The sequence below is a fragment of the Agelaius tricolor genome, unplaced genomic scaffold (assembly GCF_023055355.1).
Source record: "Agelaius tricolor isolate 1412-34295 unplaced genomic scaffold, bAgeTri1.0.p SCAF_11, whole genome shotgun sequence".
Classification (NCBI taxonomy): domain Eukaryota; kingdom Metazoa; phylum Chordata; class Aves; order Passeriformes; family Icteridae; genus Agelaius; species Agelaius tricolor.
The window spans coordinates 15375725-15508360 of NW_027269271.1; the positions used below are offsets into that span (position 1 = coordinate 15375725).

Sequence of the window (132636 nt, forward strand, 5' to 3'; positions counted from 1 at the left end):
TAACAAGACTTTTAAACTAAAATAAAACCATTGCCAAGACACAACTTATGACTCATTTATCCAGATGTGATGGGGTTCAAAGCAATATGTCTGAAAATTTGGTTTAGATAGAGCAGGAAGTACTTAAAAATATCTGCAATAATTTGGGATCAAAGTTTCAGCCAGAATAATCACTTCAAGAGTGCTTTTTTGTCTGGGAGAGATTCAAGAGGAATTACATACAATGGAAGGGCAAGGAAAATCTAACACAATATCCTTCAAAAAGACAGTTTAGAACTAAGAACAGTACTAGTTCCCCAGGAACTGATGAATGAACAGAGTGGGAAAACAAAATATGATGCAAACTGTCAAGCACAGTAGGACTATGAATGTGAATGCCAAAAATTGTGCTCTCCACAGCACTCAAAGAGGGCACCTGTTGACAGCAGTGAAAAAATCTCAGCACATGAGATAAAATTAATACAATATGTTTAAAACAATTACACCACTTTGACAGAAACCTCCCAAAAATAATTAAAAATATTTGAGTGGCATTAATATTGTCTCACAATTTAAATCTGCAAAATACTTTCCACCTCTGAAATATGCAATTAAAGTACAAACATCTTTGGGTTTACACCTTTCAAACTCGGACTTAATTTTTCCATTTTGCAAACTTCTTCCCTACATTCATTAATCCACTATGCACACAGAAGTCACATTAATTGCTAACTTGCACATGGCTGAAAGTACAGGTTTCAAGTATGCATAACCTGGCAACTTCAATCAGACTGCAGGGAAGCTGAACACTTCATACCTGGTGAGCCACTCAAAGTCCTTACATAGCTGTGCAGCTCCCTGTCTTCAGAGAAGATACATGATATGGAAGTTAACTCTGAAAATGAGCCACACCATTTGAATAGAGGTTTGGGACTTTGTTTGGGGTTTTTTTTCCCTACAGATGTATTTCAGACAGTAAAGCATATTACCAGCTTCTGGCCCTGATCTTCCTCATCAATCCAGGGCTTTGAGCTCAAACTCAAAGCACACTCATCGTACGTAACAGGCAGGAACTATTTCCAGGCAGCAGTGCTAGATAAACAGTACAACATCATAACCACTCTAAAAGATAATATCTATGTTCCAATGCATTTAACAAGTAAATTCTACTTTCTGCATTAATGATCAGCATTCATTATTAATGGCTGAAATAATGCACAGGGTAGTCCCTTTTGGGTGAATTCATGAGAATTAACTTCCACTTGTAGTTTTATTTTAATGCTTTTTCTGTTCCTCTTGTGAAATGTTTACAGCTCACACACTGGTGCTGGAGGAGTAGCTGATTTCAAACCCAATGCCATCGTTTCATAACTACACTTAAGGACTCACAGGGGAATTGAGTGTCACCACTGAGTAATATGAATAATTTCACATTGTGAGATAAATGAGGCAAAGATAGGGCATTTATCCAAAAATCAATCCAGAGCTGCATGCAAGATTCCCTTTCATTTTTTCTTTCTTAAGTGAAGTGGAAATATCTGTGGGTGATGTCATTTGGCTTCCAGTTAAAAAATTCAGCATGCAGTCTGTAATTATAGATTTTGGCACAAACCAGCACAATTTTCTCACTATGATGTCAAAAAGCCAGCCCTTAATTGGTCTTGCAAATTATTTTCTTTTCCTTTATTGTAGCTATTTCACAACCAGTTAAGAAATACTGCAGCAAGGTTCTTTTATATTTAGTTGTATTTTAGCAAATATTTTCAACTGCAATTTTTGTACTTATTTTGAATCAGAAGAGTACTAACCAATGGATCAAACTGACATAATCATCATTTATCTTTTTAAAAAACGGTTTGAACTTCACTTAAAAAAATAGAACTTTGCTGCCCTCTACCTGTCAACTCCCAGACTGTGTAACAAGACAGAAAAATCAAAAGTGGGTCCAAAGTCCCAGACTTCACAGAATTCTAAATAGAGGTCAGAATTCAGCTACATTTACACAATCTGTCTTGACCAAGCGGAAATTCAAAGTCTCAATTATTGTCCCCAATGATTGAATTTAAATGAGGAAGTAGAACCATAGCATGTTTTGGGTTGGAAAGGACCTTGAAGATGACAGAACCACAATCACCAAGTGGGAAAGGTTGGAAGGAACAATGGCATCATCTGGTCCAACCTCCCTGCCCAAGCAGACTCTTCCAAGAGCACACTACACAGGACTGCATCCAGATGATTCTTTAGTATCTCCAGTGAGGGAGACTAAGATCATATAGTTCCAATGCCAACTTCCAATGGAATAGGTTGCTCAAAGACCTATCAAGGCTTCCCTGGACAACCTGTTCCAGTGCCTCACCACCCACAAAGAATTTATTTTTAATACAATCTAGACCTAACCTTTTTCAGTTTAAAGCCATACCCCCTTGTTCCATCATTACTTGTCCTTGTGAAAAGTCCCTCTCCAGCTCTCTTACAGACCCTTCAGGTACTGGAAGGGGCTCTAAGCTCTCCCCAAAGCCTTCTCTTCTCCAGGCTGATGAACTCCAATTCTCTCAGCCTGTTTTCACAGGAGAGGTGCTCCAGCCCTCTGATTGTCTTTGTTGCCCTCAAGTGGACTCATTCCAACAGTTCCATGTCTTCCTTATGTTGGGGCCCCAGAGCTGGACACAGCTCTCTCTGTATTGTCTCATGAGAGCATGGGGAGAATCACCTCCATGCCCCTGCTGGCCACGCTGCTTCAGCTGCAGCCCAGGGCAGGGTTGGTTTCTGGGCTGTGAGTGCACATTGCTGGCTCATGCAGAGCAAACCCCCAATCCTCCCCAGGGCTGCTCTCAATCCATTCTCTGCCCGGCCCTGTCAGTGCTTGGCATTGCCCTGAGCCAGGAGCAGGACCTCGCTCTTGGCCTTGTTAACTCCACCAGGTTCACAGGGCCCACCTCTCCAGCCTGTCAGTGTCCCTCTGGGTGCCATCCTTGCCCTCCAGCGTGTCGGCCACACCACACAGCTCAGTGTCATTGTCACCGGTGAGGGTGCTCTTGATCCCACTGTCCATGTCACTGGCAAAGCTGTGAAACAGAGCCAATCCCAATACTGACCCCTGAGGATCACCACCAGTTACTACCCACTGGATTCCATTTGGGCATTGAGATGTTGACCACAACTCTTTGAACGTGGCCACTCAGCCAATTCCCTATCCACCAGAGAGTCCATCCATCAAATCTATGCCTGCCCAGTTTAGAGACAAGGATCTCATTTTAGGGTAGTGTCAAATGCTCTGCAAAAGTCCAGGTAGATGACATCAATTGTACTTCCTTCATCTACTAGCACCAATTCTCTATGTAGAAGGCTCAAAATTTGTCAGGTATCATTTTCCCTTAGCAGAGCCATGTGAGCTGTTATCTATCACCTAATTTTCCACATCTTTGCACAAATTTTAGGAGGATCTGCTGCATGATCCTGCCAGGCACTGAGATGAGACTGACTAGCCTGTCATGCTGCAAATGCTTTATGAATTGTCTAAAACTATTTGGAAAATATAATAAAAGCCGACCAACAAACCAGTTTGTGATTAAATGTGAGAAGTGCCATTGGAGGAATGATTGCTAAATGCTTTTAATTATATTCAGCTGTAAGATACTAGCCCAAAATTACTCATTTAGTCCTCCCTTACCAAAGCTACCAGCATGGTTTCCTACAGGCCAAAGACACTCCATTTCAGTGCATGAAGGACAACAGCAATGTTTCTACCTCTGCTTTCTCTCACAGTCTTTTTCTTTTTACAAGCTATATTCCTCAAAAATTATGAGTTTGTTTTGCTGTTACATAAGGCAAGACCCGGACAAGAAAGCAGGAATCAGTCTGCTCTGATTTTCTTTCTGTTGCACTAAAAAGTGCTGAATATCTATGACTGAAATCACTGAAACAGAAGAAAACCTCTCTTCATTACTCTCCTTTTTCCATGAGAAATTTAAGTTTCATTTGTGCTAAATACTTGTGATCACAGAATCAATACAATGATTACTACACTCAGACACTGTTAATTTAGATGTCAACAGTTTTACCCCTCCTTTTTAAACCTGTAGTTTGTTCACTGCTTTCTCCTAATACTCCCTTAATTAAAACATCAAAAGAAAAAACCTCCTCTTTGAATGCCATTTTCTGTCTATCCTCCTCTCTTATTGAAGAGTAAGAAGAGCTTCCAGTGAATATTTCCAATGTCCCCAGTCAGTTCTATGAAATCAAGAGACAGACAACATCCTTAATATCATGATGGCTAAAACCAAATAGGAATAACCCAGCTATTGCTGATATGAAATTAAAGCTAAGGAGACACCTTCCACCCTGTCAGCTCAGCTTTTGTTACTGAAGCCATCAGCCAAATGCAGGCGTACATGGAATATAATGAACGCCCACTGTATTTTCATGAAGTCCTAAGCTAAGACAGATGATTCATGCTACTTGTATTGCACACTACAGCACACCAGGTCAAACATCCAGAGCAAGTCATTAACCTTAAAATATAAGGAAGCATTTGCATCTACTGAGTGTAAAAACACAGGCTACATCCTCTTTGTTAATTAAGTGCACCTTTTTTAGACACGGTCTTGATTTGCTCCAGAGAAAAGCATGTTGGTTGTCTCAACATGTTTTATTCCAGTCATATAAGCAGCCTTTCAGTTCTGATTCTTACTAAAATCTAAAAATCAGGATGGTGAGCAGAAGTTACTTTTTGTTACAGTTAATGGCAAAACTTCTGAGACAGCTCATGCTCTGTAAAGCTTGTAAAGATGTAAGAAGAGCATTCACTATCCAGCGAGTGAGAAGGGGCAAAAAGGCCTTTTCTCAGTCATGGTCTAGGTTCCACTCCCTGACAAAGCTAACAAATCAGCACTGATCATCTCAGGATTACACCAGGCTCTGCTGTCTACCACCACAGAAGATAAAAAGCCTCCAAGTTCACTTGGGATCTCATTTTATTAACCACACTGCTGCACAGAAACTACACCACTGGGCTCCATTATAAAGTCTAAAGACAGATAGCCAGACAGACTCAGCAATTCAGACTTTGTTGGGGTTTCTTTCTAATCCTGAGCTTGTTTTAAAGAACAACTCCTTTTTTTTGTGAACTTCCAAGAAAAGAAAAAAAAAAACCAAAAAACAAACAAACCCCAAGTCTTTCAAGAGGACCTGAAAACCTGATGAGCTTCAAATACAAGAAATAACAAGCTTTTGAATGGAAACCATGGAGAGCCACTTTGGAAATTCAAGGACTGAAACACTGAGCCAGCACATGGAAAAGGAATTAAATTTTGCTCATGAAAAAGGAATTAAATGAAAGCACTTTCTTCAAGAAAGAACACAGAAGTCCTGGGGTTAAGTCATGGTAGCAACAAAATATGTGATTCTGTGGTAGACTCTCTGACTTGGAATCTCAAAATATTTTCAGCTGCTTTATTAACTTTTATAATGTCCTTATCCAAATGAGAAGATTAATCATTACTAAATGAATTCCCACAAAACATCAGAAGTGCTTGGAAGAGCTAAACACAAGCAGAGAATCCTTGCTTGACTCTTATTCAGTCACTCCTAAAGCAATGCCTCACTGTGATACTACCACTCATTCAAAAACACTTTGGTGTTTTGTTTGGGGTTTTTTTGTTTGGTCTTATTTTGCTAACTACCAAATTGCAGGCAAACAAATAAGAAACTAGAAGGGGCACAACAAAACTTCTTCAAAGCAATCCTTTCCTAACCCATAGCAGCTCTTCAAATTGAGGTCAATGTAAAAGGACCATACAACTTTAAGAATGTAGTTTACCTCCACTGACAGAAGTGCAGCAACCTGAAGCCTGTTCTCCTGTGAAGGGTTATGTTTTCTGACCCCCTCAGAGGAAAGGAACAAATACAAGAAATTTTATGAGGACAGTTAAGGATTTTAAAGTAGTATCATCACAACTGTACTCCATCATGCAAGTGCAACAAAACTAGGAGTAGAAATGTACTATTTCTAAGGAATACCATTAGCAAAACATAAATATTCTGTATTTGTATACTGTTACTGTAATGTTAAAAAAGGTTACGAGCTTGAGCTTATGACAGTCTGCCAAAAAAGTCCAAAAGGATTTTATAAAAATATGAACATTAATTTAAGCTTACAAAAAATAAAAATTAAGCCACTTATAATAGGGATTATGTTTCTTAAGTTAGGAAAAATAATTCCCCAATAACTTGGGGGAGGGGGGAAATTATAGCCAAACTCCATTTGGAAAGAAAATAAAATTCTCAGGAGCTAAACAATTAAAAACCTCTTACAGAACGTGAGTAGGGGTCTGAAATTAAATGAAAGGACTCATGAAACATTGCATTCTTGTTCTGCATTTTGTGTGTCTTATTTTAGTTACTTAAAATCTCAGGCACTTTAGTTTTGAAATACAAAAGGTACACTGAAGTTAGATCCATCTGAGCTTGTGTGTTCAGTGCTACAATTGCATCTGGATTTAAATAAACTTTCTACTATAAATGTATAGTAAACAAAAATAGTGCAAAGCGGACAACTCCTTTTTTGTGTTCTCTCAAAGATTAATATTTACCTGTCTGTCCATACTTACACTTCCAGCAATATTTGTCATTGATTCAGGTTGGCAAAAGTAGTGATAGAACAACTGTGGGATAACAAGAAATCATTCTGTATAAAATATCCTTACCTCTTTGATGACAAATTAGAGACCATGACTGGAAAAGGAAATGTGATACAGACAGAAGGAATCAAGAGAAGCAGAAGAGAAAGTAAATCAGTCTTGATTTACACTAATGACATCAAACTAAGAAATGAGATTTGACAAAGCTAATATGTAGAAAGAACAATTAGCACAACAGGCTACTCTGGCACATTATGGCACCCTCCACAGGCTTGAGACATGAAAGGTTCTGAATGGAGGAAAAAAAAAAGAGAACAAAAGAGTAAATGTAGATTATATCCTAACAAACATGTGGAATTTAGCTGCCTCTGATTTTGACATGTTCTCTCACCTTACTTCTATGGAAATTAAATAAGTATTTATGATATGGATCACAAGAAGTAAAGGCTACGGCATCTGGGAAAACAGCAGGCAAAATTCACATTCTGACCCACAACTTCTGTAAGGCAGGAAGCTGGGTGCTTTTTGCTTGAAGTAATGCCTTTTTGTAAAAATAAAACTTTCACTAAAAAGTCCCACTGCATTTAAAATGTCCCATGCTGTTATCTTTCATACCTTAAACATTCTGAAATACTTTATCGAAAAACAATCATAATGAAAAAAGTTTCAAACACTGTTAAAGAAGTTTGATGAAGTCTGTGAGCATTTTTGGTAAGAAACAAAATGATAATGTGATTGTTTGAAAACTCTGTGAAATGGAAGCAAGCTAGTTCTCTTCAATGAAGGTCTTTCCTTATTTTGGCCATATTTAATGTCCAAAAAATCATATTGTCATGAATCTCCAGATAAAACAAACCTTCTGAAAGCAGCAACGATAAAACAAATACAAATTAATGTTGATGTGATGTTCATTTTAGCTAACTAAGAGTATGTTAATTACATCATACATTACACAAATACTGTAACCATAATATCCATCTCCACAACAAGCACAGTGCTTAGCTCTTATGCAAAAGGAATTAGGAAACCACCGTGCTCTGGCATGGAACTTTGAGTGCTCTGAACAGTGTTTTATGTAAATGTTCTTACATTCACAAGGACTTTGTCCCAACTAAATTTTGTTGCAATTAACTAAGACTAAAGATACTGATTATTTTACATTTACTTTCAGAGCTTGAGATATCCTTTGTTTAGATCATCTGAAAACAAACACCTCCCTAATTCAAAAAGGTTACTGCAGTTTAATAATCTTTAACTCAGTCCAAATCCAAGTTTATAAGGAATAAATATCAAACTGTATGAAGTCAACTTGGGAAACTGAATCCTTTGTTTGAAACAACACTTTAATAGGAATTTTTTTCTCAGTCTTCCTGAATTCCCACCTGACAAAGGACAGGTTAAAGACCATAAATGTAGAGCTATCTTTACAAAGGGGACTTTTGTCAGATATGACTTGCATGGTTTGTCCTCTGTAAGTAAGCTATTCTTACACCTTCTAGCAGACCAGTGGTGCGTTACCTTTCTGGAGGAACTCCAGAGAAGACTACTTAAAAATACGTGCAAGAAACTAATGCAAAGTTACAGATGAAAACAATAAAAGAGTCCATCTTTTCTTTAGAGATTAGCTTTCACAGAACATGTATGGAATTGTACTTCTGTAGTATCAACAGAACCATCAGTTTTGCAGGATTAGTGCTGATGAGCACTCAGCCTTACTAAAGCAGGCTGGGAGCTGCCCTGCCTGTGCTGCTGCCTTTGGCCTCGATGCAGAGGCCTTGGCACAGAGCACACTACTTCTATCAAAATGTGACTGCTTTCCATATGCTGAATATATTTTTCTGGCAAATAGAAAATCACTAAACTGAAGCAGTTTTCTGTCCTTTAAAGATGTTGCAGAAAATAAAAATAGTATGACAATTTTGTCAGCATTAAAGATGCTTGGATAAACCAAGTGCAATCAAAGACTGATAGCATGTACATAACTCCTCACACTTAAAAATAGCCTTTTACACTTCATTAATCTCAATGTTTAAGCAGATGATGGAGGTTAAGGAGTAAACGAGTGCTAGCTTTCAAGTAGATATGTTCTAAATAATTTATAGTTAAAATACATGTCAATGCTGCTACACAGACATGAAAGCTGCAAAAATCATACAGCTGAAGTGAATACAGCTAGAGATTACAAGGAGATAGCAACAGCTATAGGGCAGGGATCATCTCCTGTCTGTACTATGAAATGCCTGCCAGGCTTTTAGGTGGTGTGAAAACAGAGTATAAAGTAACATTTTCATGAGGCTTGTGTAGCATAAAGGTCAATCAATCACATTTTTCAAACTATGTCTCTTTGTTACAACGTAAATGTTGCTATTTCACAAGAGTATTTAAAAACAGATGTTATTTTAAAAGGCCAGTGTTGTATTCTCATTAAATCAATAAAAAGCCAGGAAATCCCTGGAATTAGAAAACCTATACAGCTGTCCTCCTTACCTCTTATCCGTGTGACATAGAAATGCAGATTGTGACTGCATTGTGCAGATCTTAGCAGTGAATGCAGCTTTACAAGGTGCTTAGATTGAGTCTATTTCTTCTCACTTAAAGTTACATTATGCTAGACTTAAGGCATGCTTTATTTACATGCATTCAATCTCTAGTGGGAGTTTATATACTGTGCACTGGATAATTCTCTAAGTGAACAACAGTCCAGCATCAAGAAGAGTTTCATGCAGAATACAAATAGAAAGCATTAGACAACTACCTCCCAGGGACAGTGAGTTCCCTGGGCTTACGTTGGGGATGAGGATTGGTCGATCTGTTCACCCTCCGGGGCTGTCTGGAATTATAGATCAGGGACCTTATTGTCATACCCCAGCTGCTGCACAAAGCCACTAGAAGAAAGGAGATTTACGAGTATTTCAGCAGCACTGAACAAGGGATACAGCAGCTATACAACTGGGAGTACAGTGGCTCTAAATCTGTAGGCATTATGCAAAAAGAAAATGCAGAGTTCAGCATCAAGGGAGCTCTCACAGAGCAATAGGACATCTTTGTAAATTCTCTAAAGAATAAATTTAACAGTTATTAAAGAACAACACCCTGTTATTGCAGTCACTGAACTTTACAACACAAGGAAAGATGCAAGGGATTTTCAGAAAGACATCTGTCATTTAACAGTGACAGTGACCTCAGCACAGACAAGGAATTCAAATCCCCAGTGATGGAAACAAATTAACCCCTTGGTACACAGTGGGTTGAGAACTCCAGCATTAGGACTGCTGTGCACTCTAACAGTAGTAACAGGCTACACTAAGTTTTACCTTCAGCCAAGCAATAGATGGAAGGAGGGATATTCTTTAAATTATAATTGCTGTACACAAAATATTATGACATTATTTAACATATGCTACTGACAGTCAAAGAAACATAAAATCATTTAGGTTGGCAAAGGCCTTTCAGATCATTGTGTTCAACCACTAGCCTAACAGTGCCAAATGCACCACTAAACCATGACCCTAAGTGCCACATCTACATGTCTTTTAAATAGCTCCAGGGATGGTGACGCAGCCACCTCCCTGGGCAGCCTGTTCCAAAGGTTGATAAACCTCTCAGTGACAAAATTTTCCCTAATATCAAATCTAAACTTACCCTAATGCAATTGAGGCCCTTTCCTCTTGCTTGTCCTACTGCCTGTGACCTGGGAAAAGACTGACCCTCCCTCACTAGAACCCTCATTCAGGAGGTTGTTGATAGTGACACAGTTCCCCTCAAGCCTCCTTTACCCCAGACATCCCCAGCTCCCTCTGCAGCTTGTAGGACTTGTGCTCCAGACCCTTCCCCAGCTCTGCTGCCCTTCTCTGGACATGCTGCAGCATCTCAATGTCCTTTTCGTAGTGAGTGGCCCAGACCTGGACACAGTATTCAAGGTGCAGCTTCACCTGTGCTAAGTACAGGAAGGCACCAACTGCCCTGCTCCTGCTGGCCACAACATTGCTGACACAGGCCAGGGTGCCACTGGCCTTCTTGGACACCTGGGCACAGACTGGCTCATGTTCAGCCACTGTCAACCAGCACCCAGCTCCTTTTCCTGTGGGCACCTTCTCAAAACCTATGGTAGGGCATGAGGTCATTGTGACCTGAGGGCAGAATCTGGCACTTTGTGTTCTTGAACCTCGTATCACTGGCCTCAGCACACCAGCCTGCTGAGATTCCTCTGCAGAGCCTTCCTACCCTCCAGGATAAAGACCCCTGCTCAATTTGGGCAGAAAGCCTGCAAAATGAGGGTATACTTAATCCCCCCATCCAGATTATTGAAAATGATATTAAACAGAACTGGTCCCAGTACACCCTGGCCTCCAAAACTGGGGAATACCACTTGTGACCAGATACCAACTGGATTTAACTCCATTCACCACTACTTTCTGGGCCCAGCCCTCCAGCCAGTTTTTACCCAGCAAGGAGTAAAGCTGTCCAAGTCATGAGCAGCCATGGAAAATGGCTGTTTTCTCAAGAAAAATGTTGTGGGAGACAGCACCAAAGGCCTTACTGAAGTTTAGACAGGTAGCATCCAGTCTTTCCACCATTCACTAAGCAGGTCACTGTGTTGTAAGACACCAGGTTGGTCAAGCAGGACCTGTGTTTCCTAAACCCCTGCTGGCTGGTGCAGATCCTCTGGATCTGTGTGATTGCACTCAAGATCTGCCCCATGACCTTCCCCAGCACTAAGGTCAGGCTGCCAGGCCTGTAGGTCCTCAGATCCTCCTTTCACCTGTTCTTGTAGATGGCAAATGTGACACCTAAATTCCAACAATCTGGGCCTCCCTGTCAGACAGGGCTGCTGGTCAGCAATGGAAAGTAGAGATAAGCACTTCTGCCACCTCCCTCAGTAGCCTTTGGTAGCTCTTGCTGATCCTTTACTCACCATTTACCCTTGGATTATGGGGGCTTCTTCCTGCTGCCTGTCCCTGCCTTCCAGCTCAGGAGGCTGGCTACCCAGACAATAACTGCTTTAACTATTAGACTGAGGTGAAGAAGGCATTAAGTACCTCAGCCTTTTCCCCATCACTTGTCATTGTTTCCTCCTACGTTCAATAGAAGATGGAGAATCTCCTTATCACTCCTTTTGTTGCAAATGTATTCATAGAAGCCTTTATATAGAAATATACAGAAATCTTTATACTTCAAAAGGTGCAAATTTCAATTGCAGAAATAAACCCTTCACTGGAAGACATTTATAATGCAGTGTTCAGGGACTGGACACAAAAGTAGGAAGGTACCATCCTTTGTATATACCCATTTCACACAGCACTTATGTTTTAGCAGGAGGGTGTTCAGTCAGATTCAGAACTGGAATACCATAGAGATTCTGCAAATTCTCTCTCTTAGAAATGCTACAACACTGGCCTGCAACCTGGCCTGACTCCAAATGCTACACATAGTTTGTTAGAAAGTCAGGGAGAAGTACAAAATCTGACCAGAAATACAAAATCCAGACACTCAGCAGATGCCTGCAGGGCAAGAGAGACAGGCCATAGACATCACTCCACCCCAATGACTCTAGTATGCCATGATACATATGGAGACCAGGCCCAGATAAGCTCTAGGACATTCAGCACTGCTTGACCCCAACTCCCATGGTAAGGCAACTGTTAACTGTCTACTCCCACATGTGTAGTAGCTAATTAGCTGAGCTATGTTCTAAGACATTCAAACAGGCTCCAAAGTGTTTCAGTGTGAAAAAAGATTGATTTACAGGTGCATTTGGAGGAACTTTAACAACTGATTGTTAATGATGAAGCAACCTTACTGATAACAAAAGAAAACAAAAGGATATGGACAACCATGTTATTAGTTGGTGATGAAGGACATCTATCTTATGACCTATCTGAAGTGAGAAGATTGAAAAGGACTATACAATAAAAGATTTTCTTTTTTAAATAGGCAATGTTAACACTTGTGGCCCTTCTCCTAAGCCCACACAGCTGTTCTGCTCTTCAAAATCTTTGACAAATATTCACTTATATACACAGTAGGTTGTGATTATTCACAGTACATGCATTGCTCCTGCCACCATGTTACCCATCCTTAGCTTTTCTGATGACCCATAAAAACTCTCAACATTGCTGACTTACCTTAACAGCTTTGGGTATATAAAGAACTCTACAAACACAGCAACAGTTTGGAACACGTGTCCTAGAGTCCACAAGGAAGATGTCCAGGGTAGACAGGAATGAAGATGGTAAGTCTCCATAAAAAGAACAGGCACGTTTGTTGCAAATACCCAAATGTTTCACCTGCAGGGGACCAGAAAGGCAAGCAGGTTACTTATTCCTTGTTCTCCTGTAACACTTGGTAATCCTCAAATCAGGGGGGGGGAAAAAAAACCCACCACAAAAACCCCTCAACCAAACTTCTGCATACAGAAAGGACTTTACTTTAAATCAGAATCAGAGGACAGTAAGGGGTTGCAGGGTCTTAAGAAGGCTTCTCTTTTGTTTTTGTCTCAGCAGATTCTGATGCTCAAATTTACCCTCTGGATATTTACTCCTTTCCCTGTTGGCATCGGCTTTGAAGTAACAAAGAATGGGATGAGGAAAGCTTAGATTTGCAGAGTAAGATCAGAAGCTCTTTTGTATCAGATGTTGGACTTCAGTTTATACACCTTTATTTATACAGAAAGGCTTATTATTCATCAGCTAACTTTACTTTAAACCAGACAAATCTGTTTGAATTGAGGTGCAGGACTTAACTTTAAAGAGAAATACACTATTGTAAGCATAAAAACGTGACACAATTTTAGAAATTACCTTTAAGAAATTAAACAGATGGTATATTACTCATTTTTAAATTTAAGTCAGAACAGTCTTCACTGCTAAATTCAATGTAGCATTCTAATCCTCTCAAATTATTTGAGGGACTTCACTGCAGGCTTTTGACTCAAGAGGATGTGGGATTTAGCAAGGATAGGAGAGATCCAACTCCCTGCTTGCTAGGGGCATTCCTTACAATAAAGTTTCTCCGTACAATCCTACATCTGAGTGGGTGAGGACTTCAGTTAGCAGGATAACCAACTGAAGAAAAGCTCTGGATCCTCCATTTTAGGGCTACTTTGAAAGAGCAGAAAACATTCTAGAAGTTGAAAAATACATTTAAAGAAAAGCTTCTTTTTTTTTTTTTTGGTAAAAGTCTGATAGACAACAAGAAGAAAATGTAAAGCTTCTATTTAGCAAGCTGAAAACTGATTTCACTGTACAGACACAGCAACAGTTTGAAACACATTCTGGAGTCCACAAGGAAGATGTCCAGGGTACAGGAATGAAGATGGTAAGTCTCCATATCTCCCACATTCTTAACTGTAACAAAACCAGGAAAAGCCAAAGCAAGAGAATCTACAGGCCTGTTTCAAGATTTCAATCCTTCACACAGCATGAAATCAAACCAAGTATTACACAAGTGTGATACTAATCATCCTACAGTTACTGTGTGGCGAAAAATAATTGTAGGCAAAAAGCCTAGTGCATTTTGGCTGCAATATACATAAGAGCTTGCATATATGGCAATTATTCCCTGTGAGCAAATTGCAAGGATTAGTGCCCATATTTCTTACTACTCTAGTGGCTACCTTGCAAGTTCAACCCTAAGAAAACAAAAGCACAAAACTACATGTAGTATTTGTCAACATTTCTCAGAGCAAAAAGATTGAGGTAGATAGAATGTGAGACAAGTTGTATGTACTCTTCAGCACAACTATAAACCAAAAACACCATTCAGTCCTATGAAAGATTAAAAATGCATCAAGATGTTTCCAGCAGAAATAAAAATAGCATTAGTATCATCATGCAAGTCAAAACTTTGCCACTCCTGTGTAATGTAAATCACCACCTGAAACATTCCATATCATTTTGACTACTCAGATAAGAGGCACCAAACCTCCTCTATCGATTCCACTCAAGACCCTAAAACGTTACACAGCTCATGCTGTTAATTCCTAAGATAGAGAAGAGTACACCACATGTAAACACACAGAAAGCACACCTCCCCCAGGCACACTATGAGGGCCCAAGATCTCACCTGTCCTGGCAGGTGGAGTCTGAATATATAAAAACTCAGCAATAAATGAGTCACTTAAGATGCAACTACAAACTTCAATGATAGTAATAATCAAGATTTAATTTGAAACCAGTTAGTAGTCAGCATGGGGAAATTTTGGAAATACTTAAACTACAGACATTTAAAACAGTAATATCTCTTACGTATTTTATTGCTACAAACTGGTACATCTTATCACAAAAAGCTACAAGGCATATTATAAACACATACTCTATTATACAGAGTGCAATGCAGTCCTCCAAACAGCCACACTCAAGAGCACAATTTTTGAGGTTACTCATCCTGTACTATGAGGTAAATATTTATAAGCTTACACCAAAAAGCTTTTAAAATATTTACCCCACAGACCCACCCTCCTTTTCAACTGATTAGACCAGAAGTTATCATATCCAACTTTCAGTACACACACCAAAAAAATAGGATGCTTAAAAAAATATACAACACAATGTTTTGATCAGCTTTAACAGTCAGTTTTCTATAAAAAGCTCAACTAAAATAGTCTTAATTTCATTTTAACAAAATCAGAAACACAGAGGAATTATATAAACAAGTTCTCCATGGAATGGAATGCATGCATATCGTGGGGAACCTTCAGATCCATGAGACTATTAAAAAGTCTGAGCCACTTTAGAGCAGAAATAAAAAGCTGGTTTGCCCCCACTAATTTATTTTCATTTTCTTGCACTTAGTTATCTTCAGTGTGGTCTAAAGTGAAGTCAGTTTGTTCTTCAGTTTCTTCCTCCTCTTCTTCCTCCTCTTCCTCACCCTCAGCTGGCTCATCAGCTTTTTCTTCTTCTTCTGTTTGCTGCTCCTGAGCCTGATCATTAATTTCAAAAGGATTTTCACCCTGAAGGAGAAGATCGAAAAGAAACACTTTGATATTTCTTTCAAATATAAAATCATACTCATCATTTCAAGTGAATGAAAGGGGCAGCCATTAAGCAATGCTACATTACTTTATGCAGTTTTTTAATAGTTGTGGGTTTTTTGCAAGAAAACCAAAACACCTTGGATTTAAAACTAGCAACACCACATCTTTATGCACATGGGAAACTGGGATCCCAAGAAACTCTTTGAATGAAAGTGGAAATGGCACTGTGAAAAAGCCAAGTATGCTAACTGAACTACTTCAGTCTCAGTTAATTCTAAATTTGAATAAGGATGAAAGAGATTTGCACAACCAGGAACCAGATACATCTCCTTGAGCAGGTCCTGGTGAAAGTGTATTAAGTTCAGTCCACTACAGAAATCACCAGTGCTAGACATTGTGAAAATGTCAGTGGTCTCCTTGTGAAGACAATCTTGCAGATTTTTCTCTCCTCAATTTTCGAACTGGTGAGTAGCAAATTTCCATTCTCCCTTTTGCCAGTCTCTCGCTAGGGGGCTGTATTGGACAAGGCACACCAGGCATAAGGAACTGGGAAGAGGTGGCTGGAAACACCAGCCGATATTCCAGGCTCTGCTATCTGGCCATATGCAACCTTTCCTTAACAGATACACAACAGTTATCTGAAACTGATTCACACACCCATCCATACATAATTTTTCAGAACACAACTAATTTGTCATTTTAAATCACAATTAACTTGGGCACTGGCTCATACCTTGCCGTATTTCCAAAAGACAGTATTGCTTTGTTCAAAAGAGTCTTACTGTTATGGCACAGGCAGAATCATAAATCAATTAAAGGTAATCCAGAAATAGCTAACAACAGTATTACAGAGTCACTTAGCAAAGTAAGTGGCCCAGCAGAAAAAAAATCTCTCCATTTTGCTAAAATGAATTCACCTGTTTCTCAGGCCACATATCTACAACATAAGCTTCCATGCCTCTTAAATTCTCTCATCTCATCAACTACAGTTGCAAGCTTTTGTTTTTGTCATGAACCCTAAAAATTTTACAGAAAAGTAGCTGAGTTGTGTGCACACTATACTTCAGTGCAAACCCACATGCTGGAGCTTTTGCTTCTAAATGTAAAGATGGGAATAATTTGTGTTTTGTGCTCTGCAGTTAACATTACATATAAAGACACTGCTGAAGTTTGCCTGAAGTTTGTTTTGGGGATTTTTTCATTAGAGAATCCAACTAAAAATTCCCTAGATACAAGTTTTAAATGACAACCAAAAGCTGGTGAATCTGAAGGTGGCAATGTTTGCTGCAAAATAATTTATCTGAGACAATGATTTTGGACTGCCAAAATACATTACAATTATATTAAATCTGTGAGCTATCTGAAAGACAGAGGACTGAGGTTAAACTCTAATCAACATGGAGAAAATGGCAAACAATTATTTTCTTTCCATTTGCATCTCACCTTCACATACAGCTCGTATCGTGCCTTGACGATAGGATTATTCAAGATGCTGGTGGCAGTAAGAACACTCTCCCTTTTTATTTGTTCTCTGTAGGCCTAGGAAACAAATTTGACAGTGAATAATTATCACATTCCTATAACAACTGTCACATGAATTTGAATTCATGGCCAGTTTCTGTATATAAAATAATGAACATACTACAGCATGAACTGCTTGCTCTTAGTACGTAAGCCCAAAGCACATGAACCTAACCAATAAGGTTTAGTTGTGTTTACATCTTGTTACTTCAGCTTGATCAAAAGATGTATCTTGCTTATATAAGGGACTACAACCTGTTATCTGTTCTCATCTACAGAAAACATCCAGGCTTCTCCATCACAGTCTAACATATTGTTGAAGGTGATCCTGCTCATTTTCATGGTCCCTTCCAACTCAAAACATTCTACAACATCCCACAATCACAGAAGCTCATATGAAAACAACCTATAACTTAGGCAATCTTGCTTACTATCATGCTCATGCTACTCTTTCAACGCAACTACCAGCCCTATCAGGTTTATCACTATAAATTTTAACAGGGACAAATACAACACAACTGCTACTTCTAAACTGCTCTCAGTTGTCTTCAAATTAAAAAGATAACCGCCAAGAAAAGAGAAACTATGTCTATCTTGCTAGAAACACATGTGTGAGTAACAAAATGTTTCTAAATACTTACACTCTGTAAAGCAAATCCTCATCAAATGAAGAAGTGATTTCCAGTAACTTTCTCATGATTTTCTACTGGCAGCTATTAAGCACACCAATATTTCATTAGCTGGGGTGCTTAAGTGCTGGCTACTTCCTGAGGTGTTAAACTTACAAAGTGCATTAAGGACATTATAGCTTTATAGAGAACAAGCCACATCAACAAGAACTTAGAAATTACTTGCACCAAGAACTCTAACACTTTTCACCTATTTTTCTTAATTATATGTCGTATCTTACTTGTTTTCCTTTTGTGTGATCAGGAGATTTTAAGTGTTGCTGAACAGAACTGTGCAATGCAGGAACATAGACACTGCAAGCACTGCAGTGAACAGTCTCAACTTTCATCATATGGTCATCAGCTGTAACCCCTGCCAAAGAAGATGCAACAAATCATTAACACAAAACTGTTACTTTAGGCAACTGGAAAAGTAGCCTGTTTGTTTTTTACCCAAAAATTAAGAGCTCTTGGTTGTTAAACATGTCAAACTAAACCACTAAGGAATATTCACCTAACTTAGGCTCTCTGAGGGCAATACCGGAAGACGAAGTTTTTCACATCAACACTCCACCTCTTCACAGACTACACATGAGACCCAGGCAAAGTACAAAAACAGCACTGATTTTTCAATCAACAATAGCCAATATCCTTAAAAATACACATTTTTATACAGCAAACAAAGCTTGACTGAAGTAACTGCACTTACTTTACCCCTTATAAAAACTTATTTACTTCTTTGCCCTCCCTCACCATCAGGAAGAGGCACATGAATCCAACTCCTCTTGTAATTTTAAGTATTAGCTTGGTAATAGAACATTCTCATCACAAAGGAAAAAAGGCACTCCAGTACTTAAGGAAAGTTAAGATGTTGCCTATATCTATTTTTAAGTAGTTTTTAGTATTTAAGTTCAAATTAGGTGATACTGCAATAGTTATTGCTAAAACAAAGATGTCTCATTTGGTTGTAGCCCATATTCTGAAATCCCTCAAGCAAAGAAGGGGAGGATATGGCACAGTAAGGCAGGGACACATTAACTGCTCCAGAAAACTCCCTGTAGGGCAGCCAAGGGGAAAAAAATTCCAGATATCTTGGGTAACGAAAAAATGCTCCAACTCCTCCTTTTGGCACTCCTTTCCCTCCAAACCACAGCAACTTTCCTACTTGCACTTTTCCAAGTTCTTGTATTTGACCACTGTCATCTTATTTCTTTATTACACTCTTTCTCTATCTACTGCATCCACCTGCTGTCACTCCGCATGCCTTATACTGAACAAGACTGTGGCAAAGCCCACAGAATTGTCTGTCAGGTACTCAGGTACTCAAGCAGGATAGTTCCCACCTTCTGAAAGGCTACCTGGATACCCAACAAACAAGGTTTGCCATCTCCTTCCTGCTGGGCTTACATTCCACATGGGATCAGAAACAAAGCAAGGAATCTCAACCAGGTACAGAAAAGATGTGAAAACTACCTGGTTTTATGCATTTTAGAAAAACCAAAGAAGAATGAAAGGAGAAAAAGACCAGGAGAGCTCCAAATTACTCACCTTCCATTATATCTTTTTCAGCAGCTTGGGAATTCTCTGTTTGGTTACTTGTCTGTTGCTTACGCATTGCTGTCTTCTTGAATTTATTCACCATACACTCCTACAAAGGGGAAAAAAAATTGTAAATACCTGTGATGTACAATTGTTAACATTCCAGTATTAACCCAGATTTTGAAAATTCTTTATAACAAACAGTAAATAATTGCTATTTCTTCTTAAGGAACTACTTTCAATTCTAAAAGTAACAGTACTTTAGAGACTTTGAAATTGTTTCATTTGCTTGAACTTGCAGTAGTATGTGCTGCACCAAAAGTCATCTACAAAATGATTAATGGTAAGTAAAGCATATTTTGAAAATAAATGGTAAATTGTAACTACATTCTCATGTAGAAGTATTATACATATCAAAACCAGCTATCTTACATGAAGAAATTCCATCACTACTTTGTCAAATTTTGTTTGCTTCTGGATATGATCCAATGTCTCCTGGTGAGCTGCACTCTCCAGATGTGACTCAATTTCTTTTTCTTCAAATGTTCGAAACTTGCAAAATGAGCAAGTAAATGCCATTCTATCAAGAGAAATACATTAAATATTACTATTAAAACTCCTCAAAACAATGACACTTGACAAACCCAATCAGTAAGGGAACAGGAAAAGCATTCTTTGAAGCAGCCGAAGTGAAAAAGAAATAAAAAAAAACAACCTAGAGTTTTTCCATTACAAAGGGTAAGTGCTACATGAATCAAATATAAATTAGGCCAGGGTCAGAGTAACAAATTATCTGTTCAGGAGACAAAAACTGCTGAAATCAGAACCCAGGCATTTAAAAGCCACATTATTCTGTGAGTTCATCTATTGCAGTACTCTACTTCCTGTCACCTTTTGTAGAACATCTCATAGGCACAGAATCATAGTCCAGTCAGGCCATGAATTCCTAACTGTAATTAGAAGAATTAAGTGAAAGTTCATTTTCCATACAAAAGCTATATATAATCTTTATAAGTAAATATAATCTCCTTGGTAACAGTCACTAATCACTAGCTAGGATCATACTCTGCACTGACACTAAACAGTTTTGTACAGTGCAGCCACTGGGCAAGACTAAGCAAGTTACAAAACCTATGTACTTATTTTTGCTACAAAACAGTTGACCACAGATACATATGCACAAACACACACGTATCTAAAACTGGAATAAAACCAATTTCTAACAGCTTTTTAAGTCAACATGAACATATACTTCAAAAGCAGTACCATTCTAATCTGCTTCTGAAGTGTTGCACTTGTGGGGGAAAAGGGGTTAGTAAACTGTGGATTTTCTGATGCAACAGTGGTCCAGTGAAACACCCAGGCTAAGCCACAGAATTTGGGTGCCAGGTTTTGGCTTGAGGTTTTTTCTTTATTTGAGTTAGCTTTTTGCTTTTGCTGGGGAGCAGGGGAAGTTGAGGGGTGTGGAAGGAGGTGGGTTTTTTCCATCATTTCTTTCTTGCATTTGCTTTTCCTAAAATCAGTCCAAATGAAAAAAAAAACATGTGTTCTTAGAGAGGCATTAAGGGGAAGAAAACCAATGTACACAACACAAGTTACAGCACAAACCTGTATCCATCACCATATTTTTCACTGTTTTTTTCTCTTCTACGCCTTTGCTTCTCTCTTCTGGCCTCAATTCGCCGCTTTTCTTCTTCCTCACTTTTAACTTCTCCTTTGCCATCTTAACATACAATTGAAAGATTAAAAACCAAATTCAAAACAAACAACAACAGAAGTACCTGTCTTCCCCATCTCCTCCACAAACACTTCAAAATGCAGAGAAAGACCCTGTAACAACATAGTTCGACGGCTTTCTTAAATGTTCTCAAAGTTTTGCTTTGTTTTCCTCCTCTAGAAACAGCCAATTTAAACACTTGCTTTCAACTTTACAGCTAGGGTTTTACACTCCAGTTTACAGTCATAAAAGAAATTCTGAATTAAAGCAACTCCTTCCCTGTTGTGCCTAGCTATTAAAGGCCTCTTCAAGTACATGACCAGAAAAAGGTAACTGGAAACACATAGAGAAAAACACATTGTTTCAAACTCTCCCATGTTTTTAGAGCACCACTGCTACAGTCCCCTTACATAAAAGGAAACTATCTAAAGGCTGTCTCTTCTACTGAGAAGGCAGTTCCCAAAAGTGAAAGCAAAGATTCTCATAAATGAGACAAGACAGTGTTGTTTCAAGGTACGGTACCCAACATTCAACAAATTTATTATTCAACAACTTTATTATTTTTTACCCACTAGACTTCACTTCTGTTCACAGAAAAATATTCCAAAGATTTTCAGCCAAAGAAATAAACCAGTTAATGGAGGTGGGGACGAGGGAGAGACAAGGACAGAAAGATTTACCACACAAAGTACCCAAGCAGACCTCCAGAGAAGAACTTGATTAAATTACTACCTAGCATGTAAGTAAAAGTGTCAATTAGTAAATGAATAGAATTTAGTTCTACAACATTTAAGACTTCCAAGGACATTAACTTTTTGCATAAGTGCACTTATGTCTGTCTTTCCTCTGTCTGCTTTAGTAGTCTATGGACAAAGAGAAACAATTAGAATATTATCCAGTGGGTAGTTTTAGACCAAAAAGAAGAGGAACACTTCGTTTTCTTTTACAGTTCAAACTCTGAAGAGAGGTCAGCCTCCAGGAAATCTACCTCCATCCAAACAGCAACAGAAAGGAACATACAACAGCATCATGCACAAACACCAAGACTCCAAAACACTCTGTGGATCACGAAATGTCACTGCATACTGAAAACATCTTCAGGACTAACAGCTCCTGATTATCCCGAGGTCTACCATTTTGTAGCAAAGAGTTTCAAAATTTACTGTGATCCAGAGAGGAGAAAAACTCCTGTCCGTAAAACTATTTTAAAAAAATTCAAATTGAAAACAGAAAAACACCTATCTACCTACCCACAGAAGAAATTCCCATACTGATCTCAGGATTTAAATTTCGTTTAGTGCATTACCACTAACCCTGGAAATATTCAAAGGACCACTTGTTTTACTGCTGTAATAACCATCTGGTATGATATTCTGTGGTGTGAAATGGCCTCTATTTTGACCCTCAAGCTCATAAACTGAAGTGCCTGCCCTGCGAGAAGCTGGGGAATAGAGACCTGAATTTATATATAAACTAAAAACTCCCTCTTTCCTTCAGTGCACTTATGCAAACTTTTAAAACAAAAAGAAACTCACACAATTTAAAAATAAACTCAAAATATTTACTATTACTTTAAGAAAAGAAACACTCATTTGGCTGCAAATTTCCAGCCCTCCTTGCTCTCAAATGAGACTATGCTATATGCAATAGGGCAACATACAAGGAAAGGGGGACTAAAAGTACTTTCAGCCTTATCACTGGATTTCTTTTTCTATGTGTCTGGAATCACTACAGTTAATACACACTTGAACTGACTTTTGTAAACTAATAATAAACCTGTTTCATTAAAACTGTACATGAAACAGACCCCGCATTCCTGAGAGCAGCTCTGCGAGATAACTGAATCCACTTTATTAAAAGTGACTCACCGAGGGTTTAAGGGTGAGGTTGATCAGCTAGTGGGATAAATAATAGGATATGGGTGAGGAACCAGTGGGATGAACAACATTCAATGCAATGGAATGGTAGCAGGTAAAGAAAACCACTTTTTTTTTCACAAAAAAAAAGGCGAACAGCAACATATTGAAATGATCAGAGAGCAGAGACACAGTAAGTATGAAAAAACAAAACAAGTCATAGATGGGTATTACAAACAACCATATTTCCACAGCCTAAATTTTTAAACTCTTTAAACAAAATACAGGCAGCCATGCTACCAAATAACTACTAAAGGTCATAAATACAGGCTTACAAAATGTAATCTCTCAAAGCCTCACAAACAGAATACATACAACACCTTACCTGACAAAGCAAACTGACTTACCTCCGAAAGTCTGATATCCAAGATCGTAAGCATCTCTTGTGAAGTCTTCATATATAACAACTGCACCACTTGTATCAACTTCAATTTCCTAATAAAGTCAAATCCATAAATTAAAAAAGCCATTCTAAATCCAGAAAGGCAATGTAATTTACATTATTTCCAATGATCTGTTACTTGCTATTTTTAAATATGACAACAAAAGAAAGTGAATTATCTTGTGGAACTCCATGTACAAACATTTCTAGCTCTGCATTCCTCCATAATGCCTTACTAAATTACCTTCACAATCAAAATAGTTTTCTATATAAATATTTAGACTTCCAATCCAGACTTTTACTTAGTCGAGAAGGTGTTAATACCCTCACTCAAAAAGAAGGGAAATGCCATTCCAGTCTTGCAACATTAAACCAGGATATATATAGACACATGCTTAGCTTACTAGGAATATTCTCACATAGTGTTGCAACTGATCTGTCTGAAGGAAGGGACTAATCTTCCTACCCTATCAGAGAGTACCTTTTAACACTGACCCTTTTTTATTTACTCTCTCTCCTTGATGTGTCTTATGTCTTAGCCATTCCTCCTCACTTGTGTTTAGTGATCTCCCTTGTACCCACCCAAGCAGGTTACAGCTGCATGAGCTCAAGCTGTCTACCTGTGGCAATATGAGAAGTGTTCACATGAGAGCTCTCCTGTGCATTACATGAACAGGTAGGGTCTACAAATACAGCTTAAAATTCACTTTCCAGGCTATCTGCACAAGCTACATCTTTCACTCAAAATCAACTGCCACCAAAATAAGATAGTTTTAGATAAAAAACCCAAAAACATGTTCAGAAAAACTTATCTAGCTTAATGTTCAATTTGTTAACTCTAGTTTTAAGAATTGTGTGTCTCCAGGTATGCTATGCAAACTTCTCAAAGAATCGAAACATTTTCCAGTTCTGGGAATCTTTACCTCTACAGTAGAATCCTGGTAAGATGTCTTCGTGTCTATTAACATAAAATGAGAAACAATGCAAAAGTGCTGTCACTGACAATTCATTTTAAGACAATAAGATGTTTAGGAAAAAAATCAGCTTGTTATGCAGGGAAAATTGTCTACATTTACAATTTATCATAGTTTGGTAATAATGTAAAATCAGTTACCCTTAGAAATACAAACTAAACACTTAGAAGCAATCACCTATATCTAATTCCAAAACAAGAATTTCAAGGTTGAAAGGACAATAGTATTTTGAGATATATTTTCATTCATACAATAGATACAAACTGCATCAAAGTTTCTGTTAGTTGTTACCCACTTTTTAGTTTTCAACTACATGATACTGCTTAGGTCTTTCAGTTCAAGTTTCAGAAACTGTGTTAAACTACTCAACATTTTCTTCCCCCTAATCTCAGAGCCACAGGACAGGCTGCATTCTTGCAGGCACTATATATCCCACTTCCTAAAGTGACCCAAATATTATGTATTGGTCTTTGGATTATGGAAATTGGTGAAGCGGACAAAATAACAAATTAGAAGCACTATGCCTGAATGTAGCTTAGAAAGGAGAATGTACGAAAGTACTGAAAGAACTCGAATTTTAGAGACCCTTTTCATAACAACAAAGCTGATGAGACCACCAATAAAGTTCCCTATACAAAAGGCAGAGGAGTGTGTTCTATACAGCCAGTTCCTGGAATTGGTTCAGTACTCTTGACATTACAGTTAAGGGAACAGTTATGTAATACATAATAATGTAACCAGAATAACGAAATCAAAACCAGAATTTACGCCTCAAAGTCTCTGCCAAATCTGTGCATTTGCCTTGCAAGCTATGAGCTACAGCAACTTTAAACTATTTTCACGGGTCATTTAAAACCAAACTACATAAAACACTGCACATCAAACTAGGAAATCACAAGCATAAAAACTAAAATTTGACTGCTGTACACACTGTTCACAAGATATAATACTCGAGTTTACATTCCCTCAAAGCAAGTACTTTATTCAAACCTCACTAGTGGCTTTTTTCTCCAACTTTGACTGCAATATAAAATTTTAATATTAGAGTTGTAGAATATCTTTATGGAAGTTAAAGAAACCAAGCATCACTAATACAATTTGCAGTTTGTATTATGTTTATCTATCTCATTTACAATTCTTTTCATTAGAGCATTTCATTTACAAGTGGGAGCAATCTCTTTCTGCCTCTCATAAATTATTATGTAACAGTTTTTGCCATTTTTGCAGTTTCCCTCCTTTTCCCTCTCCTCTTCACCCACGCCTTATATCTTTATTTTAACTGTACCACAGCTGATGCACTACTTTTTATATCCAAAGAATTTGGACAGCAGGGCCCAGGCTTATGCAAGAACACATTTTAGTATTTGTCAGGCATTGTCTCTTCAGACAACCTGAGCTCTGACATTACTTTTAGTGGTGAAAATTTGCCTTCAGGAAGTATCATCATGAAGTCTCAAGGTGATAGTCTTCAATGGTACATATCTGAACACATCAAAACATTCAGTATCATTTAGCAAATTATCTTTGCAGTAGGAAAGTTAAACATGTAAATTCCTAAAATCCACTGTGGACTATTTGAAAGGTAGAAACCAAAGAATTACAAAACAGCACATACAGTCCTCTTTCTGAATATTAAAACTAAGTAATTTCTAATGAATAAAAAAATCACTCATTTTAACTTAAAAATTTTGACACTTGCTACTTACTAGGTGATTTTTTCTGGCTCAGCTTCAAAATAGGCTTTGTCATTTTGGGTTTCTTGATAAATGTCCCACCAGGTTTGTTATATGGCTGTGGTATCATTTTTCTTTTTATTCCTCTTGCAGCAACTGCTGCAGGACTGGGTTTGTTATGATAGTCAACGACAATTCCAGGTCTGTGCATTCCGCCAAAGTCTCCCATATGCTGAAAATGTGTGAAATCAAGAGAAAGGTATTAGTATATGAAACCCATGTCAACAAAACAACTACTTGGTACAGTATGACTGTGACCTTAACTAAAATCTGTGTTCTAGAGCAAAATGTAGGAGGAAACTTAAGTTCCTGGTCTCATATTCGTTTGTGCAATGGTTTTGTGGGTGTTTGTCCAGTAGAACTAATACTTATGTATAAACTGTGTTTCTGCTTATTCAGAACCATTGTCCAGGCAATGAACATATCTGTCATATCTCAGCCTAACATCTTGGCTCCTCTCTTCAGATTCTCTAGATAATGAATTCCATCTGCCTCAAAATAAAAAAAAAATATTAAAAAAATAGCTTTAACAAAAAAGTTTCCTTGCTTTGTATCTTACACAAAATGATACAGTAGTGATCTGAAAACTGTGTGAAGAAGGTTGCCCACTGTGGAATACTGATTAATTGAAGGAAGCCCATTCTTTCTTTTATCTATCTTTCCAGTATCCTCCAATTCAATAAAAAGCAGAATTTTTAAGTTGGGCCTGGAGAGAGTGATACAAAAACAATGCAGCGATAGGAATGAAAAATTCCATTGAAAGACTAAACCTTTCCACTATTTCTAAAATTATGTACAGTCATTTGTGGATACTTGTACATGAAAGTTACCTCTCTGAAGTCACAGAATAAGTGAGTAATCTGAAGAGGGGAATTTAAGTAGCTGTAATATTTTCAAAAGTGCAAACATACTTCTTAATATTAACTTAATTACTTGATTAATAAAGGGCAGAAGAGAGCCCACAGACTGGATGAGTGACTTGGATAAGCAGAAATATATCTCTTTCCATGAGAAGAGAATTAGTATTACACTGTCAAAAGAACATAAAAATAACTTCAAAACCTTTAAGAAAAGCATGGCTTTTTTAAAGCAGATTTTTAATGACAGACAGAATGTACCAAAACAGGCACTTTCCTTAATCAGAAGTCCATGCACAAGATCTCCATGTTAATTTATTTAGCTGAGATAGCTATAGACTGCCTAGCACGTACATTTACATCAGACACAAATTTGACATGAAGTACACACTGGATAATTTCAAGTTCGGGTTTTTTTAAACAGACAATCTACCTATTAAAGGTGCAATGCATTTTACATCTGGTAAGTAGTCTAGCCTTTACATTCTCCTTTATTACAGAAAAGACTAAAAGGATAAATTTCAAAAGCAAATGAAAAAAGAACTCAGTTGTAACTCTGCACAGCGCTTTCAGATCTAAAGGAGTTCTGAAACAATAGCATAAAGGCTTAAGAATGTAACATTTTCAGCTTCACAAGCAGAGAAATGAAGATTAGAATCTTTTTCTCATACCATGCTACATGCTAGCTAACAGCCATGTGCAAAAGTGAGCTAAAAGTTGAATATGGCAACTACAATACTCAAGAATGTTGCAAAGTAGACTTTCTGGAACAAAACCACCACGCATGTTAAGTATATAATAGACCCAGTAAAAAATAATTTTCCTCTACACTTCAAGCTGTATCATTTAAACTTAAAGAATCACTTCCCAAAGAAATACAGCACGCTCAGGAATTTTAAAAGGTAAGTTATACCTAGAGGCACAGGCAGAAAGGTGTTCACTGAATATTTTGTGCTTTAAAAAAAAAATTTAAATTGGGATTATAAAACCAAGACAAAGGGACACCATCAACCTAAAGTTAGTATTTCTGTCAGGTTTCGGGTTTTTTTATTCTTTCCCCTAGGTCACTTAACATTAAGCATTACTTCCTCAAACTGATCACTCTTTTGCATACAGTTAATCATGCTGTTTCTAGGACATACACTTTTTACATCCCATACTGGAAAGGAATCCACTGAGAAGCACTTAGAACTTAAGTCTTCAAAATGAATACAAGTAAGAGGACTAGGCACACTGTGTGGAAATTAATCTCAGTTCTGTGAAAGGACCTGATTTCAAGTTGATGATGCCCCTTTAACCATGTTTTAATTCTAAGAATCACTGTAACTGCTAACCACTCACCTTTGCCATTTCCTCCCCATCACCCTTCCAATAAACAAGTCGGAGTAAGAATTAAGTCTAAAGGAAGACTTGATGTTTGATAAAACATGTACTCAACATATTAAGAATTAGCTCAACTTTTCCCTTTACATGAACCAAAAACTGCTCTAGCGTTCACAACCTGGGTTTTATTTTTTTGCTTATACATTGCACCTTTAACCTACTCAAAACTTCAAAAGACTTTGAATTCAACTTTCACAATATTCAAAAATTTCCCCACCAGCAGCAGAGATGCTAGTGTTTACAAGGAAAAACGAAAGTCCTTTTAATCCCTTTTAGACCAAACCTACTACTTTTATCTTCACCTTTCAAACAAAAGGAGAGATTTAACAAACCTTATCAACTAGTCTATTACTCATTACTTTCAGCAGAAAGAGGGACTGGGTTCTACTTGAAGACAGCTTCAAAGGGATAAACAACATTGTCAACCATGATCGTTTGCTTGGACAAAACCCCCACACTGTACTGAACAGTGCATTCATTTTAAAGCAGTGGTCTTGAAAGGGTTTAAAAGAGCGTCTAGTGAAAAGAATCTGAAAAGATTCTGTACTTACTCCTCGGCCTCGGCCTCTGCCTGTTGATGGTCCTCCAAAAGCATCATAGTTTCTGCTTCCAAATCCACTTTCAGGATAAGCAGGCGTTCCTCTCCCCCGAGAGCCTACAGGTGCAGGCTTCATATGGGGTGAAGAAAAACTGCTGTAGGAAGAGTAACTCTCTCTTCCTCTGTCCTCCATAAACCCAGGCCTCAATTTTGAACGGGAGTAAGGTGCTTCCCAGCTAGACCCGCCCTGGTTTCTACCTCCGAAAGAGTCAAGGCTATTCCGGTAGGAGTTGTCAAATCGACCACCATAACTACCTCCGAAGCGGCTTTGTTCGGGTTCATTATAACCATAGCCAGATCTGTACAGATCTCGCCCACCCAGAGAAGACCCGGAGTCGTAAGACTCATAAGGTCCAAACCTGGAAAAGTTGCACAGTGAGGAGAAAAAAAAGTAAGCTTACTAATGTTATACATTTCAAAAGACAAGTTAGCAGTTGACATTTATCAACTAAAATCAATTTATTACTATACTGATCTGTACAGTTGTGTTATTGATTAATCTTGATTAGGGCTGGGCAATTCACACTATGACCAGACAGAAAGCTATCTGAGCCATTTTGCTACAAACAATTCTAAAGCTCAGTATACCTGAACTTTGTTTACTTAAATTTTCAGCAACATTTATTTACTAAAATATTATTGGAGCCCAGCCCTAGTCTCACAAAAATAATCACCTGCAGACATTCAAAGCCTAGTCAAACTCCCCTTTCTTCAAAATCATACCCTCACAGTCTAACAGTTAAACAGCAGTTAAGAGGCAGCTTAGTTCTGAACCAAGAAAAAAAATAGTTTTGGCTTTTTTAGTGGTACAGTTGTGAGTTCCAAGTATCCCACAGTTCTCATTTTAAAGGAAAAATACATACGCTCTTCTGTTCACATCTTTTCTTTATGAAATTTTTCCCTATAAAATTCAGTCTCACACTCAAAGAAGTTCATGGTCTTCAGTGTATCCAGCTTTCACTTGCAGACCATTAGGTCTAGCAACTCAAGATTCTGAAAGTCTCCCCAACGCATGCACAGCGGACACACAAAGAGTCCTTGGAAAACAACAAGGAGCTACAATCTTCAGCTATTTATCAAGAGTTTGCTTTGCCTGGGACATGGGCAGTGTCAGGCTAGAAATCAGTATCTGTAACTGCTTGGAAGGGAAACACATTAGTGTCCCTGCAGGGTTATAACAGGGTGATTGAGCAGCTGGGAAAGACAATCCCCTAACTGATACAATACAACCTACAGGAGACTCAACTTACTAACTCTATCTACAGGAAACTGAATGCCTTCATTTTAAAATCTGTTCATCTCAGAAGACTCAGAGATACACAGAAAATGACACTAGAAAAAGTCCATGCATAACATCAGGTTACATAGCAAGCGACATTTTGGTGTCCAAGAAGTCATTCAACCTCCATCATATGCAGATTACTATATGGTAGGTACGGCTCGTTCCTCAATCTCTGCTCAGACTTGTAAATCAATATTAACGTTCATTATTAAACAAGTCATACTTAACTGAAATGCTTAATAGAACCGAGCAGCAAGACACAACACTTCTCCAGCCTCCCTCTTTAGTAGTGTCCTTCCCCAGTGGCACCACAGTGACTACAGACAGGAACCACACAATAATCTGGCAACAGCCAGACAAAAATTCAAGGATGAACACAAGAAAACCATCAGATTATCTAAGTTTTCTTCGCATTTTATCTCCTCCAAGATAGAATCACTATTCTGAAAAGCATGCTTCTTTGAATGCAATTTTAAGACCTAAATCAAATCAGCTGCTCCCTATTGTTTTCATCTGAAAGAGCAAATGGTACCCTAGCATTAAATACACAACTTTCAGACCACTGCATGAGAATTTTTAGTTTTAGACTATTCCATCTTACAAAGCAGCCCAGAACATGCACACAGTTTCAAGTGTAATCAGTACCTTCCAATGAAATAATCTGGACATGACTTTCAGATTCAATACCAAGACCACTTGAGCACTGCACGTTTAAACCAAAGAACACATACCCTAAATGTTCCTTAAAAACGGAATGTTGATAGATTCAGTCTAAGACACTAAACCAATTAGGTCTAGTCTGCAATGTCAGAAATGGTGTGTCAGGCCAATCAGCTGCAAATTGCTAGACAATACTGAAAAACAAAACTTTTGCTATTTTCTTTCAGACGCACTGTTCCGCTGTCAAACTTTTCCACAAAAATGCTGATTATTACAAGGATCTAGCACTTACAGTTTAGTATTTGCCAGTATTTATCAAACATGAAGACTTGAATGAAAGTGTTCATACAAAATCATAACAACATGCCTCAGGAACACTTAAGTTAGAAGAATGATTTAAACTTAAATTGGATTTGATCGATTCTTGGGACAACTGAAGGATTATTTTACCTGTTACCACCACCACCACCTCCTCCGCCTCCACCTCCATGACTCTCCATCCCATAGGATTGGTTAAGGTAAGAGTCCATGGATCGTGGGCCACCATAGCCTCCATGCCCATAATCCCGGTCCATGTCTAAAAAAAGAGCAGAAAAATGTTTATAAAGAAAGCAAGTGAGAATTCTTATTAAGTAATCTAGTTTAAATTCTTAAGTAAGAGGTTTAATCATTGCCACAGTGCTTACAAACAAAATACAGAATTGACAGTTGCAAACCAATTTTGACACTGATTAGAGAAGCCACGTGTCTCTGTCATCATCTAAGCACCTCTTGACTGGAATAAAATTCCTCATTTTTTCCAATACTAAGTAAATCAGGATTATTGTTCCATCAGCTGGAATCGTCATAAATTAAGCGAATTAAATGAAGATACCTGATGTAGAATATGCCTGAAGTTGTCAAGAATTAAGACCACTTCCAACCCTTTCATAATACAAAGAGCTCAGAGGCTCTCTCTATCCAGTGCTCCAAGAAACCTTCATTCTCATTGAGAGACTCTGGGTCAAGGTTACAAGCTGTCATGCTGCAGTGCAGGCTCTGTATATAGGCTAGAGTCAAACAAAAGAACTTCCTGACATCTAGCCAAACAAAAATCCACCCAAATCAGCACTGAGCTGCAGCTCGCTAACTGTGCTAAGGTGCTGGCATTTCACAAACTGATGTCACTTCATGACATCTTCATCTCAGTATCCTGCAATGAAATCTGGCAAAAGAACCAACTTCCTCCTCAGCACTGGAAGGTCTATGTAAAAATTCTGGACAAATAATCACTCAAATTCAAAGCACTAAAACAATGCTGCAGATCTGCCTAACAATTATGATCCACTGTCTTTCTGTAATGTACACAATCTTCACCTCACTGGCATTCTGGAGACCAAAACTGCTTCCCAACACCAACCAACACCAAGGTTTGGGTAATACCAAGAAAACCTGGCAAGTCAAGATTCACAGAAGAAGTAACACAGAGAAGGAATACACAATGAACACAGGAAGGATAAAAATTAAGTAGCTGTTTACTCTGACAAGAGAGAGTATTTTATACATTTCAGTATCTCCACATGTAAACCACTGACTTTTCCAGGACAATTAGCTCCCCTGAAGTCATAAGAAGTTGTGCTATTTAAAGAAATACAGTAACTCTCTGTGCATATAATTTCATGAAAATAACTGTAGTGCTGAAAATATGTATATAAATTATATCCCATTTGTACCTAGTTCTTGTTAGCACCAAGTCACTGTCATTTACTTTCTTGTATCCATCAACAATGAAAATTCTGCAAATTATATTAAGATGACTGTATCACTTATACACAGATATTCTTAGCATGCCTGAACAGAGACTGCAACACACAAAGACCTACTACTGATTTTTATTCTAATGATCATAGGTACTTCCTAAAAAAATTAAAGATGATACTTCTGGGAAAAGAAAAAAAAACTTCTAACATAGAAGTCACACTGTATCTTTTCATATTCTGAACATACAATAAAGATTCAAAAACCAAAGCATAAAAAACCCTTTTCAAAATATTCATCATGTAGCACCACCCATCATCAACTTAAATTGCAAAGAGTTACTGCAAAAAGAAACTGATGAGGCTTCTAATAAAAACATCTAATGCTCCTCTCTGGTGCTTCTGAATGATCTGCCACCTAATCCAATACATTACCCTCAAGACTATACATAAAGATGCAGAACAGCAAAAAGAGAAGATAGTCAAGAAAATAAACTCAGTTGCACAGGAATTAAAATTGACCATGGGATAATTTAATCTCAGATCCAGGTTGTTAGGTTTTTTAATACAGGACAACTTCAAATCAATCAAAAGACACTGACATTCTGAAAACTGACATACCTGACCCGAAAGCACCCAATAATTTACCTTAGTTTCACTGGCTCCCTATTATCTACAGGCCCTAAGATGGCACAAAATCAGTGAGGTTAAGAGTTGAGAACTGAATCAAGTCATCCAACAAGGAAGAACACAACACTCTATCAAGATCCCTGCCACTGCAATGCAATTCTACTACAGCACAGGAAGTAGGGACCAATGTTATGCATATGCCAGCAGTTCAGCATTGGAAAAACACAAAAACTTTCACGCGCAAAGAACTCTTCCCAAAAATGGTTTAAAAAGCATCATTTTGAAATATATTTTTAGTCTAAAACTTTTAGCATGAAAGCAAACACTAAAATACAATTATAATCACAGGATAACTTCTGACATCCACACTTGCTTAACACTCCTTACTCAGTTCATGTTCTCTAACATCAGCAGTCTTGCTATAGACTATGCCAGTCCCTAAACCCCTGCCTTCAGGACACCACCACCACCATCTCCTCCCTGATAGTGAACAGTTTATTCATCCCTTTCCAGACTCACTGCCCTGCATTTACCTACATTATAATAGACTCACATTTGAAAATGGTTAACACAGGATACAAAAGGTACAAAGACATGAAGAGGGATGATGATTTCATCACTTGAATGATTTACTACAAGAAACTGGAGGGAGCAAATGAAATTTACAAGTAACAATTGAAAGAAGGATCCAAGTTTTCACAAAACACTTTTCACAAAACAGACATACAAGTCCCAAAACCGAGTTACAAGTAGTAAGTTACTAATGATTAACAGGGATTTAAGACAGAAATTGGATAAATCAACTGACAAGAAATTCACAGCATGTCAAACACAGACTATGACTGAGAAACTCCTCAAGCTGCAAACCAGTGAAGGCATATAAATATACCAAAGGAGTACTTGTACAATTTGTTCCCTGCCTCCAAACAGAGACAGACGTACAGGACATTGGTGAGGTAGGACAGACACTTTTGACCTGATCTACTGAAGGTGACCTTATAATCTCCTTCCAACTATATCATTAACTGTTCCACACTGCTGATCAGTTAACCTATCATTCCAACCACTGCCCTCCTGCTTCAGTCACCAGCTGCAAACTTCACCAAAGATTCCTACATTTTCTACTTCATGCCCAGAGCATGACAAAGAAACTGCATTCGACTTAACAAGTACAGTATTTCTTCAGGTATTAAACTTCCCTCTCAAAGTATGTTCTTCAGACAGGCTTTATCCTAAAAAGGGGGAAACATACAAGACAACAGTAAATATTCATTCAGATAAAAGAAAACAGAAAGGACCTTAGTGTAGTAACTGATGATAATCACTGTCACCACCAGTAGAGAATAGAGAAGTTGCCTGTCTGTGCAGACTAAATGTGAAATTGTTTCACATGCTGAGAGAACATGCATTTAAGCACTAGAGAAAAAACACCAGGAATTGCATTCCAGTGTCTCAAACCAAAAATTCAAAAGAGTAGTAATTCATTTAAGTTTAAATAGTAACTGCTTATCAAAGAAACCTTTGAAGAATATTTTATCTGTGTATTTATGAAAACCACAGAATTAAAAAGAAATTAAAAAAACAGTGGTCCATACTTGCTCTTAAAGCTTAAAAACAGAGTGAGCCTCTGAGATGAAGGCATTATCAAAGCATCTGAATCAAAGAATTTATTAACAGAATAAATCAGGTTTTGGCATCTGCAGCTTCTTGCATAAATACCCTGTTGATCAATGAGCCATTGAACTTAAGTAGGGAAATAGAAGAACTTGCAAAGAACTATCTGGTTTTTAACTTCTAGATTGCATTGAACTTGTATTAAAAAGAGGGGATGAAAAGCTATGTCAAAGAAAATAATATATTAACTCTAAATTTATAAAAGAATGGTATACTAAAACACAAGTTTAATTTAAAAATTAAAATGTTAATGTATATGTATTTCTTCAGATTAATTAAGAAAAAAAAAAAAAAGAAGCTGTATTTGGTGGAGAGATCTTTAAAAATAGTGCAAAATAAATCTCAATAGCCAGTAAAGAAAAATCAAATTTTCCAAAGGAAAAGAACTACAAAGTAAACAAACAGTAGGTAAGACTCAGAACCTCTTGGTACAAAGAACTCAATTTAAAAGAAAAAGCTTATGAGCAGAGAACATTGAAATCATATTCACAGCACAAAGACAAGGAATCACTTTAAACAATGTGCTCCATGTGAAGCAGATGAAAAGGCTAAAAAAATGAGAAAGATCTTGCAAAATAAAGGATAAATTAAAAAAGCTAAATGTTGACTACCAGAAGCTTAAGGGTCTGTTGTGCAATAAGAAGCAGTAATTTTCCCAGGCACATTACATTTTCATAACACCATGTCTAGGTTGTTAGCATCACAGCCTTGTCATTAGGCCATTCCCCCTTCCAGACTAAAAGGACAACAGCTGCAGTAACTAAAATATTAACATGAATATTTAATAATATTTCTGCTCACAATAAACTAACAATTTATTCCAAAGGGCATGTAAACTCTGGGCTCAAACTGAGGCTTCCCTGAGGAAGGGACAATGGTGCAATTACAGGAGTCATCAGACATACAACTGAAAGTGCTGCCCATTGGCTCAAAGTTTCCAACAGGAAGAACCTTGCCAAGAGCTCAAATGAAAACTAGGCAAAGATGAGAATTCCCAACATCTACCCTCTGCTGCCTGACAAAACAGCCCCACAAAACAGCCTTCAGTCCCCTGTATAGAACCTGGGTAAAACAATTTTTATGCATGCCTTGCTTATGTACATACAGTGTATAAACAGTCATGGTAAAAGTTTCAAGCTGTATACATCATAATTAAACTTTTGTAATAATTACAAATAACACAAAGCTTAATTAACACAATGAAAACTATTATTACAGAGGTACATGAAAGGAACACTCTAATTGCACAGTACACATTTGATTAGTTAGTTCCCCTACAATGAGCCTGGATTAATTTTAGTATTTGTATAATCAGATCTCAGAAAAGCAAGCTCTGGTTAATAGTTACAGTGAATATTCCAATAAGATACTTAAACTGGTGCTTAAGAATAACCTTTCATTCTAAAAACCAAGTGGATATTTAATTACTACTCAATAGAGAAGATGAAAACACGGGGCAATATATTTATTTATTCACTATTTATTAATTTTACTATACAAAAAGATAAATGCAAAATAATATAATTGGAAAAAAAACCTAAGACTCGAGAAATGTGTAACAAAAATTATTATATTGCAATCAAAGATGCATCTGTAATTCAACGTGTTATATGGAAATAACAGCCAGCAAGAGCGTCAAGAGAAGCAACAGCAAGCACTTACTTGACAGGATCTGTAAACGCAGCTTGGATACAGTATCAGTAAAGCTTTTATATTAAGATCCTTTTAACGCTTGCACGCTGGCAAGAGACGTCAAAACATTTCTTGAGTCTTTTCTAAACTCATAACTTTAATCATCTTACCAAAGTACGTGCACTCCGTTTTATCTACATAATATTTTTAATAGTGCAAAAAAAAAGAGGTAGCTTTTAGTCTTGGCTTTATGTGTTTTTTCTGTACTCCTTTCCAAACTGTTAGTTAAAGCAAACTTTAGGCGGGCAAAAAGTAATTAAAACCCAAGCAGTTACAGGTTCTGGTTCATATAAAATAGGAAAATATCCTTTATTTTCAACAAAAATAGTACTCTGTAAGAATATACTGGTTTATGTAAAAAAGGCATCATCTTAGGAAAAGTCTGTATTTCTACCCCACCCCCCCCATCCCCACTCCTTTATCGCACAATTTTTCATTTGGAACGTGCAGTTCATGTTGACATGCCCAAGATGAAAATCAAGTCTCACTCCCAGTTACAACTCCTCCAGAAAACAACATGAGCACTTAAACCATGTCACGCACTTTAAAAAACCCGTTTCCTTTTTTGTTTTTTGTTAACACTGATTGTTCAGCCCCAACTCTTTTTACAGGTTAGACGTATTTATAGCTCATACCTGAGACTGACCCACTGGGCATGTTCACACCACAATGCATGGGGGTATCTGGGAATCTCCAATCTCTGTCTTCAGCTGGAGAGGATGGGTCAGTGAGAATGACTTAGTGCTTAGCGAGAGCTGGAGGGGAGAGACAGGGAGCCGCACCAAGAGGCGGCTCTCTCTCCTGTCGGATCTCCAGGCTCCTGACACGACCCCCTCAAAGAGCTCGCCCCGAGCTCCCCCCGGCTCTGCCCGCACCCCCCACCCGCCGCCGCCCCCTCGCCCCCCGCTCGCCCCGCGCCCCCAGGGCGCCTCGGCCCGCGGAGCGCCGCCCCCGCCCGCGCTGCCCGCCCGCCCGCGCCGCCCCCGGGGAGGGCCCTCCTCCCGCGCAGCCCTCCCGCCGCCGGCCGCCGCCGCAGCTCCCCCAGCCCGGCAGTGGCGGCGGGGGAGGAGGACGAGGACGTGGGTGAGGGGGGCTCCGTCCTGCGCGTAACAAAGCAGCCGCTGCCATTTTGAGTCACGGTCGGGCCCCGCGGCGGCAGCGGCGGCGGCGGCCAGGCCCTGCCCGTGCAGCGGGGGAGCGCCCTCACCTTCCCCGTAGTCCATGGCGGCGGCGGCGGCGGGCGCTGCTGGCGGGAAGGTGGCGGCGGCTCCGGCGGCTCCCAATGGCGCCCTCCACCACAACGAGGCGAGGCGGGACCCGCGCGCTGCACGCACTGCCACGGCGCGCGGCGATTGGCTCGGCCGGCGCGTCACGTGACTGGGCCGGCGGGCCCGCCGCGCACGACGCCGCGCACGGGGCCTGGCTCCAGGTCACGAGGGAGGCTGCGCGGCGGCCATTTTCAGCCCTGGCAGCCGCCATTTTGTGTTCTGGCGGCGGTCCCTGTCATGCTTGAGGTCGCTGCAGGACGAGGAGTGGCGAGACATCCACACCATCGCCCTCACACATACGCCCAGAGGGCCCTGATGAAGTGGTTCAGCGTGCGTTCCGCTGAAGTCAGGCAGAGCCTGGCGGGACTGAGCCCTCGATGGCACCCCTGCAGATGCAGTGCCCTGTCCATGGACCCAGCCAGTTCCCAGTGTGAGCCGCTGCTGTGTTACGCAAACCAAGCGGCTTTGTGAAATAAACCGTTTGTTTAAGAAATACCCTCTATGATGCCCTTTTTGATGGACCTAACACCACCAGTTTACCTAACAAAGAAATTCTTTACTGCATGGGTTATGTGACACTGTCTAGTGTGAAGAGTTCTTGCCCTTGGGGGAGGGGGTGTAGGGCTGGGACTAGATGATCCTTTCCAACCCCTTAACATTCTATGATTCAGTGATTCTGTGATACATTAGCCTCCAGCCAAAGTATTTTGTGTCTGTAACAGGCTGCACTGAAACACTCGAAATGGCTGATGTTAAACACAGACTTCATTTGAGGTTAGTTGTAAGGTAACACTGTGCTACTTTATGCAGCCAAAAGATTTGAAGAAACAGACTTCGCCCAGACACACGATCATGCAAAAAATCCTCAACGACCTGTGTGAAGATCACATGAAGAGTATGCCACTCCTTAGAGTTTCTTAATGTTTTATACCATCCTGAAAGAAACAAAAAGAAAGGGGGAAAAAACAAAAAATAATAAAAAACATATGAGATACTAATGAGCAGATCTGGTACCTAAAACCTAGGAAAATGTCTCTGAGGACAGGCTGTGGGTTAACTATCAGGCTGTATAAGTGAGCTAAGCCACTCTCTCATGGGGTTTGATTTGCCGGGGAATCAGGGCTTCCCTTCAGTCTTGGGTGGCCGTACCAGTTTCTCGCCATCCTCAAAGGGATAAAAGCCCCACTGCAGGCCGGCATTATTTGAGTCACCGCGGCGAATGAAGAGTGAGATCCGGTTAATCCCGAGCCGGGGCCCGGCGGGCACAGTTCCGCCGGCCGGGCTCTGGAGGGCAGCAGAGGCGAGCGCATGGGCCCGCGCCGGGGAGCGCTGGCACCGCCGCCATCCCCGCCAGGGAGCCCTGCCTTCGGCTTCAGCTCCGGCCTCTCTGCCAAAGATACCGTGTGCTCGGGCAGAGCCATGGCTCCAGCGATTGACTGTGCCCTCTCTTCTGTGTCCGTGCATCCGAGCTGGTAACGAGCTCCAAGCCAGTCAGCTTGGTGGGTCACATGAGCGGTGTGGGAGACAAGTGCTGGGAGAGCCTAGAAGGGTTTTTCCCGATGCACACATCCTTCGGAGCAGGATCAGGCTATGCGTGCTGCCTGCATGCATGTTGGGAGTCTCTAAAGACCAAGACTGGGAATGGGCAGAAGCAGGTCCGCAGCACCTAACACTCCTCATTCATAGGAAATTATGCCCAAATACATATTTTTGTGAATCTCTCCACTATTCTCCTAAAGGACATCTACTCTGTGTGCTTCAATCATCAATCATACATCAATCATCAGCAAAATTACTCATTAGAGTATACTAGACTACCAAGGGTCACGGGGTTAAGCCTCTATAGTTTGTCACGTTAAAAACTTGAATTCAAAAGGTCAGAAGCAGCCCCTGAAGACATGAGTGATCATTGAAATCAGCAGTTTCATATGGACTTCAGGAGGTTCTGTATTAGGCCCATGCACATCATGTCAAGATTACTTGAAGTTTGTATGCAATTCTCCAGTGTTTCTGTGAAAACTACTGCTGTCCTGTGTGTCCCTTTCATGGTCTGAAGAACTCATTGACAACAGAGATGGTTGTTATGGGGACAGGCATCTGTCAAAGAAATGTGCCAAAGAGAACACCTGATTATGAAAAATTTGGTTTTGTACAGAAGAGGAAATACAGCCCTGAAAACACAAAGCTTTATTTGGGCTTACTGTCCCACAACTAGAAGCTCAAGGAGAAGAAACTGGATCTGGGGGCAGATCAAAACTACAGCAGGTATAACATACAATTTTTTGGATTCAATACAAACAGGTCAGCAAAAGCGTATTATTTTAGACTTAATTATGATCAATGGGCCACTGTTGGTTTCAGACTTTTTAAAACAAAGACTCCTTCTTTCCTCCCTGCAGGACTCCAAAAAGGAAAAAAATCTAAGCTAAGCAAAGTAAAACAAAATGGAGACATAAGAAGAGAAGGGGAACAGACCAGCATTGTACTTCATTTGTCCTCAATGATCAAAACATGAATGTTTCAGTTCAGTGTAGAATCTCCCTGTACAATTACATTCTGCTCTTGTATTCATGTTCTAGTGTTTCCTTGGGTTTGTTTTCTCAGGTTTTTTGGGGTTTTTTGTAGATTCTTCAGAGCAGTACAGGGATAAGAGAACAATGAGTGATTTTTTCCAAGAACAAACAGCAGCAGGGTAACTGTGAAATACAGTTCTTCTGCAGTTCAGTACCGTGACTACCCACACCCTCTCCTCCTCTTCCCAAGTACTGTGTTTTCCTCTGCCCTTCCTTTTAAAGCTTCGTCTAAAACCTGAGGAAATTCTGTCAAATAACTACCAATTGCTGTTAACAGTGGTTAGCAACCAGGTACCAACAATTGTGGAGGCCTAACACTAACACAGTTTAATTGCAGTGGAGTTGATTTACATCACACTGAAAAGAAAAGAGAGGGTTCTTCTGGCCTTTGATGGAAGCTGTCTATTAACCCTATTCAGAGCAGGTGCTGCTGACCTGATGTTTAAACCTACAGGAGTACATCTCTCCAACAGCACCTCTCTCCTGTATCATTAAAGCAGTGTTCACAGCAGGACTATATATATATATATTTAACATGGATGTCCACTGACACTTGACATTTTCAGGAAGTAGCCTTCTTTACATTTTAGGATGATGGAGAGTACAGCAGGAACATGAAAATTACATTGATTCTTTCTAGAATGTGAAATCTAATCCCCTTTGTTTCTTTTTAGGTATTAACATAGAAGCAGATCCTTCCATCCCAGCTTCACAGAAGAACCATGGTAACCATCCAGAGCCACACTGATTTCAGGGCTCTTATGTCTGTCATCACAGCATAAATCAGAGCCATAATATGGATTTGCAAAGCTCAAATATGTTCTCTGAATGCATATATTGAGAACACAATCATAAAAGATACCCTAAAATGCAGCAGGAGGGAGTGGAAACATCCTAATGCAGAAACTAATCATGTTCTCTTTCCTCCAGGGAAAAAAACACACTTAGAATATAGATTAAAAATCAACCAAACTTAAACTTCTTTATGTAGCTCCTTTAGAGGAAAGACTAGAAGCCCTCAAATGTGCTGTAACACAGACCTGCTGGAGCTCACAAGCTGGGTGGCCCTGCTGGAGCCTCCTCAGCATCCCACCAGCAGCAGTGGGTACTTGCCAGAGACAGTCATTGCTGTAACTCTTGGGCCACAGTAGAACACTGAAGTTAGGGTGACAAAACCCATCTCGGGTTTTGGGTTGGTTTTTGGCATGCTTGCCAACAACTGGTTAGTTGGGAATAGAGACAAGAGATCAGCTTCATTATGACACAGCCCTAGAGGAGAAAGGATCTTTACAGAACAACTTTCTAGTAATTGTCAAATTATTAGTGAAGTGCTTTACTTTTCTTGAATGCAAATACAAAAAAAAATTAGCAATTATGCTTATTGCTCTTTATATTTACAACTTGCTTTTACTTTGCACTCCTTGACACCCAGCTCTAGTTGTTATCTAAGCGCACAGAAAAGTGCTGCAAGAGGTGTGTGGGACTCTGGTCGGGCTCTTTGCCCTGTAGCCTCCACACTGGGAGGCAGAGCTGCAGAGGTGCCCTGAGTAGGGACAGAACTGGAGCTGTCCCTGCTCTTTCCCTCTCAGTCAGCCCACTTATGCCCTGGAGCATTTCTTTCAGTTGCTTATTATGTGCCCATTTCCTCCCATGTTAGAGATGCCTGTGCCATACCCCTTCCTAATTTTCTCTTTCCTTAAAAATAGAAAAAGCCCAACAAGACAATAAACTAACACAAACATACATATTCATTGTCAGTATTTTTCAAATCTTCTGTATAGGTAATTCTGTATCAGAAAGAGCACAAACCCAGTTCCTTTTCTTTCATGCTGCAGTAGGCTTGGATGTGGGTTTCCTACAGGAACTGTTTACAGAGGTACAAGACTGCCCATGCGCCTGTGCTTCCTTCCTCAAAACTGCCATGGAGTCACAGAGACTTTTAAAATACATTTTAAAAGGGTGGGGGGGACAAAAAAGGTTGAGTGTGTATACACATTTACACTTGCAGGCCACTTTCTGAGCCTTTGCTCTTGAGTTTTATTCTTGGACATTTCAGTGTGACTGAGCTGTATTTTTTCTCATTTTTAATTTATAGGTTTTTATTGTTTCTTAAAGCTCAAGTAAACAGCTACAGCTTCTTTCTCACACTGCATTCATGCTTACTTCCCATGCACTTCAAGGATGACAGAAGTTTCAGCAAACCCTTTACTGTTCAAGGCTCATAAAACTTACATATGTTTTTTACATATGCAGTTACATAAAACTGCACGTTTCTGAATCAGATTTTTGTATGTAGTGCAACATGAAAATTTAATGCTGAAAATAATTTTCTGTGCTTCCCATTTGTTTTGCTTTGGATTAATGTACAGTGAGGAGCCTCACATACAAATATTGCAGTTTCTGTGAAATGTCTGATGATTACACACTCTGTTAGCTCAATAATTGTGCTGTAAACTCACTTTGGAGTCTTGGTCTGGAAACAGGATAGGCTTATTCAGTCAAAAGGTGGCTGCTGTGCCACCCTCCACAAGTCAGCAGCCAGGGCAGCAGCCCTCAGGGTGTCAGGGATATGAGTGCCTTGGCACTGATGGAGGTTTCACATCCCCTCAGCTCTTCCCTGGAAAAGAAACTTCTCTTTATGGTCTGAAAATGACTTGTGCCCTGGTAACTCTGCCTGCTCTGCTCTGCAGTGAAGCTCTGCCTGCCAGGAGACAGCTACTTCTGCTGAGGCCAAAGCAGCTCATCCAGAAAATCATAAAAGCATCAGCTTATTAGCAGCTTTTCCTTCCTCCTCCTCCTCTTGCACTTCATTTGTTATTCTGGATCTCAAGTTCTGGCATGAATGTAGAGATGCTCTACAGAGCCTGAACATATTCATCAGTATGAGTACTGCAGTATCTGTCAACATTTCCTCCACAATATTTGAGAGCACTTTGAAAACAGTGCTGGCTGTCTCTCAAAAATCCTTGTGAAACGTGGATTTCACTCAGCTCTGTGCTCCAGGGTCATATATTTGTTTGGCACGTGGTTCCAGCGAGATTCATCAGCTATGGTCCCAATCCAGAAACACTTTAAGAGCAGATAACCACAACTATAGATGTTCATGTGGATGCACAACATGGTTTTTCTGCACAGATGCACAACTTCCCCCTTTTTGAGGGCTTTTGAAAATCTCATTCTTTCATGCAGTTTATGTGCAGTCACGCAAATAGCTGAATCAGCACTCCTGAAGGGAATTTCTGAGAGAGGGCAGGAGTGTGTATTGTGGTGATGGGGGATTCAAAGGCAGTTTTTCTCACCTAATTTTGCTACCAAGGGACACGTACTGCTAGGTTAATGGATTCACCCCCTTCACTGCTGAGATTCTCCTGCACAAATCCCAGAAGTATTTTAGGTAGCTCTGGGAGGGAACTGTGAAGATTTGTATTTTAACCTTCTAAGTGGTGTACATTAAGTATTCTGTGACAGAATGGTCAAATCAGGATTCAAACAAAAAAGAGATACATACACTCCCCCCTCCTGTCAATGATTCTCACCCAGCTCAGTTGTCCCCAGACAGGGGCACTGGTGAACTGGTTTTGTTATGGGCTCTGAACCAGATCTAACCTGTGGCTGAGATACACCTCTCTTCCTTTTTCTTTCTCCCTTACAGTAATGACTCCAGCAACCACAGGCAAACTAACAGAGAGCTACAGTGTGGGTGACATCTGTTTATGTATTTTTCTGTGAGAGGCAATAATCAAATGCAAACATATACATCTAACATAAAGTTAGGCCCAGAGACCCAGGACACCAGGGTTAGTGCTCCACAAAGCAATGGGCTTGCCATGCGTCCTGCAGCATTCCTGCACACAAAATACCAGGTTTTGGAAATGTACATACCATGGGCAAGGGCTCACACTGGCCCCAAGCACTCTGGTTGCTCAGCCCACACCCACAAGCAGCAAAGGCCAGTTCAGGCTCCCTGTGGGGCAGAGTCCATGTGGGAGTTGGCTGCCCCAGGAACTGATGTGGGCTAGGCTGGCCATGGCTTTATCCTTGTATTACATTCAAGGAATTTTTCCTGCACTGCACTTGTTCCGTGGAATTCGTATGCAGAGCCAAAGACTGCTCCACAACCACCTCAGAAAAGTGTGATTCATCAGATTGCATTTGAAAGGGACCATCCCAGTGTCTGTCCCCTGGAAAACCCCTGGATGTACCAGCAGAATTCTCTGGTTGCAGTGCTTCTGGAGGTGGAATCCTGTGCTGGTGGGCATTCCTAGCAGACACCCATACACTTATATTGTCTTTTCAATGTATTATTAACAAACCCTTTTAATTTACTCACCTGGAACAGGCTTTCAGTATTACAGAAAAGAAAAAAAAAAAAAAAAAAAGAAAAAAAAAGTTTTCTGTGTTATTTCTGGAGGCTTATATAATTTTTTCCACTTTCTCCTTTCCTCTGGACATCACCTCCCTTTGCATAATTGCATTAAGATGTATAAACTCTCCAAGATATATAGTAGGGGAAGGAGAGCAAAATCAGCAATAACAGAAAAAAATACTGAAATATCACTTTCCATCCAAGTTACACAAAAAAATTGGCAAAATTCTTGGCACCAGAAGCCTGGGAAATCAGAGCCACCTACTAGCCAGTGAAGGTGGGGTTCCTGTGTGCAGTCAGGGGTGTGCCAGCAACAGTAGGAGAGGTATTTTTACAGACCTTTGAAGTAGAAAGTCTCAAGACCCTTTGCTGACATCCAAGTCACTGCTGGTCAAACCAGCAAAAGGCAGCAGCACTCGAACTGTGCTGTGATCATAGCCTGCCCTATCATGTAAGTTCAGCTCAAGCAAAAAGGTCAAAGATCTCCATGAATATTTTAAAACACAGAAACCAAATCAACCTGTTGTGAAATGTGGGACACCTAGGAGTTCAACTGTAGGATGTGGGGCTTTGAATTAAAACTTCATGTCTTCTTTGCCTGAGGATCTAAGTAAGAATAGGGAAAAAGAAAATTAATGTTGTTTATGAAGTCCTATAGCCCTGTTAGGGATGATTCCTTCAGCAAATTAAAGACATTTGTAAGCTGACCAAAAGTAAGGCAGTTCCCAATGTGTTCAGGATTCCTCCAGCCTCATGAGGGCTGTGCCAGAGCAACTGTCTCTACATGAACTTTCACCAGTTCCCTCCTGAAAGAAGACATACAAGCTATTAGTTTAAAGCTACTTTCCAGATGCTCTAAGTCACAAGAAAAGCAAAGCTATATATCAGCAACCATGGATATGGCATTGTCAATTCCAGCTCTTGGATTAAATCGATGCACTCGCCATTCACGGGAATTGAATTGATGGGCTTGGATCTTTTCCCAGCAGGCCAGTGTCCACTGCTCCATGCCCCAGAATGAATACACCATCTGGCTCTCCTCTTCAGCTAAACACACAGAGCAGAGCAAAGCAGGGACCTCCCCTCTCAGCTCCCTGTGTAGCTTTGGGTCCGGGTGCCAGGGCAGGGCTGACCAGCCAGGTGCTCACTGCTATTTCCCTGGCTGAGCCAGATCAGTAAAGACAGGGGGACAACATAAAGATTGGACTTTCTTTTCAGCCACAAGCACGTTTCTTTACCTGTAAGTCATGTAAATATTTATCCCCAAATGGCATCTGAAGATCCACACTGTATATGGTGTTTGTATTTTCTCTTGGTATACCTGGAACAGTGAAAATCAATAAAACAAAGTTTCACTTGCAGAGTTTGAAGCCATGGGGTTTCCCCAATAAACGCCCCATACACAGTACTTTACTATGTAAGAGAACTGCATCACAGTAAAACATTGCAGATATGAATCCTGATCCTAGAGCTTGTAAAAAGATACTTACAGAAGCTGAAGGACTGAGTTGTACAACCCTTGCAGCACTGTGCACTTACCTGAGCACAACCAGCTCATTGAGAAGGCCTGGCACAGAAATGCTCCCCACAATTCTGTGGTTCAGTAAAACAGCAAATTAGTTACTGAAGGATAGCAATATCTCCAGAACAGCCCTGAATTTTAGAGAGTGGGGTTTTTAATTATAAAGTTAGAATAAATGTACAGTAACATCCTTTCAGGAAGAAAATGTTCCCACATACTAATAGGATGATACAGTAGAATGCTTCCTTCAGATGAGAAGGTTTGCACTACATTTTATTAGGGAGGAAGAATTTAGCCAGAATTTTTCCAGTTCCAAATCAGCAGCAAAAAAGAAGAAACAAAACAAAACCCACAGGGAAGAGAAAAAAAACCCTGCATATATTGTTGTCAAACTTTTAGCAGGTTGAAATCAGAGCTACCATGCACAATGGCTCAAGTCTGCAGTTTTCAAAAGAGACATCTGCAAAAAAAACCAAGTTTCAATTAATTTTGAATGTGGAGCTAAAGGAATTCAGAACAAGCATTTTGGTAACATAAAAAAGTTCTTTAAGAGGGGTTAGAGCAGGAACAGTTCACCTCTACCCCAGTTAGCGATGAAGCTCTGAGAAGCAACCCTGGTTTTTTAGGATTGTTTCACTGGAGTTCATTCAACCATATGCTTTATATGACAGAGCTTCAGGAGGTGAGCAGTGAAGAGGCAGAACAGCCTGGGAACAGTCAGCACATTGAACTGCAGGACTTCTTTGCTTTCTGTGATGTGTTAGGACCAGTTCCAAACTCCTCATAATCACTGCATTAATTCACAAGCTGCGCCTTCAACCCTGCAATATTAGAAACAGGAAATTTCCATCCCCCTGGCCTTTGACAGCCACTTTGCCACTGCCTTTGTGCAAAATCTCATAGGAGGAAACAAGAGCTGCATCTCCAAATGTCGTGCCTGCTCCAGGAGACAGTAAGAGTCTCTGTCTGCTCAGTCTGAAAAAACCTTTGCATTTTTAAGTCAGCTCGAAACAGGTTCAAAACTGTTGGCTCATTCTGCCCCAAAATCAGCACACCTCTCAGCACCCCCCAGCATGCAGGTGAGGTGGAGAAGCCCCATCTGGGCCTTTTTGTGGACAGGGCTCTGGAGAGACAAAATCAGCAAAAGCCAGACACCAGCCATCTATCCCTTCCTCTCCATGTGTCAGGCCAGAGGGACATGCCTGTCTTTAGCACAAATCAGGGACAATGGGGGTATCTGGCAGTCCCTTCTCCCCCTCTGTGAACAGGAGTAGAACTCTAATATCCTCTGCCAGCAGTGACTGAAGTCCCATCCTTGTCTCCTGCACAGGAGCCCACACTGGAGCCTGTCCTGGAAGGCCATACAAGCTCAGAACACTCAGGAACCAGCAAATGATGGAGCATCCTACAAACAGCAGGGAGGAGAGGGGTCCTGCCAGATGTCCTGGGTTGACAAGGAAGTGACAAGTTTGTGCCATCGTCAAACCATGACACCAGGGAGGAGCCCCCAAACCGGGAGCACGTTTGGGTGTGTTTGTGTGACACAGTCAAAGTAGTATCTATCAAAGACTGTAGCTTACACCAAGGAGTAAAGCTTCTCCCCTCTGAGCAGATGGTGCCTGTGTGCCCAGATGACACCACTGGCTGGTCTGGAAAAAGCAAAATAAGTACATGCTCTGAAGGATGGACAAAAACGAGACAGAGAAGGACAGGGAATTTAATTTTCCTGTCACAGAAAGTTATCCCAAGCAGCCTGTAATAAAGGTGTCATGATGGAGGAGTTGAAGCCATGCCTCAGGCTGGTGGCCATCCTGTGTGCCCTGCAGTATGAGCACGTTGTAGTTGTGGTGCCTCCTGATGGGAAGATGCTCTCCACCAGGGCATTTTGTGGGAGAACCTCCCTTCCTGACAGGAGGTGCTGCAGATCATAGGGAAATCAGGGCAAACACCAGGGCCTACCACAGCAGAGGCAGTTTCCATGTATTTGTTAATCTTCCCTTGAGTTCATCTCCCATGAATTTCCTTTGCATCCTCTTGAGACCAAGAAAACTCGTATCATCCCCAATATCCTGTAGCAAGGCATTTCACATTAAACCTCCTAAAGAGCACCACAACAAAATACTTTTGTACTAAAATGAGTTGTTTTTCTTCCCCAAAATGTGTCATTCACAGTTACTGACAGGAAGAGACACCCCTGCAGGCAGTGGGGCTGCTGAGGGCCAATGATCTTGGGGCTCAGGGCATTTTTAACCCAAGTCCTTGTAAATGGCCCAGCCTCACTACACATCACAGCATGAGAAATCCATCCCAGGCACCCCACCTGCTCCACTTTCATACACAGAGGAGCAGCAGCTCACACTGAGGCCCATTTGCTGTTAAGCACTGGGAATGCTGTGGCCAGCAGGATAACAAGTGGAGAACCAGCATCTACACAGTTTTTTCCACATCACACAAGACCGACGTAGTTTTATAATATCCAATGCCTAGTCCAGTGTGCATCTGTCCATCCTTTAAGCTTCTTTGAACTCCAATCTTGCACAGAGCTAATCACACCATCACCCCCATTTTGCTAATAATAGCAGCAACCCTTCAGGCTGTCAGGAGCGCTGACTGCTGCCTCACAAAACTACAGTCATGTTATATCTCTGAGGTCTCCTCCATTACCAGCCCCTTCTCACTCTGGCGAGGAGAGAGCAGCAGAATGTAGAGCTAAATTGTTGTTTTTTGGACCCTCAGAGCCCCAGCAAGGCTGTTCAGTGTTTCACAACCCATGCTGTCTGCTGCTAGTTCCTCTGGGCCACTCAGCAGTTAGAAGCCCTGTTAAAGAATGTTAAACGCATTTAATTAAACAAATCTGTTCAGAGCTAAAGATGTTGCTAAGGATGATCAATGCAAGAAGAAACACAAGCAAAGCTCCACAGGCACAAAGACCTGTACAGGGGGCAATAACCCTGCCTGCCTTCCTCTGAAATTACCTTTCACAGTGGGTGTAATTCTTCTGGGGGGCAACTCCTTTGGAGGCAGCCTGGCTGGGAGCATACCTGCTGTTCTGGGAGAGATGTGGCCAAGATTCACTTCAATTCCTGGCAGGGAGGAGAAAGGCAGGTTTCAAACTATGCTCTAGCTGCTGTCTACATGATTATTTTACAGTCTTTTAATTACTTCAGAAAAATGTTTTAATTAAGACCTCTTCTGCAGAGTTCTAGTTCAAAACTGCAGCCTGCCCGCTTTACAGGTCCTAAACTGAAAGAAGAGGTCCCTGAGAGGGGACATGCTAAAGCTCCTTTGTGCAATGCCTGTGTGGGCTCCTGGAGCTGACCTCTGCCTTGCAGACACGACACTGAATCGCTGGGGTTTCAGATCAGCAGCACCTGGGGAAAACACCCCTGTGCTCTGGGTGAAGGCTGAAACCTGTGGTGAGAGGAACATGCACTCAGCCACAGATAGCTCTGAGGGTTTGAGGAACATTCCCAAGTACAATTATTCATCCACACGAGTGCTGACTCGCAGGGACAGCGCCACGGCACACGCACTCAACTCTAAAGCCAATTTACTTAACAAGATTTTAGTACAAAGACAGCTAGAAACCTATCTCATTCTCCTGGGTCAGATCATGCTGGCATTTTCTTAGGTCTCAAATACACAAACTGATACTGACAGTGAGCAATTTACAACCCAGCTGGCCTTTGCTTTTCGTTAAGCACATTTCACAGTTTCAATAGCTTGAAACCTGAGGCCCTGAAAGGCACCTGGTTTCCAGCTCTGTTGTTCATTACAGCCCTACAGATCTGGATACACACTCAAGAGTCCCCACTTGCCAGCATTTTACAGGATGTTCTTGCAGCTACAGTGTGGGAAGAGCTCCACAATAAAACTCTCATGATAGCTAATAGCCTGGAGGGCTTGGAGACAAACCACTGCCTTCAGATGTATCCCCTGGACCTCAGAGCAGCCAAACAACAAACGAGGGCAGCAGACCCTGTGCAACATCCTGCCACTGCCCTGACCAGCCCCCAGACCAAAGGCACCTTGCAAAATGGCCTCTGAACTCCCTTTCTGTGGAGGGAACCAGGAAGTTGTGGCCAGATGGAGGGTGGGCAAACCAGACATTGGGTGACACTGTCACTCCTGAGGAGACTCCTTCTGGCTGTGTGTCCATCCTTAGGGTCAGGGCTCTACACTGGGAGGCCTCAGCCCACATCCCACATCCCAATATTGCTTTTATCAAACTTGGTAAACTGAGAGGATTGAGAGGAGAGAAACAGGAGTTACAAACTACTGAAGGAAGAGGTTTAACCCAGGGCAGAGAAAAATAAGGGTGGAGGAGAAGTGCTCACTGCAGAACAGGCTGTGACAATCATCAGGTGTTCTCTGCATCCTCCCTGAACAGGGTTAGAAACACACAGCCCATTTCCAACAAAGACATGGGAGGCTCTTGAGACATACAACTGCAGGAGCCACGGGGATGCCCGTGGAAATGGCACTGTAAGGATGTTATGGCAACCCCCTCCTTGGAGGCAGCAGAAGGTGGCTCCCCCCCCAGCTGTGTGAGCTGGACATGGACAGGACGGCCCTGCCCCAGCACTTCCATGGAGCAGCCCCGGGAGCTGGGGGAGCTTCCAGGCCGGCTGTGGCAGAGCTCTGCCCCACCCTGCCGGCCCGAGGAGCAGAGTCCCTCTCGGGGCAAGCTGCAGCTCCCAGATTAGGCTCTGGCCCCGACAGTGCTGGGGGTTCCCTGCAGGGCAGGGCTGCAGCTCCGGGTAGGGCCCTGCTGGGAGAAGCACCAAGATGGGCTTATCACGGGCACTGGCACGGAGAAGGAGGGGATGGAGAGCATGTCAGCAGCACAGGCACCCTGAGGCCCTGCTCTGAGAGCCAGAGGGGACAGATACCAGGAAACAAAATAGAAAAAAAATGGCAAAGTCATACAGTGCCATGAGAAATTGAACTTGGCTCTAGGCAGGAGCACTTGTAACTCACATTCCAGATTTTACACTTATCTTTCTGAAACTTCTGAAATTTCAAGCCAGAGGTGGGGGCTCTACTTCCTCTCAGGACCATTTATTCCCACTCATTCTGCATTTCCTCCTGTTATCACAATCCCCCTCTTTCAGAAACATTGCATGTTTCATTCAACAGTATTCCCCCTATTTTGTGGTTAAGGGCACACTCTTTCTTGTATGGCATCTCCCATAGATGCCTCAGGAGGAGTGAGGTAAATCTGGCTTTCCCAGGAGAGTGAACCCTCCATGGGGTGTTGGGAGCTACAACACCCAGACCTTCTTCCACCTCAGCTCTGCCAGAGCACCTCCAGCAACACCCTCTGGGGTAAGCCTGCCTTCCCCGTGCCAACAACAATTGGCTCCAGAGTTGCTGCAGCATGATGTTAGGGAAAATGGTTTAAAAATCCATTTTTTACAAATCACGTGAAGCAGCAAAAATACCCAGAACTTGTTAGCAGAACAGCAACATGTCCATGCATTTATTCCTAATGGTCTACACAACCCAGTCCTAACTTGAAATTTTATTGTTTATGGGCACATGTTCATTTTATGGGAACAGACCTGCTCTGTGCTGGAAGACTTCCTGCAAGCAACTGTGGTGTTAATTTAGAAGATGGCTTTCTTCCCAAATAGTCATCATTAAACCAATAGCCCTGTGTTACCTCCAGCATCAAGGGGCAATGTGCTGTTGGAGGCAAGACAGAACAAAGGTCCCAGTGATAATAATTGCAAAAGGGCTTAGGGGCTGTTCTCTTCAGGGAAGGGAGGGAGATGCAGCCTGGCCAAACTCCAGGGTGTGTTGTTTTAAAGATCCTCACTTGATTGTATTGTGTTGATGTGCAGCATTACAGAGCTGTCACTTCTGCACCCATGCCTGGCTGAGTTACAGAACTATTTTAAGCATCTCAGCCAGAAATGACATCTCTCATGACTTTTATCATGGAATGAGTGCGTGTTTGTAATCAGCTTGGAAAATCTGTTTCTGAGCTTAATTCTAAAGCCTCATCTTTGCTACAGAAACAACTGTACTCAGTGACACAGCCTACCCTCCCTTGAGCAGCATGGGGAATGATTTGCTGTCCTGGGAAATTGGTAACAGCATAAACCCACAGGGTTTTGCAACCTCAGTGTTTGATGCCTTTGGTTTAAGTGCTGAACACGCTGTATAAGCACAAGCAGCCAGCCTGAACTGGGAACTCTGCTGTAGTGCTGAAATGCCAACCATTTGGGTAAATCATTAGTTTGTGCAGTAATTTCATCAATTCACAGAGGGAGGCAAGGGATTAATGCCAGGGTCAAAATCACTACAGAATTAGTCTCAAATCTTTCAAATTTGGTAATCTTAAGGATCAACTTGCATGTTCCTACAGCAAACTTGCTCAATAAACTTTATTTAAATGCCTTCATAAAATGTCTTTCTGAAGAAACAAAGTACCCAGGCTTTGCAAGGGCAAGGATATCAGTCTCTAGGCTAAGACAAGGCAGACCAGTCATGGATGCACTGCACGGTGGTTGGCCCTGCTGTCACTGGAGGACAGAACTGTTTGTGCTGTATCTGTAACTGAACTGATGCAAGCTGTCCCTCAGGGCTTTTCTCAAAGGAATCCTGAACTTCAGTCTGCCCAAACTGCTCGGGAAGCAACATATCCACCCAGCATATCCACACAGTCTGTTTGGCTGTACTTCTGCAAGCTAATAGGTCAATATATTTCTAACCATTTAGTTTGCCTTAAACAGAGCATTAGCAGTCCTCTTGCTGTGCTTCTTCGACAGAGAGATGATTAAGTAAACAGCTTGCCTGGAGAGGGTGGAATTTCCATTGCTGTCTAACCCATTCTAATATTGACCAACATCTGGCAGTAATGAGTTAGGGAACCTAATTTCTGCACGAGGCAGGGTGGCAGGCTTAAAGCCATCCTGAGGTACCTTCTAGTCCTGCCCAGACTGATGATTTGCTGTCTAAATCAAAGTGTGCTGGGATCACACATTAGAAACACGTTGACACGGCTCTGCCATGCAGCTAATGATGAGACTGCCTCTGCCTCTTGAATCTTTCTACATGACGTAATTTTTGCATGATTTGTGTTTTTCACAATCATTCAGGCATTTTACCTCTCTTAACGAATCCACAGCTTATAGACAGGAAATGCTTAGCCTCCCTCCTTGCTCTGGACTGAAAAGGAGTGCCATGGTCCATGATGGTTTGAGGCCAGCTGCTGCATAGAAAACAATCCCATCACACGGGTGACAGCTGCCCAGATGATCTTCCCTCAGCCCAGTGCCACTGTGCCCATGGCTCTGCTCCCTTCAGCCCACTGTGCCCTGTGGCCCTGCTATCAATACTGAGATCCCTCAGCAAATCTGAGACTTCTGTTCTCATGTTTAGCACCCTCCCAGGGTTCCAACCCAAAGGCTCAAGAGAAGCCCCATTTGTCGTGTTCACAATAAGCTGCAGCAGTTACATGTGGGACTGTCAGGTTTCCTGCTCAACTCCCTGTCTTGAGAACTGAGAAGTCTGACAGCCAGATCCTGTAAGAAATGAGAATGACAGTCAACACCACAGCTATAGAAGCACCTGCTTTGTCCAACCCGACTTTAAGTAAAGGAATCACAATCTAATCCACTGCCTTCATGTAACCATACACCACTGATTTCTCTGCACATCCATGGAAATACAATATAAAGCTATTTCTCTAAGATTTCCATTAAAAATGCAGTCCACAAAGCAGAACCCCCATACTCAGACAAGATGTACAGTGGCTGGGCATCCTGCTTTGCTACCAGAGAGGGCAGCTCAGGACTGCAAAGCCATTTATGTAGCAGCAGAGAGCCTTTCACGAGTGTCAGCATCTTCCCTTACACCAAGAGGCTTGATGCCTGCCCAGAAATGTCATTGTTCAGTTTGCATCATTGGAAGCAGTTTCCAAAAGGTCGATTTATTGGAAAACGAAAGGATCTTCACCAAAATGAGTTACAGTGGCAGAAGCAAACAGAATAGGCAATTTCCTACTTCCTCTCATTTGAACAAACACAGGTTTTTCTTCCAGGGCCATACATGTGTTCTGCAGAATTTGATTAGCCAAATAAAAACATTTAGGCAGGTCATTGAGATTGTGTACATGAAAAAAAAATCTGAAGTACTGCATTCTAGATAGAAACATACCTACAGGATTTACTGTGAGCAGCAACTCCTACCTCTTCATACTTCTTAGAGTACAGGCACCACAGAACAAGTTCAGCATGAGGTACTTGAAATCAGGGAGTTTACTATGCAAACACACTTTTCACCCATTAAAAAAATAGATTAGAGGAAGATATAAACATCTTATTTATTAAATCAAATAGAAATGCAAAATATATTTCACATGCCTTACATGGAAAAGAGATGAACTTCCAAGACTTTAAAGCAAAACTGTGTCAGTTGACACGCAGGAAACAGGAACATTATAAACAGTCACAAAGAGGAGGAAGGACTGGGGGGAGGTGACATGGGGGTGCTGGGAAGGTCCTCCCCACTCTGACAAAGATCTCTTAAAAACAAGAATGGAGCTTATGCTAAGCAAGCATTAGAAGTATGTTAATTTTAACATACATTTATTTTGGAGAAAATTGTCTAAAGACATACAGTTGGCTACTAACTAGTCAAAACAGTGGTCTAAGTTATGTATACCATACTCATTAAGTGGACATGGGTTTAATTTTTGAGTATAACATAGTCATATGAATTAGACATGGGTTTAGTTTTTGAACATCAGTAGGGCCAGCAGGAGAATCAGAAACACCAAAAACACCTTTTAAAAACTAGATAAATACACAGCCACCTTCTGTGCGACTCTGCTATTAAAAAAGGGGAAAAAAGATTAAAAATATAACTATTTTTCTAAGTATTTTAATCATTTTGTCATCCTCCAACTCTTCCTCCCTCCTACACACAATTTCTTGGAAACTGAAATGACACTCAACAGCAAATACAAAGCATACACCAATAGTATAGTCCACAGTTTTTCTAGAGAGTCAATAGTCCAGCAATTTTAAAGTGATCTATGTGCAAAAAATAAACAAATGAAAGAGTTTCTTAAAAAAAGAAAAGTCTGCTGCAGCCTTACCTTCTAAAAAAAAGAATCTGAGGATTTGCACTAAGTTTCCCAGTGAAGAACAGATCAGTAACTCCAAGTACTCTGCCTAACCTGTGACTTGGTATTGCAAAACTGTCAACATCCCAAGTTTACTACCTGCTGGCAAGTGGAAAACAGACTGTATCCCCATGAGAAATAGGAAAACCACTATTCATAAACTGGTCCTCTGAGATACATAAACATGTGGTGCAGGTATGTATTCAGAGACTGCTACCTACAGCTGAGAACAGTCCTCTCAGCATGACTAACAGTAAATTATTAACAATAAAATATGCAAAACTTCTAAGAGCAGTATTTGAAATGTTCCTGCCTGCTCAATGCCTCTAGGCCTAAACTATCTGCTCGTTAATAGTGGTGTAAGTCAGGGCAGCTCTGGTGAAGTTACAGTGGAAATCACTGTGCATGAGGATTTCTGTGTGAGAAGAACAGTCCCTTGAACTACAGACTAGTTCAGTCCTGACCACACTACAATAGGGAATTGTGTTTAAACCATGAGTAATCATGCAGTCATCTCTCAGCATAGTACTTCTTTTCTGCACACGTGGAATGTAAATGACTGAGATTTACGACTGATGATTTTGCAGATTTAATGGATTATATTTCTCTAATGGTTCTGGCAATGCAAACTCAGTTAAAAAGACACCACCAAAAAAGCCAAAAAAAAAAAAAAACCAAAACAACCAAACAAAACCAACAAAAACCAAACCCAAGCTCACTGCTGTCTGCTTTTTTCTTTATTGGATGACTTATCTGGCACACAGTTAGGATTTCTAACAGTGAGTAAGTCTTCAAAGACATCAGATTAGTTGGGCTGGGTATGGTAAAGTCCAGGTGCAGAAGACACCACAATAGATGATAAAGCTTAATCACGGTTCAGTGAAAAAGCCAATCTTATGTCTGTTATTAGTCTGGTAAATGGAGATGACGCCCCACATCCTAAGCCAGGGCGGTTAAACAGAGCAATCACCAACTCATAAAACGCCTTGAGTTTTCCAGATAAAAACCTCAGAAGAGCAAAACATGAGCAGTAAAGTCACTTGGTGTTTAATGGCTTTCAAAGTCATCTTCCAAAAGAGCACGAATGTCAAAACTATCTCCAACTTGAAAGCCATGTGGCAATATTCTGCCTTTTGCCACCCACTGCTGCATGGGACAGAGGAGCATTGTGGAGGCTGAGGGGCAGACCAGCTGCAGGAAGGTGACCAGCCTTTGCCAGGGCGAAGGACTAGCACACCAGACCACAGAAGGAGTCTTACCCAAAAACATGAAGCCTTGAGAATGAAGGCAAACACACCTGGACTATGCAAAACACTGAAGTACTGCAGAGTGTCCAGAGAAGGGCAGTGGAGCTGGTGAAGGGTCTGGAACACAAGTCCTGATAGGACTGGGTGAGGGAGCCGGGGGTCTTGAGCCCAGAGAAAATGATGCTCAGGAGGGACCTTTATCACTCCCTACAGCTACCTGAAAGGATGGTGTAGTGAGGTGGAGGCCAGTCTTTTCTCCCAGGTAACAAGCAGTAGCACAAGAAGACAAAAGTTGTGCTAAGATAAATCATTAGGAAATTTTTTTTCACTGAAAGAGTGGTCAAACATTGGAATAGGCTGCCCAGGGAAGTGATGGAATCATCATCCCCAGAAGCATTCAACAAAAGCACAGACACGGTGATTAGGGACATGGAGGACCTGACAGTGTTAGGTTAATGGTTGGACTCGATGATCTTACAGGTCTTTGCCAACCTAAATGATTCTATGAAACCAATGAAACCACATACCTTAATGCAGGAAAATGGTGGTTCTGGTGCAGTTCAAATCACAGCCAAACTGGTTTTATTTGCCAAGGACAGGTAAACACTAACAACACAATTCAACCTGTGTTTCAAGTGCTGTTAGGCCCATACCACATACAACATTTAGCCTTGGTTTGTCTCCCCATAATGCACTAAAGTAAAACCAGACCTTAAGGAATAACTTGCATAGTAAGAAAAGGTCATCAATTTAATCATTTACTTTAAGCAGGCAAGCAAATTTGTAAACATTCAAAAGCGGCAGCATCCAAGTTACAAACAATTTAAGGAAAAAAGAATTGAGATTATTAAGGTTCTTTATCCTCTCAAAAATTTTGGAAATGAACTTTTAAAACACTGCAAACATTGAACACTCAGTTGCACTTCTAAACCTGCTAGTAATTCTGCCTTCCAAGGAATTCAGCTTTCTAGAACACATGATCTCACAGTTGCCATACTTTTTATCATTTGCCATTTGGAAGTCAGCTACCAGAGCATTTCACCTCAGTCTAAATCCCATTAGCAAAGGGAATGCCCGTGTCTTGATTCAACACCTCTTTAACTTCTGAGGGTAAAGTGTCAAAGAGGTGATCTTCCACTACGAGCCCACTTTTCCTGAGAAGCTGACACTGCCCCAGCGTAGCTGGCAGACGGTCCAAGCAGTTTCCCTTCAGTTCCAGGTAAGTCAGCTGCAACAGCTGACTTACTTTATCTGGGATTGAGGTAATGCAGTTTTGCCCCAGACTCAAAGTCCTCAATTTAACACATTTAAACAACTGTTTTGGCAAAATGTCGACTTTGTTTCCTGTGATGTGAAAATGCTGAAGATTTTGAAGCAAACCTATTTCCACTGGAATCACCGCAATTGAGTTGTAGCTTACATCCAAACACCGAAGTTTCTGTAAACTGAACACTGCGGCAGGTAAGGTTTCAAGTTTGTTATTGGAGAGATAAAGAGACTCCAAATTCTTTATGTGAGTAATGGATGAAGGAATGCTGACTATTTTATTGTGCCACAGCTTTAAACAAGTCAATCTTTTTAAATGCTGGAAACTGATAATTTCTTCAATTGTGCGTATGCTATTTGACTTTAAATCCAGTTCCTGTAAGTTAGAGAGACTGAAGATGGCATGGGGAATTCTCTCCAGTTCACAGTTCTGCAGTTCCAACTCTGCAACATTTGTCATTTTCTTAAGGCTATTGAGTACCACAAGCTTAGTGCCATCATTATGAATGACTAGTTTTGTCAGATGTGGTGCTACATCTGTGATATTGGGGGGAATTTTGGTCAAATTGCTCTTCACGTGGAGAATTTTAAGGTGTCTCAACTCTCTAAGAGATTCAAGCCCTATCATTTTATTATTTTCAGAGTTCAAGTTGCCTATCAAATACAATTCACGGAGGGTTTTGAGCAAATACACCCACGCAGGAATTTCTGCGACATCTGTGAATTTCACATGAAGGCATCTCAAGTGGTCCCGGAGGAAGCTGAAGGCAGTCTGCTCGACCTTCGCAGGGCAGTGGTACAGATGAAGCTCCTGAAGATTTGTCATCTGGGAAATTTTGGCTGTAATTTTCGCTTCAGGAATCAGCTCCAGTTTCAACACATCCAGATCTGTCAGATCAAACACTGCATCAGGGACCCCTGACAGCATGAAGAGATGCAGCTCCTGCTTGTCCTGGGCGTTGCGGGAGACGTGCTGCCGAAGCTTTTCGTAAGTCCATTCGTGGTTCAAACTAATCCCGCGCAGTTTGTTCTCGCTTACCTCTGACAAAAAGACACCAAATCGCTTCGAATACAGCTGGTCATACTGATCCACCATGTGCAAGAGAAATGCAAAATCATTTTTGACATCTGGGATATCGCTGAAGCTGCTCTCTTCCCTGACCTTTTCAAAAGAGTATTCTTTTAAAGGTATCCGGAACAGCCAGAAAAGCGTGTAGAGGCAGATAAAACCATAGACACAGATGAGGGAAATGTAGCTGATCAGCAGCTTCTTCAACATATAAGCCATATTGTGTGTACATTCAAACTGTGTGTAGCCAATCAGGTGTTCCACTTTCGGGTAGCAGATGTGTTCAAAACTGATGGTGTTGACAAAGTTTGCAGTATAGCAGAGAATAAATATGAACTTGACAGTCTTGATGACAGTCTGGCCAACGTAGAGCTTGTAAATAAGATCACTGTCTTCCACGTGAGCCCGGAACTTCCGGACTTTCTCAAACAGCGCCTTGGCTTGTTCTCCATCTTTCTTATCTAAAATCGTGACACTGGGAATCTCAATCATCGGCTTGTCGGCTGAAAACTTGAAGCCAGATTTGGTTATCATGGGAGTGCTGGCACTTGGGCTTCCTTCATCACTGCTAGTGGAAACATACTTGGGCAGGGACTGGGCACCAGTTAACCTCTGTTTGTTCTCCTCAGAGTCCTCACACGCCGTTTCAGACAACGCTTTTGTAGTCCAAGGAGACTCAAAGCACTTCCCCAATATAGACACAAAATGCTCAATTTTTGAGCAAGTCTTGGGATACTTGAACCAAAAATTACTACTGACTATTAAAATGATAGTATGGATGAGAACAAGATAGGGAAAATACTTTGAGTACCAAGGAAGAGCCAAATGATAGCACATCTGGTTAATAAATACATACTGCTGAAAATCCAAATTTGTTTTACGGCCTGAGGAATCTTTCTGCTCCTTCTTCAGCTCCTGGTCTGATTCAGTGGGTTGATACTGAGAAGAGGTAGCTCTGCTCAGAAGAATGTTAGGTGTTACAGTAGGGGCAAAGGAAACAGTTCTCATTGACGCTTCTTCTTGATCAGTGGTTGTTTCAACAGTGGTGAAGTCAGCCTTCCCTGCTGTATCAGGCTGCACTCTTGAATTTACAGTAGACGGCAAAACTGGCAAGCAGACCACCTGGTCTTTTGTCAGCTGCATGGTTCCAGCAAAAATGGCAACCATTAACATAACAACAGCAAGATAATCCATAAATACATCCCACCATGGTTTCAAGATACGGTAAGTTGGCTGGATGTCACTGAGCGATGCAACTTCTGCAAGGGTAAACATTCCTACAAGAGAACAAAGACAAAATCACTGTTGTTGACTAGGGACATTAATTTTACCATTTAAAAACAATCCCAGCTTGACATACACAACCTCAGAAGGTTTCGCTATGGGGAATCCAAACCTCTCTGCAGCTTTAAGCAACTTGCTTTGGGTTTTGTTTTGACAGAATATAGAGGAATCAACTTATCAGCTTTAAAAAAAAATAAGCTTCCTGCGCAAGCAGGATGTAGTAAAATCATCATTTTGACTGCTGAAAGTGTGACTCAAATTTGCCATTTCTATAGAAAAATATCTAGCTTGTGTGCACACATGCAGCTGGGAAGGAGATAGTATGTACACTATCCCCCAGAGTCTGTCTCCCTTTGCTTGGGACACAAACAGCTTAGCAGAGCCCAAGGAGATCAAAGCAGGCAATAACAAGATGCACAGGAGTTATTATTTTTAACTTGTAGCATAACAATTCATACAGACCTGCATCTCACACATTGTAAAGGACAGCATCAGAGGCAACATATATACAGCATGATAATTTAATTATTTCTGGATAACAGACATTTGTACACACAGAACTCAAATACCAGCAATTGCCTATATGGTAAAAGCCATGCACTAGCACCCCTCCTTCCCCACACCAGTACAAGCAGCTCCCACATCTTGGTCTGTGGGAAAGGCCAGCACTTGTCTTTACTACCACAGAGTTCATGATCTAAGCGTCTCCTCCAACACAAGGAGATACCCAGCCCCTGCCCTCTCACACTCCTCCCTGAAGCTTTTACCAGTCTTGCATACCAAGCCTAGGATCTGGTGGAGGCAGCCACAGAGGAAGGACTTTATCTCACTGCAGCACTCACGCTAGTGCTCTTGGCACAGCTGCCAAAACTTAAAAGTTAGGACTGAGTTTCTCAGGGAACTGGCAGAAGGAGCTTCCAGTTCTCCCTTTCTTGGGCAAATGAATGTCAAATACTCCTCCCTCATAAGAAGTTTTTGGTATCTTACAGTCCTCCCAGCTCCACAAGGAACTCCTTCTGGAGAGGCTCCTGAGCCTGCCCCCACACACCTGCCCAGGGCTGCAGCTGCTGTACAAAGTGCTGAAGGACACGAACCAGTAACACCCCCCAGCTATCAAAGCCTCACAGTGCCTGACTTGGAAGTCAGCTACAAACTCCCATCTTTAATGTCTCCCACTGCTTCACCTACACCGAGACACAGCATGACTGCTTGCCCTGGAGTTGCCACATTTGACATTTGAACAATAACAGCGTGCACTTGAACAGCATTAGCCATTTGTGCTAATGTGAACAGATTGATAAAAAGGACCCTCCTAAATCCTAGGGCCCAACTGCCTGTCACCTGCCCAGAACAGGAGAACCACAAAGCAACAGCAGAGGTGACTTTTTCCCCATAATAGATTTTTTTCTTTCTAGGAAGCTCTCTGGAAGGCATACTCTCCATCTCCAGGCTGTTTTCACTGTGCTCTCACCTACCCTGGCTGCCACAGAAGTTCTCACCCAGCAGGTGCATTCAGCAGGAGAGCACCAAGCCAAGGCACACAAGGATGGGTCCTGTGGTGCAGGAGAGCAGGCTGGGAAGGAGGAACCAGCTCACTGCTGGAGCAAACATGGGCAGCTGCTCCTGCCTGCTCCTCTGGGGCTAGCCTTTCTCTCAACTCTGCACCAGCTAATTACGTGGGAAGTTACTTCACTGCGGTTTGGGGCACGGCCTCCAGAATTCCTTTCACAGAAAAAAGGTGATTTTTTTTGCTTCTGCCATGAGAACACGTGGATAAAGGATGGAAACCCAGGCACTGCAGACATGACTGCTCCAAACAACCAAAATAATGGAAAAGAAATGACTGAGCATAAAGTGGTTCCAGCTGAAGACTTAGAAAGAACAGCAATAAAAGGAAAAGTTAACAATCATCTCTACCAGACCTCTGTCTTGCACACACAAAATCATTCCCAAAAAGGTTAGGAGGCACAACAGAGCCTGAGTAAAACTCTTTGTGAGGCTGTAGGCAGCATGGTGTAACAGGAGCTTTACACCAAGAAGCACCACATTCAATGTTCTGAACACATCTTTTCTTTCAAGTTACTGATACTCAGAAAAGAGCTCCTGTTTTGGCAGAGATTAGTAGTTATAAAACACAAAAAACTCCTCTGTGGCGTTACTAACGCTGTCTCATAAAAGACAGACCTTTTTCTAGCTAGCAAAAATCAGTTCCAAGAGCTGAAAACAGATTTGCCTCCTTACATGTCCAAAATGTTTAATGTTCTGAGTCTTAAAAACCAAAATGAAAAACTATAAACCTACACACAGTATAAGACACATTCTGACAGGCTGCAAATAAATTTGGTATTTCCTCTCTTAAATCCATCATAACATGTATTGGTGTTTGATTTTACTAAACTAATAACCATAGAAGTTAACTTTTATTATATTTCTGCACCCACTTAGAAATCAAACAATTAAGAGGCACTTAGAACAACTGGTACAGTATCGTAATGGGTTTGGATTTTCTTTATTCCTTTTTAATTTAAACTATTCAAAGCTTTTGAAACCTACTGTCTGGAATATTCTTTAGAGTGGGTGGAGAGTATTTTCACTACTAATTTTCAAATCCTTTTAAGAGTGACAAACTGGGCTTTGAGTTTCATTGTAAGTTACAGTGATAACACTGTTTGGAAGTAAGGAAAAAAGAAAGAAAAAAGAAACATGCAAATGCCAGTCTGTGTCTGGCAGAACCTGCAACCATAGATGGTCCCCCCTCAAAACCAGTCATGGCAGGCTCTACTCACAACCCCAATGCAGAAAACATCTGTGAGCAGATGGTCAAACTGAAGAACAAAGTCCTGTGCAGCTGAACTGTTAAAATACCTGATTTCTCATGTGAAAACATGCCCTTCTTTCAGCCCTTTTCAGGGCTTACAAGGCACCAAATGGACCTTGAGGGTCAGCAGAACATGGGGCTTTGGCATACCCAAATTCAAAGGAGATCCACACTAGAAGAGTGAGGTTCTTGAAGAGAAATTCTCATTCCCAATATGGAATGTCAGGACAGACTCCTTTTTGAAATAGCACATTTTTGTTTAGTTTTAATAAGCATAGATTTAAATTCAAAGATATTGCAGTATGATCCTTGAGGCTGCACAGCTGCATAAAGACTATAATTTTAACAAATAACCTTTTTTTTCTCCCAAACCCTGTCTCCAGTTCCAGGACAGTACCCTAGGATAGTATCAACTTCTTTCAGCTCCATCTATCACTTCTAGCTATCTACTGGGTGTATTCTTTCTCCTGAAACAAAAATTTTTAGCCTAAATAAATGCAACTGTTTTAAGCAGAGCTGTTTCTTGCTACCTTCTAATACTTTAAGGTGGAAAAACTTGAAGTTCTGAAAGTAGTGCAGTAGTGTGATTTGGAGCTCTAGAATTAAACCTACTTAGTTTATTTTGCAGTTATTCAAGTTACAGTGAAACAGGAATATAAAGAGAAAAAAAATTAACAATGACAATGGAATTGTCATAGGTCCACAGTAAATCAGCAAGGGTAGCAACTAATTTAATAAATCATTATTTTTAACACATCATTACTCTTAATTATAATAATTTCATTAGTCTTAAATAAAAGCTGTAATAGAAAGAGATCAGAATGTGATTAGCCTGGTGAATTTCTGACACATTTCAGACTATAAATGCTGAAATACAAAATGGACATATTTGGGATATTTCCTAAGAAACTGCTCTAGCTTAAATACAGAAGTTAGCAGAAAAGGAAGCAGCAGATTGGTATGTCACTAATGTTTATTTACATCCTACTTCTTCCTGTACTTACAGATAAAAACTGTCTGTCCTGTAACTCCCTGGTCCTCCTGTCTTAAAAGCATATTTAAAGTTAAAGCAAATTCAAAGTCAGAACAAACAAATAAAAGGAGAATTGTAGCACATGATACACTCATTCACTCTCAGGTTCCCAAGACTACAAACAAGTCCACTTTGTTTCAGGAAACAAAAAGATTCTTGAATCCGCCTTGTTACTGCATCTGGTAAAGAATTTCCTAAAAAAAACCTCAACATTTCTAGCTAAAAAGTGCTACCACTAACAAAATTGTTTTCTCCCTTCCCACAGGAAATTAAGGAGAAGAAAAGTTTTCCCATAACTAAAAGGCTTTGCTAGCTTGTTTTTGATCAAGTGACCATAAGTTTAAATTTAAATTTCCACTGTATACTTTGTTGTCTCTTTCCATCAACCATTTCTACTTCTGCAATATCCTATTAAAGCAGACTATTTGACCATAATGTGATAAGGATAGAATATGAGATTCCTGTTAGCCAGGACCCTGCCAGTATCAATTGTTCCATGGACAATCTGCCATCAAAATGATGGCACTATCCTTTTTTTCCTCCCTCCTTTTCCACAGAACCAAGTATAAGGAGCCCCAAAACCCTTGTGAAATAATGCACAAAGACATACAGGAAGGTCTAAAAATCAGGTTAGGCATTCTGAGCACATCCACATCCATACCTGCATTGGTTATTCAGTTTCTGAGATGAGAAGTCTAAAACAAACTGAAGGTTTACCCACCAGTAGGCTTTGGGATAGAGTAATGGAGGGAAAGTGCCCTGCTGAACTAGGTGGGAATATTACAACTATCCATGGCCTGGTTTGCAGCTCCTAATAGGTTGGCTAAGAGGACATTTTATTTCACAAGGGATTATTGTGCTTTACTCTACCTGAGCCCACTCAAGCTACAAAAGCACCTGAAGGTACAACTGTGACTACAGCTCCTCCTCTCAACCATCCTGCAAACAAACCCCCAAAATTCAGCTAAGCAGCTAAGCACAGATTTGTGCACTGAGTGTCTCTATTGCCTGAAAAGTCCAGGAAACATTTCACAGGAAAACACAACATGGGTGCTTTTAAAGTATTTCTTTACTATAGGAAACGTTTTGGTGCTACTTCAGTGATGGAAGGCATTGCAGAACACTAACACCAGGATGGGGCTTATGTTATCACATACTCCCTGATCAGCGCTGTTATCTCTGGAAAATCAAAACCAGATTTAATGTAAAAAACTGCATAGAAAAAAGACTTCCATTATTTCTTTCTACCAATAAGCATGACAAGAATTTCCACTTACTGTTTCTTCCCTAAACACCTGACAGCAACCAAATCTACCCATTTGAAATTAATCTGCAAGATCTAGTTTGGATTATTTTTGTATGGCTGCCCTGTAATGGATGACAACTGGATAAGGAAAAGCATTGAACACAAAGCTGAAAGGATCTTTCCTATAGAGAAAAACATTTCAACTAAGGAACAAGAGTTCTACAATAGCTTTTAATTAAATAATAACTCATACACTCACTGTTTGAGAAACAAAAGCAATGAAACAAAATCCCCCACATCTAGCCCATCTCCCCAGCTCCCCCATCCCACTGCCCAAACTGCACAGCTATAATTCTGGACTTTCTCTTAAAGCAGATATATAATACCTCTCTCTATATAAGTCTATATATTTATATACATAATATATACATCATCTCTGATATAGTCTGCAAATACATTCTCCAGTTAAGGAAGCATCACCTTTATGAACAACATGAACCTCATTGACAGTAACTTACAAAAAAAAAATTATCAAAATCTTATTTCTCTTGGATTGCATAAAGAAATATTAGGCTTCAGTAAGTTGGAGACAAAAATAAGATTCTTTACATAATCAATGTCAAATTAGCACTTGCAAAAATTAAATCTATAAAAAACACTTTTTTCTTTTTTTAAAATCTTCAAAAATGCTGCCCTTCAAAGCTGGGCTTTTTCAGGTTGTGTAACACTCTAACCTACTTTTGGATGCTGCTATTTAAGTGTTTACACTGAATCTTCCTTGTTTACCAGTTCTTTGAAGGTCTAGTGCCATACACCACTCCTACACAAATGGTTTTGTAATCATTGTGATATTTAAAAAGCAGTATTAGCAGCCATTATTTCCCTAACAATAAACTGTCAAATCTTACCTCATTCTTGCCTTGCTGCAAATGACTGGAAAGGTCTGTTTAAAGATGACTTTCAAAACAGGAGCCCATTTTTACATTTTAGAGTAGTTCCACAAAGCATCCAAAGATTATTAACACAATTAAAGCTCCCAAAATAAACCCAAAACTATTCACCCCAAAATTATTTCAAAACCCGTAAATTAATTATAAATTACCTCTGTATTTGCTGCATGCAAATTCTGTGTCTACAGAGCACAGAAAAAGAGTAACTTCTCGCTTTGCCTAGTGCAGTAATCCTGAGCATGCTCTTATAAAAGAGCTGCTTGCACAAAAAGTGCTAGCTTCAGGTTTTATTGACATTTATCCCCAAGCTACAGAGTGCAGATCAGGTGCCCAGTACACTTCAGAAAGCTCAGGGAGACCCAAGCAGCAACACCACTCCATCCTTACTTCTCACAGGGTCAGAGACCATGAAGGGCAGCAGAGATGGGAGGAGCAAACAAGACTGGAGAGAGTGGTCCTCTCTGGTAAAGAGATCAGGATTAGATGTGCTCCAGTTGAAGTCAGTTAACCATGTGTGATTTTACAGCTGCAAAACAAACCACCTAGCAAGGCAACGTGCAAGAAACCAGAAGAGATGGCTAATGAGACCCAGCAGGGTAAATCCTCAATTTAAGATGCTCTTCATACCTGTAAGCAACAGTCCATGAATACACAGGCATTTCAGGGGCACAGCTGCAAGAACAGAAATCCTGCAGCAGAGTGGCAAGGACCTGGCACAGAAAGGCAGAGAATACACCTTGGATGTACCCTGCACATGCACTCCCACCCTTACACTGCTGCTGCAGCCCCTCTTATTTATGCAATGCCAATTCATCCTCCTTTTATCTGAGGCAGCACATTCCCAGCGATGAAAGTCACAGAGCCACGGCCTAGTAACCAAATCTGCAACAGCATTTTCTGTTTCACCTAGCCCGGGAGAAACGACAGTGAGCAGACACTTTGTATTTCATTTCACAGAATTCCCAAAACAGCCAGACCAGCAATCTTGAAAAGACACCCAACTTGCATGTGCAGGAGTCCCAGTTTAACACCAAGCACTTTTACTCAAGTGCAGACACAACTGAAGCACGTTTAACCTGCACTGGCATGGATGTACAATGCAATCATAAGTTACACTACACAATAAACTAACAGCTGCTTGCTCTCAACTATAAATATTTAATCCTTTTGTCATTTCTAAATCTGCTGTTCCCCTATCTTTTAGGCCGTGAGGTTTCTGCAGTGTTTTCATGACCACTATCAGAAGCAGAAGAACACAGAGTAAACATCTGGCACTTCTACTAACCAGAGCACTTTGGGAATTTATCAAGTTGCAAAAGCAAGCTGCACCAAAATAAAAGCACATCTGGTAACTCTAGTCCCTAGAGGCTGCTTTTTATCACTAAAACCAACCCAGCAATACAATTAAAAATAAATTTATTGGGACAGAAAAAAAGTAAAAAATGTAACAAACTTTTATTTCCTTTTTAGTTTAGAAATCTGAAAAATAGAACAGTTAAAAATGGTTTACATCCAAGTTATTCAAATTTCCTTTTACATAAATAAGTCCACATGGCTACAAAGCTTGTAACATGAAATTGCTTTATCTCAGATAGAGACAGCACTCAAACTCATGCAATTCCTCTGAAAAATACTCTTCTCTGATGCACAGCCACACACACTGCCAGTCTGTCCATCTCCTCCTTCCAAACTCACTTGGAACTAGGGCAATTTCAAAGTGGTAAGAAATTGAACCTGGCATACATGGAGTTGATAGTTTGGTATGTAAAGAATGTAAAGATACAAATCTTATTACAGAATATATTAGTAGCTCTAACTACACACCCTAAATGTACCATAGGAATAAGGAGGAATGCCTACCAAAGAGAAGGAAATGTGTTGCTGAAGTTCACTCTGCTGCAGATTTTAATAGACCCTCTTCAGGGCAAAATGAACTCTCCTTAGTACCTCAGCTCATGGGACTAAAGTCTTATTTTACTTAATTTCTAAACTGCATTCCCATCCATATGGAAGCAGGTTTACTGAGTAACTGAAGTAAATGATTTTCAATGAATACTTTCTCCTTCCTTTTATTTCAATGGACATGTGAGCAACCTTGAACTGGAACATTTACAGCATCCGCATGGAGATCCAGAGCCAAGAACAGACAAAAAGTTCCTTTAACTAAAGAACAGGCTCCATTGTTCCCTATCTTAGCTGGTTCATCTCTTCAGCCTGCACACACAGTGACTCTCACTGGGTTACATGTTGAACAGAAGTTTCATAAAGATTTGCACACATACAAGCTACTGTATTTCAAATATCTGCAGTGGCAGTTTCATTATACCCATTAGCTAAAAGCAAACCAGGAAAGGTCACACTTAAATTAAAAACTTAAAATAACAAAAGCAAATGACACATATGCATACACACAAAAAAGTGCCCAGTGACACAAGAAGCTGCATGTAAACACAAGCCTCCTACTCACACATCAGAATTCCTCTGTTTCTGCTAAGAGCTTTTCTGTAGCAAGAGCAGTAGGAAGGTGCATTAAATCCAGCTGAGAATCAGGATATGGAAAAACACACTCAAAGTCCACCTTTCCTTTTACTCACTCTGCTGCTTTGATGAAAAAATTAAAATGCTAGTCTACAGCTCAATAAATAGGCTGCACCCTCAATTTTCAAATACAGTCTCTATAGGACAACAGTCCAACTTTGTTCCTACTTAAATGTCACACAGCTTCTTTTATCCCCAGGGAGAAGGGGATAGGTCCTTGCTCAAGCCAAGGTCCAGCTGTAAAGCCCTGTGACAGAAGCCACTCGAGGTAGCAGCCAAGCAGCCCCTGACACGCGGAGCACGATGGCCGCCCCGAGCCAGGGCAGGCAGCACACAGCTGACAGCCTGCTGCCAACCCTACCTGCTCTCTATCAAGCACAGAGATCTCCTACACCTCAGACATCCTGCCAGATGGATAACAATGATGACTTCTCACATAAAACTCTGATCAGCAGATGAAGGATGAGTTATTAATGTTACCACATTCCTGCCAAGCTTCCAATAGCTGAACCTCCAGTGGTTTCATGCCAGGAAAAATGCCTGCAGCTGAAGCAGCATTTATCCTCAAAGGGATTTATTTAAGTTTACTATAATTCTTTTTCCTCTTCTAAACTTAAGCTGCTTTCTGTAAGAGATAAGCTATTTGCTTAGTCCATCTAGTCCCATAATTGTTTGGTTCAGGGTGTGTACTTCAGTACTTTGACATAAAAAGAAATTGCGCTGCAACACATTTTTGGGAGCCCTTCTGAAATTTTGCTGATGAGTTCAGATCACCTCCTTCCTTTTTATGCTTTATTTTCTCAAAACACCATTCAAAACATTGCCTTAAGAACAAAAAGAATGTTCCAAGACTTGTTGTCCTACCAGTGATTACAGCATTCCTGCTCTAACAAGCAAGTTTTCAGCTCTGCAAAAACGTTCAGTAAGGTTCCATTGAATTGCTTGATGCCATTCACCAGCACAAACAGATCCATACAACTCCAATTTAAATATTTACTATTGCTAAATTTGTATTATGATTTGACTCAAATGCTCCAGCTGGAATTGTAACCTCTGCACTGAGGGCCCTCCAGCAGGGAGTGGGCAGACAACCCTTGCCCCTGAAGGCTCACAATCTAAAAGTGATTATTTGTTAGGCAATGATAAGCATTTGTGGCTGTAACATTCAAAGCAAAAAACCAAACTCCCTCAGGCTTCCAAAAAAAGATAAAAAAGTGGGATAACAGCCTGATTAAAGTATAATCAAATTTAACATTTTAATGCACTGCAATCTTTGAGAAGGCTTAACATTATGTGCCAATAAATCCCTTTACAATTACAGCATTCCTATATACTTAGCCATACTCCTTCCCACTGGTTTGAGGATGATGCTATCTAAAAAGTAAGGCACTAAATGTAATAACTCTTGAGACCTACTTTTCCATTGAAATGGACAATGAAGCTTTCCTTTACAGTTAAATTTGTCTTAAAATAGATAATGAAGCTGAGCATACACTTCAAGTAAAACAAAAATACAGAAAGGAGACACTTTACTCGATCCCATTTATAGACGATACCACTCCCGCTCCAGCACTTAGGACTTTTCCATGATTACTCCAGGCTTCCACACACACTTGCAATGAAGTTTTTGGCAGCCACCTTCACCTATGTACCATGTCACTGTCTGACTTTTACGGCCAACATCTGCTTGGATGGTGACATCAGAGAATCAGTGCAGAGGCAGCTTTTTTATTTGGTGGGCAGCTTCCCCTTACCCCAGGTGCTCTCCATTTGAACTCGCTTTAGCAAGTTTCACATCACTTAACGGTAGCGCAATAGCTGCTCCCCAGCTGCTACAGAAATAAAAGCAGAGTGCCTTCTAACTGGAGGAAAACACAACAATCAGGTTTTGTTGTTGCCACTGTAAGCAATTTTCACATCCTTCAGCAGGACCCAGCCAGGTCCCCAGGAGATTTCTGTGCAAGCATGAATAACGAGCAAGGCAAGTTCAGGACACAGCACTACATCATTCTGACCGGGCAGAAGAAGGGTCCTTACCTTCTAAACCACCTTCCAGCCCTTCCACCAACATGCCAAGATCTCACAAAAAGTGGAAATGCAAAGTCTGAGCTTGTGCAAGTACACCAGTGATTTCAGCATCCTGGCTCTCATTGTGACTTGCATCAAGCATAAGGCAAGGCTTTCAGAAGGACGTGCAGTCCAGCCCCCTGACTGCCCCAAGCAGAACAAGAACTTGTCCCAAGCAAACTCTCAACATCACATGCAGCAGTATTTCTACAGGCATGTGTGATGGACTAGGCATCACCTACACACAAAGCAGGACCAACGGAGCAAATGAGTTTCTATCTGGTAACAACACCAGAAAACACCAGTTTGGTGCAGTGGTGATGGTGAGGGAGTGAACAACTACAGGGTTCTCCTCCCAGGCATGCAGAGATCTCCAGGCACTCTCAGTGATCAGGTGGCAAACACCCCTTGCAGAACAGGGTAGCCTGGAGACATCCTGCAACTACCAGGGACAGCAGGGATTATTTGAGCTCTTGGTTTGCATTTCAGGTTGTTGACTCAACACAAAATAAAACACAAAATGGCCACAATTTCCCACACAGTGACCTGTATCACGTCACAGCTGAACACAAGTCATCTTCCATACAGACCTATTTGTAAGTCTGACTGGCATTATTTTCACAAGGATCTACTCAAGAACATTAGGACAACTAGCCAACCACTTTATTTACATTTTCCTGTTATCTCATCACACACTTGGATAACTGCCCATGCATGTGGGTGTACAACAATAATATACATATGACTACATACCCATCAGCCATCAGTCAAGAGTTTAGGATTTGTCATGGCCAGACTAAAACCATCCATTTAAGATAAAGTTTTGCAACAGCCTGTCTTTGACCAAGAGTTCTGCCTGCCAAATCATGCCTGAAGTACTTTTTTTTTTAAATAACAAAAATGTTATCAAGGCCCAGAACTCAGCTATAGTTTTTGTTCCCTTTTAGACTAAACAGCAATTCTAATCTCAGTTTCAAGTTCCTCAAAGGCTAACAGAAAAACCCTCTCTCTTAGATATAAAACCACCAAGCAACTTTGGATTAATGAAAATTTAAGTAAATTATTCCTTTAAGCCTGCACTGGTTTTAATTTCCCAAGAACAGATTTACTTTAGGAAGCCAGATGAAGTACTTCTCTCTCATCACTAAGCTTGGGACACCCACACATAGCACCAACTGACCTAGAAGGTAAGACCCAAAACGGTGACTCTAAAAAGGCAGGTGATGTGCTAATGCTGTGAGCTCTAAATTCTTGCATATGGACACAGCCATATCCATGTTCACTGTGACAAAGCCCTGGATCACAATACCAAAGCTGGATCCTTGCTCACCACACATAAGTAGGCACTGTTGTTGCAGCCTATTCTTGAAACATGGCTAATAGCTTACTGTGCTGCCTGTTGGGTTAAAGCATCCTGTATGAGACAGAGCACTCTGACAATCCTGCTCCTGACTCAGCAGGGACACTCTGTCTGTCTCACAGATGCCACTCACTACCTTCCACAACACTTGAATTGGATGTTCCGTGCGCCTTGCGTCTCCAGCTCCTGTGTCTTGGTCAGTTTCTTCAAATTGACACAAGCAAACAAAAAAAAAGGTGATTTTTTTGACTTACACTCTGCTAGGACTTGATATTTATAGTGCATAAAAGGTTCAATTCCCTAATCTATCGCAAAGCCCTACTGCATTATACAGTGCGTCATCCTGTTTCAAAAGGATTATGGCCCAAAAATTCAGTTGAATTGCATCAGATTTCACAGAGTAGAGTGTTGAGGAAAGCAGAGTTTCAAGACTGACCAGTTATGAAGAGGAAGAATCTTTAAGTTTCTGCCATGGGCTAGAAATCGAAATAAATCTTTTAGTCTCTACATTAGTAACACTTTGACCTCAGGATAATCACAAAGTAAAGTCATCCTAAAAAAAGTTTTCAAGTATCGGCAGTGTGTTGGAATTTTTCGTTACCATGCAACTCTACTATGAAAAGGGATTGAAAAAATGTATTATTGAAAGATACAAAGTAGCAGGGAATTTTGGTATTTCCATACAGGTGTACAATTCAGAAATAAAACCATTTCTCTTCAGTTACTGAAACTCTTCCGTTGGGAGTTCAGCCAAGTTTTCCACACATAGTTGGTCTGGGTACAGTTCTCCTTAGTGCTCTGCATAGAATCACTTACTGAACACAGCCATATTCATTGATCCTTGCTTTGTCAAATTACGAGAAGCAAGATGTAAATAAAGTTTTACTTCTACCCCTAAAGGGGAGAGAAACAACTGACTGTATGAAATGAGTAATCATGAAGTGGTTTAAAACAGAAACAAAATTCCCATCAGAAGTTAAAACAGTCATGGAGGTAAAGGCCAACAGGATTAGACTACAAGATCTCAAGCAATAATGCTATTATGACTCATTTATTAGAGAATCTTTATTGCCTTCAGTTAACAAAAATAATGTGAGGATAGCACCACTTGAAATTAACTTATATAAAATGATTTCTTGCCTCTAAGTTGCTGCTTGTGAATAGCTGCAATTTGAACAGAGCTCTCAATAAATCTTCACTATAACACAGACTCAAAATTGGAAGTTTTTTAGCAATGAGCAAAAGCATAATCATATTAACATAAAATATTCAACTTTTCCCAGTGAGACTTGCACTTGAGCTTTTTAATTACAAGGTGTACACCTCTATCATCCAAGGCAAGGATCGGCAAGGAACAACCAACCACATCGCAACACCACGGCCAGCTCCTATGGTTTCCTCCAGTCCTCCTCTGTGACATCTGTCACTGTCAAAGCCGCAACACACTACAGGCTCTGAGCCTCCAAGTCCTAGAGGAGGTCTCCCTGCCAACTGTAACACCATCTCACCAACCACTTCCGGGCAAACTACTTCTTCTTAGTAATTCTAAGTCACTGAAAACCCACAGGACATAAAATTATAAATTACCATAACCCTGCCAAAACACAACATGGCCAAAACACAGCAGCAAAGTATAGCTATTTCTCTGTGGATGAAAGCCAAGGGATTTCTAATGTTTTATTTCCTCTAATGCACAAAACCTAAATGCCAGCCGCATGCTCCTTGGTAGAAGCCCAAAGACCACTTAAAAGTCTCCATTTCCAAGATGTCTTAGAAGACATAACTTATTTCATTACCTTCCCCCCCTTAAAGTACAAAAGCAGCTTCAGTTTCCTCTATGATCCCCTCTGACTCTTGGAAATCTTGCGGTAGACAAGAACAGCAAGAGCTATGAATACAGCTCGTATTTGGCATTAACTGAACATCTTTAATTTATGATTATTATTACATTACAAAATGCACATATACACAAATGTGTCTTACAGATCAAGCCATCTTTCCACAGTCAGCAAATGATGCAATTTATTCAGTCATCACAGTCCAGATCAGACCAGTGACACTGTAAGGCATCACACAAACAATACAATAGCATGTACTGAGGAACTACTGAAAACTCATTTAACAAATAAAAGCCATCTCGTAAAAACATCCCATGAGAGTCTTTTGCTGCAGTATATCATCTGTGTTTCAGACTCAGCATTCAAAAATATTTAGCTTTTCTACAACAAAGAATTTTACTTGTGTTGGAATGACTGCATGCAGGGAAAAATATGGCAGTCATACAAAAGCCACAAAAGATCACAATTCACTGTGTTTCTTGATGCAGCTCTTAAGAGCCAATTCATAGCATCTATGATTTCAACATCATGCTCTCCTCTGTTCACAGTCCAGTATCCTTACTCGATTCTTTGCCAGATTAGTGCTACATTAAGCTATAAAGGCAGCCTGTAGAGGTAGGGCTGATGTGTTCCTTTTATCCTTGCAAAGAACTTCAGAGAAAGTCTGCTCACTGGTCCCCATCTTTGGGCCACAAATGGTGTGACAACAAAATAACATTCCCATCTACAAGGACAACAAAGCTAAAATGCTTCATCTTTTGAACCTGCTCAAGTTTTAAAACTTTAACTACATCACCATTTTTCTCATGTTCTTGTTCTATAATCCTGCAGATTGCTTTCCACCAAAACCTGGGTGGTGGACAGACATGGGTTGCAAAACGCATGCAGAGCTGACCTTCTTTTTTTGATCACGTCCATGTGTTTCTGTGTGGACAAGTGACAAACACAGAGGAGCTCCCTGCTCTTCATGTGACATCTCAAAGAGCACACCGAGGCATACACTGCTAACAGTGCTGAGCAGCTACCCCCAGGCCTGGAAACCATGAAAGGGAAGGAACAGTGGAACAGCCCTCACAGTCATTATGCCTGTACCTGCACATTCCCATCAATACTTCCTGTCCAGTTCTATTTACCAGATGCAACTGTCACACCAAATAAAGTTCTGGGTGTGCCTGTCTCACCTACATGTAACCTTGGGAAGGGAAAAAGAAAAAAGTAATGAAAATTACAGCATCTGTAACTCTTCATTTAAGAACAGAGAGAAGTTTTCTCCAAAACAAGTGTCAAGAGGTAATTACAAAGGAAATGGAAGACTTTTGCCTGACAAAAACACAGCTAAATCTTCTTTCCATAACTTAAATCTCCTTGCTCTATTTCTCTCTCCACTTCTGATGGTATCAATCCTCAAAGATGCTTCATTTTCCCTGCAGATCATACAACAGAGGAATACTGTAAAGTATTGTCACTGAAAAGCTGAGTGGTCAAAAAGCAGTTTGCTGCTCTGATGCATGCATATTCTGTTTGTGTATCAGCATGTATGCCCTGCAATCAGAGGCACAATGACACATTTTAGCACACAGGGTGCATTCTCCCTTTATCACCACCTCCCCTTCATACACACACCCTCAGTGTTCCTTCAGCCTGAATTATGCTCCTTCTCATATTAAATCTAGAAGCAGAACTCTGAATCACCAGTTCCTGTTGTGAAAGTAGCAAGAAACAGATACAGCAAAAGAAGTTTCCTAGTAAACAGCTATACAATAATCAGTCCACTACCTCAGACCCCACTGTTACCAACTATTTTATAAGCCCAGAACAGACTCATATTTATGTGAAACTAAAGAAATAATTTCCTGGGTGTCTAATCCTTCCCAGAATCCTATCAATTCTTATCCGTAATGGTATCGTGTAGCAATGAGTTTCAGAAATTAACTGTCCACTTTAAAAAAGAAAAAAAACAAACCACACCCAACCATTACTCATAAACTCATTGCTTGTGAGCGTGCTGCCGCACTTACTCCATTCTGTTCTACTTTTCCTCAACACTCCTTTAGATGCACCTTGAAGAAGAGGAGTAGAAAGATCTAAGCTGCTGCTTTACAAGAGAAGAGCAGCAAAAAGTCCAAAACTGGCCATATGCAAGAAAGGTCAGTTCCAGAGAGAGAAGCGTTCAGACAGCATTACACACAAGTTAGTCTGCCCTGCAGACAGCAATTATTTCCTAGCATAAGCACTCATGTTTCCCAGTTTGAGTCCATGAAGAACCATATGCGTGGTTAGGAAACTCTTGGTCACCACTTGTGGATTTCAATTCCTTCAGTTGCTCTTGAAATATTTAACAAAGGAGCTACGTATCTCACGCCAAGAGGCACCACCCATGTATGTGCCTGTCCTGAACTACACACACACACACACACATATGCTCTATATATATATATATGTGTGTATATATATACACACTTTCTAGCAGAGAGGCCAGCTCAACTATGAAGCACATGTGAAAAACAGTTTGGTTTGCAGGTTTGTATAGTCCCATCCATGACTTACTGAAGTTAGCTTGACATAACATACCACTGCTCTCAATAATTCCTGTATTTAGCACAGAGGACACTTCCAGAAAATCTTTCAGCCCTGGGAACATTTTGGGTGGAGTTCACCACTTTCCTCTGTTATTTATTTGTTCTAGCACTTACGCTCTCTCACCGTTACAAATGCACTTATTTCCAATTGCCTGATTGCAGCTCCCAGCCATCAGTTCTGTGTCATGCCTGCTTCTGTTTGCGTTTCAGCCTCCAGCGTGCTCTCCCTCAGAAGGTGTTTCCCACCAATTATTAAGTTCCTCCACTTATCTATCAAGAAACAACAAACCCAGCAACAGAATGAGCCTTTCAGGCTCGCCTTGTGGAACACCAGTCAGCCTTCAAATACCTTCTCTAACTTATGTGAACTCACTCCCATTTTCAACAGGCTCCTCTTGATCTCAGAACTGTACACAATTCACCTTCCTCCTCCCATTGCCCCTCCTACCCCCAGTTATGCCCCTTTGCTGCCCTGCAAGACAGCAGTCATGTCCAGCTGTTGACTCACACTGTACCCCAAGCAGTGGTCACTATTCTGTCACTATACTGAAGTGCAAGACCTGCAGGCCCCATGATATTACAGATTATATCAAATTGCACCTTTGATTGTTACAGTTCACCAGGCCGTGTGAATTCTGGTGTCCAAGCTGCTTTGTCCTTGTTTACCACACTGCCTGGTGTGATATGGCCTGCCAATTCTATCAGTACAGATCCTGCCCTTGTCTCTAGCTACTTGATGAAAAGGTTCAATGGAATATGCCCTCACCTCAATCCTTAAAACAAGATTTCTAGAAGCATTTCTGTTTGACAATGATTCACCAGAAGTGACTAACTTTCAAACATCGGTTAGTCAGTTCTTAATTCGTGTACTTTTGCAATATCACAGAGCAGTAACATGTCAGGACAGGAGTCCCCAAGGGGCACAGCAGTCCTCACTGACTACTCTGCAGCTGCTGAGAGAAGGAACGGGAGACAGCACTTAGAAGGAGCTAGGGAGTAGCAGAGGACCATAATGGGTTGAACTGTCTCCATCCCCCTTGCAGCAGATGCCTTTGAAGACACAGCTTTACTACATGTCAGAGTCCTGCTTGCTTTCATTTTTTTCAGTATTTCGATGACTGATAATTTCAAACTATCCAGATTATGATTAAATCAGTCTCCCACCCTTTCCTTGTCTATTCCAGCACAGTTGGTTTTAAGACCCCCAATACCAACAGTTATTGAAAACTGTCTGCATGCCTACAGACTTTTAAATTAGACTTAATTCTCTTTTGGAATTACACTGATGGTATCACGTTCTACACCTTCCAAAATATGGAAGAGTATTAACAAATATTTCTATTTTTTTGCATGAGCTACTTTAGTATCTCTGTCTAGTAATTTGAATTATTTCTAACATAGTTGAGCTGTAAAAAATATTCAGTTAATTCTTTAACTTGCTTCCTTAACTCCTAATTTCATATATCCACTTTCCCCTTAATTACTGGCTTTTCTTTTAAATTTCTAAATGTGTCCTGAAACCAGAGGGCTGTTAGTGTAGATGTCTTCTTTCTTTAAACCAGAATTTCAGATTTTGGACTATTTAGCAGCTTCTTACAAAGATCTGTTTTCCATTCACTTTTTTTTTCTACAATGACATTGAGTTCTCTGTGATGACAAATATGCTCTTTTGCAGCATTAAGTGCGATTTCTTTGGGGCTGTTTGCTGTTTGCCTATCCTTTACATAAATGGGTCACACTCGATGGTCCCATGGCAACCAACCAACTTCTAACTGTGTGAAAACAAAGTCCACAGTAGCTTCGTCAGCTGAAGACCTGAAACAAGAATTGACCTGCAGAGGGCTAAATTTCCATGAGCAGCTTTCCATGATGCCAACAGGATGTTCAGCACTCTGGAAGCAACAAAACTAACCAGAGTGTACAAAGGGAAACAAACCTAACATTTATTGATCAGCCATTTCAGACATCTCTAAAAAGCACCTCAAAATCTAGTCCTTGACTGTAAAGATGAGGAGTTTACCAAGTACCCAATTTGATAAGTCAACCAGACTGGACAGCGTACAAATTCAGACTCCTACCATCAGCCTGACCCTCACTCCGGTTAACAGCTTCTGCACAGCCCAGCCACCTGCTGCTTGTTTGATGAACAAGGCACAATGAGCTCACCTCAAGTCTGGTCCCAGTGGGACACTGCACAGAAACTGCACTGCTCCTCAGCCAAGAAAGGCACTGCAAAGCACGTGCACTCAGAGTGTAGATGCAACATCCCTCATCTGCCCAACGTGAAGGCATCTGAGCTCTGCCTGGATTTGACCATGCTGTCAATTAAACCTTCATGCACAATCAGTCCTTAGTCTATAGAACCAAGTCTTTCACAGGGCAATAAAAGTATTCAGCAAGAAAATAGCAACATTTGACTTTATAATTGCCTCAACAGTAAGAAAAACATTCAGAACCTTCAATTTTCACAACCTTATTTAAATAATATGCTAACTATCCAGACACGGTGTTCTATTGTGTGTTCTAAAACCATGGCAGTAGCACTCTACAGATGGAATTCTGCAGTTCAACATGCACGATGGACCTTTCTACTTAATCTCACATGGTTGCTGAAACACATACTTGCATGAATTTAGTTTAATTAGAAATTCCTTCCTGTGTTTCACAAGTCTACATTCAGTAACTGAAAAGGCAATAATCTGTGTTCTCGCTGTACATCAGCCACTGCAACTTATTTTGTACAACTGAAAATGACTAAGGAAAAATAGCTACAGTAATTCAGACATTCCTCTTCTTATTAAAAAAAGGAAGAGAAGTAAAGAAGGAAGAAAAAAAGACTGTAGCAGTACATTAAAATGCAAAACAGAGAGCTCTGTCCATGACTTCTCCAACAAATTCTTCCTGAATTAGGCAGCAAATATTCGAAACTGCCAGTCTGCACAGACAGTTCAGTCCGAAGTGCACAACCCCTGTGCCAGATTCCTCTGTCCCTTCCTCTCAGGCTTGAGGTAAACATAACTATGCAGATTGCCAAAAGCCTCAGATAACAGAACACTCAGCCTTTTTCTACTACCCAGATTTTGCTAAAGTTCCCTGTTTTTTTCCCTGAAAAAAAAACTTTGTATGGGATGGGAAGAATTTCAATTTGGGGTGGAACTCTAAGATTTCCTCAGAGAGCTTGTACTCCTCTAATTTCCTTCACTCTCCTCCCATCAGCTTAGAAAATCTCAGAAGAAATCAGCAGTTTTATCCACTAAAGTGCATTCCATTCGCTATAAAAGATTAAATACATGAACTAGAAGTTTCTACTGAAATTTTCAGTCGTTACATGGCTAGTGACAGCTTTAAAATGCTGCTGATGGCATCTTTAAAGGTCTATTGCAAAGCCTTAAGTCAGTTCACATCCTCTCATAATTTCTGCTTAAGGTTAGCAGAGTCAGAAGGTTGAAAAACGAATTCAGATGAAAGTACAAGGTGACTTTAAAATACAAGTGCTATTCTTGACTAGTAAAACATCTACATCCACATAAACCCTCCCAAATCCTTAAGAAGAGCCTTCCCATATAATATAATCCACTTTGAGGCTTTGTCTGCATAAGGCACTTTGGATTAATTCTTAAGACAAAAACCATGCAAATTAAAAAACTGATTTGATTAAACTCTTTGAGACCTTCTTCTGATGCTCTTCTTCAGAATCAGAGTGACTCTCAATTATTCTGCCTCAAAGATGTAGAACAGTTGAAGCAATTCACTTTAAATTCACACCTTCAGCTGGCTTGAAGGATTTCCTAATGGCATGTGAAGACAAGCCCTTAACTCCAGAATGACACACAGAATTTACTTGGGAGTAACTGTCCAAAATACCTCCCTTGGGAGACAGGCTCAGACAACACAACATATCAGGACACTGGTTCAACACCAAACCATTCTAAGAATGCAAGAAGCCACACAATCAGAAAAGCGTGATTTCTGGCAAATGAAATTCCTGACTGTGTATTTGCAAGGTTTTAGAATAGCATTTCTAGCAGGCACACAGCCTAAGCTTGAAAAGCCTTTTATTCTGACACAATTATCCATGATTCCTCTCCAGCCCTTCCCTCCCCATCCCTACCCCTTCTGCCCAAGCTGCATTCCCCAGCTGCTCTTCCAGACCCCAGCCTGCTGCCCTAACAGCTTGGCACATGGGGCATAATCTAAGACAAAACGTGATAGCCCCTTCTTGACAAATTTTAAGCATCACCTGCCTACAATGCAAAGCAGCTCGGAACAGAAACTGCAGGTGCAGAACCAGCAGAGAAGTGCTTTGACTTCAGATGCTCCCACCCCCGCAGCTTAAGCTCTCATTGTTTTTTCCTGGGGATACATCTTCAGATCAGAGCCACAGCCTGCTGCAGATATAGATCAGCTCTGCTCATCCCACCATTCTCTGTCACTGGCAAAAAATAGCTCTGGAGGGAGAGGAGGAGGTTTACAGCTGTCTTCTTCTCCACTTCTCTCTCTCCTCCCTTGCAATGAGGGAGAAGCCATTTTCTCATGTTCATGCCTTGATGTCAGAGTAACTGTTTTCTTACCCTATAGAGCAGTAAATCCCCAGATGTGCCTGTAGAAGAAATTTAATAGTAACCACAATGTTCTAGCAGCATCCTCAGCAACACGATCACCAGGCTTTCCATGCAAGAGCTGAAAGAAGCTGGCTGGCATATTACTTGTTTCCTTACCAAAGGCAGCCCAGAGGAGTGGCTGGAGCCAAAAGGAGAGGTCTGCACAGATCCTTCTCCTAGACATCACTGATACTCTTACAGGGCTCAAGAGAACCACAGGAGAGGGACATTTTCCTAGACAGGGTCAAAAATAGATGGAGGAAAAGCATGTAATATACTATTCTTTAATTTTCTCATAAACAGTAACTTTATTCTTCTCAAAACACTGATTGACATTTGATCCTGTTATGAACAATTCTGAGGCCTCCCCCACAGAGCATCTAAGCTGCATCACATTAAAGCTGTTCCTTTCTCCTTGCCTCTAGCATATTCCTAACATGTAAACAAGTCTGCTGTGCACACAAGCAAAGGCACAGCTAGCTAGTGAAAGCTGCAGCACTAAGGGCACTGTAGGAACCCATCCAACCCTAATAACCCATTAATTTCACAGGGCACTGTATTTATTAACTAGAAGCCAGCTGCTATTAATGCAAACGTACATGTGAAAAATTATCCCAGTGGAAAAGCTGAAGGAACATTACAGACTATTTTTCACAGACTGTCATGTTTCACAAGCTTTGTTATGGGGGTAACCCGTAACCCAAACATACAAGAAATGCCAGTCTGAATGGTGGAAGAATTGTGACAGACTAGGAGAAAGGCAAGTGTCGGGAAACCCAGCAGCCTTACTGTCTGAGGATTTCAGCTGATGTGACACCACATGATAAGTAATGTTCTTGTGTCCAAGCCTCAAAACCCATAGGGACTATTTCTAGTTCAGCTTAATAGAAAGAAAAAAAAACTCCCAATCTTACTTTTCACATATTCAACAGCAAGGTAATTAACAGGAGATACCTTACAAAAGCTACCAAAGTTAATGCACAAGGATTGCCCGGCCACATACTTTGTGTATGTTAACTCCACAGGCTCTGGACAAAGACACTCAGGCATGCTGCCCTGGTGAGTCTGGCTCCTTAGGGCAAGTTCCAGTAGCCAGATTCACCCACTCTGCCTTGGAATCCTCTTACAGCACCATTGCTCAACTCACAAATCTCTCTCCGCAGGCAAATCTGATAAGGCCTGGAGGAAACACCAATCCATCTCTGACCCCTGTCTCACTCATCCAGGGGTCCCGCAGTGATCCCAGAGAAAAAGCCAATGGAACTGCAACTGCTTCTCTTCAGGGACTTCTCTGCCTTAAGATGTTCCCAATGGCAGTAATTCAGAGCAAAGTGGCTCTCAAATTGTGAGCTGAAAACAGCTGCACTGCCAGGCTCCAACATCAGGACCTAGAGCAGCTCAGGGTGCCTTGGGTGACCATTCCATTGGCAGTTTTTTGCCCCTTCAGTTAAAACAAATCCTGGTGATTTCTTGCTGTCCTTCTGAGTTCTGCTGTCCACACCTACTTTGTAAACTGGAGCAAATCAGTCATGTCCCAACACCCACTAGCTTCCTTTGGCTTCTTTCCCACATTCAAAAATGTCAAACTATGAATTCCAGACCCTGCTTCTTCCTTCCAGAACACCAAGTATCACCCTAGTCACACACACTTCTCCCCTCCCACTTCTTGTCAAATTCCACTGCCCATACTGACACCAGAGCAAGTTTTATATACTTCAGGCTGTGAAATCATCCACTTCTTCCCAGCACCCCTCAAGAGCAAACTGCTTTCCTGTCCTCCTCTCTCGACAAACCAGCAGGTGAACACCCACTCAATCCTGCACATGACGTTTACCAAAGGAGGCTTTGCTGGAGTAAAACAAGCATTCAAGAAGGTCTAGTTTTATAAATCAGACTACATATTCTTCCCTGCAGCCAAAATCTCATCTCCACATTTCCTACTTTCAGTGCTTTTAACACAAATTAAAGAGGTAGTGGGAGGGAGAGCTTTCTCCTTCCATATTCTGTGCACAGGCAAATGGTGGTTTTATCACAAAGGTCAAGAAACAACCTCTTTTTACAAAACTTCCTGAAGTCTAACCCCAATGCTATCCTTGCAAAGGCCAAAATCCCTACTTATAGTAACTCTGCAATATGCAGTAACAATTACATAGCATTTGTAAAGCAGTGCAACTAAATCTTAACTTTTGACTACAGTAAAATAACATTCACAGTTAAAGGAGGCCAAAGTATTTCATTATCTGCAGGCTGGAAAATTTAGACAGATCTTCAAAGACTGAGGCTTTGTAAAGTGCAAGGTGTCAGCTGCTGTACCTTAGATACCTGACAACATGCAATGTCACAAACACCAACACCAGAAGGTTGTAGCTACATCTTGGTACCAAATATCTGGCAGCCTTTTTCTTTTTACAGAAGCCTGATCAGAAGACTACAGCCAAGCCATAGTTTAAAATTTAATGATTAAGAGAATCATTACACTGAAAATGTGAAGCATTTCAGGTTTAAATTATGAATGATAGCAACAGCTCAAGGTAAGATTATTACACATTTTCATTCACCTTTCACTCTTATTTATAAGTAAAAACGAAAGTTTCAACAGTGGCTTTTTGTACACTGTCAGCACAGAGATGTCTTGATGTGCATGCGCCATGCACTAAATATTCACGATTCATTACCTAAATTGACAAGGATTGCACATAGCATGCTTTTAATTAACCAAAAAAGACAAAACACAGGTTATTATCTCTTCTAACATCAGAGTCACAAGACCTATCTTGTATCAAAGATCTGCCCCCAGACAGGAGCACTCAAGAGGGTATCAATTCACCTTAAAGGATTCCAAAAGGTTGCTGAAGCTTCTGTGCCTTTCATGGATTGGTTTTGATTGACCCCGTATCTCTGACCTACTGCTGTTGAACCCCTCTCAAATAGACATTATTTATGCTAATTTAACTGAATTCAAAGGGCTCGTTTTGAGGGTTACATCCTTTCAGGGTTACACTGCAGTCAGCAGCATCTTTACTTTTATCACTATCCCAGCATAAAGGCTAGAAAGCACCCTGGACCCATTTTCCTATTAGAAACCACAGGTTTCCCATTAGACACCCAGCACAAATGCAAACCTGTAGAAATACAAATCCTTGACTGACAAATGTCTACTGAAGAATAGCAAAGAACCTGTATGTGAGAATTCCTGAAAATCAGGAATGCCATTACCCATGAAGCACCTGGTAGACCATTGTATCTCAAAAAGGTCATGAGGCAAGTATAACCTTAGCACACCAAATGGGAACATTTGGCTCCTTCTAAGTGCAGTAACCTCATCAGAACACTTGAATCAAATTTGACATTTATATCTCTATAAATAATGTGTGAGCAAAAGCAAAGACAAAGCAACATTTTCAGTTCAGGGAAAGACATCAAAGTAAACACGTCCCTAGTACTCAAATGTTAAACTACATGTGGGAATCTGATGATCTTTTGAATGGCTGAAAGCAAGGACACAGAGGAAAGGGCATCTTGTTTTTAAATTAATTATTAATCAATCTTTTCAGCCATCAAATCCGTGCAATGACTCATCCACTTGCTTTACCAAAGTCTAAACTGTTATGGGGAGACTGCAATTCCACTGGAACATTACCCTCCTGAGTAATACTTAACCCTGTACATATGAGAAAGGATTTTAGTAGTTTCATTCCTCTCTCACAAGATCATCAAGCCCTCATTATACCTGGAAAGAAAAATTCCTCCCCCACCAAAAAGAAAAACCACAAAAAAAAAAACCCAAGCCACAAAGAAAAAAAGAGAAAAGGTAAAACAGAATTTTATTTAGAATTTTACATTGAGAGAAACAAGAGAAGATAAAGTCCACTAAAGTCCACCTCAGTTATTCACTGCAAGGCCAGTATTCTTGCAGCGACAGTATACACTGTAAATAATAAGAGGATTCACATAATGAGAAATCCTCAATTATCATGTCATTGAGTTATACAATTCTTCTGTATTCATCCAGACAGTTTCTGCTGTCTGTGAAGGAATTTAGAGAACTGTGGACTGATAGAAGCTACTTTTTAAGTTTACAAAATTACGAACTTGATCCTACACCCCACATCCATGCAAATCTCTTTTCAAAGTTTGACAGCTCTACTAAACAAACTGAGCTGCAAGACTGCAGCTCAGTTAGTGATACCTATGTACAGAGCTTGCTCTTTCCCTGTGCTAAAATTATATCAGAACACTACAACACATTTGCATATCTCCCACACATTAACTTTTTGCCAGCAGTGAGAAGACGACATCAAGGCTTAGAAAACGTACCAGAGATAGAAGGAGAGGGTGGAGTTTCCTGCAGGAACACCCAGGCTGAAGTCCAGCAGCTGCCAGGGAAGGTGCTGCGTTCTACCCGCCCGGTGCCTTCGGATCAGGCTCCCACTGACCAGCGGCAAATGTGAAACCCCACCCAGGAAACAAAGAGCTTCCTATTGCTTCTCCCCTCTCTGCAGCCTTCTGGCTACTACCAGGAAAACCAGCATCACTTCACCCTTTTGCCCTAAGAATGGTTTACATCTTCCCCTTTTACTATACTCAGCCTTGGAGCTACCACAGAATATGAGGAAAAGGAAAAAAAAGTCTCTGCTAGGTTATCTCCCCTAGTCTCTCCTGTATGGCTTTTCTGAAATATTTCTAGTAGCAGCCCAGAGTGCTGCTGTTGATTTTAATCATGCAGAAGTAATACAAATTCACATGACTACTGTCAGTTTTCCAGCCACACATGTTTTGCAAAAACATCAATTAAAACAATCTGATCTTCCAACTTTTACCTAGGAAAGCTATTAAAAAATTACAAAGGTAGCAGTACTTTGTGAAAACACTTTGATTTACACATTGGTGCACAGTTATTTTCAGAAAAGCTTTTCATTAAAAAATAAAAATCATGACAGCGCTGAAGATTGCTGGTACTTTACTTCCTCCAAAGATGCCAACATGGAAAAAAATTATCTGAGTCAAGTAAAAGCAAACAATAAAAAGTCACAAGAAAATACCTGACTTGCCATGAATAAAGTGTTACTAAGGTGTGAGAGTGAGTTTAAGTGATTCTGGAAGTCAATAATGGAAACCAGTGTTATTCAAGGTATGCTACACACTAGAAATTCTAACTTGAATGCTCAAATTATAGGGAGCCTCCAAGGCCTTCCTTCTGTATCTTTCCAGTGGCCCATTTTTACCAGTCCCACCCTACCATGACATCCCAATAGCAAAACTCAGTGAAAATGCAAGTAGAACAAGACAATTAATCTAAAACTCAAGTCAAGTATTGTGCAGGAAAATTTGAAAACAAGCGCCTGCAAGTGTGACAGTGTAACAATAACTAACAGACTAAATAAAATTCCCCCCAAATCATTAATACTTGTTTGTTAATGATCATGTACATTAGCTGCAGGGGAAGTGCCTTTGTAATATAACACGATTAAGACACAACTAGAAAAAAGTGAAATAATCAAAAATTACTTTTGTTAGTATCAAATTAGGCCAAGTCCACATCACATACATAGAGGTAAGATCTACTCCAGGAAGCAGGCTTTTTAGCACCAGCACACTTAAGATCTAAATTGCCATGGACTGTGGAATGGAAAAATGCAGAACCGCATAAAAGGCGGGCAGGCAAACCCTGCTTACAAAATAGCAGTGAGTCAGCTCCTGAGGACTGCTCTATGACTGCTGTGAAAACAAGATGCACATTCCTTATGAGCACTCTGATTGTACAGAACCAAAACAAGTCCATCCCCTAAATATGCTGTTAATGGGGTAGATGACATTGCAGAAAAGGTGTCAAAAAACAGCAGTAACGCTGTTTAACCCATGCAAACTTCAGAAACATTTTCAGCCAGTGCTGATCCACAAAGCCTTTTATTCATACACACATCTACTCACATTTGGGTCATTTAATAAGCAAGAAACACTTATATCTGTGGCCTCAGATCAGTAACAGCTTATCTTGGGGACACCTCTAACTCCAAAAGGTCCTTGAGATATTCATTTAGAGAATCCCTTTCTAAAATGCCATGACCCTTTAGCTTGTCTAGTTCCATCATCTGTAATCAGACTATCTAGAAAACCAAGAATAAACACCAAGGCCTTTTGTGACAAGCTGTGAAACTATTAATATTAACAAGCCATTTAATACCATAAGGAACAAAACATAACATAACTACTGCACTCATTTATTTAGAGAACACAATTACATTTTTCCTCATTCAAAAATCCAAGATAAAAGGTGAGCTTTCATAATCTGTCTCCCTCTTAGCAAGTGCCCTTGGCTACAAGCAGCTCTCCTGTTGACCACATTATAGCTCATTTTTTTGTTGCTGTTTAGGGATACCTGGGGGCTTTCTGGTCTCCTGCTCTTTTTACTGTTTTCAGATGCTATTGATGAATGGGGCTTTTCCTGGTATATTGATTACTTATGAGGAAAAAAATACATTCAAAGAATTAACGTGGCACACATGCAGGGAAAAAAATCCAGTAAGCCAGCTCTATCAATATTACTTTGTTGACAACTATTAAAACAAGGTGCTGACCACTGAATATCATGCCAGCACACACTGAATAGAAGCACCCTGTCCAACTCCTCTGAAAAAACAGAAACCTGGAAACCAGCTCATTTCAGGGAAAGGATTAAAGGTTGTTTTTTCAGGTGTCCTTGCACACCAAATCCCTCTGCCAGACACTGCAGTTTATCATTGCTAAACACTTACACTGCAAAAGTACCTAGAGACCTCAAGTAGGTCAGGACCTCAGCATGTAAAGTACAAAATTGATGCATAATACTTGACAGCCCTTGCCTCATCATATTTTTCAATTTTAAGTGTTTGTCTTCCCAGTAGCACAGCTATTTAAACAACCCACACAAGGAAAAGAAACTCAATAGCACTGCAAAAAACCCACCCAAGTTCCACCACCAATGTACGAAAGTGCTATCCAACACACAAGGAAAACAGAAGTAGCTCTGGCCCTCATTAGGACATGACACAAAGACCTAGGTGAAAGTTAAATCAAAGCAGGTTTGGGGCTTTTTAGGTTGGCATACCTCCAACTATTCTAACAAAGACAGAAGAGGCTGTTGAAATAAGCTTTGTTTAATGTTTATGGATGAGAGCTCCAATTCTCATTTTCCCATCTCCTACAACCTAGACTTACCCTCTCAGTGAAGGAAATACTTTTTCACTTGCTGCCTTCAGACTGAACCCTGGTTGAGACAGAGCAGGGGGGCAAAAGCAAATGAAAAGAAAATTTAAATGAACTACAGGGAGTGGAACTAGTGTGCTAAACCTCACGTTTGCATCCCCTGAATTAGTCCCATTAAAGGTGAAAAAAAATGCAATAAATCTGAAATGAAGCTTAACAAAATGATAGAGTTCTTGGCAACCTGATTATTTTAACAAGTTGACAGCCAGTAATTTCAGATTGTCTCAGTTTAAATACACATACCAGGCCAGCACAATCCAGAGGCGTGGACCAATACACTCCTGCAAAATTAGCTGTGCTTTATGTTCCATGTTCTCCCTTCTGATACCTCCCAGCTCCATCACCACCCACATCTGCCTTCACAAATACTCACCCAGATCCTGCAGAAGTTACCTGCAGCTCTCCATCTCGTTCCCTGAGCTGAAAAGGAAAATCTAGTACTGCTGTGAACTTGACTGCCAGTTACCACCAATCAGTGACTGCCCAATGAATAGAGAGCACAGAGACTTGGAAAAAAACAGCCATCAGCCCTCAGCCAAAAGGTGGTGACTTGAGAGGTGGCTGTCTGGTTCTATCACAGCCCACCGCTTCTTGCACCTCAAGAAAAACCCCATGCAGCATCCTCATTTCCAATCCTTCCCATCTCACCCATGGCACAGGAATGTCTGCTGCTCCCAGCCTCCAGCAGCACTACCAGCATCTCAGCCTGGTGTCATGGCAGGCAGCAAGTCACCAAAACACACGACCTGCCAAAAAGGCAAAGCATGTGGGACTGCCAGATCCAGTTGCAAACAGGACAGCTGGACACCAGAGTGCAGCTCTGGTACAAGCAACAATCTGGTGGGGTTTTGGGGGGAAATAGTGGAGTGGCATTTGAGCTCTGCCTCTAAAGCCTTAAACTATGATGCTTCCGCCATAGTAAAGATTGGAAAAAACAAACCAAACCCAAACCTGGGCAGTGCTCCCCTTAACTACCACGGAACTTCAAAACAGCACATGGCAGGGCCAGGGGGAAGAGGCTGTATGGTGTTTTCCTTTCTCAAAAATGTCTTTTCATGGAATTGTTTTTCCCCCAATGTTTCAAATATCAGTAATGTTAACAATTACTATATTCCTTAAATAATTACTTGAACTCCCCAAGAAAATTGTTTTGCAGTCTGCCTGGAAAAAAGTAGTAGATTCAATTTATGAGCAGGAAAAAAAAAAAAAAATCACTTTTTTTGCCCAGCTCCTGCAGAATGTAAGAGTTAATAGAATGGAAAAGAGACTGATGCTTTATTGATCAAAACAATTCTAATTACGCATAGAAGACTTTTCTATGTTTCCAGTAATACACTGAGCAAAACCCACTTCATGAAATGCAATCAGATAAGCAGAAAGTTTGGGAGCTCATTGCTCAGCAACAAAGACCAGATTTTATATATCCAATCACCAAAGGCATTGGAATGTTATAATTGCAAGCATATTCTAACACTTGAAATAATAAATAGAACTAGAAAAATGTATTATTTATGTAAATTTTAAATTTTTCCAAAAGAGACCCATAAAAAGCTGTGGACAGAGTAACACAATATAACAGCTAAACCACAGAAGCACTAAAATAATTGAGCAACAAAGAGCTGTTTGTTCATTTTTTCCTTGCAAATCTCTCTCTCTTCCCCCATCTTTACTATCTGAGATGCAAGGCAATAATGTCACCAACATCTAATGGTATGTCCTCTTTACCATCATGTGCAAATACAGCACCACAAGTCTTGTTGGGCCCATCTAGACAAGGAAAACCTGGTGTGGAAAAGGTCAGCTTTTCCTCAGTCCAATCTCTTCTGTGATTTCTCAATTGCTGGGAGTGTTTCATCTCTCCTGAAACCAAATCAGGTATGGACAAGGACAGGCAGACCTCACTCTTTGATGCTGCACCTCACTACACTGATTTAGTGCTCCAGTGTTCACTCAACCTCTGAGAGAACACGAACTGTGATGGTGCTGCCTTCTTAAAAACAGCATCACCAACCAAAGACAACAGATGATGCTTAGGGGAGCAACATATTGAGAATCACTTCCCATCTATCCAAAAGGCACCTCCTGAGATTCCAGTTGAGAACTGAGAGCAGGTAGGTATTTCAAAACAACATCATAATATGTCAAAACATACAGCTAAGAATACTGCAAGCCCACTGAATTTGATACACATCCAGTACAGAACAGGTCTGTGAACACAAAACCATGCAACAAGACATTACTCCAGGGAAGGCTGAAAGAGAGCAGTGCTGCATTTTGACCCTGCTCAGATTTTTCCCTGCTATAGCAAGCTGGCCACAAGCCCTGCCAGGCCATCCCCTTCCTCCCCCGTGCTGTGTCGGTGCCACCGCCCGCAGCCAGGCTGGGTCAGGCTCCAGAAGGACAAGCTGGAAGCAGCTCAGCTCACTGACCCATCACTGTGAGGACTGCCCTTTGCTATCAGTAATGGACAAGTCTCCTGTCTAGGCAAAGAAATACAAGAGCAAAAACAGTAAAAAAACACCAAAGTGGGGCTATTCTCCAGATATTTTCCAGTTATTTTTCAGTTTCTGTCTCTAATGATAACATTGAAAATTCTGCTGGAAGGACAGGAAGAAAGAAAAGATAAACCAACATGAAAATTGTAACACTGGAGCAAGATACACAGAAGTTTTTTTCATTGCAAAGAATTACTCAAAATTACATCTATATCTCTACTAAGGAAAACATTGCTTCTGCCTTGAGGTCGCCTTGGCAATAACACTAATGCAAGCAAAAACCAGTTCACCATTTTGGAGGGAATTCCAATCAATTTAATTTATTTGTAAGTTTATAAGCTTCTAATTACTGCTTCTGGTATTGAAACACACACACAGGAAACAGCCCTTGCTCTCCAATCCCCTCTCCATACCTGCTCCTGGCAGTGGGGCAGCAGGACCAGCAGTCATTCTGGTTTCCAGTCAAAGGTCAGCATTGCTGCTTATTATGTGCGTATAGTAAACAAATAGCTTATACAGACAAGTTGTTCTTAAAACAAATCAAAAGCACATCAAGTGAAATGTGAGCTAAAATAAGCCAGCAATGTTTCAGAATATCACTATTTCCCCTGGCACTTCAGGATGCTGCAGTTGCAGAAATTCCTCTAAAACAATTCAAGACTTAAAGCTTATGCTGCCACAAAAAGGTTTCCAGACAGAAATGTTTTATAAATACACACACACTCCATCACAGTAACCAGACCAGAACACTTGCACAGCAAAGCCCCTAGCCACACTTTAACATTTTGTTCATTGAACTGTATCAGCCAATATTTTTTTTTCTTGCTTCCCAACTATGCCAGTAAAAATCTTACCGCAAAAGTCCTTCTAGTGATTGCAAAATTTTTCTGCCTGCATAAACAGTTCCTTTCACAGAACATGGTATAAGCAGTACTAGCAAAAAAAATTCCTCCCATACCAGTAGAGGAACCTGAGAAGGAAGCAGTGAGACCAGGTAACCAAAGTGAGCAAGCAGGAAGGGTGAAAGCCAAGAAGAGCATTGCATCAGTCTAGCTTATGTGTACAGAAAAAGGCAGGAAGCAGTAACTGCCCTCACACCTCATTTGTGCCAGCAGAAACTAAACTGCAAAGTCACAACACTACTACAAGAAGTAACAGCACAAAAACACTGCACGCAGGTCAGACTGACCAACTTGACTGTGACAGACCTGGAATTTTGTTTTCTATTTGGATTGTTTTGTCATGTTTCATGTAATGTATAATCTTGAGAAAGAAACATCGCCTAGAAACCCAAGCATAAGCCATTCCATTTATGTCAAGTGGATACTAATCCTATTTTCCTGAAGAGTTCAAGTGTCAGTTGTGTTAACTGTTTCACTGCTGATAAGATCCTTAGCACAGTTTCTTTACTAAAACCTATCTCAGAACTCCAAGCCTCTTATGAGCAAATCCATCCACATATTCCTCATCCAGGAGTAAACAACATCTCCACTTTTCCTAATGAGCATCCTTATAATACAGACTATGTGAAAAATACTCAATACTAAGAATAGAGAAGTGTGGGTTAGAAAACAACAAAAAAAAATTTAAGACCAAGTCACTAGTCTTTTAAAGGCATGCCTGTCTGTGTTTCCACTCAAACACAAATCTTCTCTGTATTCCCTCTGCTTTTTTTTTTTTCCAAACCCCAGATCTGCTGCAGGTTATCCAGCCTGCCACATCACATCAACACAGAAACCAGTAAGGCCTGGCTGCAGAATTTAGGTCAGCTCGTCTGTGGAGTACATAAGGTCTTCCACACAGCCATGAATTTGCTAGTAATGCTTCAATAATCCCTCTTCATCCTGCTATGCAGCTATTTCACTAGGAACTGCTAGCTTTCCTCTAACTCCCCAACAAAGACTCTCCACAGGAGGGATGTTTGCAAGCAAATGAGCCACTATCTCTTCCTTGGGAAGCAGGAAGTTGGTTGTTCAATCAAATAAATGCTGATTCTTATTTCCCAAGACAAAAAAAAAAAAAAAAAAAAAAAAAAAAAAAAAACAAAACACACCAAACAAAAAAAAGAGTGTAGTATTCACAATGGATGCTAGAAAAAGAGTAAAAAGAGTCTCTATCTTTTCACCACAGCTCTCTATCTTTCACCATCAGCTCTCTATCTTTTAACCACACCAGGAAAGATATAAACAGAGCTGAAAACTACTTCTAGAACATTAGGAATAATTGTCTTAACAGATTTTAAACTACTCTCACTGCTTCTATCTGTGTCAATAAATAAAAAAATAACAAAAATGTGACTAATAAATTCAGACAGTCTAAACTACAGAGGCTGGTATTTCTGCAGAGAAAGCATCACTTGAGGTGAAAAAACATTGTGCCTCTTCATAGAATGCTCCCTCTAACAGTGAATTGCATGCCACTGCCATCCCAAGCATTGTACAAGCCCACATAAGTACTAGCCCTGTTCATAAAGGATCTCTAATGGTACACAAAAATATGTGAAGTCCTTTCAAAACATGGTCCTCAGAGCAGGAGTTCCACATAAACTGGAAGGTACAGTTACGTAAGACAAAAACCCCAAATCGAATACAATAAATCAAAATCTTGAACTTCTCTGTCTTCACACTAGATGAACCTAACTAAATCTTCTCAAGTATGACATTCTGAAAGATGTGAAAGCAAGAATAAATACCAGTTTCCAGGAATGGTTACAGACAGCTCAGCAAATAAAAACATAACAAGAAAAGAGAGTTTGTTGTGTCTTAAAACCCATCAGTCTGCTACCTCTGTGCTCTGCAGTTCCCACATAACATACCACTCATCTAAAGCTAGCACTGAAGTCTCCCTACTAGAACAAAGAATAAAGCTGAGGGAAAAACCTTCCCTCAAGACATCAAACTGCTCTTCAACATTCAAACATTTGTTAAGAGTACTCCTAGCTCATTCTTCACAACTTACATGAAGCCTGAAAATGGTATTTGCAAACACGTACTGAGCAGTACTGCACGTTAGATGTGCAAATCAAATACCCCCAAAAATGCGTTGCATTTATGTTCACCTCAGCTCTGTTAGAGAACTCAGACATGTAATACCCACCCCTGCCAGGCCCACGGATGTGGCTGCCCTTACTGGGCCTGATTGAACCACACCATGTTAACAAGAGCTTCCAAAGAATGTAACTTTTTATAACTAATGATCATCCGTAACTTAACTCTGCACCAAAGAACCCTTCCCATTCCTGGCTCAGTACCTGATCAGGCTGTGCTCCTCCGCCCTCCTCCTCTGGCTTCAGCAGGGCTGAGTGCTGGCTCCTGAAGGCTCCAGCAGCAGGAATACCAAGCCACACTCTGATGATCACTTTCTCATTTTGACAAGCGCCACAGACTCCTCCTATATAAAAACAAACTCCTGTGAATCAGGCTGGCCAAATAAAGTGGTCATGGTAGTGAGGGTCAGAGGAATGCCACTCTGCAACACAGAAGACAAAGGTTACTCATCCTTTTGCTGACTGTGCTTCATCTCTAGGGAAGACTGTTTTGTTTTAATAACTTTGGAACTACTCTAAATGAGCGGTCCTATTCTTGAAGAGCATAGATCCCAAATGAGCACTTTGTCATTTCCCACATATTTTCTTAAACATATTGGCTCATCCTAACTTAACCAAGAGCACTGTTATTTCTACATCATCACCTCCCTACAGCACCACAAAAGCCAGACCAGACCCCAATGATGTGGTAGCTGCACAGTGCACATGTTTTACACAAACACTTTGATGACACTTCAACTACTGCATTACAGCCCTATGCCAGGCAAGCAGACCACTTTGAGTCAAATGAGCTGCTTGGAAAAATCTCAGGAAAACACCTCTATCCTCTGGGATGAATAAAATAGAGAAAAAGTGGGATTGTCCCCCTCCTTCTTCAGCCCAAAACTTCCACCAGCTAAGACCCAGCATAGCTGCCTTCACTTCCAGAGACCCAGAGGTTCCAGGGCTGTGCAGAGCACATAGATGGAAAGCAACGACTCAGCAAAAAGAACATACTCCAGCAGGTAATTCATGAATATTTATTTTACTTTGCTGCTTATTAAGTATGCCTTGTTATAAATCAAGTATTTTACAGTAATTGCCTCCAATCAACAAACACAGGGAAAGCTGCTATATAAACCAGTGTTGCTGCATATGCAAAAGGAGTCCCTTAGCAACAGGCAGGATTCTACAGGATTCTCAGTGCACAGCCAGCTGCCTGCCACTGCCTTGCTGCCCTGCTGTGTGCCCAGGGCATTCCTAGCACTGCCAACCACAGCACCCTGTGCCAGGATGCCAATACCAGTGCAGCGGGTCCTCACTGCAAGGGTGGCAAGCCCCAGGTACAGGGGCAACCCTCCAGAGCAGAGGATGCTCCACAGGCAGGGACAAGCAGCTGCATCCCCTGCTTCAGCCCCCAGCCCACTGCCCCCAGCCCAGCAGTGCCTGCAGCAGAGCTGTTCTGCTGTAAGGGTCTGCACCCAGCAACGAGAACAGTGCACTCACCCACTTGAGCTGCTCCCAAACCACTGCAGAAAAAAATGCAAACACATCCTCCCCCCAAATCTCCCTTTAATTTTCCTCTGAGGCTTTTTCAGGGGTGGCACCCACTGGCACTCAGAAGCACACAGGAACAAGCCCTGTGTCAGGCTTTCCACTGAGATAATTTTAAAGGTCAGCAGGAACCTGCTGTTCCAGGTTTCTTCTTAGCAGTAGAGACCCAGGATGAGATGGGGAAAACACTGTCAAATCCTCAAATAAAATACGCCTCATAGACTTTTCTTCTTGAAAGAGCTTCGAGTAGTCAACTGGTCTCAGGAGAAGCAAATCTTTTTATGCAGAACTGGAGTTTTCAGAGACTCCAGGTTTTTAAATAAATGGAGGAAAAAAAACCTGTGACTAGGTACTTTCCAAGGGTCTAGAGCAAGCAGGCTTCAGAACAGACCTTTGGATCATACTTGAGGTCTAAGAGAAAATGCTCACAGCCACGGGGCCATTCACCTTGGCTGTTTCTGTAACCCTTGTTTTTCAGGAGGTCAAGGAGCCATGTAAGAAGGGCCTGAACAGAGCTCACCATGCCCTCCAATCCCTCCTCAGCAGCACTCCCAAAGGCAACCAACCACTTCTGAAAACAGCAGGCAAAGGCAGCTCCCACCTTCAAAGTAGGACTGTGTTTTTTGAGAGTGTATCAGCATTTAAGGGGCCAGGAGAGGCTGAACAGCACCACCACCACACTTGGCAAGGCATGGGAAGAACAGGACAGCTTGTCTTCAAGAGCTGAATCACAATCTGAAATACTGCTGAGGTCCATCACCACCACCCTCCCCTTCACAGAACAGGCTGAGCACATGGACTGGATCATACCTGAGGACATGTAAAGGATGACAAATGACAAAACACTTACAAATTTTTGGTTTAAAACAAACAAAAGAAAACAAAAAACCCCAAAAACCAATCTAAAAGGAGAAAAAGCAGAACTTATGTAAATCATAGCAGTGCTTAAGTAGATGTTTGGGCAATGCCAAAACCAGCCGATTCTTCCCTGCAGTTCTTACCAACAAAAGTCCTCATGGATTTTGTTCCAAATCCCATTTGTCAAATTCTCACTTTATGCTACTTCCTTCACCTCCCTCTCCCACTTTTCAAGTGACAACCTCCATTTATTAAAACAAAGCAACATCTTTCTTACAGAAACATCTGCTTTGATACAAGAACACACACCCACTGGTATGGTCAGTATGTGGGACTGTGGCTACAAAGGAGATTAAATAAGGAGCACATGCACCACTTCTCTTTTCACCTCGTCCCCTCTGGCACTCATTCACTTCAATACTTTTCTTTCAGGGCCCTACAGCATAGGGAAAGACACCACATTTACATTGGGGTGTTGGCATCAGCCAGTGCCAATTTCATCTGAATCACAGCCAAGCACTTGGCACTTCAGGCATAACACATGCAACCTCCAAATGCCACGTCCTATATACAGTGGCTGCCTCCATTTGTACAGTCACTTGATCAAACATCTTTTCCATTAAGGAAAACAATACTTCTGATGCTTTTAACAGGGAAATAATCATTGTTAACAGGCTGAAAAAAAACCCTGAACAATTCACTTAGAACAAATCATTATGAATTCTGTAAAGAAATGAAAAGGAGGGAAGTCACAGTATTTTGGGGAAGAAGTAGATATTTTGGAATAAAAAACCCAAAACCCCAGCTAATTAATTAAGTAAGCAGTTCCAGTCATTAGAGGTTTAATTTCAGCACAGCTGAATAATTCTCAGTTCTACATATATCTCAAAGTACCCAGACAACAGCAGACATTTGACAATCTCTTCAGTTAAAATGCCATCTTCCTCCCTTGCTGCTGCCTAAGAAAAACAGCAAACCAGCACATAGGAAAAGTGCCATCAAGAGAGAAGAAAAATCCCCAGCAGAGATACCTCCTGTAGAGATACTGCCAAAAGTAGCATGTAACCTAACCAGATAAATACCAGATTTTGTTGCTATCTCTGAGTAAGTTTTGCAATTAGCTGAAGCTCATTAGTGGCCACCCTGCTACTTAACATTCCTGCTCTCTCCATGGTATGTGCCTGGGAAAGGCATCTAGCCCACAGCAGAGGGTGGGCTGGAAGGCAGGACTTCCCCTTTCAACAGCAGTGCAAGCTCAAATTTGCTCCAGCTGGTCTTGAAACCACACTCCCCTTGGAAAGCACCTTAGGCACTGCTCCTGCTACATGGGAGCCTACAGGATCCCACTGCCATTCCCTGCAGAGCTCATTGTCCATTCTAGGCCCTGCTTTTCACATGACACCCAACACCCAGCTTAATTTGGGAGCTCCTTGTAATTCCTCCCTTCTCTTGGTGGCCACCCCCTCTTCCCCCATCCATGAGCCAGAGGCTGTGTGCAAACTCCTCCCCACTTCCTCTCTTCTGCTGCAGACAGCAGGAATAGAGCAAAGACATCAACAAATCAAACCTTGCTGGTGAAGCAGGCAAACCCCCTCACTGCTGCAGCTCACTCACTGTTTGACACAGGCAGCAGAGAGGGGGCTGCTGCTGCTGCAAGCTCTGGTATCACACTCTTCAGCAGAGAGCAAACCAGAGCTAAGATTTTACAAGTTCAAACAGCAAAGGGGTAAATAATCAGACACTGAAGAAGTCTCATCATGAAATCAGCAGCTCTGAGAGTGTGGAGGGCCACCATCCTCTCTTCGTGCACAGAAGGAACAGCAGAGCAGGGGCACTCTGCTCCTCACGCTGACCAGCTGCACACTGCCTGTTTCCAGGCTGCCCCGGGCCACTGTGCACATGGACACACTGCAGTCTTGAAATACAAATGAGGCACGTGCAAACCATTAGGCAAAACCAGGCTTGTACTAATTCAACCCGTGAGCTTCAGGCACCCATTACATTTCATGCAATGAATTTTTTTCCAATACTTTGCTTCAAGCTAGCTCCAAACAGGGAAAACTTGGCCATTCCACTGTGAGCACAAAAGCCTTGTTTCTGGAATGAGGCACCCTCAAACAAACAGAATTCATACGCTTTCCACTTGCAGAACAGCATATATAACCTCACGCTTTATAATTTTGTGTTACATTTACTCACACTTCTCTCCACAGTTTTGTTATCTCATTTTCTTTGCCTCAATATTACTATTTTCTTTTGAATTTTTGCATGTTTCTCATGTTTTTATTTTCAGGCTTTACTATCTTTTTTCTCCTGTAACTCAGGCCTCAGTGGTTTCTTTCTTTAAAATCTGTTTGGGTTAAACTGATCAATGCTAATAAAAACACTCTTAAATTCACCTTTCAATCTAAGTACATACTAAATTAACTTTCAGTAAAAACAAACATAGCATAAATACAAGTCTTAAACACCAGAAAAATATTCTTGTCCAAACCTGTGCATCTTTCACTTTTCTGAATAATTATTAGCACAATTTTGTTTCTCTCAGTCCACTCCTTTTTTCCCCTACCTACTTTTCATTGGGACACCAACACTGGTTAAACTCACAATTTCTGCAGCACCAACAAGCCTTTATGTCTCTGCATTCCTCCACTTCCTTGTTTCCAGAGCCAATACATTTGTTGTCAGAAGGATAGAAAAGGAGAGTAGCAAAACCATCAAACCAGTTTTTCCTTCCTCTCTACTATCAAGGCCAACAAGGCAAAACTGTGAAGAAATTTAGTATGGCTTATAAACCATCAAATATTACTTAAAAAAACTCGCGTGAAAAATTTCATTTCCCTTTTGTCAGTTCCTCTCCTAAACTAGGTAAGTTAGGCTTTGTTTCTTCATTTAATTAGTCAGAAAGTAAGTACATAAAAGTTTCTGTATGGCAGCCACTGAGAGGAGCCCTGTACATGGACTTCTCAGTTTGTATTTTGAAGCACAGTCAGATTAACTGTGCACTCTGGTGCTCCGTGCATCCTTGATGAAGGCAATTGCTAATGCATGTGGAAAGCCTGTGTAACCACAGTGGTGCCTGGAAACAAAGCAAGCCAGGGCACTACCTCTAACACTGCTCCCTCAAGTTTAAATGCAGAGACTATCAGGCCAAAGCAATTCCTATCCTCCCTTTCCATGATCTGTACACAAACCACCATTTATAAATATGCAATATGGACCTTTTTTTTCCCTTTATTCATTGATATTTGCATTGATTTAGTGGACAAATTTATACAGAACAATCCAAACCACATCAGCTTAACAACATGTTCCTCTGTGCAGGACTGCAAAGGCAACAAAATGTCTATTACATAACACTTCTGTATAAAATATTAATTCTCACAGAGGAAGCTCTTGAACCGAAAGGTTATTTTCAGTGATTAACAAATCAGTGTTGTATAAGCTTGGTTATTTAATCAGTGTATTTGAGACAGACAACAAACCATACCTTTTACTGACAGAACACGAAAAAAATCAACTTTTCATGTGCACACGTCAAAATATATCCATCCCTAGCACACACAGATTCAGCAAGCCTGCACTGGGGTAATTGCAGGCATCCACATTTTTTATACAAGTTCTCACAGCAGCTGAAAGCACGTAAGCTTCCTTTCCTTCCTATCCTGCAACAGATGAAAAACAGGTAAATATTCAGACATCATATTCATATACACATCCTGTGCACTGGTTCTGTCCTTAAAGCTATAATCTCAGGTTGGGAAATCACTGCAGCAAGAGTAAAGTGCTTCAAAACTTTTTCCATACAAGAAAATCCCAGCTTTTAACAGGCATGTTGGTATCTGTGCAATTGGCCAGACTTGAAAACATTATAGGTGTGGCAGCCCTGGCTTCTGTAGGACCCAAGGGCAATCAGGAATATCTTTTATAAAGAAACTATCTCAATGCTGACTTGCAAAGAACGAAGTTCAAGAGAGGAAAAAAAGACAAACCTGTATCTTGGCTGTGACTTTGTAGCCATTAGGTTATATGAGGACAGGCAGGAGCCTGTCTCACTGCTTCATCAGGACAATAAAGAACCTTCATGTAAGGGGTTTTTCCTTTCTCTGTGTATCTTTACATAATGAATGCAGGGAGAGGGCTCATCCTGAGCATCACTGTATCCAGCAGATGGTCTCATCATATTTACCAGCTCCATGTGAGTGTCACAGGTAAGACATCTAAAAGAGCAACAGACACTTTAGTCTGCCTTATCCATGGTCTAACCATGCAGGGGAAATCATCAGGAGATACGACTCAGAAAAATCCTGATCAAATGAATAGAGAGCTGTGAGTTTGAGAACTGTGCATTTTTTTCCAAAATTTATAAGCACAGCAAACAGTTTGAAGAGATATCTGATAGGAAAAGGTAACAACAGCCTTTAATTATGTGTAGTGGCCATTCCTCAGGTCTGAGAAATCTTCCACTGCAACTTTCTGGTCTTCAAAGCAGACCATCATAAGATAGAACACCTGAGATGCCTAACTTTTGACAAGAAGACCATATACAGAGGGTTTTTTTTTTTAAACACTAACAGAGTAAGGCAAATCACAAGAATCAGACTATTTCTTCTTTTACAAAAAGCAAGACTATGATGAATAAACACAAATGCTATCCTCACTCACTGCTGGATGCCACACGCCTTCAGCCTTGTTATTTCTTTCTACTTCTTAATCAGAGTTACCTTTAACAAAAAAGGGCCTCCAAAAAGAAAAAATATCTGAGCAACAACCATCCTTCCTCCTCCCTAAGGGTGGCTGTATTTTACTCCATGATTATTTCTAAAGTCTTGAATGTTGCAATTACTTCAGTCTCAGAACAAATCACTTCTGAGGAAAGAGCGCAAGTGGAAAGAAGGAAAATTAGTTCTGAGGCTACATGAACAATATGGTTTTGTACCCTGATTTACACTTGAAGAGGGAGAAGAAGAAAACTAAGGTATTTCTTTTAAAACAGTTATAACAAATGAGTCCTTGGTACAGCCATACTCACTTCCCATACTACAGCCTGCCTCCAAGTGTTGGGCAAAAGTGGGGTTTTGCGGGCTTGATTTCTAGAAAACAAGCTTTCTCCTTCCAAGGATATCTCCTTCAATATTCTGGCAGCTGCTACAATAATGTCTTCTAACTTCTCTTCCTATCCATTTCCTGAAGGGGCACAAGAACCTGTTCTTGCTACCGCTGAAGTGAATAGAGAAATAAATGAAAAGAGTTTCAATTTTTTTAATTAAATAAATTTGCGGTAAGAGAAAGATTGAAGCAGTGTCAGTTAAAATTAATGATGTGGAAATTAGTATTACTGACGGCATTAGGTGCCAACTTGACTTGTGACGCACTTTTCTTTTTCACATGCCAAAACCAAGATGATTCTCAAGAAGTTAAACACTAGAAATCCTGGCTCTGTTCTTTCCTAAATTTGTTTGTAATCTCTGAGGGGAGAAACTGTTTGGCAAGCAATTGGTACCTATTCTTTGTTATACGGTTAAAAGAAAATTGTACTCAATTTGCTCCAACCAAAAGATCTTGAGCCAAACCCATCCCCAACACAAGCAAGTCAAAAAATGTAGCTCAAAGTGTTCTCAAGGTTAGAAGCACAGGACAGCCTTGAAACACTAATTACAACTGCTTTCACAAAACATAATGCTGGTAACTGCTAGAGAACTGCATTTCACAAACACCTTTCTTCATATCTCAGTCTTTTGTGGACCCACAGCAGCTCATCATCACAGCCAAGAATAAAAGCAGGTAGATCCAAGATCAAGCAGCACTAGCGTGACCCCAGAGAGCCTCATGCATGCACGTGGACTCATGAAACTATACATAGGTGGAAAATTAGTCATGGACACAAGTCTTTGCATGGTGAAGTCCACAGACTTTTCATTGCTTGTTAAAAAAACATGCTTAAAATGTCAGTTATGCAAAAGCACAGGCAAGTCTTTACCTAAATGTAAAGTTTCTGGGGAAAAATATTTCCATTTTTCTTAACACAGCAATAGCTTTTTCTTTTCAGGTTGGTTAGGATATAATCTTCCCAGCACCAAGAGACAACAAATAAACAAATAGAACAGAAAGAAAGAAAAAAAAAACCACAAAAGGAGAACTGTGCAGCCCTATTTCAATGCTAGCAAGAAATTGAAGAATTTAAGTAGCAGAAACTGAAATAACAGGTTTTGTTCTTTCCACTTAATGTTACTGTGCTATTATATGTAACATCTAAGTATAAAAATTGCTAATTGTGTTTTATGATATTTAGGAATCTACAGCAACTTCGTGAATTGGAGGATAAAAAACTGCTTTTTTGAAAGGAAATTAAAACCTTCAGAGTTCATTATTATTTTGTGAAATACTTACACTGGAACTCCCTTCTTTTTTTCTTTTTTTTTAATCCAGTTGAGAAACTTGTTTACTGAGTTCCCTTATGTTCCCCCACTTGTGACTCAGGGTACTTCTCAGCAAAGCAGCCTTCAGCAGCCCCAGAGAGATGAAGCCTCAGGACACTAACTCAGCTATCACAGTGCCCCTGTACCTGTAGCCAAGCTCCCCTCTGGCTCTGAGGGGTGCAGGAGAAGGCAAAGGGAGAGGCTGGGCTGAGGTGCTGAGTCAGCACTCTGCCAACCCTCGAGAAGGCAGCACAAGCAGGACCTGACACAGCCACTGGTGCCATCAGAGAACACAGAGAAGGTAAGAAACTCAGCTTGCCACAGGGCCTGATTCAAAACCCACTTACTGCCACTGGCTTTAACACACTCTGAATGGGACCTCAATACACAGAAGAAATGGGAAGACCTAGAGAATTTAAAAGAACCAATTTCAACGCAGGAAACTTCCCTTATAAAATTGCACCAAGCCACAACACGCATAGCTGCAAGTGCTTTTGACCACAGGGATGGACGTACCCTTTTCTCCACTAGCCTTTATTCTCTTATCCTTTTGTCACTGGCAGGACTTATTGCAAGTCCAGCACAAACAGCATTAGCTTTTTTCCTCCCTATCCAGGCATGTAGTCAAGAAAAGAGTCTATAAACAGGAGGCAGAGCTGTGGTATCTCTGTACCACCACTTATGTATTGCCACACAAAAGACGAAGGCAACAGGCACAAAGGGCTAAGAAAGAACTGGAATACAAGAGCTACATTTCAGGTGTACAGCTATGTATTAGTACAATGTTCACTAGTTAATCTTTCCAGGGCAAGCACCCAGGTGCTTTCACTCTCTCTGCATTGTTATTATAGAGGTTGGCTCCTATTAATAATTACCTGAGGAATCTGACAGCAGCACAAAGTCTTTCTTCATTGCTGGTACTGCTGGTTAGAATTCCTTTTCCAGATCTCAACACACTGGAGAGATTACCATCCCCTCAAGGATGTCAAGACTGGTAGATATATCTGCTGTGCGTACCTGGATCTTACAAAACAAATGACAGCTTAATGCTGCTTCCTTCCCTGCATAACCTCACACAGCTGTTGTAAAGTTTTAATATTTTGTGTTGAAGTCATCACAATTACAAAGAACAGAATCTATTTAATATCCCCTGCTATTATGTGCAAGAAAACAGAGCAAACAGACAAGCGTTTCTGACACTAAGCAAGGTACAGGCAAAGCACCAAGTGAGTTTACTATAAAGGCAATGCCTGCCTAGAGACACAGGATAAAATTGTGCAAAAAAACATAGCCACAGAAGCATATTCCTAGGTCAGGACCTTATAAATCAGTTTCAACTAACAATAAAAGGTTTATAGGGCATTTGTAAGGCACAAAGAATGAATAGGATCCTGGCCCCAAGTAAGGCTTGGTGAATTAATTTAAAGATGGCAATCAAGAGCAAATAACACAACACTAACCTTACCCTAAGTTTGAAGAAAGATGATTTCCTTTGTCTCCAAGAAGAGGTGAGGGGAAAAAACAAAACAAAACACCACCACAAAAAAACAAGAAACAAGACAGAAATAAAAGAAAAAAAACAACACAGAGAAAGGGACTTAGCCACCCCATCTGGCATGAGAGTGCTTTTTTGATAGCTCAGAGCTGTGAGTTTAAAATCTCAGCCCTGTTCATGCAAATTTCTCCCATCCTAAAGCCCTCTCTCCCAAACAAGCAGGCATTGTCACTCCCCACCTTCAGTTTTACAGGCAGAAAACACTATCCTTTCCTATCACGGTGACAGACATAATGCTGAAAAAACACCAGATACTTCCCTGTAGTTTTAGGGGATTGTTTTAAAGCTGTAACTGGCAAAGCTTACGAGCAGCAGGTACCCCGAAGTGCTCTCTGCATCAGCACCTAAGTCAAGTAAAACATCACTTTCAGCACCACCATTACAGGAAGTACTGCTAAGACTTATCCACCAAACAACACCACCACCACTACCGTCCTCCATTTTCAAGTCTGAGTAACCTATCTCATGGCTCTTACACACTGGGAACACGCAGAGGAGAAAGTGCCACGGGCTGCAAGCGTGCTGGAAAAGCAGAGCCTGAATCCCCCCAGTGACCGCAGACCAGCTCCTCTAAAGGATGCTGGGCAAGTCACAAGCCTTCTGCGCCTGAATTCGTATTTGTTTGAGAGCAGGAGCAGCACTTGTGACGGGGAGGGAAATGCAGGTTTGCAATACAGGAGCTGCTGTGCCAAGCTCAGGGATCCTAAAGGAGCAGGAGTCGGTATTGCCACGTACTGGGGAGCAGGGGGAAGGGAGGAGACGCGCCTCGAAAAAACAGAGATGGTTATCTGACAAGGGCTGGTTCTGCCCTGAAGATGTGCTTTACTGACTGGCTTGGGCCCCTTTAATCTGCGTGCGCTGCAACACGACGCACAGCTGACCCCATACAAAACCCGCATAGCTGGCGTCCCCCAGAGGGGCCGGATCCAACCCCACTGGCCTCGAAAGGCGTTCGCACTTCCAGCCGCATTCCCCAGCACCACGCCGCACTCCCAGCCCCGCTCTCGCCGCCGGCCCCCCGCTCATGCAGGCACGTCCTGCGTGGATGCGCATCCCGCGGGAGAGCAGCGCGACGAGCGCAGCCGCCCCCGGGGTCCCGCCGAGGCACACCGGGCTGGCAGCAGCACCGGCGAACCGGCCCAGGCCGGTCTGCGCGCAGAAAAAGATAAAGAGGAGCGCGAGGGAAGGCGCGGGGAGGGAGCGGCGGGGGTGCCGGTGAGGATGCCGCCCCCTCCCCGCGGCCCTTCCGCCGCCTGCCTGACCGCCTCCCGCCGGCCCCGCGCACGCCTCACCTCAGGGACGGCTCTGCGGGCTGCGGACCCCGAGAGCCGCCCGGCCAAGCCGAGCCGTGCGTGCGGCGGGGGCGCAGAGCTTCTCGGCGGCGGTCAGTCCCACGGAGCTGCCATGCGGGCGGGCAGAGGCGGGGCGGGCTCGGCTCCTAGCAGCGTCCTGCAGCGCGCACCCGCATGGCTCGGCGTGCGGACAGCACCGGCTGCCGGCGGCGGCGGGGCCGGCGGGGCGGCGGCCAATGGCTCCTGCGGCGCCGCGCATGTGAGGGCCGGGCCGGGCCGGCCCCGCCCGCTCGCCCCCCGCGCAGCCGCCGCGCTCAGGTGCCGCGGGCCGGGGCCGGGGGCGGGACCGCCGGGGCTGAGCGGGGGCGCTGGAAGTGTCCGCGGGGCGCGGCGGGAGCGAAGCGCCGGGCGGCAAAGCCCGAGGGGTGTTCGCGGTGCGCAGGTAAATGGAACGTAGTGCGTGAGCCAAATAAAGCAGCGACAAGTTCATATTGCTTGGCTTCATTATTAAAATCTTATCATGGGGAAGGAGGGAAGTTATTTCATTTGTCTATCTTGAGCCGTTGAGGGAACCAAAAAGTCAAAGGCAGCTTTAGCTTGGGCGGGGGCGGCACCGCTGGGATCGCAGGAACGGATTCCTCCACGGCGGCTCCGGAGGCTGAGCACAGGACACTGAGGAAGAAGCCGAACTTACCCCGATCCTCACCCCGAAATCCGCTAGAACATTTTTTTCCTCCTTTAACTGAAAAGCCACCGATATCCTTAAATATTTCTTAAACACTGAACTGACACGTGACCAGGCATGCGGGTCTTTTTAACTAGATGTAATCTATTACCTTTGAAAGTATATTGGTCTTGATGAAGAATGAAATTTAAAATAAAAACAAAAAACGAGCTTATCTTTTCCATATTTTATTTCCTCCGCATGTTTTCAAGAACTGGAGGAGATGGGAAGTGATTTTTGGTGCTTGTTCAGAATAGCTTTATGGCCCCTTAAAGATTGAGAATTTCCCCGTTACATTTTTAGATGCATTTTTAATCAGACCTTCTGGTCTAAATGACTGTATGACGTATCTAAGGTTACAAATGAAAGCACTTCTTAGCAACAATTCACTCTGAGACCAGGAAAAATCAGGCCAGCTTGTCCTGCTCTCAGCTGTTCAGCACTATTTTCATACCAGAGTTTTCTTCTGGTGGGGAATTTTAGCAGAACTCAGATTTAGTCTAATGAGCTAATGAGTCAATTATTTCAACCTTTGATTTTTAATACCTTCATTTGGCCTTTTAGCTATTTTCTTCCCTGAGATCATCATCACTTGTGTTATTTTTGGCCAATATTTTAGACCTCACTGTTTTCTCAATAAGGTGATTTTATTATCTATTTACTTATTTCTGCTCTGACCCAGTGGCCAAGGCACATAGGGTATGTAATAGTGGGGCTCACAGTGAGGGAGGGTTAATAGAGATAAAAGCAGTCCAATCTGGTAAACATCAAGGCAAGTGAAAACAGATAATAACAAGAGCTGCTGGCTGGGAAATCCTGACTCGAAGGCAGCTGGCAGAGAAATCCAAGCGGAAGAAAAAAGGATTTTTTCAGATGCCAGAGCTGGTCAGAGCTGGCTGAATCCACATTCACTTAGCAATCAAGATACTTTGCCAAGCTGAGGCACACCAGCAAAACAAACAAATGGCTCTGGGGACCTGTGAGAGGAGACACCTGGAACTGGGCAGATCCGGATCCAATTAAGATTCCCTTTCCGACAGGGCAAACACAAGTGTGAAGGACTCGCCTCCTACAGAACATATGCTGGGTTGTTTGGTTTTTGTTTTGGTTTGGATTTTTTTTTTTCACTTGTTTTGGTATGTATTTAAAGGTAACGCAAATGGGTTTTAATTTAAACCTCTCTACACCATCTCTTTCAAGCTTTTCTAGCAGAGACCTCTCCCACTGTTTCAGGTTTGATCTTCCCCAAGCTCAAGTTTGAGTACTTTTGGGCAGCTCTTTCTGCCTTGCTGTTTCTAGCTCTGACCACCTAGGACATGCTGAGGTGGGACAGAAAAGAGAGGAGGGAAATTATAAATTTAAAAGAGCTCAGTTTGGGGCAAATAAAAATCCCAGCCATTCTGTTATCCTGCTATAGTCTACATGCAAAAGTACAAGGCAGCCATCTCCAAGTTACTCCATATGATAAAAAAGATGCAAGAAAACAGAGGCTGTGGGGGGAAAATGGCTCTTTTCCACTTGCACAGTTTTGACATTGGCCCATTACAATTAAATAAACTAATACTGTTATTTTGATTTGTGGCTCAGAACTGAGATAACAGTTCTCTGAGCCACAATAGCAATGCAGCCATATGCCTCACAGGATAAACCTGTTTGGATTTACAACTGCATTTTACTTTCAATTTTTCAAATTCCATAACTTTGAGTAACCAAATATGTCATATTTTTCAACCTTATTGTTACCCTCATTCTTATTTCATTAAAAATTTTTAGAAAATTTCAGCCCTCCAATAGAGTTACAGTTTTAGCCAGGTTGAAAGCTGACTATTTATTCTGCAATGATTTCCAGTACTTTCCTTCTTTCACTCAAACAGCCATACTGTGCATCTCATATATACCTGTATGACATAGTTCAGCAGGTGTCCAAGTTCAGTCCAAGGGAGCCAGCTGCAAAAGAAACACCAGCAGAAGGTGAACATGAGGAAGAGATGGTGTCAAAAATAGAGTGCACCAGTGGCTCCTCAGAAAACAGTGAGAAAATTCCATACTGGGAAATATTTCAGTCCTGGCTTTGAGTGGGCTGACAAATTTTTCTTCCAAGCAACTTTAGGATGAAAGGGAATTTTGATGTTGTGGATTAGACAAGATAACCTTTAAAGACGCCTTCCAACCCAAAGTATTCTATGATTCTATGATAAAGAAGTAGATGAGGTAGCAGTTACTCAGGAAGAAGTGTAGATGGCTACATAGAAGAGGCACAGGCAGGGAATTGGCTTTCCCCTCTCCAGAAACACCAATTTGGCTCCATGGAATGGGCAAAGCATGAAGGGGAAGACTCCAGTTTAAATAAGGAGGAGGATGCATATGAGTCACTTCTCTTGGCTACTGGCCACCTGTTTTCAAGAAAGAGTGTTTCTAAGTGCTGAACAGCTCAGCCTGTGGTGTTCGACCAGGACACATGGGCAGGACGATGGGGCTGGGACTGCAGTCAGACTTGTCAGCCCCCATCTGCCACTGCCACCCCCCAGGGCCATTAGTGCCACCCCTGTGCCACACACCCACCACAGTGGCAGCGAGGATGACTTCCCAGGCAAAATTGGGCGATGTGCTGGCAGCTGGTTTGTTGTCCTGCAAGCAGATGTTGGCAAGGGCCTGCTCTGCATATGCCCACAGCTGGCTGTGGAAAGCCTGTTGCATGGAGAGCCAGCTGTGAGGTGTGGGGCTCTGCTCTTCCAGAGAGGAGAGGGAAGGAGAAGCCCCAGGCTGTGATCCTGTGCTACCAGACTGCTGCAGCTCAGTCTGCCCCATCACCAGGACAAACTGCCAAAGCTTTCAGGAATTCTAATCAAATTATCAGACAATCTTCCTTTTGATACATTTTTACTGGCAATCCCAAAGATATTGAAGAAAAGAAAAAAAAGCATGTTTTTCCAATATAAAAAGCATTGCAAAACCATGTCCCTACTAGGTTCATTTGTAATTCCATCGATTTCTTTTTAAAATTCCTGCTAACCAACTTTCTTTGCCATTATATGACTCCATTATAAACAATTATCCAGACCTGTGTTACCACTTTTTCTGAAGATACTTTGCTATTATGCTTTTCTTCAATCACCTGGCACAGCAGCCTCTGTATTAAAAAACACAATGACTCTTAAAGGGCTTGCAAGCCCAGCCTAGCTTCTGAACTTCCTGGATGGAAAAAAATCACTGCTTACCTTGTCTTTGTGCTGAAAAAAGGAATGAATTACTGTTTTAGATAAACAGCAGTTTCTACTTACATCTAGAACTCCACAATGTGCTCACCAGTTCTTTTGTTTCATTTGTGATGTCAGCCACCCAATGTGCAGTTCCCATTTCTAAAAATTTGGGGAATGGCCTCATTCTTAGCAAGTACCTTTGTATTTTGAAACAAGAGCAGCAGCCATGATGGTGTGCATTGCAATCAGCCTGTGTTATCTCACTGCAGCTCAGCAAAGTTTTTCAAGTGATGGCAGGAACACATGCTGGCTGCTTCTGATTACACAGAAGACCTAGTTTTCATGAGTTCTCAAATTTCATCCAGTGGATAGACAAACAGATGGCCAATCTGTTTCATTCTGTACTGATCAATAAAGGACTATAAAGTCACAAAACACAGAGCATCATATGAGATGGGAGGCATGGCAGGAAGGCCATAAACTGAGCTGCAGGCAAACCTTGCCAGGGTAGAACTTACTTTAGCAGAAGCAAGAATGTGGTTGTGCATTGCTTGGCCAACCCAAGATAGAGCCTGTGTCAGTCAAATGTACTGGCTGGTAACATGGGTGTGGATACTCAGTGCCCAGGCAGGAATCACTGCTGAGATGTTGAGTACCTTCAGATCTTCAGAGCCAGCGGGCTGGGAGGAGGGGTTCATCTGTGCCAGTCTACTTAATCTACTTAGCTCTTCCTATTTTCTTGATTTTGCACTTTACTGCTTCTATGATCTCTGCCTCTTCTGCTCAACACCATTTTCACAATTACTAAATGCTAAACATGGAGACTGAAGAGGAAATAAAAATTTAAAAGCTGTCATAATAAGAATTAGCAGGGTAAGACCAAAAGAAGCTTTCAGGTGTCATACTTTGTCTAGCCCTGCTCTCTGGAACAGTTTCCCTGCTTTCCCAGGGACATTTCAGTCTATTATTTCTTTCTTCAAATCAGGCCTGAAAGCCCTTCTTTCCCCTTCAGATCTCAATTGGCTTTCTCAGTGAAATGGCTGTGGCTCCATGTGCAAAAGGAGTGACACAAAACCTAAGTGCCCCACCTGGATCTAGGACAATGGTGACCTTTAAAGAAATGGCAAGCCAGTTATCTTCAGAGTGCTGAGCTGTACCTGTGCTAGCACTTAACCTTTACTTCACCAATCACACTGGTACAATAGTTAGACCTTGCTGATTTTGTTATTCCTTTGGAATAAGTTTCCTTAAAATAGCCTAGCCACAAGGGCATAATGAGGTGCACAGCTGGGCAAAGCTTTCTGAGCAGCAGGAGGAAAAAGAAAGAACATATGTGGGACCAAAATGCTCTGAGCCTGCAAATGACTGATCTCCAGTCATTCAAATGGCTAAAGATTAAGGACTCACCCAACTAGATCAGGAGAAAATCCAGACAAACAACCCCTCTCCCCAAAAAAAACCAACCCAAAACCAAATCGGAAAAAAACAACAACAAAAACAACAACAACAAAAAAAAACCCAACCACCAAAAACTACCAAATTTGAGGAATATGAGGCAAAAACAGCAGGGGGGGGGGGAAAGGGATAAGGGAGTAATATTTATATCTTACATGCTGCATTTTCTCTCTGCCTTCCTATTTTACTATGGAGCAAAGAAACCACTAGTCATTCTGTAGAAGGAGACTGTAGAACTCTTGTTTTAAAATGGAGCTCCTTAATCAGGGACCCAGAGGTACTTAGAGCTCTTTCCCCACCTCAAGAACTGCAAAATGGCTGCTTTTTCTTTTTTTTTTTTTTTTTTTTGGTGCCTGGGAGCCTACAGAACCCAGACTTGCCAACACAGCACTAAAAGAAGTTTTGCTTGAAATGCGCTATATTAATCTTCTTACCTTAAATGCAGCACATTCTGCTGGTTATGTGTATATATTATAGATCAAACAAAATCAATTGCTCCATTCTATCAATTCTACCCAAGGGAAAACATAGCAACAACATGATATAAATTCACCTCGGAAATCCTCTGCCCAACACTTTTTCAAATACAGTATTTGAAACAGTAAACCAAAGTATTCCAGTCACTAAAGCTTCTACAAAATTAAATATCCACTGTCATTCTAGCATCACACTATCCACTCTAACATTACACACCTTAAAGATTCCAAGTACTCCTGTGATTCCTATGCACAGCCACCATGGCATTCAGCATGCTAATTTCAAATCTCCTGTTCCAAACACTGATACAAAGGAGGAGTGTTGTACACACATGCAATGACAGGGAAGAAGGTTACTCTGATGTCCAAATAATTTGTTTTCTCTGCATTTAACTTGAATGTAAATTAATTGGAGAAAGCACTGGTAATATTTTTATTATTAGAGAGCATAAGAGCAGCAAATTCACTGCCAACACTGTATAGCCACCACAAAACATATACCTCCCCCAGCCTCAAACACCTTCAACTTATTACCATTTAGAAATAGGTAGAGGGAGAAGGAAGGTCTGATCACGCCTTAACCTAAAATAGCGTTTTGCTTTGTCAGGTTAATTATACGTTCTGACATCAGAAACTGAAATTAGCAGGCGATTTTCCCTTGGGTTGCCCGGACACCGTGGAATGAATCATATGCCCGCTCTTGTGCTGCACCCGGGACCACGGAGAACAAGGGATGGAAAGACCAACATATTTATTTCCTTGCTCTGATCTCTGTGGCTAGAGTCATAGCCACGATCTGGCTTTGTAGGGGCTGTGATGTGGCTGGCTGGTATTGCTGTCATCCCAAGTGTGGCAGAAATGGCCATCAACTACCAGTGGGTGCATTTCCACTGCCACAAAGGCATATTCACTGCTTTCCTTTGATCCTGGTGTGAACCCATGGCACCAGAGTTTCTCAAAATGTCACTGAAACTTTCTGAAATTAATTTGATGTGACAATAGTGTTCAACACAGGGCACTCTCCTCAGAAAAAATACAAACAGACCTTTTAGCACCTAAATACACAAAAAACACTCTCCAAGTAACTAAGATACCCTCCTCCTCCTTACAGCTATTTAGCTCAGGATGCCCTGAAGTTAGCCTAAGTCTTAAATCTTAGAAAGAGCACCCAGACACATCTTTTGCTTGTCTCTTTATACCTAAAGTTCTCCTGGCATTTTGTTTCCATGGTGGCTGCTTTTCAACTGCTCCCGCTCTCAAGCCCCTTTTCCTCTCATCCATTCACGCTGTTAAAAGCTCCCTACCTGGTGCAGCAGAGCAGCCTGAAGTTACCTCCGTCCACCCCTGCCCACCTCCCTCCTTCCCGGGGCTGCTCCTGCCAAGCTTCGCCTGCTCCTCTTCCTCTCCCGGAGCTCCCTCTGCTGTTGGACGCAGCTGCGAGCCCGCGGAGAGCCCGAGCGCTGCTGCGGGACAGGATGGATCTCCGGCAGGGCAGGATCAATGGGAGCTGCATCCTTGCTGCTCAGCCCGCAGGGTTATTCTTTCTGTCCGAGCGTCAGAGCTATAGGAAAATTTGCCTTTATGTTCTGTCTCCAGCTGTTTAGTGTAGGACATGAGCACAATGGTGGAGTAGCTACAGACCCAAACTGCTGATTAATTACAAGAGATGATACAGGAAAGGAAGGGAAAACTCTGCCAAAACTTATGAGTGAAAAATAAGGTCCCATCCTGTGAAAGCCATGTGCTTTTTCTGCCTGCTGTAGGCAGACCGGCCTCACACTATGACAGAGGGCACCTACACACTGCAGGCACCTGGAGGTATGTGCCAGCTGCAGCAGGCCGTGCTGAGCCAGGGCATGGGAGATTTAAGCCCCCAGCCCCATGTCACATGGGCCTGAGGAGGGCAGATGCTCACTCTTCCATCGCTCCCGGCAGAGCTATCCCCTCGCCATGGGGCACACAGGCCCCTCAGCAGCTCTCACTCTGCTGCGCTTTGGGATTCCTAAGATTGGAGAAAGAGAGCACAAGACCCCCATTTCACAGCAGTAAAAACCTGCCAGTAATTTGTGCTGGTTTCTGCAGGGGCAGAGCCATGCTGTCCTGGTGGCCAGGGATGGTGCTCGGCTCCACTGCCACCCTGAGCAGTGTGACACAGAAAGGCACGGAGCTGTCCCCTGCTAACGCTGCCACGTTGGCACACTTGTTGCATTTGCCTGGCTATGTTGCCATAGGAACTACAGCCCCAGCATCTGCTCCTGCTGCTCCCTGCCACGCTGCCTCTGCACCCCACTGGGCCCAGCCCACTTCTGCTTCTCTACCAGCCTGATCATGCCTCCCCCTCACTCACGAACTCCCTGCCTCATCCTCTTTTTTGGGTAACAATCAGATTACTGCTGTAGCAGTTAATTATTGCATTAATTATAATTTGCCTATTCATTTGTCTTTCTTCTTCCCTCCCACCTTGGAATAATTCCATCTCTCCATCCTTTCCACCTTCACACTACCTCTGCTGTTTGACTCCCATCCCCTTTTCTCTTGCACTCCTCAGCCTCACAAAGCTTTGCTGCACTGCTCTACCCTTTCCTTCCTCTATATCTCCCTACTACTCACATCTTCTGTGCTCTCTCCTAACACCTCTTGCTCCATCCTCTCTCCCAGTCCTCCAACAGTTTCCTTCACTTTAGACCCCTTGCCTACCACCTCAGGTTACTGCTTCACACAGGTCTTCTCTTTCTTCCACCTCTGTGCAGGGATACTGCCAGCTTCTCCCACGTCTGAGCCAGGCTTGTTCCTCTCCTATACTCTTCCTGGTTCTTATACAGTCAACAGCATTAATCTGCTCCTACTTATCCAAATACCCCAGAAACCTATCTTCTGCCACCTCCTTTAGCCTTACTCAATCCTTCACAGCTCCAAATCCTCACTTTCCTCCAGGCTCCTTTATCAAGAGTTCCAAGGTAAGCAGCTTATAATTTCCCCTTGTCCTTAAATCCCACCCTTTCTTCTTCCTTGTTCTCTGAATGGGAGAATCCAGCACCCCAGCTAACTCTACCCTCAGCCTAACAACCCTGATCTCTACCTTTATTCCAGTGCTTGCACCATTAAGTTTCACAGCCTCTCACTCCTCCATCTCTATCCCCATCCTTCTGGTTGTGCTGCTGCTTCTGGTGCCATTAATTGCAAATTCCCTTTGAAGTTGTATTCCTTCCTGTCTTATGGAATTGCTTTTCTTGTCTGCTGCCTTCTTTCTTTCCACAAAGACCCTTGGACCAGGATGCCAGTGTCCTCCTTCTGTTCCCACCCTGGGCACATTATTCATCCTTCCTTGCCCTCATCTGTTCCCTGCCCTTTCCACATGGGAGTCTACATCAAGCCCATCTATTCCTTCCTCCCCTCACAAATGTCTCCTGGGTGACCTTCTGGAGACCACCTCATTCATCTGGAGGGCTTCAGCTAACATCTACAGCTCTGCTGGTTCCCACTCCTGATGGGGTCTCTCCACCTTGCATCTCAGCCAACCCCTATCCTTTCCTAGATAAACTGAGTGCTGCTAACATCACCTCCTCTGATTCTTTTACTTTTCCTTGCAAGTCTCTTGCATTTGCACATTTTGTTTTCCTACTAGAAACATCACTCTTTCTTGCTTTGTTTCTTTTGCTTCCACTTCTCCAGCTTTGTTTCACCACCACAAAACCACCAGTGGTCATGAAATTGTAACATTTAAACAATTGCTGCAGGACATGCAGGAGGTGCATATGAGAGAGCACGTAAGGATGCTCTAAAGGCATGGAATTTTCCATTTGAATTATATTTTCATACATACTTCAGACCATCTGTGGAAAGCTGTAAAATGACTAGTTGGAAACCTATTATAAAATTGTGATATTTTACTTAAAACATTAATTTAGCAGACTCAGATCTGAAAACTCAGCAAAACGTGAACAGTTTTCTTGCATTTCCCAATTTTGCTCATCTTTTAACAACAACAAGGTCTCAGAGTTTAATGAGTGACCCAGAGCCTTCCCCTACTGTCTGTGACACTTGAACCCACATTTGGCTGCTAGCTTGGCATGTGTTACATTTTTCTGTAGTCTCAGGTACACATGTGCTTGTTAATGCAGCCTGCATTAATTTGCATGTGTGTTCTCAAGTAAGGAGAAGTGAGGCCACACTTCATGATTTTGTAATGACACCTCTGGACCCTGAGATCAGTACATCACCAAGTCTTTTTTTGGCTTGTTTGCAGTGTTCCTTTAGGTACTTTTTCCACACTGTGTTGTCATGCTATTTATATATTTGGACTCAAATTTCCAGCTTTGAACACTCTCTGTCCATTGGAACAGCATCCTGGATACACTTGAAGTTAGCATTGTGACCATCTCTTTCCTGCTTCCCAGTATTTGAGAAAGCTTCTTATATCTATCTAGTTTCAAAATGCCATTTTGTGGCAATTCTGGCCTGGAGGAGACTGGCAGCTTTATGTTCCTGGTTTTCCCTATATTTCTATACTACTCCCTGTATGAAATTTCTACACTTTAGTTCCAAACTTCTGGAAAAAGAGACTGTCTGTGCTGTTAGCTCTCAGCCACCTTTTTTTTTTTTTTTTTCCTTATATAGAACAGCTTGTCTTACCTGTGCTTATTGCAGAATTTCTTCTTCATGTCTGAATACCAGTTGTTGAATGTGTCTTTAAACACTTTTGGCACACCCTCTATGTGCCTTTTCCCTTGTGCTATCGGTAAGTTCTTTTGTCTTTCCATTTCAAAACCAGCTGAGTTCCACTGCAAAACAAATTCAGGTTAGTGCAATAGGGATGCGTACCCAAACTTTCAAATTACACAACCCTATGCTTGATGCTGCTGTGGCATGAGCTCTCCTGGTACTCACATACATTGTCCCCCTGATCTGTAGTTGCTTCCATTGCAAACCCCTTTGCTTGGATGGCTAATCAGTAAATCTGAATATTTATAAAATGACAATGAAAGGTTACTAAATGAAAGGTTAGTAAATTCACTGAAAACAGCCTAATTTTTCCAATTTATGCCCACTTACTATGCCACCTTTTCTAGGTTTCCTGCAGTGACAGTGGTCCATCACAATACCTCCAGAGACACAACCTCCACATATGTTGAGTTCCTACACATTAATTGTGGTGGGAGTAGCTGACTCCAGCAGGCAAAGTTTTTCATTCAGAGCTTGTTTGCAGAACCAGAAATTAATCTCCAGGGGTTTAAGAGAGTCCCACAGCCTCATGCCCAGCCCCAGGGAATTCACATTTTTTTCCCTTCTTTTATAGCTAGGTTTTGTTTCACACAGAAACCTCTTGATAACAAGCAGCAGCTGCACAGAGCAGTGGCCACTTGTGAGTGAACAAGGATGTTTCTTGTGCAAGAGGGAAGAGCCAAAATGCACCTAAGGAAGAACTCCAGGAAGGATTGGACAGCCAGTGTCTTGTGATTAAATTGTACTCCACATCAGGACTACTCAGATGGGAAGCACTCTCTAAATTTGGAAGTCTGGAAATTGGGATTGGGAATGGAAAACAGGGAATGAGTAGGGGAGATGCTGTGACCAGTACCCTCCTCCAGAGGGAGGAGTGTGCTGGAAAACGACAGACAATTGGAGTGTATGTCAGGGAACAGATAAGCCCTTCGAAGCACAGGTTCTATTCCTGCAATATTCACCATTAAATTTTCCATCGTAAGTCAAATATTTCGATGTGCACTGGCCAGATCTTTGTGGTAACATCAGATACCAGACAAATGTTTCCTTCTATTGTCTTTGCATCTCCCAAAGGACCTTTGGTTTAAGTTTCTTTGCCAGCAAATAAGCAGCAAAAGGAGTTGACAGATCAAGGAATGAGCTGACAGATGGTAGGAATGAGCTGACCATGTTAGTGGTTGCTGTTTATTCTTCTCTGAACAAAGTACAACCAGTTTTCCCAGAGCTGCATGAACAGGAAGGAAGAGTTGATCTCTACTTTAAGCATGTAATGACAGGGATAAACTCCCAGCTGGAGAAACTGGGGCTGGGGGTAGCTGAAGATCCTTTAAATTAAGACCCATTTCACTTTTTTTTGTGTTACTTACTCCTGTGTGGATTTCCTAAATCTAGGTGAGCAGAATGTGTCTCAGAAATAGTAGCTGGTTGCTTGGTTTGCCAGGGGGAAGGACAAGGTGAGCTCCACACTGCTGTTGTCCAAGCTGTTGGAGACACAAGCAAAGGAGGGTGCTCTCCTCCCCTTTTGCTTGCCTGCACACAGCAGGCAGGCTGTGTCCTTACCTCCTCCTTTTGGGCTTGGAAAGAACAGGAGGAGCAGAGGGGGAGATGGTCTTTCCACTCAACTCAATTAGCAGAGCCACTACCTACAGCAAATTCCCAGATCACTGAGCTCACATTAATGTAAGACCCTTGAATTTTCCTTTCCTAGAGATGGATCATTTGGAAAAGAGGCAAGTCACTATACCCATGGACAAGCTTGATGTGTTCTCTATAGCAAGTCCATGGCTGGACTGGAGTTTGCAGTTTGTCTCAAAGCTAATACAAAATCAGCCTTTGAAGTGCAGTAGGCATTACAGGGGAGTGGTACATGCACCTCTGGGATCCAACCTGACAGATCTCACCTGCTTTGGACACCACAATGGTGTCTTTCCTCAATGTGGTACAAGAATTATTAGAACAAAGAAAAGCAAGAATGGATCAGACACACACAGTTGCTGGATCTCCACTTCACTTTTTCAAGATTTTTCCCCAGTCCATTCTCAAAACTTGAGTTTTGTGGATGTTTTCTTACTGTTCCAATTCAAGTGTGTACAGGCTTGAAAAATGCTGATAGAGGTCTTTGAAAACCCTGAATGCAGCCAATGGAGAGGACTGAACTCTCCCACCTGTACAGACACAATTGTGTGTTGACACCTGCAGACCAAAGCTTATGAATTCATTTTCTGTCTCTAGGAATTTGAAGGTAGGATGCAGCATTTTACTGCATCTCTGGTAAATCAGTGCCTGGCACAGCTTCATGAAGGACATGGGTCAGCAGCCAGAAGTGCTTGCAGACATGACACAGGAGCATGAGAGACCTCTCTTCTGCTGGAATAAGAACTTGAGGTAAAGCAGGATATTGTCAATAGCAAGACTGTGATGATCTCTGTGGAAATTGAACAAACCTTGAATTGCTCTGAAAACATCCCATGACACTGTTTATGGCCTGCACTTGCTGAAGCTCTACCTTTATGAAACATAATGATAGTTTTATTACAAACCTGGAAAACCCCATGCTTTGAAAGAATAGCTCCTTTTAGGTCAAGAAAGCTTCTTTTACTTCACTTGGGGTATGCAAAAGAACCACAGAAAACTGCATGGGTACATGATCCAGAGAGATCACATGGAGAGCACTGAAGGGAAATACAGGCCTCCCTTTCTTCCCATCATTGTGTTTGGAATATGTTTCCAATTGCACTAGTCACAAAGCAATCAAAGAAACTTGTCTACAGTGGCAAACTGAAGATGCCCTATCAGACCACATTACAGGGTGCTACACAGTATTGAATCCTTAGTCACAACAGAAAAAACAACATCCACATGACTGTAGGCAACAATGCACTCAATTTCCATATGTCTTAACAGAAAAGAAAGCAAAGCTCTTCAAAGAAAATGAAATTTGTCTTTGGAGGATGCCCACGAACATGTTTCTTCCCCCTCTTAGATCCTTACCCAGCTTCCCACCTTCCCTTGCATGAAATGGGAAAGAAAGGAGGCCCCCCCCCCCCCGCAGCACCCAAGAGGCAAAGAGCTCATCAGCCAGACACCCTTGGCCCTTCCCAGATTCCCAGCAAGCTCCAGTTCCTGCAGCCCATCCTTCATCATTCATCACCTGTGTTAGTAGGCTGTTCCCTAGGTTTGAGGGCAAGCAAATGCTTTGCTCATATGGTTTTGAGTGTGCAACATTTAGCATTCCCAGTCTTGGTCTGCTTGCCTGAATGTCTGCTGGTTTTAACAGTTCTGCAAAGGAAAACAAAAGCAAAATTATTAAACAATGCAGCCATGGCCTCATGCTAGCACAACATCTGGGGTTGGCAGCCACCACCACAAGGGGCAGCCTGGCCTCAGTGGGCTCAGGACCTGCCGTGGGAGCCCTGGCTATGAATAACTTATCTAGAACAAAGAGAACCAGTAACAGACTTTCTGTCATGCTCCAAAATCCATCAGAGATGACTGCTATCTTCCAGTACTTGTTATAAAAGTATATCTATATCTAGCACTAAGAAACACTTTTTTTTTTTTACGCTAGGTCACTCTTGCAGCATGAGTAGAGTAAGTAAAAACTGCAAAGGAAAAATGTTTTCTTTTTATTACTGCAAAGACACTTTGAAGATGGCAGGCTAGGGAGGTAAACTCTGCTCAAGCTACAGCTGTTCTCTGACCGGAATGAGGGCTCTGCGCAGACCACCCCAGTGAGCGCTGCACAGCGGCTGCTGAGCCTCTGGGAAGGTGTCTGCACAAATGTGCCCCTTCGCCGAGCGGGCCGGGTGCTCAGGCAGCCAGAACTGCCGCTCGAGGGGCTCGCAATCCGGCCGAAATCCCATCAGAGGGCGGCGGGCAGAGTGTGCTAAACAGCCCCGAAACGCCGGCAAATGGCCTTTAGACCTTGGCGCTACCCGGCCCCCACAGCAGGTGCCACTGCGGGCCGCCGCTCCGGCCCCGCACCTCAGCCCCGCACAGCCCCGGGTCCCGCTCACCCCGGGCCCCGCACAGCCCCGGCCCCACTGCGGGACCTGACCCGCATTAGCAGCAGCTCTATCGTGGGGCTGCCGCCCGCGGTCGGGGCCTGGAGCCGCCGCCGGCAGGAGGCACCCGGGAGCCGTACGAGGGCAGCGGAACGGGGACAGGGCCGTGCTGGCGCTCCGGCGCCCCGCGCCCAGCCCCGGCCAGCCCGCCCCGTTCCCGGCCCGGGCCCGGCCCTGCTGCCCCGAGGCTGCCCCAGGGCTGGGCCTGCACCGCCCGCGGGCAGCAGCCCGGGCACCGCCTCAGTGCTGGCCATGGCCGCAGGGCAGAGTGCGGCCCCTCTCTCGGCGGCACGCAAGGCTTTACCCTTAGAGATCACCTTGGTACTGCACTCCGGGCCCGTCATTGCTACTCACAATGATTCATGATGACGCTCTGGAAAAAGCCAATATTCATTCTCCTGTTTCCATGACCAGTAAGAGAGGCAGCCACGGGAGAATGTGTGCCATGTTGTTAAAGCTGAGTCTGTTTACACCCACACTATGAATGAATGAACTTCAGAATGGTGGCAGGGTTTTAAGTTCTCTTTCCTTTCTTATTGGCTTTTTTGGCCAGGAAAGCATTACACACCGGAATATTTAAAAAGAATAGCAGAAAGAGAAGGAAAAGCGAAGGCATGGAGGGGAAACCCCACCAAAACCAACAAAAAAACCACAAACAACAAAATTAGTGATGAAAAGAAGTTGCAAGGATTTCTCAGTTCATGGATGTGCTGTGACTGACCAGAGCAGCGTTACCCCTGGGGCAGCCCGGGGCAGCAGGGCCGTGCCGGGCCGGGAGTGGGGTGGGCTGCCCGGGGCTGGGCGTGGGGTGCCGGAGCTCCAGCACTCTGCCGGTGCCATGACACCCTCAGCCCTGCTTGCCCTCCTGCCTGGGGCTCCACAGCCGCTTGCAAGGCCCCTGTGTTTCATTCCATAGATCTCCCCAGTTCCACGGCTGTGACAGCCCACCCTGGTACATCCTTTCTCCAGGTATCCTGGGCACATGGCGTGGAGAAAGCACTGGAAGGGCTACAGCCAAACCCACAGCTTCTGCTTTGTCAGCCCCTGATGTACTATTCTCAGGGTCATGACAGCTTTGGGTATTCCCAGTAGTCCTCACACTGGTGGTGCCCATGGAGAGCTGTGCAAGCTCCTGCCTCTGTCAGCACAAAAGCAGTGTCTCATTGCAGCATCTCTGACACTGCAAGAGCCGTGTCCCATTGCAGCATCTCTGACACTGCAAGAGCCGTGTCCCATTGCAGCATCTCTGCTGCACTGGTGCAGCTGCTGGCTGCTACAGGTGAACCTTCGCATTTTTAACCTCCCCACTTTTCCAAGGGAATGAAGCACTTCACCTCTTGCACTTAATCTATCGACTTTTGTGTGATAAAAGCCAATTCCTAGAGAAGTCTGTTCCTCATATCTCTCCTCTCTGAATTTCCCATTAAAAATTACTCAGTCTGTCAATCAGGTTTGTAGTTTTTTTGTGGGTTTTTTTTTTTTTTTGGTTTTTTTATTTATTTTATTTTACCTACAAGATGATTCTGTGTGTTTCTTGCTTCTCTCTGGTTTTAATGTGATAGCACACAGAGACTGCACTGTGAACAAGTGAAACTGCATGTTCAAACTTCTATGGAAACCACTGACAGGCTCTATATTTTATGATTTGAAGGTATTCATAATTCAACAGGAATCTTTCAAAGTGCATACATATGTACATACATTCTCCTTTTTCTTTGATTTAATATTTTGCCTGCTTTTCAGAGAAAGCAGCTGCTCATCACATACCTGAACCATTATAATTTTTAAAGAACTGGAAACCTGAAATTATTTGCAATTTTCTCTTTTTTCCTACTCACCTGTTTTTCAAGTTACATTCCAATGAGTCTGTTTTAAATTCCTTTTCCTTTTGCTGAAAGACTCATGGACATCTGTTCTGCTCCTGCTGTGCTATCTGTATCCCCATATTGATGACTGGAATCAAAACATCCCTCTCTCTGAATAGTCCAAAGTCACTGTAAGATGGGCCTGACCTCTGTTCTGTAATCACATTCAAAGCATTTGACCTAATTTTACAGCTGTAGATAACTGCACAGTGCAGGCAATGCCAGCCACCCCTTTGCTGTACCATCAGCAAACCCAGTACAAGGGGTGAATGGAAAGGAGAGGATGGTAGTAGAGATCTAAAAACCTCTGTACCTTCCTGTATTCTAGTTCCCAGTGTGAGACAGGGACACTTGGGTCAATTAAACAGCCTCTGGCTGAGCCCCTGTTGCCTCTGTACTTACCATTGCCCCCAGACACTTGTCCCAAACCTGCAGGGAGAAGAGGGAACAGCAGGGCTGTCCTGGACCATGCTGACACCATGGAAACACCCTGTGGGCTATGGGGATGGTGGCTCTACACCCCAGCTCTGGGGACCCAGGTGGTTCCCAGGAGCTGTAATCCTCATGCCACCATGGCTTCCATGCCTGGACTCCTGTTTCAGTACCTCAGTCAGGAAGACTCGCTCAGGAAAGAAGTTTCCCAATGCCTAGCCCCCAGTGCCTCACCTCCTGGCAAGTCTGTCACATAGAATTGGAGTTCATCATGCTGGACTTGACCAGCTGAGCTGGGCAAGTGCCCCAGGAAAAGGGACTAGAAAAAAAGCCAGAAGAGATTTCATTTAGTGGACAAGGACACACGCTTATTTCCACAGTGCCTCCATCTTTTTTTTATTATTATTATTTCCTAAGAAAGCAAAACAAATACAACACACCAAGAAAAATTTTGCTGTTGCTATTATGATTAGCAAGATAAAAAGAACAATTCATAGTGGCCTTACATCACAGGGCTACTGTAAGAATTGCTGATCTAGGACTAATTTCAGCCATGTTCTTTAAGGAGTCTCTTTACCTCATGCTGACAGCATTTTGTATGGTGGTTCTGGGTACTAGAACCACATCCCAATAGCCTGTGGGTACCTGTTTTTCCACTTTGTCCAAATGCAAACTCTGGTTGAAGAGAGCAGCATTTCTCACAGCTGAAACACTCCCCCCATTATGGGCAGAGCTGCAGCACAGAACCTGTAACCTTAAACTGGCTTTCTGTGTGCTGGCTGTTGTCACTTGTGTTGTGCCCAGTATCCCTCTGTGGCATTTTCCCAGTCCATCTCCTGGCCTGAGGGCAGGCTGGGAGACCCAGCTGATGGAAGCAGCTACCAGCAAGGGGCAGGAAGTCTGTGTGAGCACAGTTCTCTTAAGAAACTGCCCTGAACACTGAGGTGAGACAAGTTCAGTCTTATAAAAATAAATGTGGCTCCCCAGTGCTAGGGAATATTTATGTCACTTGACTCAAAACCAAAATAAACCCCCCCCGCCGCCAAAAAAAAAAAAAAAAAAAAGAAAAAAAAAAAAAAAGAAAGAAAGAAAGAAAGGCAGTGGGAACCCTCAGCTGTAACATAACATGTGCAATGTCCCCAGTCCCACAGTGCCCCAGGGCTGGGGTGGACTCTTAGAAGCTGGAGGCCATCACAGGCCTTCTAAGGGAAGCGTCTCAGTTTTAATCCTGCCATCAACCACTGAAATCTGTAATTAGCAGAGTGCTTTTCTGGAGCTGTCTCTATATCTGTAGTAAGGCTGCTCAAAGTGTGTAATTACTCAGACCCAACCAGCCCACAGGTGCCAAGTGAAGGACAGCCATGGCAAACTCCTCACAGCCATATTCCTGCTCCATAGGACAGACAGGTGGGGAATGCAAGCACCCAGAATGCAGCCTCAGGTGGTCCCAGGGATTTGGGACATTGCTGCCACCATGCCCTGAGTCCTGGTGGCAGCTCCCATGGCACTATGAGCAAGTGTGATGTACTTTGCCACTGCACTACTGAGGATTTTGCCCACTGTATTGTCCTGCCTGTGCCTGCTCTGCAAAGTGCCTTACTGTGTTCTGAGTACATCTACAGCCTTGAGAGGAGCAAGGAAAATGCCACTTCACAGATATTTTTCCTCTGACTCCTTTCCATTTTCTTGGATCCTCTCTTTGTTTTCAGACTCACATGTGCTGAAGCAATTTGCAGTCATGTCTAGGTATTACATTGCCACTAAGTCCATTAGTTCATAGATTTCTTCTCCCATGGAGTTCCTACAGCTGCTGCTGTCTTGACAGTTAATTTCTTATGTATTTCCTTTCAAATCTGAATTGAATTATTGAGCATACATAATGAGGCACAGTAGGAAGAAAAAAGGCAGATAAAGGCTGACACAGACCAGATGCCTCTTCCAGCCGCTGCTGCACCAATAGAGTGTGGGCAAATGTCAGGTGAATGAGAAAAATGAGGATATAGACAAATAACTTGCAAGGATTTTATAATCAGCTACTTATATAGGGGTTTTGAAAATTCCCTGCCCTCAGAGCATCACTGTTTCTCTGAACTTCCCAAGTATTGTGCAGTTCAAGGGAGACTTTAAGAAGGAGCTAATTTACATTAGAAAAATGTTGAATACTGTGGGAACTGATGGTTGAAAAAGTTCAGCCAAAAGACCATCCTAAGGGAGCACAGCACATGAACAACAGAAACAATAACCAAAAACCCAGACACACAGTCAGCCTCCCTTCACCTCCCCAGCAGGCTCACCTGTCCATCCTTGAGACTTCTCAGTCTCAGTTACATGCACCTTTTCACTGCCTTAGTGTTGCCCCTGTGCTGCCTGGAGAGGATCCCAGGGCTGCCAAAGCCAGGCAGGTAATGGCATCAATCCCACTGCCCACCTGCTACCTCCAAAGCAAACCCCTGGCTGCACTGCCTGGCCACCAGCCTTCCTGGACCTCTCAGCCTGAACTGCACTTCTAAAAAATCTTATTAGGGAAGGACTCGGAAAATAGCTGTAAAGAGGAGCATACCACCCACACATTCTCCACATCCTCTTCTTCCCAGCCTTGTTCAAAACACTGTGAAATGGTTTGTAGGCTTCTGTGAGTGTAGATATTCATCAAAAATGTCACCTTCACCAAGTAGTTTCAGCTTGTTTCAGGGCTTCCTCATAGAAATTCCCACAGTGAATGGCTCCATTGCAGCAGCTTAGCTGACTGCAGTGGAAGAGGATTTACACTTTTAAAGACATCTCCTTTTTTTATTTCTTTGAATGTTTGTTAAAGTGATATGAAGTTATCTTGGAAGAACTGGAGGTATTGGCTTTTAATGCCAAGAAATAAGTAATGAAATATTTGTTCACAGAGTTTTAGCTTATGTGTTTATATTTCAATTCTCCAAATTTCCAGTCTCCCTTGATGGTGAGCAGAGTCTACAGGCAAAGGCTTCTTGAAGAAGTGAAACCACACATTTTTTAACATAAGTGGTTTATCACTACTGTTTGCCAGCTATTTTATTAAGTGTTAGGAAAATAAGCAAATTAAGTTTTCCACTGGTTTTATTATAAATAGATCAAGCACTCAAAGCCCTCCAGTTGTTTGCAATTTGTTTCACAAAAAGCAATCTGCCTTTCAATTCTGATGTTCTTCTGCATAGTAACAGAGGAAGGTACAGATCTTTAGTCCTGATTTGTAGTTTGGTTTTTAGATCCACCTTCTTCCTTCTACATGAGTCACTTGTGGCAGCTGAGAGAGATTTCTCCCTCTGTGCACAAAGGAGGAGTGGCATGATACTTTGGAGGAGAAGCCATCCCTCTGGCTAACCCCTCCTCCAGCAGCCACCTGTGTCCCTGGGCCCCCTATGTATAATTTCATCCCTGTGCTATTCCTGGCCTCATCTGAGCTGAGATTCCTATAAACACTGTGTCTCATAGGCATTGCAGAAGGCTTTTCTTTTCAGCTCAGTAGCAGAGGAAAGATGATGTTTTCAATCCCCTTTGACTGCAGGCTCTCTCACAGTCCCCCAGGGAGGTAAACAGTAGAGGCTGTTTATTAACAGAGGATCCAAGTGCAAAAAAGCTGCAGAAAGCACACTGGAGTGAGGCATTCACTGAATGAGCCATGATAATCCTGCCTAAAAAACTGGTTTTGCAGAAAATAGGATCCAAATCAGGAAAAAGAGCCATGTAGGTAAGCACTTAGAGAAATACAGTATTTCCTTATTTTACATGTTAGTTGCTCATTTTTATGTTATCAGCCTGGGAATACAGCACTCTCATTAAGGTGATGTGATATCAGGCTGCTTTTATGGCACAGTTTTTTGGATAATCTGATTTGGTGAGAATTTGAGCAACTGCTTGTGTACCCTGCATGTATGAACATTTCCTGGCTAGCCAAAGTAATGCCTTTGCTTTTCAAAACCAGCAATACCCCCCCTTTCCCCACTCCCTCGGGGAAGAACTTTGACCACTCCATGAGGCAGCAAGGTTAGGGTGCCCCAGGAGGGTCCCACTCTGCACCACTCCAGCTTTGCCTGTGGATGTGCCCAAGCCCAGAGGTGGGTGGCAGGAGACACCGGGCATTGAAGGAGTCAGAAAAAAAGTTCGGCAGAGGAAGTTCAAAAATAGACAAGCTTTTCCTGTAAGTCTGAGTTATTTATTTAATTTGTTGTTGTTGGTTTGCATTTAGGAACTTTTTTCCCCCTCAGTGATAGGCAAACAAAGAAAGGGAAAAGCTTTGGGAAACAGGCAAGGGAACAAAAAATCTTTTAGGGCAAAGGTGGGGAAAAGAGAAGGCTTTAAGAGGACCAATATCAAGGATAAAACCTTCTCCTAGATACCCATCAGATTTTAATCCTGAAGAAAGAACAGAAACCAACACAGCTGGAAAACTTCCTCTTCTACCCAGGCTTTCAGCACTGCCATTTGCAGCTGGGTGCCTGTAGCCCTTTCTGGTGCCCACCCCAGGGCTGGGCATACCTGTGATACCCACAGCCAGGCAGGGACACCCTAAGGGGCAGAACCTGGGCTCCATGCCCCCAGAAAACCACATAACCCTGTTGCCTTGGAACCCATTCAGTGCTGTGCCCTGCCTTCCCTGACCCCAGCAGCTGCTGCCCTCCTACCCCATGGGATCCAGCCACAGCCCCTCACTCCATGTCTGGACACGGACAGGATTTCAGCAGCAGAGGCTGATGGAGAGGAAGCAAGTCCAAAGGCAAGCCAACCAAACTCATGTATTGCTGACAAAGGGTGCACCTACACTGCCAAGGTCTCCTGCAGTGCAGTGTCACCTCCTGGCTTTACTTTCTTTAGTGACCAGGACTTCATCCAGCTATAAACCCCCGGGAGGAACACAGAATAATTACTGTCTGCTGTATGTATAACTGTCACCAGGATCAAATCAGCATCTGTTTCACCTGGAAAGTGGAAAACCCCTTTACCAACACTGCTGGCTGCATACACCCCTGCTGCATTACTCACATGAAACTGCCAGGATGATTTTCAGGGACATCTGATGAGATGCACAGTGATAACAGGTTATTTCATCAGTGGATTTCACCTGAGGATCTCAGAGTATTTTACATCACCTCTTGTCAGCTTGACAAACCCCTTTAAATGCTCCCCCCATGCCATAGGTGGGGATGGAGGTGCCAGAGAGTCACCATGGGTGCCCCCACTTGGGAGCAGACACAGCCCCTGTCCTGGGGCAATAGCTGGCATCATGCTCAGTGTGTGCTTAGCAAGTTAATTAGCAAAGAAAAGAGAGAAACTTCCCCAAGCCTGTCCCCAGCAGCATCTCCAGGGAATTTTACTTTTTTCACCACAAAAAGGGGCATAATAGCACTCTTTAACAGCTGTGGCCTGTTAAAGTCAGGCCTGTTCCTAATCTTTGATAATTGGCCCAGCTGCAACTCCTTAGGGGTAAGATTACTTTCTGCACTATCTTTATTTTCCTATATTCTATCCCCCTACAGTAGGACACAGAAACAATAAGGCCTGGAACCTGCAAGTTTTGAGCAGACATTTTTCATATTTAGGTGTAACTTCCCCCAAAGTGTCTGACTTGCCTCTTGCCCCCTTATGAATGAGGACTCTTGAAGCCTACCTAAGGAGAACTGGAGTGATGAAGCTGAGGGGAAAAAAAACGACATTTAAGTAAACCAAGGTTTTTTTACTTTTAATGAAAGCCCTAAGTGTCCTACTGGCAACTCCAGTGCTGTGGGCAGCAGGGCAGCCTGGCTGGTGGTGTGGGTGCTGCAGTCACCCCATCCCACCCTGCTGCCCAGGGTCAGTGGGGTCAGAGGGTGGCTGTGGGCCTGCAGGGCTGACTGTCCCTGATGGGGTTCTCAGCGTGGGCTGGAACATGGCAGAAAAGGAGGCTTGTGCCCATGGCAGCTGCTCCCTGCATTGCCATGGCAACACATCTGTTTCCTCCATTTCCCCATTCCTGCCAAGGGAGAGCCCCAGCCCTTCTGGCATCAACACAAGCCCAGGAAAAATCCAAGTCTCAACAAAACACCTTTTCACTGGTCCCTCTCTCTGCAAGCTGCAGCCCTCTCTTCAATGACTGTAAAAGCCTTTACTCTATCATGGACAGAACATTCTCTTACAAAGAGTTTGCCTGCTGCTGCAGCCCTGTTTTTGAAAAAGCACCTTAACCCTTGAGCCCTTGGAGCATAAGGGCCAGCAGAACCCCAGCACCCCTCCCCACTCCACAAGATGCAGCAGCCCCCTGCTTCACCACCTCACTTTTTTCAGGCATGCAAGGTTTTATTTGCCCCCTTCAGACTCTTGATAAACACTAAATTTTTTTTTTCAGGTCCTTTTCACATGTTTCCAACCAAAAAATCTTTCGCTTTGCAAGATTTACGGCAAAGCTTCTGTTGATGCACAAGTTGGACTCACCAAGTCCCAGCCTCATTTCTCTGAAGAAAACAACTACAAGTATTTGGGTGCTCACAGGAGAGTGTGGGTTATGCTGCTAAGGAGAGAGTCCCAGAGCTCTGGAGGAGCTGTGAACAGCACAGGTACTGTGGCACTGCTGGATCATTGATGCTCAAGGTGCCTGGATGCTGGTGCTGGCAGGGATGAGCCCCTTGTGCAGCTGGTTTCTGCTAATGGATGCTCTCAGCAGTTTGGAAGCTGTGCCTCTCCATTTTCACAACCTCTGCAGAAACACCTGCCAGCAAAGGCAAAGCATGTGCTTGGCAGCTCCTCCAGCAGCACATCGGGGTGGCCACGCCAAGCTCCTGGGGCAGGAGCAACCAGCCCTACCTGCTTGGCCAATCCAGCCCTCAACTGGCAGGGCCATGTGGTTGCTCCTCATCTGTTCCAGTGCCAGGCTTTGCAAAGCCATTTCCATCAGCTCAGAAAGTTTATTTTCTTGTCTGTTCTACTGATTCGTGCCCCTGATAAGCTCTTTGGCTTGAAAAAAATATGTCCAGGCCCATGGCTTTGTAGAAATTTTCAGCTCATTGAAGGCACAGGGGTAGAATCCCCCAAAGGTTAGGCTGTGTCTCCAAGGAGCACTGTAGCCACCATCTAGGAGCACATCTGTGCTGGGATTCATTTACCATGCCCTGCCCCATGCAGAGTACATGTGGGCTCTGATGTGCTGCTGGTGACGGTGAGAAGGGTCAGTGTTTCCAGAATGACACAGGTGGCACGCTGAGCTCTTGCAGTGAGGATGTAGCAATAGGTTTCTTGTATTTAAAGGAAATAAATTCTATCCCTTTGAGGCTGTCAGTTCTTCTCAGTGCATCCAGCACAGAGATGCTGCAGTCATGTGGGTAAATCAACTGCCTCATGGGTAGCATCACCTCCAAAACACAGGTGAGAAGTGCTCTGCTGCTTCCAGCTGTCTTGCATCCAGCCACAGTAAGGATGCCCCTCTCATTCTCCACCTCTGCATTGCAGAGGATCATGTGCCGTGGGAGAGGGACAAATAGGTGAATGAGGTCACCAGTCTCCCAAGCACCAATCCTGCACTTGCTCCTCCACTTCAGTTTCCCAAAGCTACTCTTCCCTTAGGGTATTATTTTGCTCTGTGGTTTTGTTTGCAACTTGTTCTGAACTCATCTATCTCCTAGATATAGCCAAAAACTTGATCCTAAGGATAACCTTGTGACTGTACTGGAGTTCTGTGCTACTTTAACTACTTTCTTCTCTCTGCTCACAGCAAGGAAACAGGATGCCAGAGCTTTGCCAAAATATTTTACTAAATCAATAGAACTGCAGGCTGTCTCCACAAGCCAGTCCAACAGTGCCACATGACCCCAGCTGGCAAGAGACAAGGGTTACATTTAAATTCAATTTTAATTCAGAAAAACATCAACACTTATTTACCACAGTTCATAAAATTCATGTGACAAAATTCCTCTAACAGACAGTTTAGTAGCTCTCTTACTCCAGCAATGTAAAAGCACCACAAATCAAGTTAGCCTGTGCTCCAGCATATCATACCAGGCCAGCAGCAACACGTGCACTACAAAGGGACTGCTTGCTGAAATCTCTGGGTGCTCTGTGGCTCTTGGTGCATCTGGAAGTCCTGAATTCCCTTGCCACCTCTGTCAGGTTCCTGAGGGACCTTACAGTTGTCTGAAGTAGCTCAGGTCTGCCTTTTGTGTAATTGCAGCACTGTAAAGAGACATGGTCACTCATGTCTCATTTGGCCCTTTGGGAGAGGTTTGGAAGGAAACCCAATCTTGCCATGACCATTCTCAGTGTCCATGCCACTGCCACCTGTCACAGGATGTGGTCCCCATACCCACTACTTTAGGTGCATCTCCATGAGCTTGGCAGAAGGGGAGAGGATGGACTGATAAAATCATTCTTGTCAGTAGAATGGTTCAAGAGTGCCTGTAATGCAGGTGTTTTACTCCACACCCCTGGGATCACACACCTTGCCAGTGCTCCCCATGGTGGTACCTGGGAACCTGGCCCTCACCAAAAGCCATCAAACCCCACTGCTCATGATTATTTCACTCTTTGACAGTATTGCATTTTTAAAAACAACTTCCCTGCCAGCACAAGCTCCTTTAAATGTGTGCCTGGGGCCAGAGGACCAGAGGTCCTCATGCTGGTTTGGGCTTCCTTATGTGGAAGCTCTGGGGCCATTGCCATTCACTGCACGTCTGCCAATCTCATGTTCCCCCATGACACACCAAAGTTCTCAATCCCAGTGGGAACAGGGCAGGTCCAGCCCAGATTAGTCCCTCAGGTGCTCTGCATCCAGTGTAACAGAGAAGGGCATGATGATGGGCAGCCCGTGTGATGGGAAATCAGGAGCTGAGTCTGGTGTGCCAGGCATCCATGGGTGGAGGTGGACCTGCAGAGAGCTGCTGTGCTGAGCTGCCCTGCTGGTGGGACACCCAGGGCCCTGCCCTGCCACTGCCCCAGCTGGGAAGGCACTGAGGGGCCCATCCTCACCCTCTTGTCAGACCCCCTCCTGTATCCATGCTCCTGCAGCGTTCCCAGCCTCTGCCTGTGTGCCACTGCTCCCAGGCACCTGCTCCTCATGGGGATGGAGGCAGCAGCGGGGGAGACCTGCACCTTGGTAGGAGGGGTATTTCTGAGGCAATCACAGAGGAAAAATAAGAAGACCAGAAACTGTTTTTCATCTGAATCTTCAGGGCTTCCTGTACAACCCAAAGGAGAAAAAAAAGGACAGACATGCAATTTCTTACCAAAGCACATAGTGCATTTCTCAAATGTAATATATGAAGATGTACAAACCGACTCATGGCTACAGGGAATTTCCAGTAGCTATTTGGCATGAAGTCAAAGACACACTGGCCTAGCACTGCTGCTTGCTAGACCTCTCTTGGCAAGGAGAGGACATAGCTGCTGGTAGGGTTGTGCTCTGGCAGTGCCCTGGGCACAGTACCTGCTCCAGTTGAAGCCCACTCCCAAGCACACATATTCAGGGAACTGCAAGAAGAGGTTTTCAGGGCTCAGCTATCTCAGGCCATGAACATCTCCTACTATCAGCACACTCCATAAACAGGGTGACATCTTCACCAGCAGCTGCCATTGCCACAGGATCCCCTTGGCAGTTCCACCTGTGCCATGGTTCCCATCCTGCTGCATGTGGCCCTGAGATGGTATCTCTGGGTTGGTGGGAAGGAGCAATGCTGTGAGGAGTGGGCCAGCTTTTCCAGCCCTCCACATTTTCAAAAGGAACAGCATGGAGGTAAAAGCACTGTCAGGAAGTCTCCTGGGACTCCTCTGTGAGGCCCACCATGCCCCAGGGGCAGCATCTCCCCATGCCAGCTCCCTGCCAGGGCTTACCCAAGGGCAAAGCCAACTCAGGCTGCTGTGTTTACCACTCTCCTCCCTCCACTGCGACTGCAAGCACCAGAGAGAAGTAATTCCTGCTTCATCCTGGCAGGACAGTGCTGTCTTGGTATGAA

The 132636-nt window shown here is 42.2% G+C and overlaps 2 protein-coding genes across 4 annotated transcripts; both read right to left on the reverse strand.

The window, feature by feature from the left end:
- Window positions 1–14853: 14853 nt before the first annotated feature.
- Window positions 14854–37937, reverse strand: ZNF326 (zinc finger protein 326). 2 transcript variants are annotated; one of them, XM_071436323.1, is made up of 13 exons: window positions 37761–37937; window positions 37189–37263; window positions 31272–31398; window positions 28833–29238; window positions 26015–26213; window positions 24258–24292; window positions 23300–23387; window positions 20928–21042; window positions 19752–19899; window positions 19329–19428; window positions 18023–18153; window positions 17035–17130; window positions 14854–15567 (listed from the first exon to the last, which is right to left on the reverse strand). In XM_071436323.1, the coding sequence occupies exons 1-13, from the start codon at window positions 37774–37776 to the stop codon at window positions 15406–15408; spliced, it is 1698 nt and encodes a 565-aa protein (XP_071292424.1). In that variant the 5' UTR covers window positions 37777–37937; the 3' UTR covers window positions 14854–15405. The 2 variants fall into 2 exon arrangements, with proteins under 2 accessions (XP_071292424.1, XP_071292423.1); XM_071436322.1 differs by lacking the exon at window positions 37189–37263.
- A 16658-nt stretch (window positions 37938–54595) lies between these two features.
- LRRC8D (leucine rich repeat containing 8 VRAC subunit D) lies at window positions 54596–105891 on the reverse strand. Of its 2 annotated transcripts, XM_071436324.1 has the most exons (3): window positions 105758–105891; window positions 94305–94444; window positions 54596–60277 (listed from the first exon to the last, which is right to left on the reverse strand). In XM_071436324.1, the coding sequence occupies exon 3, from the start codon at window positions 60273–60275 to the stop codon at window positions 57714–57716; it is 2562 nt and encodes an 853-aa protein (XP_071292425.1). In that variant the 5' UTR covers window positions 60276–60277; window positions 94305–94444; window positions 105758–105891; the 3' UTR covers window positions 54596–57713. The 2 variants fall into 2 exon arrangements, with proteins under 2 accessions (XP_071292425.1, XP_071292426.1); XM_071436325.1 differs by lacking the exon at window positions 94305–94444 and having other exon boundaries at window positions 105758–105890.
- Window positions 105892–132636: the final 26745 nt, after the last annotated feature.

Coding starts and splice junctions, on each gene's coding strand:
- ZNF326 (XM_071436323.1), bottom strand. Junction 18,154..19,328: donor TGAAAAAGATATAATGGAAG/GTGAGTAATTTG, acceptor CTTCTTTGGCAG/GGGTTACAGCTGATGACCAT. Junction 17,131..18,022: donor ATCACACAAAAGGAAAACAA/GTAAGATACGAC, acceptor TTTGTTTCCTAG/GCCTACAGAGAACAAATAAA.
- LRRC8D (XM_071436324.1), bottom strand. CDS start 60,275: ATGTTTACCCTTGCAGAAGTTGCATCGCTCAGTGACATCCAGCCAACT.